Below are 144,179 nucleotides of genomic sequence, written 5' to 3'. Positions count from 1 at the left end.
TTGGAATAGTGATGATGATGTGCGCTATCACTGTCAATTGTCAGTAAACACTTAATCTGGCTGATGAATCTACACATGAGATATCACAAAGTCTGCATTATTAACTCTGTAATTAGGCGCCATTCTCCTTATTTTACGGAGCTGTTGCTCAATCGGGGGACGCTCTCTGTTGAGGAGAAAAGCATGAATTTCTTTGTATACGGATTATCCATTGTTTAAATGTCGAAAAGGAGGCAGAGCTGTTGAGAAATGCTAGGAGCTAACCGGGCGCTAACCGTATCATTCAAATATATTGAATGTCGCAATGTTGGCAAAGAGAGGAAGTGACGTAAGATTTGCGCATGCGGGGTACCGATCGGGTTTCCGGTACGGATCGGGTAGTGACATACCGCATCAAATGCAAGCATTTGCAGCACCGCAAAATGTTCATTCTCCGGTTCCAATACCTTCTTGTTTTTTCTTTGACGCACAAAAAAGGAATGTACAAAACAAAAGGAGAACAATGCCGGTCCGTACAAAGACAGACTCGCCGAAAAGACAAAGAAAAGATATGAGGAAAAAATCAAAGGAGTGAAAGGGTCAGACCCTTACGAGCACACAGAGGGACAAAAGACGTTAGCGTGCTGCCCAACTTTCACCACGCTCATATTTATAATTATACGGTTCTTGGAGTGAGTGCATACACTCATGAAGTTTAGTAACTTCAGGTCACTGCAACAAGCCCAGGTACAGTTAACCGACGGATGGGTACAGGACCTTGAAACGCACCGTGTAGAACGAAAGACCATCATACGAACAAAGGTAAGTTTTATCCTGTGAATAAAAGTATATGTTTTTGTCAATGTACCATGGTTATAACAGAAGCGAAACGCAATATTGTGTCAGGACAATTCACTATTTATGCACAATAAATAAAGGAGCATAGCGCGACAATTTCTGTTCAGCGCCAGACTTGCTTATAACCTATATCACCAATTATGTTATGAAAAATGACGTATTAACTACTACAAAACTCTGACCTTTGTGGGAATGCTTGGAGCAGACCAACATGTGAGCTGGAGTGTTCTGAGACGTTATATTTGGTATATCCAGACCATCCGTCGGCTCTTACTTCGGAAACATGGCTTAAAAAATTTCTCTTCAACTAATCCAATAAAAAAAAAAACGATCTCTTTACCTGTCGGCTTCCCGTGGCTGTCATGCGACCGGCTATTGCAGTTCATAATACAACAGCTTCTTGCCATTTTTTGTGTTTCTTTTTATCGCTGTATAACTGAGTTCAATTGAAAGCCTGCGTGCGCTAGTACCGCTTGCCACAAGTTCCCAGAATCCTTTGCGGTTTTACCCCTGAATGACGTCACATTTCCAATCTTTATCCTGGTGGGCCGGTCTCTAGTCAAAATGCCCGGGCCGATTTTTTGTCCCAGTCCAGCCTTGGTGATCCTGATAGCGAGCCCTGGTGACACGCAGGCCTCAGATTCAGTATATCTTGCTGACAAAGAAGCAGCCCCCATCATTGTGACAAAGAGCTAACCTGATTTCTGCAGATCTCCTCTAGGCTCACAGAGGTTTTCATATTACCAGCCAAAAGCACAAATGCAGTCTAATGTTCCTACTGCATGACACAGAAAGACAGGCACACACGCAGACAGAAGTGGCATCAGAAGATGATGGCGGGTCATGTGCAGAGGTGTTATGAAATTGCTCGGCTTCAATTTAAATGTGGCTTTCTCAGTTGTCACTTTGCCTGGCATTGTTGTGGCCTGCTGGCATCCAGTTTTAATAATCCGAGGCTGTAAACAGTAGAGTGTCAGGGGGAGGGGCTGCTTGATGGTGGCATCTTAACTCATACCATACCTCATACACTACCAAAAATATCAATACAGGCCTTTGCATGTCTGTGTGTTTGTATGTGTGTGTGCCAGAGTCGGACAGATGGGTGGTACATTCTAACAGAGTGATAAATGAGTTATACATTATTGAGTTTGTGTTATGTGATTCCATTCAACAGTTTATCGTTTACAGACTGCAAAGGAATGGAAAGCCTTTCTGTTTATTAGTTTTTTCCCCAGGATATAAAGATAATATCACTGTTGGTATGCTTTGTCCCCATCCATCTCTCCCTTAGTCTTTCTTAGTAGACACATCTTGTCAATATTCTCAGAAATCGTGGCATACCAGGCTACAGCTATTTATATAAGTGGGAGATCTGCCAGATTTACAGTGAGAAACAAAACCAGAGGTATTTCAGTAGCCCACATCTCTTTCTCACTTGGTATGGAAAGAGTTAAAAGTTGACTGTTTTCTACAATTAATCACTGAGAGAGACGTTTGAAGGTGGTACAGAAAAGTTGCTTCCTTAAGTGGCAAAGAAAAATAAATCTGCCTCCAGCCTGTTTATTCACACATTAATCATTGTGGACATTGGAAGAACAAAAGGACTGTGATTCCATGGGTCAGCCCTATTCCCACTAGTCTCAGTTAGCAAATTTGTACACTGTTGGAAATATAAAAGTTCTTAAATTAGTAAAGCAAATGAACACAAAGTGTTCTGAAACATTCCAAAAGGACAAGAAATGATTAGTCCATTATTTCATACAACAAGATATTAGAAGAGCAAAGAATACAGTGCACACAAGAAAAAATACATGAAAGAAAACAACAAGCTAGGGATTAAAAACTTAGGTGTGAATACTTGGGATTAAAAAAAATTCACACAGGTAGATAATATTGCAGTGGAACTGCATTTAGGAAAACTAGCAAATAGAGTAGAAAAACTCTGCAAAACAACACAAAACACAGCTGAAGTTTAACACGACACAATCAAAGTAGAAAAGAAATCTCAGAAAACACAACAGAAGTGTTTCTGGGGACACAGTAATGTGACGGAAATGCTGCAGAAGTGACAGAAACCAAAACATGCAGAGATTTTTCTGTTTGCAGGTTTTTTTCTTAAAGTGGAGTGCATTCGACCTCTCTGGGCCACCATAATAATAATGTTACTGGAAACCGCATGATTGGGCCTCAAATGCCTCCAAACCATATCTGTCAAAATAATTGGGAAAAAATGACACTGTTCAATTATTTATGTTTCTATTAGGTTTCATGACTCAATATATATATATATATATATATATATATATATATATATATACACACACACACACACATATATATATGTATTAAACTAGCTGAAAACCGATTATCTTTATAAATAAATAAATATTGATTTAAAAAATATATATATATATATTAATATTACGTATTTACTAGTTAAAGGTAGAATCACTTGTGCTTTCTAAGGAAAGGATTAAAGTTCCCAATCCTATTCTTCCCAAAGTTTTACGTAAAGGTAATAATTTGGCTTAACCTTAACTACCTAATTTATACTATTAATCCTATTGTAAGTCTTGCTGCAGACTGCCTTTTTTCTAACAGCATGTTTCAGTAAACCGATAGGTCACTAGGTCATCACAGTATTTATCCTTTAACCTCCTCAAACAAGAGTCTAATTCGCCCTTCTCTTTGTATGTTTGCAATCAATGAGGCAGAGAAAAAAGTGACTCCCGTGAGACTGGCAATTTCTCTGCCAGGTGAAGAAAGACTTCCCGTCTCTAGTTTACCTTACCCTTAGATATTAGTATTAGAATTCAAGTGGGACGCCGGAAAGTGTCAAATTGTGACGGTAAAATGCAGGTGCAGGTGAAACAAACTGAATTCTCACACATTTTGAGGGTTTTAAAATTCTGTACACACAGTAAAACGTGACACTATAACAGGTGTTGCATTGATTAGACCCACCAGAACATTTTGTCTTTTGTGCATGGTGAACTCCATCTATCTTTATTATACCAAAACTAAGTAAGCAATTATTAAACAATTGTGCACCAAGACTGTTTCTCTGAACCACATGCAAAACAGCTTGGTTGTTCTCCATTACCAAGAAGAACTGGCACTATATTTGCATGGTGGTGCACACTGCATGGAGGTTTAGGTCTTTGATGCTCATACACACATTTGTTGTTGGGTGGAACTCACCCGCGGATCCCTAGGGTCCTTTAGCAGAGAAACAATTAGTGTTCCATGCTTAAAATTAATCCCAAGTGGAAATTCTTTGTTTCAGTGATTAAGGATACGATTGACTGGCCAATGATTCCTTGACTGAGAGAAACATTGAATAGATTAGACACGACTGATGAGTGAAGGGTGTATTTACTCAAGTACAATACTAATTGTACTTGAGTAAATACAAATTTGGATGCCTTTACTTACTAGATGTGGGTTTTTTTGTAACACCCATTTTTTGTTACAGTGTGCTATTATTACTTACTAACACTGTAAAAACACATTATTTTCACATTTTCACTTCATTTTCAGTTAAAATAAATTAAAAGCAATTGTGGTCTGTTTAGTATTTAGTCTGTTTTAACGTTGCCATGTATAGAACGTATGATGTACAATGTATAATGAGAATATAGGTCCTCTCATTTCCTAGTTTTTTCCAGAAACCTTTCCCTAAATTAATTATAGCTCCATGTATGGTTGCGCCATCAGGTCAGGACCACAACTTCTATAAAGCGAAGTAAGAATTGTTGAGGAGATGGTAAAGAGATAAGACACTTTTAATGTGACAGTGTTTGACTAAATAGAGCAGTGCACAACATCTAAGTGCAGACAGGACCCAATATAGTTGAAGGGTTGTCCAAATGTGAACCGGTTTTGCCTGGGAGTGACAGGATACAGGAAAACAGATGTCACAGATGAGGAAACCAGTTGTGATTATTCCAACACTGGAACAAGCTTTCCAAAACAGAACACAGAACAGAAATTTCATTTACAATTAGTGTAGGTTATTGTACTGCATACTTAAACTAAATCAATGTGAAGTTCAATATGCACTGTGTTTCACTTAGTTGTCCACATAGGCCAAGAAACAATTACAAACAAGCTCAAGGTCTAAATCCAGCATTCACAGACAACGCTAAAGCTGATCATCCAATAAAAAGCTTTCTTGATATTATTTAAAAATCTGTTTTCTGCATGCATTAAAAGCAAAATAGAAAAACTCTTCAAAGTAATACATGTAGGAGAAAAAAGCATTTGATGTCTATGCTGTACATTATAACTTACAATCTAACTGTTGGAAGGTGCTGATAATATACTGACTTATCTTTGGAGGCTAAGCATGGTGAGTTTGTCATGCATGTTGTGCAAGAGATAAGATTATGGGGGTTACTAAAATCAAATAAGTAAAATGAGCTGGGGGGGTTTCATGGCACTATTTTTACCTGCTGATGCAGTAGGAAAACCCAAGGAGTGGACTTTTGATTTCAGAGCAATGCATGTTTACATTTTTCCTCTTTTTGGGGCACATGTGGAAGTTTCATCCTCACAAGTAGTAAAGGGAAATAGATCAAAAGGTCATTAAAACATCTAAATGGATTTTGGGAATATGACTACTGGTTTTCATGGAAATCTGCCAAGTGAAGATGTCATATAAACAACATATGTAACAAGACACAAGGTCACCAAATCAATTTAAGTCTTCCTATGAGTGCCTATGGAACATTTTAGGGTCAGCTTTGTGGTCCTTAGGGACTGAGTAAAGCACTATACAAATGCAGGCCATTTACCATTTTAGGGTAATTCACCGGGTAGCTAGTTACTGACATTTTGCCTGGAACTGGAGCAACAAAGCTTCAAATTAGTTAGAAGGCACCATGGTTACAAGCAGTATGCAGCATGTCTCTGAACTGTTTTTGTTTAAAAAGTGGGACATAGAAAATCATATTTGTATAAATAAGTACTGAGATGTCTGTGTAAATGCTGAAAATTGGATTTGCGCATATGGATTGAGCGGTTGGATTTGCTCTTGCGTCATCAGTCATATAGGCATTTGTCAAAGCTCCCTTGGAAGTGCACAGAGGAAGTACAGTGCTTTTGGCGTCTGCATTCTTTGAAGATCAGAGCTCTGGAAACTATCATCACTTCCCTTTGTAAGCTTAGCGTGGACCTGTACACACTTGAAAGCACCCACAGAGAACTGAGACACACTTACCTCGACCTGGGATTTGAAATGTTGGACCAGTAGCTCAGAAATGACAAAAGCACAAGCTATTGCTCATTTCCACTGCTGTGATGCTGATAATGGAGCAGCCTAATTTTCATCAAAATGTACAGTCATCTGAGCCTGGCTAACAGTGTGTTCCACACATAACTCCATTCCACAGTACTGTCACCAAAATCACTTCACTCATCACTGATCTCCCGGTGGTTAGACTTGAGAATGCCATTGGCAAAGCTCATATGTGATGTGGTATTTAAGCCGTTTTACCATCTCTACCATTACTACTTCCTCTCGGTCTCATGAGTACGAACGGGCTGTCAATTGTCACACTTCATTTACTCTAATGCTTTCTGTGTCGATCACCATCACCAGGATTCGCAGCATCAGCAAGCTGAAGCAGAAGCAGCAGAAGCCATTTGGAAAGCGCTCAGACTGGACGTTGACCAAATTCAGCCACTATCTAAAACATCAGTGCTATCACGTGCTATTGCAGTCTACACTCGAGTTTGCAATTTGTCACTATTGGTGAACTGATTCTCTTTGTTAGCTATTTTAATTATCTGCCACAAAATGTAAACAAGAAGTCCACTGTTGAGCCTGGGTCATTGCGTGGGGCTCTCAGAGAAGGTTCTTAAGCTGCACGTGTTCCTAAGCAGTTTTTGCAGTGTGGCGTGGATGCTGTCATGCTAGTGGTCACTGATTTTGACAAGTGGTGTTGTAATGTTGTCATGGACCCGGCTCGGGAGGTCTCGGGGGTCCGTGAGCAGTAGGGATTATTATTATTATTATGATTGTTGTTGTTATTATTATTTGGGGATGTGTGTTTTTCTGCACTATGCTTCTGTGTTCCACTTGTATGTGTGGGCAGGGTGTGGGTGTGTACATGTGTGGCTGGAGGACAGCCACATGCAGGCCTGATGGGTGTGGCCCTGCAGGAGAACTGGCCACACCTGAAGTTCCTGCCACACACCTGTTGGTGATCAGGGTTCGTCGGGGGAGCTACTTAGGAGAGTGTTGGAGCTCCCACCGGCGTGGGATCATTAAGCTAAGACTCCAAGTCAGTGTGTAGTATTAGGAAGTGTGGATCGTGTGCGCACGCGGGTTCAGTGTTTAACGGCTGCTTCTGTTATTGTCCTGCAGGTGGAACGAGGGACCAGAAGGGCAGCACGCACAGGGTGTGCAGAAACACAACTGCCGGGAGCACGAGCGCGGACGTCGGAGGGGAACACACGCATGGGCGTTTAGGGAGCAAAGGGGATTTATTGTGCATCTGTTACCTTCACTGTAAATAAAGTGCACTGTTTGCATCGCAGAACAATGTGTTTTGGGTCCTCATTCTCCCATATCCCCACGGTCTGCCAGCCAGACCGTGACAAATGTAGTGGTAACCTTTGGTAACACGCGTCAAATTAACATAAATGCCAGGCCCTAGCACAATTGCATTTTAATGATGAGTGTCATTCACTTCGACTGTCAGCTGCCTCAGTGTGGAGACTAACCAGTGTAGGTTGAAGACAATTCCATTCGTATGGCTCAACCACTTGAAAACTGCCACTTTCTTTTTTGTTATGCTTTGTTTTTTTGTTCATTTTTACATCTGTTACACCTGCTAGCACACTCAGAGTCTTCCTATGTTAGCTGAAACAAGCAAGTGAAGTCTGTGTTTACAGTCTAATCCCTGTTATCGTGTTTGCTGCTTTCCCTGCCTCAGGCTTTCCATATATATACATGAAAGGGCAGGAAGGTGTGTTTCCCTCTATGTTAGGCTTTTTCTACAAGTATGCATGTAGAACGAAGGGGACGTCCAACAAAAGAACCAAATGCAAATTGTTGTAGATGAAAAACAGACTAACCTATATTAGTATATTCGAGTGTCTTTTACATAGACACTGCTATCTAGCTCAGAAGATTACACTGTTTGCCTTTTAACTTGTGTAATATAATGTAAATGTACAAAAACATGCAAACAAATTCTTGTGGCTGCTAATTAACTCAAATGTGTGATCAACTTGATCAGAACATGGGAATGTTTTGGAAATTATTAAAATAAGAAGTAAAGTTGCTGTTCATAGAAAACAAACACATAAACAAATATAAAACCAAACAAACCTGCCTGTTTTTTATGATTTGCACAGAGCTGCTCAGTATATAAATGCAAATTTGTCCTGAATCCTGAAAACATTTTTGTATCTTGATAAGACATAGCGTGCCAGCTTGTCCCTGTCAAACTGGCCACACTAGTGGTTCAGTCCTAGACTAAAATTATGAGGGACTCTTCCGTAGTTTGACTTTTAGACATCTGTACTTGTACCATTATGTAAATCGAAGTGTGTTTATTCTGTGGTTACGAAAGCTAAACGGGCTGTAATATACATTTAAGTATGCAGGCAGTATTTAAGTAAAATATGTCAGAAAAAAATATACAGTTTTAAAACATTATTTTGACATTAAAACAAAAAAAGGTAAAGCAGAAAGCTGAGCCTGTTTTCAATATGAAATATGAGCAATGAGTAAGATCTGTAAAGCAGCTATTACCTATTACCCCCTTCCCCCACTTCCAAATAGTTTTGCACTGCCTAACTTTAAGTAGAGTCTAATTTTAAACACAATGTAAACCTTCTAAAACTAATTATACACCATAAAAAAAAAGATCAATCTTAGGAGTCCTTTACTTTGTTTTCAATTTTTGTCTCATGCAGCCCTGCAAACACCGCTGTAGGGACAGCGTGTTCAAACTCTTGAGAGCTCTCAGCACCCTCCACAGGCTGGCTGTCTGATTGGCTCAGCACTGACCATGATGTCATCACTGCATGCTATAAGGGCTCTGACAAATAGCCTGGGAGACACATTAGAAGAAACACTGCTCAGCTGAGGGACTGAGTGAGTGAGACACACGCAGATCAAGTAAAGCAGAAAGTAGCTGGGACATGTGATACTCGCTGCTTTGTGGGAACTATCTGAACAGTGACATTTTACTTTGTATGGGAGCCAGGAAACACGACTGCAACCTGTGGAGGTTTGTACTTCTGCTTTTGTCTGGCTTGTTTAGCATGTTTTAAAGCTTGCCTGAAGCCAACTTGATATACTGTTTATGTATGTGGTTTTTGCGCAGTAAGCTTTGGTCTCCTTTTTCTTTTTTGTTAGTGCTAGATTTATGTGCATGCATTTTTTTTCATTTTCTTTTGTTGTAATTAGGCAGAATTAAAAAAACAAACTAACGGAATTTGTAAAATTCACTCCTTTTGTTTGTGTGTGTGTGTGTGTGTGTGTGTGTGTGTGTGTGTGTATGTGTTTTGTTCATGTGTGTTCTCTTCAGATGGGAAATACAACCACCTCAGAGTACACCAATATGACTGCGATGAACTCGTCATCAAATTCAACTGGGACTGATGAAGGTTTCAGTGCCCCTGTAATGATCCTGCTGGGCATGGTCATGTCCTTATTAGTTTTGATTATTGTCTTTGGCAACATCCTGGTCATAACGGCAATTGCCCGCTTTCAGCGTCTCCAGAATGTCACCAACTATTTCATCACATCGCTTGCCTGTGCCGACCTGGTCATGGGTCTGATTGTGATTCCTTTCGGTGCCTGTAAAATTATCTCCAGTACGTGGTACTTTGGTAATTTCTGGTGTGACTTCTGGACTGCCACTGATGTGCTCTGTGTGACTGCAAGCATTGAGACCCTGTGTGTCATCGCCATAGACCGTTATTTGGCCATTACTTCTCCCTTCCACTACCAGTCGATGTTGACCAAATGCAAAGCTCGCATTGTGGTGGTGCTGGTCTGGGTGATTGCTGCTCTGATATCTTACCTGCCCATCCACATGAAGTGGTGGACCGCTGATACTATGGAAGCTAGAAACTGTACGAACCAAACCAACTGCTGCGAATTCCACACCAACCAGGCTTATGCCATCACTTCCTCTATCATCTCCTTCTACATCCCTTTGGTCATCATGATTTTTGTCTACAGTCGAGTTTTCCAGGAGGCAAGGCGCCAACTGAAAAAGATAGACAAAAGCGTTGGACGTTTTCATAATAGCGACATCAGCAACAGTAATTCTCTGGAGGCCAATAATGGCCGTGGCCTTAAAAAGGCAAAGTTTTGCCTTCGGGAACACAAAGCTCTGAAGACTCTGGGCATCATCATGGGGACCTTTACTCTGTGCTGGCTGCCCTTCTTTGTGCTAAACGTGGTGGAGGCTATATGGGCTGTGAACAGCCCGATCACCTTTATGGTACTTAACTGGATAGGTTACGCAAACTCTGCCTTCAACCCACTTATTTACTGTCGGAGCCCTGAATTCTGGTATGCATTCAAGGAAATCCTGTGTATGAATAGGAACCGCCTCACCAACCCTGGACCTGTGAATGGATACATCTATAGCAGGCACAGCTGGCAGAGTGAGCAGCAGGGGAGGAGTAAAGGTAACTCAGAAGAGAGTGACCCCACTGAAGGGTTTCTGGGGAAAGGAGCAGGGACCCCAGTTGTGGACAGAGCAGTGGACCCCAACGGGAATTGCAGCAAAGACATAATGACTGTAACGAGTATAACAACTGTCCTTTAAACTTGAAGCACTGAGACTTCTGTCAACAAGGAAATCCAGATATGTTTATACTGCTATTGTAAACAGTTTTTTCAAATGACTGATGAAGGTAAGGCCAGTCAAAAATGACTGACAGAGTCTCTGGAGACTTTAAAGAAACAATAACTCAGCTGTTCAGCTGAGTAAAGTGTCACTTTTCCTCTTCAAACACAGTGACACAAAACTGTAGGTCTCTCACATTTCCCTTTTGTGTGCGTTCATTGCATTTTTTATTTTGTTTGAATTTTCACATCTACCTCATCATACCTTTTCAATATTTGCATCTTAGCTGACCATCTGTCACATTAAGTCACTGTCCGCAGGAGTTAAAGTAGGGCAGCATCTCAGCAGTTTATTTACTCTACTAAATGGCCTGTGGATTGTATGACTGCTAATTGTCTGGCTTCAACTGAATTTGTAGCCATGTTGTTTATCTTTGATCTGGAGAGAGATCCCACAGTTTTTATTAGCATAAAATGTTTCAGAGAAGCAATCGGAGGTTGTAAATTTCATCCGAACATGCCAATTTGGCACAAAGAGCAAAGTAATCAGAAAACGATTGAGGGTGAAGGGTTAAACGTAATACCTCTTCGATGCTTTGCTTTAAGAAACACATTCCAAATTGACCGAGATTATAATCTGGCATGCTTTACTTTGCTCTTTTTTTCCCTTTAACGATTGGAAAATCGGAAAAATGATCAAAAGCAGGTGTGGCGAAACCTGTCTCAGTCATTCTGTCTCACTCCTCAGCAATGTTACGAGGTCCTGTTCCCTCCTATAGTGTTTTACAGTCTCTTGCATTTGAGTTTCCATTGCAGGGAGATAGCACTAGAGATATGATGGTTAATCTACAGTAATCTACGAGTTACTGATGAAACCTACGTCAAAGTGAGGCTGGTCAAAACTTGCATGCCTGTATATGTTGTCTAAGCCAGATTCCGCTGTCAGGTCGAAGATATATGTACGTAATCTTTCAGTGCAAAGTGGATGCCATTACAGATAATGCGGTTAATCCTGAGTGTTGACCTTTGAAGCTTGCAGCTGTTATTAACATAAATTCAAAAGTGCACGTTTTAAAGTTTGCTATTGCACAGTCAGAACCCATCACTTCTTGCATTCTGTTACGTGGTCGACTTATGTGCTACATGTCACTCGGTGCAATATGGCCATTATGTAAGTGTAAGAAAAACTATTCATCTTTCCTTTTCCTTCTATGCAACAGTTACAGTAGCCCCCTTTGTTGCACAAGCCCTATTTATTTATTAAAATCTGTGGTTGCTCTGTTTCAGCATGTACACTGTTTACTGAAACCAGAGAAGCCATTTCCTTAGTCATGGCACAAGGGTACAAACCACACGTAATAATAAACACTTTGTCAAAATAGCCAAGCGATAACAAAGTTCCACACCCAAGATGTGGCGGTGGTGAATATTCAGGCTAATAAAGATAGATGAGAGGAAGAAAAAGAACACAGCCCTTAGTAGTGCACTGTTGTCACAGCTCTCTCACAGGTGCCTCCGTTGTAAAATCAGTTGAAAATCAGAAAACCTTTGGAGAAGACACTCAGGAGTCCATAGAACAGTGCCTTAGCTGTTCCAGTTTCCGACATTAATTCTCTAATAAACAATGCAGGTTAGAATAAAATCCGAAGGGGCAATTTAACATGAGATCAGATAGTCATGGGAGCAAATTTGTTTTTTGCGACTTACAGTAAACGGTGTGCAAGATCATTAGTTTTAAGAGAAGTAATGAAGGTGCACCTACAGACAGAACCCCTTTCCCCAGTCAGTTTGGCAGTCTCTAGTATGTCTTGATCAGCATGCTAAATGTGGCAGAAGGGGGACCAGAGATTCTCTGCAAATCTAAATCGGTGTTAGTGACCTGTGTTAAAGTGCATGTAGCATTGCCGGTGCAGGTCTGCTGATGCCGTAAAAACTGTGAACTTTGTTCTCTCAGAGGAATCTCCATGTACTGTATTGCTATGTCCGATCAGCACTGCTGCTGCTGCAGACCTTAGGAATAGACGTAAATATGGTATCCTCATACGTCACTGTTTGCCATGTGAAAAAACAAGCTTTCCAGGATGTCGAGCTCATTATCTGTTTTTCTTTTTAACAGATTTACAGCAAAGTAAATGCAGGGGTTGGGTGTCATAAGACATGTTGGTCTGCATTTTCCCAACATTTTCACTGTACAGTCTACGCGAAGCACAAAACGGTCAAAGACTCTAGACCATTTTCTGTGTTGCTTTTATTAAGATGCAAATAGCTGAGTTTAAAAGGTCTGCAGCTTAAATAAGTGTAATTTTAGGAGTAATGCACAAATGATCTCTTGCATGCCAGCTTCACATTTGTAGTGAGGTGTTTGTGGACTTCTGTGCCATTTCCTTTAAAAGTGATCAGTTTGAGCCCAAGTGCTGTAGATTGTGAACTATATATCCACACTGCTCTCTCCTGGCAGTGGCCTCTCCTTGCACCTCAGCTGTCTCAGAGTTACTCATGGTTACTGTTTCATCAATAAGGCTGTATAATAAGGGATGCATAACTTCACCTCCCGTTGTTGCTGGAGGACACCACACTGTTATGTGCAATGAGTCCTGAATGAATAGCTGACAGTATAACATTCCAAGCAAAGCACAGCTGATGGTTTCTAACCACATACCTTGCCTACGGATGCTTGCAGTCCACATTTAGTTCTCCCACCACGGTCTTGCAGCAGATGAGCGAATTTAGTGTGGGTACACACAGAAAAAAAAAATTTTTTTAAACAGATTCAGGGTTACAGAGAAGTCTTAGAGGTTATGTTACAAAGTGACATGCACATTTCACACATATATTTTTTTGTACGGCAATCAATATCTTGGAGTTAAATATGATACAAGTCTTGGTGGGGTAAAACCAGTGCTTTTCTAACAGAACCACAGTTGTTCAGATTGAATAAAAGTTTGCTCATGAGAACAACTTAGTCATGATTTTAATTAAACTATTCACCATCCTAAAAGCAGCACTGTATAGGACTTTCATTTACTTTCAAGAAGAATTTTTAGAGATTTCGAATAACCAAATAGACATTGGAGTTCATGAACTTTAAACAGTTTTTCCTATTCAATTGTACCATAATATTTTCATGGAAGTTCTTCTTCCTGTTCGCAGCTCAAAATAAAGACTGTAGCATCTCAGCACAGATGCTGTTCAGTGTGAAGCATTCAGAGAAACTGACATGTGTAAATGTGAATTTTTACAAATGTTAAATATTGCTTAAGCCGTCATATAAAAAAGTATGTGAAATACTTTTTTTCTTTTTTTTTTCCTCTCGTGGCCGGGGTGAATAAGCTGTCACTCAGCTAACTAAATGTTTACTAAATGTTTGCAAGCTAACTTCGCACAAGTTCTTGTCACTGTTTGTTAAGGTATCGGAGGCTGTTACAATATGTGGTGTCTTGTGATATTTATTACAAAAAAATGTATATATGTGATGTAACATTTGTATGGAAATAAATGATTTACATGTTGCACGTAATGTCCTCATGTGCATTTCCTTTATACACATTAAAGTGCACACGTAAAGGATACGTCAGGCTCGAAGGCTTAACTGCAGTTAAGTCTATTTTAGTATGGGAAAACTATCAAAACGTGATCTGGAATGATGGACAGGACGGACATCGGGATACAATTAAAATCTTTCCACTTTCCTTTTTAAACAGTGTGTCTGCCTAGTGCTCCAAGTAATCATACATTATACAGACCACCTAATTCTATTCCAGAAATCCAAGGGAGGAGGATAGAAGAAATATATAGAGCCATAAAAACGTCTCGATATTTGGCACTAAGCTGGAGTGGAGAGCATTTTTCATGTTTCTTTCAAGAATAAAATATGTTCGTTTGCAGAATGAAGATTGAAAACCTTAAGAGTAGTCATCATAGTTAGGAATGCAGTTTCATAGAAAAGGATTTTGCACTGGAGATATGATTACGCCTTTCATGCTGAGTAGAGAACACTGGGCACTGATTTACTATTTTAAGTATTTACTATTTTATGAACAGTTTTTTACATCATGCAAAACAGTAAAATGAGCCACTTTCAATAATGTCACATACTACAGTTTCTATAGGTATACTAAGAACGATAAAAAAAAAATGGTGACTAGCTTTGAAGCTTGATAAAATTTCTCCACACCCTAAGGAATATTCATTTTCAGGGTTAGAGGTTAAACTCCCCACGCAGACAGAACATCTACACTGTGGCCTTTTCTGCTCTGTAGAGGGTCCTGGACGAATGCCATATCAGAATCCGGGCTAACCCGGCAGATGCGTCTTATTTCAGGGTTTTAGACATCTACTGAAATTGAGGCACTGGGATGCACGCATACACGGGTCTGCAAGATTAATATTGTGCCAACTTATGTGCCAAGCCACTCAAATAAGTCCTTCCATGGTAATATCCACAATCAAGCTTTACAGACTTTGATCCTTAAGAGCTAGATAAGAACGCCATTTTCCCATAGAGACCCACCATGTTGAGTCAGAGGGAAAAGAAAGTAGCATGGAGGGAAAACTCTGGAAAGAAAGAGTCTGTTTTGGGACAGGAAGAATATTTTCTCAGATATGTTAATCGTGTCAGGGATATACTGCATACAGGGTGTGACTATGTGAAAACATTGTCTTTGATAGATCGATATGTCCCCTGGCACCCTGGTGACTACAGTGACCGAGGCACCGCTATGTCTGCAGTTCCCCTTCTCCCAAGAGACCTGCTACCATGTGTGTCTGTGTGAGTGCGTTCGTCTGTGTGTATTTGAGAACGTGTGGATGTTTGTGGACTCATAGGAACATCGCAAATTAAAGTTTGTCCCCCTCTGAAAAACTAGATCCACCTGACCTAAGGTTAAAAAAGCAAACGTGACCTTGAAAGATGTGTTTCACTCTGTTTAAAGGCCAAAGTAAATAAAACACATCTTTTCAAAAATATTTTCTGTTTGGTAATTCTGTCATAACCAAAAATGATCTATGTTTATCCCATAAATGTTTTTAGTCATAACTGTGTCAAATTATTTATTTATTTATTTATTTATTTATTTTTTATCTCCAGTGAGCAACAAAAAGATCAGTGTATCATTTCTCTTCTCTAAAAAGGATTTACATCTCTACATTACAAGATATAAATACCTCAGTTCTTGTGAAATTAACATAGCACCAGCAATGGACATATCATTTTTACAGCTTGTGGCTGCGCTCATGAGTTCAGACCAATCACTGCAAACCAAACTACTGAGCAATAAGATCACAGCTGATTGCATGCTTTAGGTGTGACAATTTAAAGAAAGAAAGGAGAACAAGGCCGGTCCAAGAAAAAGTTGGCAGTTCGTGAGAGCTCAGTGAAATGTTATCCCTCTGGATTTTTATCAGCGGGGTTGCTAACCGTCGACCTTCTGGTGTGTGACATGCACGTTAACCTTTATTCTCACGTTCTCACTATGTCCAGAGAAGCAGAGGTGGGACCAAGTCATTGTTTTGCAAGTCTCAAGTAAGTCTCAAGTCTTTATCCTCAAGTCTCAAGTCAAGTCTCAAGTAATGTCAGGCAAGTCAGAGTCGAGTCTCAAGTCACTGGTGTAAAAGTCCGAGTCAAGTCACAAGTCTGAAACTTTGAATTTCAAGTCCTTTCGAGTCTTTAAAAAAAAAAACAACGAAAAAATAATGTTGCAGTTATATGCTAAATGTAAATATTAGACCATGTAATTTTAAAATCTGTGTTTTTCTCAACACATGACAAAATAGTGAACTTAGAAAATATACACAAATTGTGAAATTGCACCTCTTTAAAATGCAGCTCAATTAAACCTAGCTCCAAGAATAATTTTCACCGACAGTTCTGAGATAAGCTGCATGTTATTCTTGGATGCGGTTGTAGGACTGGCTTTAAAATCGCATGACAAAAATATACACATTAAAAAAAACTGTATCACCAACGTAGCCTGGACAACATTTGCTAGTTAGATGAAGTCAGCTATCTCATCTTAGCATATTTATATGCATATTTATAATCATACGGTTCTTGGAGTGAGTGCACACACTCATGAAGTTTAGTAACTTCAGGTCACTGCAACAAGCCCAGGTACAGTTTACCGACGGATGGGTGCAGGACCTTGAAATGCACCGTGTAGAACGAAAGACCATCGTATGTATCATAAGTTTACCAGTCTCACAAATTGTCGTCATAAATACACATTCCTTAACCGTTTATTAATAGGACCTTTGAGCTCAACGGTAATTAATTAGTAGTGGAAATAATTTCTGGTAGCATCACAGAAATGTAGCAGTGACAACAATATTGTATGCTGTAATCGTACTGGGCAATTAGTGATACAAAAAACCTGTTTTATCCTGTGAATAAAAGTATATGTTTTTGTTAATGTACCATAATAACAGAAGCGAAACGCAATATTGTGTCAGGACAATTCACTATTTATGCACAATAAATAAAGGAGCATAGCGCGACAATTTCTGTTCAGCGCCAGACTTGCTTGTAACCTATATCACCAATTATGTTATGAAAATGACGTATTAAGTACTAAAAGACACTGACCTTCGTGTAAATGCTTGGAGCAGACTAACCTGTGAGCTGGAGTGTTCTGGGATGTTATATTTGATCTTTGAATGGCTGCAATCCAGGCCATCCGTCGCGTCTTTGTCACTTCGGAAACATGGCTTGAACAATTTCTCTTCAACGACATAATCCGATAACAACCGATCTCTTTACCCGTCGGCTTCCCGTGGCTGTCATGCGACCGGCTATTGCAGTTAATCATACAACAGCTTCTTGACATTTTTGTGTTTCTTTTTATCGCTGTGTAACTGATTTTAATTGAAAGCCTGCGTGCGCTAGTACCGCTTGCCACGAGTTCCCAGAATCCTTTGCGGTTCTACCCGTGAATGACGTCACATTTTCAATCTCTATATAATATGCATGTTAGATTTTATATTTGGGGTAAAATATCAAGTCTTTTCAAGTAAACCGGTTCAAGTCCAATTCAAGTCCCAAGTCATTGGTGTAAAAGTCCAAGTCAAGTCACAAGTCTTAGAACATTTTTTCAAGTCAAGTCTAAAGTCATAAAATTAATGACTCGAGTCTGACTCGAGTCCAAGTCATGTGACTCGAGTCCACACCTCTGCAGAGAAGTCTCACAACAAATAGAGAGAAGGATCACAAGCAGAAAAAAAATCAAAACTGTTTTCTTTTCTTTTCTTTTTTTCTTTTTTTAAACATTGGGCCTTTTACCTCTTTCAGCACCAACACTTTGTCATAACCAGTGGAGAATGTAAAAAATACAGCTTATGGATTGTTTTGCTGGATGGACACAAATCTGCCTGTAAGAGGTTATTAGTTAGACTCACAAGTGTATATAACCTAACCCTAGTTTGACAAAATGTAAACAGGAGATCAAACTGTGTGAAAGTTTCACACATTTAAGCACAGTAGCAGTGACATCACCAATTATTCACTTATTACTACTTATTATTTGTAACTATTAATATCACATAGTTGTCCAACATGGTAATTCTTGTGCTTTGAAAAAAGTGAAATGTGGTGTCTTGTTAAGTTTATTGCATTAAGTGTGTAACTGTGTTTATTTTAGACCTTCTAGTCCAGCTCAATATTTTAAAAAGAAATACAATTTTTAAAAAAAACACATGAGAACACTCAAATGCAGTAATCATTGAACAGAACACTAACGTGCAATTGATTCAAACTTTTTAGAAGCAGGAGGATTTTTTTGTCACTTAAAGTTGGTACAGTTAAGGCCACTATGGCCACAGAATCAATTAATTGATACATACATTTATACATAAATTTCTTCAGGTCAGTGTGGAAGCCAGGAATTTTATTGGTTACAGAGTTTTGGCTTGTATTTGTCGATCTTGGAAGCGAGATCCCGAATGTATCATTACAGGCTGCCTGAAGCATTTTCATGTTTGTTTTACTGTAAGCAAATTTGTAGTGGAGTACCATCGGCTCTAAAAATGGCTATTTCAATATAATCTGCATGCAAACAGAATTTCCAGTCTAGCATATTTACTTTACTGCACATCATGAACATCATTCCTGTTGATTGCACATTTGCATAGTTTGATCAAACCCTAAGCAGCTGCTGCAAGTATAAGGAGAGGAAACGGCATTGTCGGCATACATCCAGTATTGTGCTTCTAGTTTTCCACCTATCGTGAGATCCATCATCAATGGTTTTTAAATTCATCTATCTTTATGGGCATACAATTTTTAATTGAAATAAAATGCCAGAAATTATTCATACAAATGGAAGCTTTCCATATTAAGTATACACAATATTTGCAATACCTTGTATTTGTGTTTATTTAGTTACATACAAAAAGAAGTTTCAGCATTCAGAAATTAATAATTAAGCTAATGAAATGATGTTTTCAGCAGCACGGTGGTTAGGGTTAGCACTCTTGCCGCACAGCAAGAAGGTCCTGAGTTCAATTCCACCATCTTTCTGTGTGGAGTTTGCATGTTCTCCCCGTGTTTGCGTGGGTTCTCTCCGGGTACTCCGGCTTCCTCCCACCATCCAAAGACATGCAGCTTGTGGGGATAGGTTAATTGGATAATTCTAATTGCCACTAGGTGTGAATGTGCGAGTGAATGTGAGTGTGAATGGTTGTCTGTCCCCATGTGTTAGCCCCGCCTTTCGCCCTATGACAGCTGGGATAGGCTCCAGCGCCCCCCGTGACCCTGAAAAGGATAAGCGGAAGCGAATGGATGGATGGAAGAAAGCTAAATTTGGGCTAATACATAGTGATGAATTATTTAGAATATCATAGTACTGACGGGACTTTAAGTTTCATTCATACAAATTTTACTGTGAGTAATTTTTAAGATATTATTAGGACAGAGCTGATATCATTGATGCAAAGATTAGTCTGATATCATTTATGGTTTATGAGCACTCCGAAACACATAAAGCATAGAAGTACAACCCGTAGGTTGGGATAAACAATGCAAATTAATATGTGCTAATACACTCCCTCAGCGCATGCTATAAGCTTTCAGAGAGCTTGGTGCTCTTCTGTGAGTAGATATTAAACTATCCCTCCTTCTGCCCCACTCCCCATCTTTTTTTTCCTACTTCACGTACCTTAAATGATCATTTAAGATTTGTCTTTGACTGCGTTCAATCAATAAGCAACCACTTTTTTGTGCTGACTGCTTTATTTCTGTTTTCTTATTTACTTTTTTTCATGTAAACTGCAAATGACAATAAGTAAGCTCCCGATATCATGTGTCTTACAGTCCAACAGAGGACTAAATCAACACTGCACTCGTGAATAATGTGCACGAGCAGCTCTTTTGAACAGACTTGGCTACAAACTGCGTACATCTGCTTGTGGTTTTCGTTGATGAAAAATACATTCTGTCTATGGTTTACAGAGGGTCAGGATTGTTTTTTTAACTGAGGGAATGGGTGGCCACATATAAAATATGTTAACTGCTTAAAGCAAGCAGGGAGTGTTGTGCTACTTAATTTCAAGTGTCAGGCTCTTGTTTCAAGTTTGATTAATGTTTTTCCTGTTGCTGATAGTAGCTGGCCAAAAGGGATGCGGTAAAAGATTACCTTTTAAAATGTGCCTGACTTCCTGTCTTTTTCTTTCTCTGTTTCTTTCTTGCTTCCCTAATGGCTCAATTATCTGTTACTTGTTTCCAAGCAATCAATTTGACTGTGCTGTATTCTGTAAGCAACTGCCTCTTTGTTGCTAACTTTAAAGTGTCTCTTTTACTGGCTATGCTGCAGTTCTTAAGGTAACCCATATGGAAAAGATATATATAAATCTTATAAAGTTTTTATCTGTCTTGTATGAAACTTGTATGAAAAGCATACAAGAGTGAAAACACATATAAGATCCCTTGAAAAATTATATAATGAAACTTGTATGTTTTGTATACTTACTAAAAACATATATGATTTACTCATGAAAGTGGCCACTTTCATGAGTAAATCATGTAAGCTTTATATGATTTATATATGATTTACTCATGAAAGTGGCCACTTTCATGAGTAAATCATATATGTTTTTACTATTTCTTTTCCATATGGTAAGTGGCAGAGTGGTTGTGGTGTACGCTGAACTGACAGTCGTCAGCAACGTGAAAGCTTACATTTACCATGCATTTACCTTTGTGACTCTGTTGTACGACTGGCAGGCTGAACAACCTGTTTGAAAGCATGTCTGGAGAATTCACAGCTTTTAAATGGTACAAAAGAAACGAAAACAAAGACAGGAAAGCAAATGTTGTACTACGTAGTGTTCTAAAGTGTAAAGTCACAGTCAGTCTTGCCAGGCTCGTCACAACTAGACTGTATGATTGTCCCTCTGACACAACAGTATTCCCATAAGCATTCCCCAACTCATGAAACAAAGATGCTTGTCAGTTTGAACCCTAATATGGTGCTGCAGCCATGGATATGGTGTGATGCTGGTGAGCAGCTCTGGCTAACAAATGTTTCTAATGTCTGTGTGTTTACATGTTTGGCCCTATGGGCTCATGGTTAGTGTCCAGTGGTGAAGAAGTATGCAGTAGTACGCCATAACTGAGGGAGCACAGGATGTGAAATGGAAGCTATGAATTGTATTTAAAACACTTCTTGGGTCAGTAGTAAATAGTACGACATAGGCAGTACATTCCGTCAGGCACGTGTCAGCAGCTGTTACTTTATCAAGTAAATGGACACACACCATGTTCTGTGCTGCGTACATTTCCCTGAAGTTCGTCACAGTGTAATGATATATCATTCAAGAAATATTCTACGAATGCTAAAAAGCCCTTTTTTTCCAGTGTTTTTTTAATCAAAGCAAACACAAATTAAGATTGAATGTGGATAAAATGGAAAATACAATAATTACCCTATTAATGTATTAGAGAAAGTGGACTAAAAATGGGTGGAAGAACTTCATTATATATGTACTTTATAACACCAGTTCAAATGCAATGATCTTGAAAAACCTGCTTACCCAGGCATTTTCCACTTCATATCTGGATCACGTCCAATAAGGAGAGACAGTTCCTGTCAACATGAACCTCTCCTAATAAAAATCTGTAGGGGCAGGGAGTGAAACCAGAGTAAATCCTGCCGGCCAAACTTTCATCACAAGCCTCTGTAGTTATTCACCTCGACCTTATTGAGGGCACTGATAGCAGGGGAAATTCATCCTGCTCCAAACTCGTCTAAGGATGAGCAGTCAACCTTAGACAGTAACTTTGCTTAATATTATAGAGAGCACACGCTGTATATAATGGGACAAACTGAAAAATGATAGCCTTGTGTGTGCGTGTGTGTGTGTGTGTGTGTGTGTGTGTGTAGGTGTGTGTGTGTGTGTGTGCGTGCACGCGCGCATGACGTTAGAGGTGGGTGAAACAAACTCACTCATCTGTTACAACAGCGAAGGAGAAGGTAGCCAGACAAGAAGAGTTATCATCCTAAAGCAGAGGTGAGAGGTGGTCCAGAGAATGACATGGCGTGGTAGAAAAGTTTGCAAGAGCGTGTGGATGTCCTAAACTGTACAGCAAAGTCACCTGCTTCAGATGTTACCAACTGTAGTCATTTTTCTCTCTTCTCTTTCCTGTCACCACCCAGCTGCTGCAGTTGGGGGGTGACAATCGCTGAGCCTGGATCTGTGGTCTTTTCCTCTTAAAAGGGAGTTTTCCTCCACACTATTACCAAGTGATTACCTATACCAGTCCCATCCCACTAATACTGCAGGATTTTTTACCTTAAAATGTCAAACATTATTGGATAATATTATCTGATAGTATTTGAAAGAAAATGATAATTTTCCATACTGGTCAGGCTGTAATGTAAAGTCCTTTCAGGCAGCTATTGTGAATTGGTGCTATTTAAAACCTAAATGAGATTACTAGTAGGTTCAGAAGGCAATTATCACGTGATTTAATGATACGTGAATTCTTTATCACGTGACATATAACAAGAACAAAGTGAATTAAAGATATGGGTAAACAACATACAATCAATGATTTAAAAAAAATATGAGCAGGCTTTGGAGAAAACTAGACAGCTTATTTTTCAGGCAGACCCTCCCTTCTTTTCACCAGGACAACAACAAACCACATTCTGTACATGTTCCAACAGCATGTCTATGCAGTCAAAGAGTCTGGGTCCTAAACTGGCCTACTTTCAGTCCCATCTGTCATTCACCTAAAATATTTGTGCATTATTCAAAATACAACAAATATATGTAAAGCACTACATGGGAGAAATATTTTCTTTATTTGACATGTTGTCTTATCAGTTATGTGTGTTGCATATTTAATACAGCGTTTAAAATATTTGCAAATTTTTTACATGCTGTATTTATTTACAAAGCATCTCAGTGTTTTTGGGAACAGGTTGTACTTCTTTATTATAAAAACTACTCGGATAAGTTTAGAGGGAGATAATGTGCTGCATCAAAGTTCTTACAGGACCTGAACAGGACAATGAGCCTATTATCTGTAGTGGGGCAGTAACTATATTACAAGGCTACAACAACAGGTCTGTAAAATCAAATGGTAGCTTATTTGAATATGCTTTGAAGGTCATTTTCAGGAAAAGGAGTTGTTGGGAGCCAAGATTGGTCAGTGGTCTAGGATGCTTAGGTGTGTGTGTGTGTGTGTGTGTGTGTGTGTGTGTGTGTGTTCTTCCTGAGAATCCTCAGGGCTGTACAGTAAAACGCTTCATTTCTGTAGCGCGCTGCTGAGGTTTAGAAAATTGATGCGCATTCTCTTTGCTGTTGCTCCTCACCTTTAGCGCTGCCTCGGGGCTTGGAATGTGTTGAAAACTGGGGCTTTCAGAAAGCAGCTGAAAAGAAAAAAAAAAGGGGGGGGGGGGGAGCAGCTGTGTGGGAACCTGTCTGAATACTGTGAAAAATACCTAAACATGAGCTGGATAAATTCAAAACATAAGGTTTCTGATTTTTATAGACCTGTTCTCCAAGTGTTTTGATCACACCTCATTTGTGCTTTGCTCACAAAGTGAATGACGCTGGCTAGCTTTTGTTTGTTTTCGTAGTAGTTTATTGAACAAGAATCACGGCATCAAGCCATGTTCATTATATTTGTATTTATTATAGTATGTTTTGTACACAGGACTTCTAGACACTGCTCATTTGTCTACAGTTGGGTTTTTAATGATATTACAATATATAAGAATAATGACAAAAATAATGGCTAAAACTAATTATACATACTTAAACAATTATCACATGACAACGATCTTTATGGAGTGTGATGAGAGGACATATTGCAGGGCACACGGCACACAAAGGGAACAAATAGTAGCCTTTAATATGGCAAAAACTTTTTAAAAAGAGCAGTACCAAGTAATAGGAAGAGCTTGAGATTGATGTGTAGACACCAAGGACTATACACAGGGACTGATTGGGGATAGGAAGCATGAGGGAAATGAGACACAAAGTAAAAACTGAAACAAGGTGCGAGAAAGGGGAACAACCAAAAACACACATATTGACTCCAGTCTCATGACCACTAAAACTAATATGATGTGTGTGTGTGTGTGTGTGTGTGTGTGTGTGTGTGTGTGTGTGTGTGTGTGTGTGTGTGTGTGTGTGTGTGTGTGTGTGAGTCGTAGAGAGTTGTGTGTCACAGGTGAGCAACATAAATATGCTGCGTAGCTGAAATAACTGTTGATTTCCTTGTTTATGCTATTGTGAGCGGTTACAGGTCACTGACAGCGGACAGCAACATGGATTTCAACATTTTTATTTTAACTGTTATTTCTCAATCTGGGAATGTTATCTAGGGGCAGAAGGCTAGTGGGAATCACTTTAAGCAGGAGGCCGTAAGTAATTCATTAAATCTGATTTATGAAAGAGGCTATTCATGAAGTCACTTGTCATTATAAGCTGGTTAACATTAATTATCTGTTGCTAAAAGAAAATGCTTATAAGCCTTACATATATTGTGATATATAGAGAGATCATTTTTGCATACTGCTTTTATTTACAAAGCATCTTAGCGTTTTTGGGAACAGGGTTGTACTTCTTTACTATAAAAGTGACTCGGTTTAGAGGGAACATGCGCTGCATCAAAGTTCTTAGATAAAGCCTCTTGTGGTTTTCTTTTTTTGATCCTAATGAGCTCTTATAATTTCACATGAGTATTAGGTGGAGCGTAGAGTGTAAACTTGTTAATTATAAGTCCCTAAAGATTGCTTGAATGTAACCCTGGGAATACTTAAAAAGGAAGAACAATTCAGTGCTTGTTTTGGCACAGCTGTTCTTGTTTTGAACTTGTGCTAAACTCATGCTTGTGGGGGGAAGGAAACCTTGCAATATTATTTACCATGCAGATTATGTATGCAAACATTTCTTCCTTTTCCTCGTTGTCCTGCAACAATCCAGTCGTTAGCCGTTTCTTTGTTTGCCCTTGTTTGAACTCTCTGATATTTGCCAGTGAAATGCAGGGTAGTTAATATGTTAGTGATCTAATCAGAGAAATCCAGAGCACAAAAGTCTCCACAAAAGTATGGCTACAGTCAAGCAGCACTATATGTACCTATAAAAAAAATCACCCATTATTATTGTCTGTGTTAGTTCAAATCTTCCTTCTCACTGTTCATTTCAGGGCTCTGGGACATAAAGGTCATTACAGGACATTCACTGTATGTGAACTGAAGCCATAAATGTGACATAGAGGACACTTTACATTATGCTCCCCGTGGTTTGCTGTCATTACCAAGCAGATTGATGGAGATATTCTTTCTCCTCTTCTCTCCTATTCTACCTGTTGTAAGGCTGCTGATGAAAAAAAAAAACTATCATGAAGCTAAGCGTTGTCTTTCACTGCCCACCTCTGGCTGAAGATGGGAACACCATGCTGATGGTTTTTACTGTACAGCCAAATAGTAAATCAGTAAGAGAGTGCCCTCTTGTGGAGCTGTTTAAGAAGTGCCAAATTTACAAAAACCCTCCATCATTAAAAAAAAAAAAAGCTTTTATAAGTTATGATGTATATTTAAAAAAGAACTTTTGAAAGCAGAAATAGAAAAACAGAGATATCTGCTTGCTTAGACTCCCGCCTTTTTATAGTTCTCCAAATAATGCATTTTAGCCCAGAGAGCACTGTGGTCAGTGGAGAGGAGGTCAACCATAGTCACACTGCAAACTGAAGTCTACCTGGTCCCCTAATAATACTGTATAATTACAGCATGATTTTTTTGCTTCCCTCTAAATGAGCTTAAGGTACAATAGAACTCTGTTACATAAAATATTAGTGCTTAGTTTTTGCTCAGTACTCATTGTCATATGATAAATATTTAGAGAGAGGAAAAAATGACACCAAAATCTGAAAATGATCAATCTGATTTGTCTTTGAAAATACGACCACACTTTCTTTTCATTTTTTTCACATTTGGAATGAAAAGTTGTCAAATATTAAAAATAAACAAATAGTGGAAACACTTCTTCTCACATCTCATGGCTAATGTGATAACTTAGTAAAGTCTTAGCAGTCTCAAGTCAGCTAACGGTTCAGGCTTGTGTGAAAGATTGGCAGTGAAACATTAAACAAATGAAGAATATTGTTCTGGATTTCATCATCTCAGGAGCACAATGTGATTAAAGGATTCAGAGAATATCAAAAAATCTTTGTATACTACCAGTAATCACGGCTAACCAATTGTGAATGGCTGAAATAGTGTCTTAGAACTCTAGAGCTTGGAGGAGGAAAACTCTTGTGACCTTATTATTGGATCACACTGTGGACCAGCACCATCCAGCCGGTCATCAGCTCATTTGAAGGAAGATTTACTGAAATACAGATACAGATCTGGTAAGTAGACTCCAGTGAAGCTCCATATCAGAGTGGAGAGAAACAATGTTAGGAAGTAGGAAGGTTCTCCTTGAGTCTAGATGCTGGTGGTGGTCAGGAGGAGATGGATTGGACAAATGAGAGTGTAGCAGGCAGAATGACAGAAAAGCAGTGAGATTTAAAGGATGTGCAACAGAGGTGGGCAAGAAAATGAATATGATAACAACAGAACTGAGTTGTGCAGTAGTAGCTCAAACACAGATGGCAGATGAATGAACACAACTCGTCCTTATTGATCTTAGGCATGAGTTTCATGAGTGAAAGTGTGTTCCTGCACATAGCATGGGTGACTTGCACATCTCTCAAAGTCTTTATATTGCTGAAGGGCATATTCAGGTTTCTGAACAACATAGCATGCTGCCATTGACGGCCTCTTTTTAAGAGCACGCTTTCCTTATATCAGAAAGTCAATGCCAAACCACAAAAACAGTTGATGTACTAAAGTGGCCTGTCATCCACTAAAAAGACAAAATGGAAAACACTTGGCTTTCAAAACTGAACAAGTGGTGATGCAAGTGGGAAACATGCCTCTGCCTCTTTCTTGCTGCCATCAAATTAAGAATAAGCATATTAAAAATAATCAAATGAAATAAGATCAAATGTTCTCTGTTTTGACATTTGGTGATAAATGCAGTATTTAGAAATGCACATGGTTTGAATTGACTTAATATGACAGATTTACGGTAATGACATCACAGTTGCACAATAAGCGCCATGTGCTCCTAACATTAGAGTCAATTTTCTTGCAAAGACACACTTGGGGAAATGAAAGAAATATGAGTGCCGCTAAGAGACTAGACTGTGTGTAGTGTGCATGTTCACTCTGTGTGGCACCAACATTGTTCACTTAGATCTTCATCACCGTTTATATTAACACACTCTGGGAAGTACCAAACTACTTGAAATGAAGTCTCTTTTGTGGGTGTATTTTAGACTTCTGTTTCCTGTGATGTCCCTTGTGAAACATTTATTTGACTAGGCTTGATGTAATTAGTAAACATAGTATTTCCCAATCAGTGGATTCCAATAAGCTTGTAAAAGGACTGAAAAGACACTTTTCATTATGCTCACCCTGGATTTGTGGTTTCCAGGCATTTGGTGGAAAGTTTATTTCTATTGTGCTCTTTTCTGCCGTCCCTGTATTTGTAATTCAGCTGGTACAGAACAGGTCACTTCCCAGCATTGGCAAAAATAAGCAATAATAAAAAAAAATATCAGTATCAGGAAGGCTTTCACTGTAAATCGGATAGCTCAGGATTGATGTAAAGACAACTTTATTAGTGACTTTTAATATTTACTTTGAATTATTTTTTTTTATTTGTGCTTCACCAAATGGAAACTTGTGCATTATATAAATAAATACTTGATTATGATCAGGTGCTTTATTTTTTAATTTGCTGACTAAAGTTTCAGCTGATTAATACAAAACCTATTCTTATATCATTTATATTATAACAAATATATGGACCTTTACAATTTAATGCACTCTGTTTTCTGGTCTTACTGACCATTCAGAGCACTTTGATTACAAATCACATTTAAGGGAAATTATACTGTACACAGCCTTCATTCACACCACATTCATTCTAATTCAGAATGATAATCACTGGTTAGCCTAACATCCATGTCTCTGGACTAAGAATGTCAATGAAATATGGATGGGTTTTATGCATCCATTCCTTTTATCCATCCAGAAAGACACACAGGCACAGGGAGAACATACAAACCACGCAGAAAGGCAAAATAGGAGCTTTCTTGTGAGGTGACAAGGCACTGTTGACGAGTATCAATGGCTTTTGCACAGCTGAACTCTCAAATGTGCATTCATCTTTGTTATGATGGCTTTATGCAGCCCAACCAGATGACGTTATCCATCTGCTTCTTCTGCTTATGGATGTTCTTGCTTACAGTCTGAATCCATTCTTCACCTTCTTAGTCACCCGAGGAAGATATTCTCTTTTCCTTTTATGTCGCATTAATGCGATATACAGTTCGTGCCTCCGGCTCAGGAGGCAGAGCAGCTCACCCGCTAATTGAAAGGTTGGTGGTTCGATCCCTGGCTGCTCCAGTCTACATGCCAAAGTATCATTGGCAAGATACTGAACCTCAAGTTGCTCTAGATGCGTTCATAGGAATGTCATTGTTAGATAGACATGTTGCATAAAGTGCTTTGAGTGCTCCAGCAGAAAACCGCTATATTAAAACCAGTTCTTTAACCATCTACTACTCCTACAGGTTTAAATTAAAACGTTTTTTAAGACCACAGTTTTCAAAGACACACTACTCTGTCGAAAAGCATTTGTGGCCAAGATCCCTCCTGAAACGCTGAGGTCACTTGGATCCATTCCTCCTACCATTGCTAAATCTCAATCAAACTGGCCTGCTCGAGACTTAACTGATCAAGTGAGCTGCTGTGAGCATGCTCTTTGCCATCTAAGAGCACTTCACGGTTGTCAAAAAACAGAAACTTACTTGAGCACTGTGACATAAACCCAATGAAGACAACATTATGGTAAACAAATGCACCATTTTCTCTTTCATTCCTTCTTTTGCATTTCCATTATAACAATAAACACAACAGGAATAAGGTCAATTTCAACACAGGGAGCATCAGAACCTTCATATTTTCACAATTTCCTCACCAAATTGTGCCTAGTCTGCATCAGTTTATGGTGGTCTTTCTATCAACCAAAACACAAATAAGAAACAAAGCCACAGGGACAAAATATACTGGAATACACTGCAGGGAAGCTGCAGAGCATTCGGGATCACTTTCTCACACCATTTACTCTTCTGTCCTCTTTTTGCCTGGTTTCAGGCATAAAATCTCACCTGGAACATTGTGATTTCTTTCTGACATCAGGTTGGTTTTGTACCTTCCATTAAGGAAAGTAAGCTGCTGAATAACGCACGTGTCACCTGTATGCAAATGATTTTTATCTAACCTTGTATTTAAATAACTCAGACATACTTCTGCTTATGTTTAAAACTTCCTCTACATTTACAGCATATCACACTTAACTTTGTTTTGAAATGGTTTCTAGGAAACCTAACTATATATATGTATGCATATACTGGAATGTGTGGCACTGCCCATGAAATGCTACCACAAAGAATCATTAATACTACCAACCATTATAGCAGTAACGGCTGGTAGTATAAATGAGCAGTAATTATTATTCATGTTTTATATCTGTTCTTCCTTATGGAAACATGCACATACTCTGCATATTCCTCTCTTATTTGATTGGGCAACCACATAAAAATCAACACTCAGCAAAGAAAATAACACTTTTTTTTATGTTTGTGTCATATCTTCCAGAGATACAAAAATGTACAAAACATATATTGCAAGCACAGTGCCCTGTGATTGCATAAGACAGAACGAACATGCTCTAAATCAGCGAATTGTCTCATAGATTTACAGTATTGGGTTTGTGCCCTGTGGCTTTTTCCCTGCCAAGACACATGTGACCTGATGAAGCAAAAGCCGGCAAGATCCGTAAAGGGAGAAAGACTATGTGCCTCCGTCAGCGTGTTAACCGTGAGCGCCACCAGTCTCACAACCATTTCTCTCTTTGCCCTCTCTTAGAGCTTCATCATTGTTTATAACAACACGCTGGTCAGTACCAGGCTCTGTTTGAGCTGGAGTCTCATTAGTGAGGGTGTTTTCGTCATCCTGAGTATCAGAATCAGCGTCTTTGGACTGTGCGTCTCCTGTGACATCACTTGTGCGATTAACAGGTATTTGAGTGGGAATGTTATGTTCAGGTGGCTTCAGGTGAGTTTGTAGAGTGTCAGTAGAGCTGCTGGAGTCTGACATGTCCTCCTTGGCTGTATCGAAGGACTCCGTGAAAATGCTCTCAGTGTACGACTGACTGGCGATGGTATCTGTCTCAGAGCCAGACACATCCACTGAGTCAGGAAGATAGTTATGGTAGGTTTTCCCATTAGCACCTAATCTAAGATTAGCGTCTGTGCATCTGTTGTCTGATTTCACGTGCATCCTACGAGTTCTTGGAGCCAAGTCATCTTCACTCGTCACACTTTCAGGTATAGAATAAAAAGAGGAGCTCGACTTAACCAAATTTTCTGTATATCCCACGTCAGCATCCAAGTTCCTTTCCATATTTTGGACGGCCTCTCTATCTGCATCATCTTTGTTTTCCTGTCCAACAGCAGTGCCTTCCAATCCAGCCAAAACTCTCTTCAGACTCTGGGCTCTGTCTCTGTAAACTTGGCACAGCTCAGCATCGGGCATGTGGTTGCCATGGATCTCGGCCAACTTCATGTACACCACATACAGAGCCTCAGGGTTAGCTTGGTCCTCAAGTGCTGCTGCCAGAGCCAGCTGGAAGTAGCCCACTGCATCAAAAGCATCCTGTAGAGCGAGCACGCAGAACAGAGGTCAGAGCTGGTCTTGTCAAAATCAAACACATAATTTCCACATTTGAAGGTTACATCGCCACGAGATGAACCTGAAAGCGATACTGTTTCTCAGCCAATGATTAAAACATGAGCAGGTCATTTTGACATATAGAAAGATAAAGCTTACATTTGCCATCAGCTTTGGACAGTGAAATCGATCATCGCCAACAGAAGAAGTAATTTCTCGAAAGTTCATTTTAATACAGAAAAACAAGAAGATTTTTAATACTGCAACTAAATCATTGGTTAAAGTGTAAAACAAATTACAGTGTGAGCATGTGTGTTTCTCTTAACAGAGTAATATTAAATATGCCTGAGTCAGAACACACTCTTATTATATTTTCCTTTCTGGGATGATTTTTTCCATTTCTTTCTGAGAACGCTGACTTCAGCGAGATGAGGGAGAAAATAAGGGGCGGTGCGGTCGCTTCCCCACACAGGATCATTTTAGGAATGTGCTCTCTCTATCTTTCCCAATGCAACACTGTAACTGTGTCCCTTGTACCTTGAGTTTGTGTAGAGTGAAGTTTCCCAGCCTGCAGTAGACCTTGGTGTAGTAGCGAGCCTCCATGGGGTGCTGTAGGACAGGCGGACTCAGTGACAGCGACTTCAGGTAGTAGTTTTCTGCCATCTCATACTGCTCCAGACTGTAGTAAATTGTAGCTAATCGATGGTAAGCACTCCTCTCATTCACACTCACTCCTAAAGCAAAAAAAAGTCAATGTTTTTTTATAAAGTATCTTGCCAAGTACAAATACCACACTGTACCTGGATTGAGAGGATTATTACAGACATGAGGCTCAGGCACGGCTCAACTTTGTACCTGTTTTGCTGGCGACCTGGACAGCCAGTGTTGCGTACTGCAGAGCCTCCTCGTGCTCCTTTTCATTTATCAGCAGGTCTGTGAGTTTACTTAACAATCGAAACTCTGAGTGGATGTCATCGATGCTCCTCGCAAACGGCAGACTCCCATCCTGAAAGCAAATATAAGTAATTTTACTGAGAATCCAAACTTTCTACAGTTTGTTATTGAAAAAAACAAAAAAAACCAAAAAAAACCCAGTACACTTGAAGTATCCTTTTACCCTGTAGAACGGCAGTGAAGCCATCCGGTTCCTGTGACCTTTAAAGTAAACATCTCCTGCCTCCTCATAGATGCTCATGGCAAAGTGAGGGTCATTCATCCTTAAGGCTGTCTTTACTGCTGCCTGAAAAACAAACAAGCAAACAAAACAAATACGACAAGACACAAGTAATCAAATGTTGTCATTTGATCTTATTTTATTTTATACTTCATAAGTAAAAACATTAACTGCTTAGTAAGGGAACTGTTTGCTGCTCAGGAATGTGGAATATCGACATTCCAGGAATACCAGATTTATGAAACAACAAAAGGCACTGAAAGGAAAAAGTTCCCTCTACTACTGTACACACACCAACACTCCTCACCTGTAAATACATGTCAGCCAACTCATCCTCATAAACGAGATAATAAATGCGTCCGACCTGTAGCCAGGTCTCAGACTCTTCCTCCTTCTTTCCCAGATCGATAGAAATTCTCAAGCTTTGTTTGGTGTAGTCGAGAGATTTACGAGATGACCTGCACAGAATGCACGATTAAAAACCATAAAATCTAAGACACAAATGTTAGGTTACAGATAGAGACAGAATCATAGAAACGAGACGCAAATCTTCACCTCTCATCGTTGAGTGTGAGGTAGAGGCTACTGAGCTTTTCCAGATACTCCCCCTCCAGTCTCTTATCCTTCAGTTCTCTGGACACTGACACACAGTGCTCATAGTAGACAATGCTCTGACCATAAAGCAGCATGTCAGCATACAGTCGGCTCAGCACCTTGGCCACCACCATCTGACCTATGAAAAATTCAGATCAACATAACCAGCTAATCATACTGGTCATACCTGCTTGAATTTTAATACAAAGTCCTCTGTTTACATGCAGTTAGTAGTTAGTGTGCACGAATACATGAACCTAAATGCATGCTTGAAGGTGCCATTTTCAGTGGAGGTACATTACAGCAAGTTTCATGGATGAACTTGTACTTACTGTGCAGGTTTTTGGCATGTAGTGCAATTAGTAACCCAATTTCATAGCATGCCCTGATGTCCTGACTCCGCCCCCTGTCTTTGTAGCTACGCCCCAGCCACAGGTAGGTTTGAACGTGCTCCTCATCTGTCGGGCTTTCCCAGAGATCCCAAAAAAGGCACATGGATCTAAAATAAAGAGAAAATAAGATTATATCAAAACTAAATAATCCTATAGACGCTAGATTTGTTTGATCTGTCAAAACTTAACTGTGGCAGATTTTTCAAAAAATGTCAAAGATCTGACCTGACCAGGAAGCGTTCTGCAATCAAAGACGCCCCCGCGTCCAGTGCCAGACACCCCAGGTTGGCAAGTGCCAGGGCCTGATTCCTTTGGTTTCCATTTTCTCTGGAGATTACCAAGGCAGAGTGGAGGTGCCATCCTGCCTCTGGGATGCGACCCTGACGCCTCAGACACAAAGCCAGCAGGTTATGGATCACACCTCGCTGAGTGGGACTGTCTGTTCCCTGCAGAAAGATGCGAAGGCACGTATTACCCATGACATTCATGTTTGTTTAGACATTCACTGCGAGTGTGTCATTCTTCACCAGTTCATCACTGGTCACTGTACCTGTAGTGATGTGAGCAGTGGTTGTAGAACACTCTGGGCCTTCTCAGCCTGGCCTGTCAACACCAGCAACCACCCAAGCAACACAGATGCCTCAAATCCCTCCTCCTCATTGATGTGGCCTCCTTTCTCCACAGCTCGTTGAGCACAGTGCAGTGCTTTATCAAGAGCGCCGTACTGCTGGTAAACTGAGGCCAAGCCCAAACACAGGTCCCTTTGGATCTTCATGTCATCCTCGCGCTCGGCTATTGCCAGAGTCTGCTGCAGGTAAACTACGATCTGAGCAGGGAGCAGTGAGGTTCCTTCCTTCCAGCAGGGGTTCAAACGAACAGAGTTCCTGATAAATAATTCAATCCTCTGAAAGACATTGTAGAGAGTGTGGTCCTGTCTCGAATCCAGGCTCAGCGAGGCAAGTGCTAAGTAAGGCATGTATTTGCAGTGATAGAGCCAGCTGAGGAGCCAGTTGAGATCCAAAGGAGCTATCGGTTGCCCGTCGGCGGCAGACAGAGTCAGCGAAAGAAACTGGAGCCGCTCGACAAAAGGAAGAGCGTCATCGCTCTTCTTGAGTAGCAGGAAGAGGGTGGACATGAGGTAGCAGATACGAGCCTCCAGGTGCTTGTCCACCATCACCACCGATCTCCTCAGGAGCACCTTGAGCAGTTCGACTTCATCGGTCGATGTGAAGGAACGACAGGGGAGGCATAGGAGCAGGGCGCTGGCCTTCTCCAGAGTCTGGGGCAGCTTGTCAGTCATGCGTTGCTTCAGGTAAATAGCAGTGAGGTTTGTGAAGAGGGCAACCAGGAGCTGAACATCAGAGAAGCTGTCGACACTGACGCTCAGAGCTTCCTCGTAGTATACACGTGCCTGGGGAGAAAAGATTGTACACTGGTGTAGATCGAAAACAAATATGTTCCACCAAGTAAAACTGCAGCAAAATTCGGTGTTTCAAACCTATTTTCATTTAAAAGGTGCGACAAATAATTTGTGCACTTCATTTTATCTCTCTCCACACTGCAAAAAGCATCATTATTATTATTACAATATTATGTAAATGGTCATGTGTGGTGTCTTGTTACAGGCTAACTTGCCTTGAAATCTCTGTTTAGAAAACACTAAAGTATGTAATCATACAGCCTACAAAGCACACTTATGGTAAATGCAAATGAAAAAAAAAAACAAAAACATGCCTGTGAGAACTTTAGCTTCCTGGCACATAGTCTCCCCAGGAGAAAGCATGCCCGCCGATGCGCCCAGTGCATTCCCATTCTCTTGGCACACTCTCTGACACTCTCAAGGTGACCTGACAGCTCGTCCTCAGTCTTGCCGCTGAAAGTCACCCACAGGAAGGAATACTGCAGGTCATACAGGGGCAAGAAAGCATCCTGGGGGTAAAAAACAACAAACAAAGGGTTTTAGAGTTATTTTAGGCATTAACCGAGTTAACAGGAGGGCAAATGTCCTAATGAAAGTCAGACACAGGAAGCTCAACATGGCTAAGAAAGAAAGACTTGAGTAATGTAATAAATGAGGCAGACCTGGAAGTGTTCCTGGTTGAGTAGAGTCAGTGTAGGGTCACTGCTCTCTGACTCCTCCCCATCCCAGCTGTTCTCTTCCAAGAAAAGAGGAGGATCTTCCTGGAACTCGTCCAGTTCTCTGAATGTGTCATCCAGGGTGAAGGATAGGCGCTCTCCCTCTCGTGGCAGAGGGTTGAGAGAGTGACAGAGGGACAGATGAGGAGAGGAGCGAGAGAGCGATTGGCGAGGGGACGACTGGTGGGTGGGTGTGACTCCACTTCTCTCTGACATGATGCTTTGACGAGCGCTCGTAAGGCCTTTAAGATCTGTAAAGACGACAGGTATAATCATAAATCCTTTCTCAAGCTGCTCAAAGGCATCAGCATCGTAAACGTCAGGTTTCTTCTTAAAAAGTCATTACCATGTTTTGGCCGACTCCTAATGTACATGAAGTCGGTTTCATCCAGCCTATCTGGAAACACACAAGGTAAATCAATTCAGCATTGATTTTCCAGCTGGAAGCACAGATGGAAACTATCTTTCCCAGAATAAATTACAAATACCGCCGCTATTTAGGAAACAAACATGACTTGTATTTCAGTTATGCCTCGATGACACGATCCCTCCCTTTTCCCCTAGCTAATTAAAAGTGCAACATTTCTCAGCGAGCCCAGTCATTCCTTTACCTAGCCTGTAAACGGAGCTGATGTCAGTCGAGAAAAGCCTTTCCAGCAGGCCGCTGTCGCTCAGCTCAGAACTGCAAGGGTTAACCTGAGCAAGGCTGGCTTTCTCCTCCTCGGTTAGAAAGACCAATTGTCCATCTCTGTGTAACGGAAACAAAGGCAGCATTATGATTATCCAGGCCTCATCACCTGATCCGCCCTGTCCAGACTGTGAATCCTCGAAATAGGATTTCATAAAAGATTAGCAGAAGACTGTAAACAAGACATAAGGAATGTAGATGGTATTGCGATAAAGTGATTTTCAGGTGAAGCGTGAAACATGTTACAATGAGACCAGCTAGTTTAAGCCACTGCCTGGATTTACAAAAAAAAAAAAAAAGACTTTCTTACAAGGGTGCAGTATTGAGAGGCTTGACGTGAGCTATTTGAACAAAGCCGCGGCATCCAGTTGAAGTGTGTCGTCCTATGAAAACACCCAGGCTTCGGAGCAACAGACCCTGGATCTCCACAACGTCACCTTGGCTGAGCGGGAGCTCATCTGGTCCCACTGGGCTGTAGTCAGCTACTGCCACACAGGAGCCAGTCACTGAGGCATTTAATGAGGTGAAGGGCAAAAGAAACAACACTTTTAAGCACACTGATTAGGAATTTGAGGGTATATCAGTTAGTTACGCAGTTACATTTCAACAGGCACTGTGGTTACAGTATGCTGTATGTGATAGCAAAGCTTTACCGATAGGATGCTCAAATGGTTCCCTTTCTGTTTGTGAGCATCCAGCATAGACTGGGTACTTCTTCAGGAACCACCTGACCAAACAGGAAGTATAATTTAACAAATACTGTACTCCACATAGGTGAAGTGGTCAATTTGAGGAACAGATAGCAACTTACTGATAGAACGGGTAGGGCAGGGGCTGCATGGCAGTGACGGGCACCATGCCATGGTTTCCTGTGGTGAGCAAGGTGCCCTCCCACATGTCGTCCTGCCCCGTGTCCCTCACCACCAAGAGGTCATTCTTTTGGAACGACAGCTGCTCCTCATCCTCGTCATTGTCGGCTCTGGTGAACAGCGCCTTAGCAAAGCAGGATCCTGGAAGGAGACTGATTTTTAGTAGAGAGAATCAGCTTCGCTATTCCCCCGCCCGAAACACAAAGAAACACAAAACCCGTCTTTAGTCATTGCTTATGATGCTGGTAAACGTTACTGCACTTAAGTTCAAAATCAGCAAAATTGCCAGAGTTGCCGCGCCCTCATTCAGTCACTGGGAAAAGATGGATGTTTTATAACCTGGCCCATTAAGTTAATGTAATTTTCACCACTATTTGCCAGCATTGCAGTCCTATTATGCATTCCCATGATGCATTTTGCCTGAAGGATATGTTCAAGAGAAAGAAGGGATGTCTGTGCCGCCCCGGCAGGAGGGAATCGATACACATTCATGGAGGAGAACAGCACAGTAAGTTGTACTTCATGTCGTTGTCTAATGCATTCAAACAGCAGATCAAATTTGGGATTTTGGTTTAACAGTAACTCTATAAACCTGATATGAATAAAAGTGTGATTATAATGTTGACTTGATTAAAAGTGTATCGTAGTTTCTAAATTAGTTTCCGCACAGCACAAAAGTGCTTCCACTACATATGAGGTGGGTCTGTTCTACAATTTTACTTAAGCTATGTGAGGCAACCTGTTCATTCAAGTCTTAATTGGGGTCACAAAGAAATGGATTAAAAATAATGGGATCAAATCACAGTGAACTCAGTTAACATCCTATAATTAACTACTTAAGTTCAAGCTTACTCTGACAATGACTCATTTGACTTTATCTTTCTTTTTTAAATCTCATTATGAATCAATAGATTAACATTTTGAAATACAGGCAGCAGCTTTAGAGTCTAAAGTATAGACTTCGGATCACTGATTTACTGACAGGATCTCATTTCTATTTACAGATGCTTAACCTTTTCCCTCCACATGTTATCCCTGTGCAATGCCAGGCCTGATAAAACAAACCCTTACATTTCAGTGACATGAATTACTGCGCTTACAACACTACTGACCTTCCTGGAGTAAAAGTCCAAGGTACAGTGTGGCCAGATGTTCCTCATCCACCGTCACACTGATCTGCAAGTCATTGAGCAGCTCTGGGTCCAACCAGAATGACGGATCGCAGAGGAAGTTTTCCAAGCAACGAGCCACATAGCCTGGGCAAGAGCACATGCAACACCAGATGAAATACTACTGCTTATACTCATGCCAACCAGTACTATTACTGTGATGATGGCACAACAAAGACGAAAAAGAGAGAATACAGACATTGAAATGTCATCCAGAAGGTTGCTTATTAGTCCTACCTAGTGCAAGGTATGTTGAAAACTTCCAGATTTCCTCTACAGTTTTGAATGTGAGTACAAAGCTATCCTTCTCAGCGTGGACAGAGACCAGACGTGCAGACAAGTCCTGCAGAAACAAAGTCTCACGTTACAGTAAAAAGTCATTAAGCCATCTCTATAAAGTGCACATTACATGTACAGTATATAATACTGCGTAATATGAAATCATTATATGGTAAAAACATACTACTTTTTCATTATTATATCAGACAGTTTAGAAGTGTAGGGAAGCTTGTGTGTCGTCTTCATCATAGGGACTCACTTTGAAGAGCTGTATGACGTCCTGGCTGTTGCTCTCCACCACTCGGAGTCGTGTGCGTAGCGCCTCCTGGAGGGTCCGGTCAGAATCTGCACTGGAACGCCGTCGTCCGGTGAACAGTAGCACGATTTCTAGCAAGAGGACAAAATGCGCTCTGGGGTTATCAACACTGAGTTCAAATTGGTTATAGCAGTGAAATATGAGGAATATAAAGAATTAGCCTTTTCTACTTCACTTATATTGTACTCAAAGTGCTTTATATAACATTTTTCCTTCACCCATTCACGCACATTCGCATTGTGATGAATGCACTGGAACACTTAAGGTTCAGTATCTTGCCCCAAAATACTTTACAGCACAGATTGGAGCAGCCAGGAATCAAACCACCAACCTTCCAGTTAGTACATCACCCACTCTACCTGAGCTACAGCTAACCAGGAATAAATATGGAGGGCATTTTAAATCCTTTTGTTCCACTATTCAGAGTATCTCCAAAAAAGTAAAACATAAAACCGAAACCGGAATAAAAACACATCATTTTCATCAAAAAAAAAAAAAAAAAGCAAGATTTTGTCAAATATTTTCTCTGAGAGCTTATATTTCAGGAAGATACTTTGTGAGCACAATGTGATTCCTCAGAGGAATAACAAAGCTATTAGGCCTTTTACTGGACACTCAGTGTGGCCATTTAAATCCATTTGAGAGGAAGAACCTGAGGGAAAATGATGGATGAAGTTAAAATGCTGAGTGAGTAAAACATTAGCAGACGGGGAATGTTGTTCATCAGTATGCATAAATATAATATGCATGGGAAACGATCCTGTGTATGAAATTAGTTTAGCAAAGCTTATACGAAAGCAGGTTTTCCAGTAATAAGGCAAAACAATCCAGGCAAATAATTCGAGTAAAAGCGCCACAAAGTGTACCTGAAGAGAATTTGTCTCCCAGTGACACGGTACTTCCTCTAAGGAAGGCCTCCTTCCTCTTCTTCCAGTAACTGTCAGGCTCCACCGTACCTTCACCTGATATTACTATTGCAACATCCTCCTCTTCACCAGCACCTGAAAGAGGAAATAAAGTCATGAAACAGTTCCTGAATATAGTTTAGATCTTAAAATTTAAACAAGAAGAAAATGAGGAGAGGAAACTCAGCGTACTTTTGGTTAAGGCAGTGTTTCCTAAACAGCATTTTCACATTTGAGGTGTAATCGAGACGTGGATGTTGTATGTGGAAACTATTTTATCAAAACAGACAACACAAGGGCTTTAAGAGTAGATTGCTACTGCAATGCATGTTCCAGACTGGCATGGAGATTAAACTGGGAATGTTACCAGATGACACAAGATAGCAATCGCTCTTTGCTATTTACAAAAACAACACGCTGCAGTCTGTATTTGAACAGGATGAACTCATGAATTTAAAAGTAGTTTCTAGACTTTCTTTCTAATATATCCACAAAAATCCACAGTAGTCCGTCAACTGACACCACCCATCCTATCTTCCAGAGCCGGATGTTGTAAGAAGTGTTTGTTTGTCAAGTTTTTCATTTTATGCTCAGTTTAAACTCATTTGCTACATACTTTAGTAGATTACAGCTTTAGACATATCACCAATTACTCTAGCACTTTTTCTGTGCCAGCCATTTAAGTAAACAGGATCTTAATCATTTCTAAACCTGCAGCAAGCTGAATGCACACGCTTTTTTTTTTTTTCAGGAAAGTTGATACGGGCTGTCCCTGGTTTGTTCCATTGTGCAGGGAGGATATCCCAAACACTTCCTCTGCTTGAACACGGCGCAAGCAGCACCGCTCCTTCTCACATGAATGCTGATGACTTATTTGTACTCTAAACTAATCGGGCACTTAATAATGTTATGATTTCAAACTGATTCCAAACATCCGGCTGTTTGGTGCAACATAGCTAACACACCTTGAGTCATGATGTCATTTCCTGGGAAGTGTTCATTAGCTCCACCGAGAGTATATGGCGGTTCCCTCCATAGAGCATCCAGTTCGGCAGGAGAGATGTCTGGAAAAAGAAAAGCAATGACAATACTGAAAAAATTGAATTGTTTCTATGATCCTAAGCAATACAGCGTTAAATATCACAACAGTAATAGTCTAAAAATTTGGGGATACATGCATAATGTATTTTCTTTGATCCACCACTCCTGCATCTACTGGTTAATACAAAGCTACAGCCAGCAGTCACTTAGCAATTAGCTAACCTATCTTTAAAAAAAAATAAATAAATCAAACAAATGTTGCTTATCAGTACCCTAAATCTCATTACGATCCTCATTAATCACCTTTTTGAATACTTATAAGGTAGACCATTTCCTGGCAGGAAGTGTTAAAAAGTAACCAGCAAAGAATCCAGGAAGTTATTTTATTCATATCAAGGTTCATTAAGGAGGGTTTGCAAACTCAACAAAACAAAAATATATGAGTTGAGTTTAATATTTGCTTTTAGTCCTTTAATATATTTTTAGTCTTTAAGTCAAGATCCTCCTGGGTGTAGCTTTACCTTACAGATGGAAGAGAAGAATCTTCTGGTTTTTTTAAACAAATATGTTTCTGGGTGGGGAGAGTGCTGACATCACTTAGGGAGACGGAGGCATACTTGAGCTTTTTCGTTAGTTTGAGGAGTTGTTAAGGGTATACACGGACGTTAAACACACACAGGCCGAGCACGGACACACAACTGCACTGACATCATTAAGACCTCCAGGCTTACTCATACACACACACTCAGCTCCTCTGCCCCTGACTCCTCAGAGCACACATTTATGTCACCGTGGTCACAACATCAGACGCGATTTAAATTTTAAAAAGGAAAAAAAAAAACTGTAATAATTCAGATTAGAATTCCACTTTTTACATGTGTTGTCAGTGCAGAACCACAAAAGAACATCATTATCTTGATGCAAAGCATTCACAAAACAATGGGAGCACACAATTTAGTAACACAGTATGCAACATGACATTATGCCTAAGAGGACAAAAGCCTATTCTTTCCATTCTACAACACGGAGGACAGTTAGCACCACTGGGACTGCTTGAGTCAACACAAGCAAAGTCATGCAGTCACAGTGCAGAAACACACCATGCCTCCCCCCTTTTTATTTGTTTTTGTTTTTTTTTTTACCTTCTTGGCTAAGTGTATTACCCATGTTGTATACTGATTACTGCTCCTGCCTATATGACTGTAGCAGTTGCTCATGGCAGCAGAGCACAGAGAACGGAGTGGGACCGACCTGTGAATGAGGAGAGGCACAGTTTGATGAGCGGTCCGCAACAGGAGGAGCTGAGGAGAGGTCTGCAGCAACAAGACGCCATCTGGCCCAGGAGTCGGCAGCTCCCAGAGATCAATGCCATCCCATCAGTTCCTCTCAGTCTCTTTAACAACAACAACTCCCTCTCTTCCTCTCTACTGGACAATTCCCGGCTCCCTTCCTATTTCTGTACTCTCCTTCCTGCCCTGCTCAGTCTGTCTTCCCACCAGTTAGGATCTGTCTCTAATGTCCCCCCCCAGTATTAATTTCTCCTTCTTCTCTATCTGTCTGCTTCTCTTTCTAATATTTCTGTGTCTTGCTGTCTCCATCTTCCCCCTCCCACCAGTCTTGCTCTCTCTCTCCAGTAACTGCCCAGCCAGTCAGTGAATGCACAAAGCACTCTCTGCGATTGGTATGAGTGTGTAGGGGTTGGGGGGGCAGGCCTCAGTGATAGCGTTCTTATGTGTTGTGTGTGTCAGTGAAAATATGCACAGAATGTGTGTCACATAGACAATGTGTGTGTGTGTGTGTGCGCGTTTGTTGCTGGGATAACGTATTGCTGATACACAGTAAGGTGATTCCATAGAGGGACAGGCTGCAAGGTCAGTGCTAAGTGGGGGTAAGAGTTTCCTGGTGACACAGGTTGAGGATCAGTTCATCTCCAACACAGAGTTTAACCCAACTCAGCTTTCTACCATCAGATGGCAAAGTGATATGACAAGAGCACCACAGAAAAGCCTCTTTCTACAGTGTGAGGTCACTGAGAAAAAAAAAGGCTGAATGCTGAAAATAGAGATGGCGTGGTGAGAAGATCGTGATAGACGCCATTGTTCTCACTTATGAGACACCCCTGATAATTAAGCGCATCAAAGGGAGGGGAAAATTAGAATAATTGACCTTAGGCGACCCATTACCATCAGAGAGGGACACGGTAAATAATACAACAATGGCTCCATTGAGAATGTGAAATTCTCTCCATTCTTAAAACATATATAAAAAACACAGTTACCCATACTATGATTTTCTCTTCAACATGCAGAGTATAGACAGAAGTAGTTATAATTGACAGTGTTTATGTCAATTATAACTGCTAAACATAAAAGCTTAATGGTAACTAATCACTTTCCTATTTTTAATCTCTCTCATCCATTTTCTTAACCACTTATCCAATTCAGGGGCAGACACGGCTGGGGCCTATGTTGGCAGTCCATCACAGGGCTAATACAAAGAAACAGACAACTATTGACAGTCCCATTCACAACCAATTTAGAATCACCAGATCACCTAAATATGCACGTCTCTGGACTGTGGTATGAGGCCAGTGTGCTCAGAGTCAAGCCCGACTGATATAATATGTTTAAGATCAATAATGATAAGATTGAATCCTGATATATCAGGGTTTGTTTGTTTTTTTGCTCGTTCAGACACTGAAGCATACATTTCCCTAACATTTGTTACCTGTAGTTACCCACTAACGTTCTGCACGACTCTACTCAGATCAGCTGTTATTGGTTTTTTGTGGCGTTCCAAATGTGTGTTCCCAAAAGGAAACTTGCAGAGTGCCTTCTGGTGGAAAAACTATGCAACGTGAACACTCTTAAAATTGTTGATTATTATAAAATATTATTTATAAGCTGTTATAAATGCCGGTATTGTTAGAAAGCCAATACCAGCTGATAATATTTACCCGTCAATAAATGGGTCAGGCTCTACCAGAACAAATCACACAGGGACATGGAGAAGATGCAGATTCCACACAGATCAACCACAGCTGACCAGTCGATCTGGTCAGCTGTGGTTGATCACTGTGTATTATCAGATAGGAGGTAGAGAAGTCTTTACAGGGACTTTACATTAATTTAAAAATTACTGAAACTGAAATACTACAGTAGGTTTTACAGCAAAGGGTGTTTCCCACAAAATCAATGTGCACATATCTATACTTATCTATTCCAACACTTTAAATGGAAAGTGAATAAAACTACCAAAAAGTGTTGAATTGATGACACAAACATCACATGCCGTAAAAATAAGCTTATATGGAGAGTAAACCTGAGTAGAATTATGCATTTTGTTTTTGTACCCGAACAGTATCCAAGTTAAACTTTGAAAACGTATCTGATGACTGCCGGCAGACACAGCAAATTGCAGATTACGCCGTTAACCGAGATGGAGGGGCCAATTGATGTAATGAGGTGATAGAAACAGCTGATGCCTTACACGCCTCGTGTCAGCTACCATCAGATGCAATCACTGATGTTGGAAAACAAGTGCTTCCGCAAAATTAGGCGATGCAGAGGCCTGATATTCTTGTCTGTAACTGGTCTCCTCTTCTTCATGACTGAATCTGCGTGCCTGGTGAGACAGAAAGCTGTAAACAAGCAGGAGCCATAGCAGGGAATATCCTGACGCTCTCTGTACAGCCCTGCTTGTTTGCCATTGTTCAACAAATATCCAATCTAATAAACGCAGACTGGTCTCCAAGCTCATATGTGCAGTCACATGCACAGGCCGTTGTTAGCATCAAAAGCTAACAGCAGCTGTCTCCATAAAACCATAGATACTATCAATAAAAAAGGTAATTTGATTATACAAGTCACGTAAATCCTCTTTACCAAACACCTTTAGATAAAACTATTGTTTCCTCTAAGCGGCAGTGTTCCAAACCCTTCTTCTGAGTGAGGCTGTCACAACACTTCACTAAAGTCTCTTATAAACAATGCTTGATTGCTGACTTGTTAAGCCTCAGACACATCATGCATTGCTTGTAATAACAGGGGCTGTTGTAACTAATGACCACATACCTTAAACAACCTCCCAGTCTCCACACAGTCTGAAGCCACAGCCACAGCCTGGTACACTATTGTGACACTCTGTGGGCCATGACAATAACATCTAGCATAATGAGAGACATATGGTGTGATCAGCTGTGTGTGTGGCTGCGTCCAACTGCATGACTATGCAGGAGATGTTTGAGGTGAGGTGTCTCTGGGTGTACAACGTAGGCTGGTAGACGGCAAACATGTGGGAGAGGAGTTAGCAGAGAGAAATGTGAGACAGGGGTTATGAGCTCTAAGTTTAGACTATAACCCCCTGTTAACTCACTCACATGTCTGTGTGTCTGGGACGGAGAGAGCTCCCTGCAGGGAGATTCCCACAGTTACACAGAGACATTTGGATCCCTTAAACACACACTGTGGTGGATCACTGAAAAATGTGGTGGATAATTTCCACAGTTCATTACAGTCTGATTCTAAGAAGCCTTTGGATTGCCGCTTAATTGAGTTTTCTGACCTTTTGGAAGAATCTGTAACTATTTACTGTCAAACGATTAGTGAAACCGAGGAACTGAAATCACTACTTGGCAGCCACTGCTCATTCAAACGTTCAGAAAACTGTTTACCGTTTTCACTAGAGACTGACAACAGCCTCATGGTACAAAGTACAGCAGCGACTGCCCAACGGAATAAAGTTTATAACACCACGAAACTTAAAGATCAGCTAAAAGCACATTCTTACCTCTCTGTTGGTGCCAGCTCTGTCTTTTCAGTTCATTCCTGGTGTGCGTGGCAGAACATATCTAATGAATGTACCGTGAGCGGTAACCGGTGAGCTGCGCGTCATGACAGCGGCTCAGTGTGCTGTCAATCTCCGCGGGTGAAAGCAAAGGAAACAGTGTGGAAGTGAGTGAGAATGTGGGTGTATGCGTGGGTTTGTGTGCGTGCCTGTCGCTTCAAAGGCGATCCGAAACAGCGTGCCACTGACCGAGGAAGTTTTTTCCCCTGTAACTCCTCCTACATTTACTTTGGGGCAGTCGTAGGGCCTCCTTTTCTCTCTCTTTCTCTCTGTTTCTTCCCCTCTCTCACCCTCATGCATAAAAAAAACTTCCTCTTTCTGTCAGAATCTGGAAACAGGATCCCACAGAGGACTAAACCGAAAAGAGGTCAGGTTATAAATATATCCTCAATCTATCTTCTCAAAACTATTCAAACCTGTTGCACGATTACAACATTCTTCGTAGTTAGAGTACCAGATGCACAATAATAAATACTTTCTCTCTTCCCATTCTACAACACCAGTCTCACCAGCTTGTCTTGCTGCACCACTAATGATGTCAGACGTTTAGATGACTGAGTAATCACCTGCTTTGTTTTGGGGTTTTTTTTTCTCTCTCTCTTTGTATTGTTCAGCACATACCTGACAAATCACTCATCTTCATTACAAAGCTCCTGTTTTTTTCACAGGCCTGCTCAACAAGTCCACTGAATGTGGGAAATGTCCAGAGTGATGCCTGGAAGTGTGAAATATTTATCCTGGCGTGCTGCATGACACTACAAAAACAAAACAAAACAAAAAGGCACAGCAGTGACCTCTTGTCATTCTCTTTCTGGGCTATGTATCTCTGTTATGCATATCTGTGTGTGCAGTGATAATAAACGCCAAGCCGGCAGTGCTTTGGTCTGCCATTTTTTTTTCCTGTTTCTTTTGCGTGCTTAGTTAAATATAAACTCTGGAACTGATTGTGTAGCCCCAAGTACACCACCACTAAGTCACCCTGAACACACAACATCGTCCCTGTGGTGCTCATGTGATCGTGCAACTGGCTATGCAAGGCTGGAGGACACAGACCATTTATTTTGCTCTGCTTCCAATAGTCTGAGAGTGTTGGAGGGGAGGGGGTGAAAGCATTAAATATCAGCAAATTACAAATAGCCAGGAATAAGTAGAAACAAGCAAGCACAGCGTTGCAGGATGAATAGTAAAACACAGAGTGGGTATGTGCACTTTCCCCTTGCCATGTGAGTGGACAAAGGGCAAGGATTGTGAGATTTAGTGAAGAATGCAGCACACTGCTGATCAGTGCTACTGATAGTGGACACATGGCCACGGTGCGAATGACAAACAAAAGACACATTATATCCAACTGATAAACAAATGAATGATAAGGCCAAAAACAACACAACCAGGCACACACACACACACACACACACACACACACACAAACAGTTTTGCAACACATTAGTAGTGCAACTAAATGATGTGTCTGTCATGTGTTATTTGTGCTGACTGTGGTTGTTTTCCACTGCTTGGCATACTTAAAGAAACAGTTTCCATTTGAAAGAACAGAGTGATGTCAGCAGTGGATGTTTGGCTTTACTGGCAGTTATGGAGGGCACTGGCGCCTTTACATATACCGACCGCACTGTGTTGACCCAGCGGCCTCCTGCCCCGCTGCCTTCAGTGCACAGGAAAGTCAGTTTCCTGTTTTTCTGCCCCATCAGTTTGGAGAACAAAAGTACAATACTGGATTGACACAGGAGCATGATCAGCAGCCAGCACAAGTCCGTCCTGCACACCATCCAGTTATATATTGTCACATTTACACAGTAATGAAGATAAGGATGCTTCACGTCAGTACATCCTATTAACAGACGTCACAGTCAGTACTAACCCAAGTTAGTCCAGCACAGACGGCTGTAAACATACTGTGTGATACTATTAATAAACTAAGACATGCAGAATAAGGTAATGGTTTGAACTGAATGGACAGTGAAATGGTTTCCAAATAAATATGTCAGTGAGATTTATGCTACGTTTTTACAAAGCTCCCAGATGAAACTAAGAGGCAACGATAAAACTGTGAGGCGAAAATAAGATCATCTTGTAAAGAAAGAACATCTTGTAAAATCGGTGAGCTCCAGAACCAGAAGAGGTGAGACTGTGCAGCACAGAGAGAGCAAGAAAGCCAGGCGCCTTTTACATCCCGCCATTGTCCAGCTTCCTAAGGGCTCCAGAACCAGGGCTTCCTCAGGACACAGGGACAAGGTTAATAAAAACAGCACACACACACACACACACACACACACACACACACACACACACATTTCACAGCACATAAGCTGACAGAGCAATGAGTTCACCACCTTACAATCTGTACCAAATACTAAAAGTATTAGGAGTTCATCAAGATTAAATGCACTGTGATTAATCAGTTGCAACTTAACTTTGCAAGTGTTTTAAATGAGGGGTGTAGAACTCATTTTACATCCTGGGCCACCCGCGTGTACAGCCAGATCAGTGAAAGTGCCCTTTCTGTCATTGAGAAGAAATAAAATATTGAATCCATGAGATGTTTCTCCACTTTTTCTACATGATAAGGAAACGCTGTTGTAGTAACGTCTTGATGTTTCCCCAAATCTTATAAACAGTACATTTGCATGACTGAAACCAGCCCAGTGAAGGAACAATGGGCTGGGAGGTCAGTTCCTTAATCATAATTATGCAAATTCTCATGACCATTGATCAACAACCACTGACCAAAGACCACTGATCAATGGCCATGAGTACCATTCACAGAGAGTTGGGGAATGGCTGCAATCACAGCATTGTAAGATGGCGAAAGATGTACCCTTAGGCCCCCTCCTCGATTCAGAGACGGTCTTTCCCTTTTCACGTAAATGGCCTCCTTGCCTCCACGCTCAAACCAGCGTTCCTCCCTGTCAGGATGTGTACATCCTCATCATTGAAAGAGTGTCCACTGGCCTGTAGGTGTAAATAGACTGCAGAGTCCTGGCCTGACGAGGTAGCTCTTCTGTGTTGTGCCATCCACTTCGCCAGAGGTTGTTTGGTTTCCCCGATGTATAAATCCTGGCAATCCTCCTGGCACTTAACAGCGTACACTATGTTACTCTGTTTGTGTCGGGGGATCCGATCCTTGGGGTGGACCAATTTTTGGCGCAGCGTGTTTTGGGGTTTAAAAGCCACAGAGACCTGATGTTTAGAAAAAATGCGTCTCAACTGCTCCGATACTCCTGACACATATGGGATCACTACAGGTTTTATCTTGGGCAGTGGTTGTCCTTCTCTCCTTCAGTGTATTGTCTTCCACAACTGGTCTTGCAAAGATTGTACTGCTGGAAGTCCAGGGGTATACAGAGTCATGACTCTGAGGCACAGGGGTGCTAGATGAATCCTAGCAAAATGACATGAAGATCCCAAAAAATATCGACTTTTAATTTTTTCTGAAAACAAAGTTTTTAAATTATATAAGTTATAGTGATAACTACAGGGACAAACAACCCTACACCATGTGAGAAATTATCCCACTATCGGGATGGTTGTCACAAAGTATCAGTATCATTAATGTTTCGTTTTTGTTAAAATTAATTGCAAAATAGAAAACTGTAAAAACAAAATGAACACACACACGCACACAAAAGACATTTCTATAACTCACAGTGAAAAAACAGGAATTGTTTTTTAATTATTTCATTGTTTATCTGGCGTAGTATGAATGGGGATTTCTTTATCTGCAGGAAAAGCTGTAAAACTTATTAAAATACATTTAAAAGTGCAAAATTTATGCTCTCCTCCCCTGTTTTCGAAGATATCCATTGGGCAGGATTGACTCTGTGCAAGGCCGATTCTTGCTCCCAGGCCTTGTGTTTAACATCCCATTCCATACCTTTAGAAATCTGACAGCAGATATTTTATCTTCTGTCTCCCTAACCGAAATAAATATCGAGTTTTCTTTATCACAGCGTTTTATCTTCAAGTTTAATAAACCACTTGTTATTTATGTAATAGTTAATCCCTTAAATTGGCCTTTTAGCGAACTTCAATTGTTTCCTTATGGCTACTGGCTCATACCATGGGAAACAGCGGATGGGTGTTTCACGCGAGCTCTAAGATTGAAATCTTTCCACGTTGATGCCAGCGGACCTGGTGAAGAAATATCACTGAGCCATAAAGGCAGGGCAGCTTTTAATCTCGTGGCAGAACTAGCTAATGCCTTTCAAGGCAATTGCTGTGAGGTTGAAAACAGGTGAATTCATGAGATGTTTCAATACATATTAACAGGTGAAAACCGTGGAAACAAATCCCTCCACAGTTTCTAAATTAACATGGCCTCAGCAGCAGGTTCACCGTAAATAATCCAATTAATTTATTTGCTTACGTCGATTTTCCAGAAGAGGGCGGTGTCATATCAGTTTTAGCAACAAGCCCAGCCCAGCACTGCTAAAACAACAAAGTGGTTTTATGAACGCTCTCGACCTTCTCTAAATAATTTTGTTTTAAATATTACATGCATCTCTTGAAAAGTGACAAATGTGTTCCGGCCCAGTTTCAATTCAAGATGGCTTTGCAAATGAATCTAAAATTCTCATCTTTCTGTCAGTCTTCCTTTGCTTTGGAAATCGACTTAAAAGGAAGGACTCGTGAACACGTATCACTTATTGCAGAGTGATGTAGGGTATAGTATCCCCAAAGCGCTCACAGCAGCCCAGAGTGACGTCGTTAACCTAGGATAGAAAAAAGAGCGCAGTCAAGTTGGGCTCAGAAACCCGGAGCAGTACCGGAAATGACTTTACTTTCATAAAAAATCAGTTTTGAGTAACCATAAAGCTTGAGCTTTCAGAAATCGTCAGTGACACTTTCATATATATATGTAAATGTTATATATATATATATATGAATGTAGTTATGATATTCAGCCTAAAGTCTAATATTATTCGAGAAAGGACTGAGCTTGTGGGAAAAAGTTACGTTACAATTACAAAAGTATTACTTCTTTTTTATGTGGGCTTAACATTTTAGTTCAAGTCACGTACTTAATACATTGAAGACACAGTAATAACGTACAGTTGGGAATGGGAATGTTTTGTAGCCAGGTTCTGGTTTAATGCAGGTTTTGCTTTAATGGTGCATTGAATTAGCTACCACTTAAATAGATATTTCAAATCAAAATCTAAATTAAATAATAACTTAGTGTTAGCTTATTATAAAAATATATATGATCAAAGACTGTTATCGCTGAAACATCGATTTAGGTTGAAGTTGTCAGCGTTTATCAATGATATTCGAGGTGCATGCATGTCTTTTGTAGGCTAATATTTTAATTTCAGATATACCAAAATCCTTGTTTTTCCTTTCTTTTCACGCAACGTTCACATGCTAACACGCAAACGTGTTTGCTTTATTTTGAAAACCTCAAACGGAAAAATATATAGGGAGGCTGTGTTTACAGCGCGTGAAAGGCGCACGATGACACGCCAGGGGAGCGCGGCGGAGCTGGGATCAGCCGGCAGCGAAAATGTGAAGGTGGAATCCGTGTGAGCAGCATTGTGTGTTGTCACTGGCGTCTTTGGGGAAAAAAGAAAAAAGAAGAAGAAGAAAGAAAATAATAATAATAAAGGCAGCCGACGTTCACACAGCAAGAGAGGGAGTTTTATTTGGATGTTGTAGCTGAGTACGGGTATTATCCTACCTTCTGTTTCTTTTTTCTTATATTTTTATACCCCTCTATGCCCACCTTCTTCTTCTGAGAAATTGACTGGAAGCAGTGCTGCTGGGAGTGAGAAGCATCATTTGCGTTTAGAGGATTATTATTATTAATTTTATTATTATCAATAATATTATTTCAAAATTGCGAAGGAGTAAAACTGCCGAAACTGAGGAATTCCTCGTGCTTTATGGGATTATTTTCTGACGAAGCCGCTTTGTTTTGGATAACAACCGATATTGGGCATCATGAGTTCCAGTGGTAAGTGAATGTGCGCTCCACCTCTCCACTTGAAGCGCAGGGACGATTTATGTAGGTGAGAGCCGAGAGAAGTGCCATAGAACAATAGTAGTCTAGACTATGTCACGTTTGCTCAATTATTTATTATAAATAATAAACATTTTAAAATAAGGATGACTTGCAATTTAATGTAATAAAAATAGGAAATTGGCATTTTTGCATTAAGGAAAAACAAAACAAAACACAAAAACATACAAACACACACACACACACACACACCAGTGTGACTGTGGGTGCCAAGTCCTTATAATAGACTTGGAGCAGGTTTAGAGATTAGAGCTAAGTATATCTCGAGGTCAGAGTGGCATTTGCCCTGAGTTCATCCAATGAGGAGCATTTTTGAAATTCTTCATCCACATAACAGTTGTTTTCTGGGGCCTTCACTTGCTTCTTTCACTTCCTGTCTTTCATCTTCTTCTCTCCCTCCTCATCCTCCTTCCCATCACTCTTGAGGGAACACCCAAGCCTCCAGCTGTTGCTTCTTCTTCTTTTTAAAAATCCACCTGCTCCTTACTGACACATTCCTCACAGGATCAGTAAGGCCTTTGGTTGAAAATTCCTAAGCTGAGCGTTTGGGACTTTAGTTGTGCATCTGTCAGCCTCGGGGGCTCCTGTCATATTTACCTCAGAATGGCTCTGGGACAGCCATGATGCTAAGCTGACCTTGTATCACCTGACTCTGACCCTGATCCTCTGTCAGCTGAATCAGGGCTTTCCCCATAGGGCTTGTAGGGTAATGTGTATTTGTTTTGTTTACAAGTCAGACCGCATGTGGATCTCAAGGTTAACTTTAAAAGAAAATTCCACCACCACCCCACCCCACCCCACTCCACTCCACCCCCGCCCCTTAGCTGTCAGTAAGGCCTCTTGAAGTTGATGTGCACCAGGTGCTCCGTGAACTGATGGTGTCAGGCGCTTCCTGTCCACCCTCTGGTATTACTGCCTGTCATTGTGTGGCACTACATTATTCATCCAGTGCTCTTAACTCTGTGGCACAGAGTCTTGCCTGACAGCCCGGTGTCTTTGCCATTCGTGCCAGGAGTGATGTGGCAGCTTCTTGTGGTCTGAGTAAATGACTATAATTCCTTTGTTAAGCTTCAGAATGCTTTTCTCAGCTGACACAGAAGGAGGGGGAGGAGCACACGCGGCCAACATGTGAAGAGCTGTCCAAAAGCTCCCGTGAGTTAATAGCGTGAGCTCCTACAGGTTTACACACAAACACGCGCAGAAACAACATGTCAACATGTGGTGTTTGATGTGTCAGAATTTAAAAGTGTTTGTTTGTGTGTGTGTTTGTGTGTGTTAGCGATGACACAGCAGGCAGATGGTGGTGTGACATGTGTCTCTACTCTGGCTTTAGGCATCGAAACAAAGCAAACACGAACATGTCCTCTTCTCTCCTCTCCTTCAGTCAGTCAAACGTGTTTCCTTCTGCTTTCAACACTTTTAAGGTTTAGACATGAACGGGCCTGTTAGGCTGTGCTGTGTGCAGTTGTTCCGCTGCACTGGGTGTTATCAACGCACATAGAGTAATTACACACAGCTCTGATAGTCTGTCTTCATCTTCTGGTCCTTCTGTCTGTCATGGTCACCAGTTTTTTGTACGTGCGTGAGTGTGTCTGGTCTGGTCTGGTCTTATTTTCCATGTGGCTGACAGACGGTGCAGTACCCTGGGCACGGGAGGTACATTTCTTGCAGAAGGAGCCTTATTTTTCAATAATTAGATATAGAGAAAGTATGTGGGTAGCTATGATGACAGATTCTGAGTTGTTTTTGCAGAATTGGCTCCAGACAGTTAGTGTGTTTCAGGGAGTGATAAAACACATGTTGATCAATATACTGATCATCGAGCTCAAGGACCTGAGGGGATCTGCAGAGCAATACATCACAGGCAGCTCTGACACGTCTCCTCCTTGCTCTCTGTCTTTATATAGAGAAAAATTCTAAGGCTATTCAACAAAGTGCATTCAGAAGACTGTAGCTGCATAGTGCAGCATATGGGGACTGTAAAAATGTTTCCTCTTTGGCTGTCTTAACTTAAAAAAAAGTTGTATTGTGTCTCATGAAAAATAACACATATGGTTTAAATGTTACAGCAGCAGTTTCCAATATGTTGACCATTTGGATTTATTATTTAGTCTTGTGCAAATGCTTTGAAAATACAGCAAAGTCACAAACAAAAACCAAAGAGACTTGTTGGAATGAAACCTGAACCTCTCTAAACTGCCGAAACATTATTGCTAGCTCCTACGTGCTCTGCTGGCTTTCCTCCTACGGTCATGTACTGGTTTGTCAGTGCAGTGCTGCCACATGATTTAGGTAACTCAGAATAACAAAGAATGGAAATGACTGCAGAAGCCAGCCCGTACTTACAGATGCTCCTTCCAGCTATTTCAGCTAGTGTCAGGCCAATATCTGATAATGATGTTGCTGCTCTTCTAGTCACGTGGAAATGAAATTTGATGCAAATATTCATGTTCCCATACATTATATTCTAATGACTAGCTTGTGCCACCATGAGGTCAAAGGTGGACCTGTAGTGCTAAAACACCAAATACCTGCCTAATGAGCATCAGCTGTACTGTCTAACGAATGCTTGTTGGAAAATGCTAGCATAATAAATTAAGAGGAGAGTGATATAGATGTCTGCTGGAACTTCATCTTTCAGGGATTTGCTTGAGATGTGCATCCTAAAGTGCAGAATCAAGCAAACAGATCTGATTAGATCAAGAAAATCTGAGAAAAAAAATCTGCTTTAAACACAATTTGATTTGCGTTAGCTTTAGCTAAATTTTACCTTTAGTTATATAACAAGTTGCTTATTTACAGCTTCAATATGAAATAAAATAGAATACGAAACAGGCAATCAGTGAAAGATGACTTTACAGATGAGCAGCTCATTTGACACTTGAGGGCCATCCATAAATGACCTGCTGCCAGATGCTATCCTTATTGGGCCCAGGAACACTAAGATAATTAATAATTATGTTAATTAGGATAATTAATTGATTTATTACTACATTAATTAATATTTTTTGTTTATTTTGCTGTTTTATTTACTGTTCATTGTTTTCCTGGTTTTATGGGTAGCATCTACTGGAGCAGGGCTAGTGAAGGAGGAGAAGAGCCGTGTCATGTGGTGAACAGTCCAAACCAGAGCCAAATGCTATTTTCCCTCTCGATACAAAATGCCTTATTATAATAACACAGAGAACAAAGATGCACAGATGCAAACACAGATGCTGGTATAGACTGATGAATATTCATATGCAGTAATCACATACAACTGGTGTGTTTTTCTTACAGGCCGACATTAAAATCGAGCACATGTTTTTTGTTGTTAATTTGCAGCGGAGGCCATTGTTGCTGCTTATAGGTGAGGTTTTTTTCTTTTTCATTTCTTTCTTTACAGTATTAAAAGCCACTTTCAAATCATAATAATAACATTTAGCATTTGTTTTATCTTAAACTGTAAGTGCTCTGTTCATTTCATTGGACAGTTTAATCAGTAGACTCTTTTGAGCCAGACCGCTGTTCTGTCCTCAAGGATGCCGTCTCCACGACCTTGGCTTCTGGTAGGACTGAGTGATTATTCAGATTGTCAGTAGCGACCTGACCCTTCTCACTCTGTGGAGCAGCAGGATGTTTGTGATACAATTGGACACTACCATTGCTCTGATAAATGCTTCTACCCAAAGGGGATATAAAGACAGGGGAAGGGGGAAGGCATGGAAAAACATGACCACTGGCCTCTTTAGATCACAGACACGGAAGATATGATGTTGCTTTGTTGTGAAATTATATATCAGAATTACAAAAGCATTGCTTATGATTTATGTGGTGTTGCACTCACAAGTTGATTAACTGTTAAGATTATTATCAGATAACAAACTTTTTTGATCATCTGACAGATGTTTCCTTGCTATACATTACTGTGTAATCTTTGAACATTAGAGAAACCAAGACATTCTTCAAATCTTTGTTTATGGGCCTTTTTGTCCAAAGTTTGGTCTTCAACAAGTGAAATGCATGGCTGACTTGGCAATTCAGGAAAATTCCACTTCTTTGCTTTAATAAACAGCTTTGGCTCTATGGTTTGGATCATTGTTCATCTGTATTATGAGACGTCGCCCAATCAATTTGACTGCATTTAGCTGGATTTAAGAAGATGTCTCTGAATACCTCAGAATTCTTTTGACTGCTTCTGTCCTGTGTCACATCATCAATAAACACTAGTGTCCCAGTGCCATTGGCAGCCATGTACACCCAAGCCATGGCACTGCCATCACCATGTTTTAGAGATAATATGATATGCTTTGGATCAGGAGCTGTTCCACGTCTTTTCCATGCTTTTTTCTTGTCATCATTCTGGTAGAGGTTGGTCTTGGTCTGGTCCAAAGAATGTTATTTCTAGAATTGTGCTGGCTTTTTTATATGCTTTTTTAGCAACGTCCATCTAGCTTTTCTATCCTTGAGGCTTATGAGTGGCTTGCATCTTGCAGTGAACCCCTCCTGTATTTACTTTCTTGCAGTCTTGAATTTATGGCGGACTTGGATATCGATATACCTCTCTTAATTTGTAAAATATGTGTACACACACACACACACACACACACACACACACACACACACACACACACACACACACGTAGAAAAATATTTAGTATACACATCCAGAAATGCATATACTATTATATATTGTACATATATTTATTAGTTTCAGATGTAGCCATTCTTGTATTTTGCTTGTTTACATTATTGTATTTTGCACAACTCTGTTGCTTGTGAAGCTCGCACACAAGAATTTCACTCACATGTGCTGTACCAATGTACCTGCACATGTGATGTGACAATAAAAGTGATTTGATTTGATTTTGATTTGACCTCTCCTCCTGGAGAGTGTTGTTGGTCACTTGGTTGGCTGTTATGAAGGGGTTTCTCATCACCATGGAAATGATTCTGCGATCATCCACTGTTGTCTTCTGTGGACGTCCAGGTCTTTTTGCATTGTTGAGTTCAGCAGTGCTGTCTTTCTTTCTCAGGATGTACCAAACTTTAGATTTCACAACTCCTAATATTGCAGCAATTTCTCATATGGGTTTTTTCTGTTTTCGCAGCTTTAGGACGGCTTGTTTCACTTGCATGACTGCATGTTGTCTGTTTACAGCAAAATCTTCCAAATCAAGCACTGCACCTTAAGTCAACTCCAGACCTTTTATCTGCCTAATTGATAATGACATAATGAAGGAATTACCCAAATCTGGCCCATGTTAAAGAGCTGAAACTTGTAAACTCTTCATCCAATTTAATTGTGGATACACTAAAATGAAAGCTATGAGTCTACACATTATGTCCATGTCCATTATATAACTATAACTGGAAAATATTTCAGTAAACAGTTTAAAAAAAACAACCCTTCAGTACGTCAGTATCCTAACTACATCAGTTCTGGGATCTTTTTTTCCGATTGTTTCGCATTGCAAAAGAATAACATGGAGCTCATGGCAGTCAAATGTTTGTACACTTGAGTCATCTGCAGTCCTTATTTGTACTCTGTTTTTACGCTGTTTTCATACTTGGACAATGAAAACCTCTGTAGGCCTACTCTTTTCCTGGTTGTGTCGTTAAGGGAATCGATAAAGAATGAGACCCATGAGCAGAACTGATAATAACACTGGTATCAATAACATTTTTTCAATATCTATGCTTGTGGTTTTACTCTCCAGCCTGTATAGACAGTAACAATAGCTGGACCTAGGCTGAGTATTTTGTTCTTGATCAAATACTGTAATGCTTTTTAAAATTTGCCACCAAGACACACATGTGACTTCAGGCTTGTAGAAAACAAAAGCTAATATAATTCACAGAGAAGTTGGGGTTTTTCCCAGTCATTTTAACAAAGTGAGTCTTTTAGAGCCAGCATCTAGCTGCCGTACTTCTCAAGTGGCTCCAACTTTTGGCATTGCTGGTTGCCGCTTGGATTTCATGGCACTTTAGAGTTTTATAAGAGGATTTAGTGTCTGGATCAGAAAACGGCAAAAAACAGAATTTGAAAAATTCATCAGCAGCTTTCTCTAAAGGGCTTGAGTTGTCGCCCAGATACATGAACGACATTAGGCATTGATGTTTTGCTACCAGCTGTCTAATTGTCCAGGAAGATGCCTGCTGAAAAATTATGGATGAGATTCTCACAGCTTGTGATAGATTATCTGCTACCTTACCAGACACTACAGCTCTGTTGCTAAACTACAAGTTGATGGTTTTGCATCAAAATGACTGTCAGTCAAGTCTTTTTGCAAACTTCTCAAACTGCAGTTCCTATGCTATGGATTTTAAACAATAAAAATTACAATTTTAAGATGACTACCAAATAAGTTTCCCTCTGTAATGAATTCACCTTGATTTAAGTCTTGTGCCTGTGGTCTTTGTTCAGTAGAGATCAATTTCAATTTGTTAGAATTCAACAATGAAATTTAAGTTTTTGAAAACCAAAGAAAAAGCTTTGGAAACTAATCGCAGATTGCAAAGCAGTTCTTTTCCTTTTAATAATTCATCTTAATTCCTAAAGGTCTTTGTATTGGCTCGCTTAGAATGTCCTATTCTTTTTCTCATTGCTACCCAGCATCCCTCATGACTGAACCCACAGCATGTCTTTCCCTGGGGCTGTCAGGTCAGGGGTAGAAATAGCAGCAACCTCTCAGTCCCTGGGGATGTTGTCTGCCTCTCTGACCAAAGCCCTGTTGTTATCACCTGTTACCAAAGGCTGTATTCTTCCAGGCTACTCTCAAATGATTTGGAGTCAGTGGATTAAATTGGTAGTCTGGTGGCCATAATTTAGAAGAACGACTCAACACCTCACTAGGGGAGAGGAAGGAGGATTGTTAGAGAGGTGCCTATAAGGGGCTTGGACTTGGAGAGCTTTGCTGCAGTTAATGAGAGTGAGTGTGTTGACACAATTAGATAGAGTTACATAATGCTTCGGCTCCTGAGCTTCTTTTGGACCTGGATCCTCGGCTGTCTTTCTCTTTCTGTCACAGACATTCAAGAGGTTAAACAAGCACCTAGATCATTAAAACAGACTTGTTGAGTGTTTGAAAAAAATTCTTGCCATTTACCTCACCCCTGCCTATAATTTAAGTACCTGTTGATAACTGCCATTCCTTACCACGGTCAGATTTGAGCTACATTGTTAATTTTTGTACAATGTTACCTACCTGTCTTGTGTGCCAGAGGTTTGTTCTGGCCCAGATTAAGAAGGTCAGACCTGTAAGTAAATACTCTGTCTTTTACAGGTGTTGGCACAGGCTTACATGTTCTGCCGTTAGCTCCCATCATCTCTCATGTCCACCTGCTGGGAACAGCGTTAATGAATAGTTGTTTTTTACATTAATAAAAAAAACTAAAAAGACAAAAAAGAGATAGTTTTACGGAAGTGCTATTGTTTGAACCATCGCCTTTGCACTTATCAGTCAGGTTAGTGCTGCCAACATTGTGAGGAAAGTTATGGATTTACAGAGGCTCCAGTGTGGGAGGTGGGGAGTGGGAAAAATATGCTTGCATATTTCCAGTGCCCACAACTCTGTCCAGAGTGAGAAAATACACAGCTACAGTTATGCCTACATGCACGTCCTCGTGTTCACGTGCACAGTGAATATCCTGTTGTCAACTTCGAGGCACGCAAGGAGCGCTCAGACTCTGAGATGTGCAAGGCCCTTAGACTGTTTAAGTGATGCCAGCCCTTTGGGATTCACTCGGTGAAATGGAATCGGTAGCACTGTCATGGCAGCCCATATGCTGCTGCTGCTTTGACTTTAGCAGCGCAATCCTTCACTTAGCTATTCAGGTAGTCAAGGCCAGCTGGTTACCCAGCCATTACACCCCTTCCACAGAGAGTATGACCTCTCATACTGCTTTGAAAGATAGAGATAAATAAGTGATAAATCCCAGCTCTTTTGCCATTTTATATATATATATATATATATATATATATATATATATATATATATATATATGTATATTATATAAATATTATATATATATATATATGTATATAAATAAATATATATAAAAATATATATATATATATAAATATATATAAAAATATATATATATAGCAGCTGGATAGCGTAGTGGTTAAACTACACGCCTTTGGAACAGAGGATCGCAAGTTCGATTCCTGCCTGGGGCGTCTGTATCCAGTAAGGGTCCTAAGGCTAGACCCCCTATGCTAAGCAAGCCTACCGCAGACATGAGCGAGACAGATAAATATGAAGGCATGCCAGCTCGGACGTCGCCCGGATCAACAAGGTCCGCGTCAGGTGTTGAGGAACCAGGGCCTTGGAAACTGCCAAGCAAAGACTCACAGCCTTGGCCAGCCGCTTGAGGAGGTACACCAGAGAGATAGAAGGCAGAAGAATAAACCAGCTGTTCTCCACAGAACCAGCAAAGGTGTACTCTCAGTGGCAAGGGAACAATAAGAGAACAGCACCACCAAGGCTGGAGACGGAGCAATACTGGAAGAGCATATGGGAGAAGGATGCAACCCATAACGGCAATGCTCAGTGGCTAGTGGATCTGAGGGCAGACCACAGCGACCACAGCGACCTCCAGTAACCATCACAGTGGCAGATATCCAAGAAAGGGTCTCCAGTATGAAGAGTTGGACAGCACCAGGGCCCGACATGGTTCACGCCTACTGGCTGAAGAAGCTGACTGCACTCCACGAGCGTCTGGCAGCACAAATGAACCAGCTGCTAGTTAACGAAAGACACCCGGAATGGCTAACTGAAGGTCGGACGGTCCTGATCCCCAAGGACCCCAAGAAGGGACCGGTCCCCTCCAACTACCGACCAATAACCTGCCTCAGTACTACATGGAAGCTCCTGTCAGGCATCATATCGGCTAAGATGAACAGGCACATGGGTCAATACATGAGCGGGACACAGAAAGGAATTGGCAAGAATACCAGAGGTGCAAAACACCAGCTACTGGTAGACAGAACAATCAGCCGAGACTGCAAGACCAGACTGACCAACCTGTGCACTGCCTGGATTGATTACAAGAAGGCCTATGACTCAATGCCCCACAGCTGGATACTGGAATGCCTAGAATTGTACAAGATCAATGGGACCCTAAGAGCCTTCATGTGGCGTACAACACTAGAGGCCAACTCCAAGCCCATAGCACAAGTTACCATCAAGTGCGGGATCTACCAAGGAGATGCTCTGTCCCCACTGCTGTTCTGCATAGGCCTGAACCCCCTCAGTGAGATCATTAACAAGACTGGCTACGGATACCGACTACGGAACGGAGCAGTTGTCAGCCACCTCCTGTACATGGATGACATCAAGCTGTATGCCAAGAGTGAACGAGACATCGATTCACTGATCCACACTACCAGGCTATACAGCAATGACATTGGAATGTCGTTCGGACTGGAGAAGTGTAGTCGGATGGTAACAAAGAGAGGGAAGGTAGTCAGAACTGAGGGGATTGAACTACCAGAAGGCAACATTGCAGACATAGAGGACAGTTACAAGTACCTGGGGATCCCGCAGGCAAATGGGAACCATGAAGAGGCCGCTAGAAAGGCTGCAACCACCAAGTACCTGCAGAGGGTCAGGCAAGTCCTGAGGAGTCAGCTGAATGGTAAGAACAAGATCCGGGCCATCAACACATACGCCCTGCCCGTGATCAGGTACCCTGCTGGGGTAATAAGCTGGCCAAAGGAGGAGATAGAAGCCACTGACATAAAGACAAGAAAGCTCCTGACCATGCATGGAGGGTTTCACCCCAAGTCCAGCACCCTGAGGCTGTACGCTAAGCGGAAGGAAGGGGGCCGGGGACTGGTGAGTGTCAGCACCACAGTCCAGGATGAGACAAGGAACATCCAAGAATACATTGGGAAGATGGCCCCAACTGACCGAGTGCTCAGTGAATACCTCAGGCAGCAGAAACCCAAGAAAGAGGAGGGAGACGAGGAACCATCATGGAAGGACAGAGCCCTGCACGGTATGTACCACCGGCAGATAGAGGAGGTGGCTGATATCCAGAAATCCTACCAGTGGCTGGACAAAGCTGGACTGAAAGACAGCACAGAGGCACTAATCATGGCAGCACAAGAACAAGCTCTGAGTACAAGATCCATAGAGGCTGGGGTCTATCACACCAGGCAAGACCCCAGGTGCAGGCTGTGTAAAGATGCCCCAGAGACTATCCAGCACATAACAGCAGGGTGCAAGATGCTAGCAGGCAAGGCATACATGGAACGCCATAACCAAGTGGCCGGCATAGTGTACAGGAACATCTGTGCCGAGTATAACCTAGAAGTCCCGAGGTCAAAATGGGAGATGCCCCCAAGGGTGGTGGAGAATGACCGAGCTAAGATCCTGTGGGACTTCCAGATACAGACGGACAAAATGGTGGTGGCTAACCAACCGGACATAGTGGTGGTAGACAAACAGAAGAAGACAGCCGTAGTGATCGATGTAGCGGTTCCCAATGACAGCAATATCAGGAAGAAGGAACACGAGAAGCTGGAGAAATACCAAGGGCTCAGAGAAGAGCTGGAGAGGATGTGGAGGGTGAAGGTAACGGTGGTCCCCGTGGTAATCGGAGCACTAGGTGCGGTGACTCCCAAGCTAGGCGAGTGGCTCCAGCAGATCCCGGGAAAAACATCGGAGATCTCTGTCCAGAAGAGCGCAGTCCTGGGAACAGCTAAGATACTGCGCAGGACCCTCAAGCTCCCAGGCCTCTGGTAGAGGACCCGAGCTTGAAGGATAAACCGCCCGCAGGGGCGTGCTGGGTGTTTTTATATATATATATATATATATATATATATCAATATTGAATGACTGGTTGTCCATTGTCCATTTCTTTGCCTGTGGATTCAAGTGTGTTTACAACCCAGAGGAGAAGATGGATCTTTAAAGAGCCCTTAATAGCCCAAGAGATTTAGATTCAGTTAATAGAATATTTCTACCTTTTTTCCTTGTGTTTGCATTTATTCCGATACTCTTAAGGCTTTCTGTGTGAACGTGCTTTCCTGACTGTGTGAAATAGCTATTGGGCTTGCAGGAGTCTGACATGTAAGGTATAATGAGGTAAGGGGATCCATCTCGCTTTCTCTACTGACACAGCAGTGTGTGTGTGCGTGTCTATATGTGTGTGTGTATATGTTTGTGTGTGTCATCCTGTATAACTGTGTGAAAAATAGAGACAGTGAGAGAGAAAGCCTGGAGCTTACCAAGCTTACATAGGTGTCAGACCTCACAGCTTCAGAGCAAGTGTTGACAGAGCTACACACTGATCTTATTGTTTGAACTGCACACAGTGGAGTCTGTAATGTACTCTCTCCTCAGATAACACTTGAAAATGAAAAGCCGCGTTATGTCTTTCACCCATTAACAGAAGTATTATCATGCTGTTTAAAGAAATGGTCTGTATAGTGCTTTACTTGGTCCTAAGGACCCCAAAGCGCTTTACACGATACACAATCATCCACCCATTCACACACACACACACACTGGTGATGGCAAGCCACAGTGTGGCCACAGCCGCCCTGGGGCGCACTGACAGAGGCGAGGCTGCTGGACACTGGCGCCACCGGGCCCTCTGACCACCACGACCAAGACTGTCCAAGCCGGGGCTCGAACCGGCAACCTTCCGATTACAAGACGAACGCCCAACTCTTGAGCCACGATCGCCCCAAGAAGATAGTGTGTATACTGTATAGTTTCTCTGAATCACATTTGTGTGACTGACAATGGCAATATCAAACTACATTAGTATGTAATTTTGAGAAAAGATCATCTGCTGCGATTGCAGCTGAGCTTGATTCCCTGGCCTGCTTGAATTCATACCAGACTCCGTTTATACTGCATATTAAAATCAGAATACTTTATTAATCCCAGGGGGAAGTTGATTAAATTTAGTTTAAGAGGGCAAGAATTAAAAAAATCAAGAAATAGTATTAAAAAAATGGCAGGAACGACGGCAACATGTCCATGCAGGTTAATGCACACACACACACACCCATGTATATAGATAGATATAGATATATATATAGATACAAGTAACTATAACTTGGTGTCTTTAAAAGCTAGCATCAGTTACATATAAAAGGCCTGTGAAGCTTAGAACTTTGTCAGAGGTTGAGAACTGCAAATGTGCTTTGAGAGAGAGGAAAACTAAATCTTAAGGAAACTGGGAATGGGAACAGTCAACACAACTTTCAAAATTATGTTTTAATGTGTGTGTTAGCGGACCATAGCTGAGTTCAGTAAATGTTCTTTTTATGCCTTCATCAGCTTATCGCCAAGACTCAACAGGCGGTCAGCGGAGCTCTGGGCCAATCCGGTGCCAGCGATGTCGGGAAGTTTGCAAAGGCGAAGTGGTACGAGTACAAGAGACCCACTTTCATGTCAAGTGTTTCACCTGCACCGGTAAGAAATGAATCAGTTATATAAAAATCACACAAACTGGAGCTGCCTTGCACAGTTCCCAAGCCTGGGTGGCCATGGTTAGAAAGAACTGGGAATTCCAGTGGTAGGCCAGAAACAAGACATCTATCTTGGTCACGTCTTCGTCTGCTGAGCACACACCCACATGCACGCTTGCAGATACTGCCCATGCACTTTTTCATCCGTCTTCTAGCGTACATGCTGAGTGCTACTATTAGTAAACGGTGGGGATTGGAATGGATCAGAGGTGCTTTGCAGGCGACTCAGGCTCCTGCTAAGGTAGCCTGTTAATTTGCTGGCAACTTAAAAGAGATTGTATGCTGTGGATTAATGAGACTGATTTAGCTTTGCAGTGGAAGAGCACCGGTGACCTCCAATAGAAACAATGGTGACATAGTCACACACCCTCTTAGTGTAGGAGTTGTGTGGAATGCCTTTCACTTTTGTAATTTGTGTTTGTCTATTGTGTAAAGCACATTTACATGGCAGCATGCTCTATAACATGTTTTACTGCAGGGTTAATTGACATTTTGAGAGCTACACACCCAGGTAAAATGTACACTGGTTATGCTGTAGACTTTGGAGGCAAAATGTATTCACACTGTGACCAACTGACATTCAAGTTGAGGGAAATTTAGGAGGTTGACAGTCTGATGAATGGGATTTGTATTTTTATGTGGCTCAGCAAAAATCAGACTGACTCATAGTTCATTTCAAATGCAAAACTGACATGTACAATTGGCAACATTTGCAGAGTGAAGGGCAAGTCTGAAAGGGGCTCGTGATAAGCACGTGTCTGTGCATGTGTAAAATGAAAACTGGAAATGAAAGAAACGAGGAATGCTGTTTGTCACACTGCTGTACAGCCTTGAGCAAGCGCTCTCAGAATTATGTTAATAGTTCCACACTAAAACAAAGACAGTCAGTAAGTTGTGGGTTACTTATCGGTTCTTTGTAACATTTGAGACCAAAACTGTTACAGGACAAATGAAAAAGGAATCGCTTTGCCACATCTTTTCTGTAATATGTTTGCATTGGTAGCACGAGTTGCTTAGAGGAATGGTTTATTATCGTTTAATGCTCTACAAGGGATTTGGAGCAAACATTTATTATATTATATTATATTATATTATATTATATACACCCAAATAAATCGACAGTGTGCTAAAAGAGTCTTGAGCCACGCCTCATTTCTTTATATTTTCCTTCCAAGCAGCCAAGCTTTCTTGTACATTTTTAAAGTGGTTTTAATCACTAGTTTGTAAAGGATTTGTAAGGGTCTTTAAAAAAAAATTCTGTGGACATTGGCTACTTTTTCAATCATTCTCTGTTCAGTTATTATACCTGACCATTTTAAAAGGAATATTTTTTTTATAAAGCCCTTTAATTATGAAGTACAAATTATTCAAGCGCAAAAATAGCGAGGGATGAACCAGTGTTGCATTACGCATAACAGCTTAACGAAGAAGCATTTTTTTGTATCTTTAGGCACTTTGCTAGCATCAGTCTGTTGCAAAAACACATAATTTTTCCCATTTCTTTATATGAATATTTGAAAAGTGCCAAAAATAAAGCAGTTTGACAAGCACAAAACTTTATGTGTGCACCAACAAAACGAGAACAAAAAGAGCTATTAGCTGAAAGCTTGGCAAATCTCAGCATCCTGTGCAGCATGTCCGTAAAAAAAATTGAAGAAACTGCACAATTGAAGGACAAAAAAAGAAGAAGTGACAGAGCTTAAAAAGAATCAAATGAACTGTTTCTGAAAGTCATGTCCTTAAGAAACAGCAAACAAATGAGCTAATAGATGCATCTGGTCAGATTTTCATCCACCACGCAACAACATCGTGAAAGTGTACGACTGTTAAAGCGTGATTTAGGGTCCTGCAAATTTGTCTGTCGAGGGGGGTTTTTACCCATCGCAGACATGCTCCTTTGTAGTCCTCCAAAATCCTAACTGCATCCAGTCACTGCATCCAGTGACATGGAGTTAGCCAAATGCTGATTGGTTGACAGGTATGGTGGAGGAGCTCACCAGGAATGGAAGAACTTCAGAAAAAAGATAAAAAAAATACACAAAAAAAAGCACAGACAGTAGTGGACACCTTTTATTGTTTTTAACACTAGTTTCCCATCAGCTCTTTGAATGTTATAGCTTTGCTCTTCTCCACGGCTGGCTGACGCACCAACAATAGCACAAGTAAGAGTTGTCCACAGACTGGTTGTACCACATACTTTGTACACTGCATACATCTGATAACAGAGCTCTCTGCAGGTGCACGGGTTATCCCAGGACTACCAGCGGAATATGAATACACTACCCCTGCTGAACCATAAATTCGCCTTCATGCCTTCATTTTCAGCATGACAATGATCCCAAACTCACTGCCAATGCAGTAAAAGCATACCTGGATAAAAAAACCACACAATGGAGTACTGTGAGTCAGTGATTGGTCACCCCAGAGCTCAGACCCCAACATTTTTGAAGCAGTGTGGGATAATTTTGACACAGAATGGAACTAAAGGCAGCCGACATCCAAAAAAGAGCTTTGGAATGTCCTTCAAGAAGCCTGGAGAACTATTCCTGTAGACTACAAATGACAAGAAAGCTTTGCTCAGAGAGTTCAGGCTGTGCCAAAGAATAAATGCTGTCGTACCAAAAATTGAGTTTCAAGCTCATTAGAATTGTGCAAACTCTTCCACTGTAAACATTATTCAGTGCAAATTTTTAAAAAAATGAAAAAACAAAAAAAATATTATTTCTTTTTTTTTTCATTCCCTGTTTTTTTTTTTGTGAGACAGGACAACTGTCTTTTTCTTTTTTTTAACACCCCGACAACTTTTTTACATAAGGAAACGTCCTGAGTAGTAGGGCTGGGCCATATCATACCGTTCACAGCAGAGGTGGGACCAAGTCATTGTTTTGCAAGTCTCAAGTAAGTCTCAAGTCTTTATCCTCAAGTCTCAAGTCAAGTCTCAAGTAATGTCAGGCAAGTCAGAGTCGAGTCTCAAGTCACTGGTGTAAAAGTCCGAGTCAAGTCACAAGTCTGAAACTTTGAATTTCAAGTCCTTTCGAGTCATTCAAAAAAACGAAAAAAAGCATGTTGCAGTTATGCTAAATGTAAATATTAGACCATGTAATTTTTAAATCTGTGTTTTTCTCAACACATGACAAAATAGTGAACTTAGAAAATATACACAAATTGTGAAATTGCACCTCTTTAAAATGCAGCTCAATTAAACCTAGCTCCAAGAATAATTTTCACCGACAGTTCTGAGATAAGCTGCATGTCATTCTTGGATGCGGTTGTAGGACCGGCTTTAAAATCGCATGACAAAAATATCATACACATTAAAAAAAAACTGTATCACCAACGTAGCCTGGACAACATTTGCTAGTTAGATGAAGTCAGCTATCTCATCGTAGCATATTTATATGCATATTTATAATCATACGGTTCTTGGAGTGAGTGCACACACTCATGAAGTTTAGTAACTTCCGGTCACTGCAACAAGCCCAGGTACAGTTTACCGACGGATGGGTACAGGACCTTGAAATGCACCGTGTAGAACGAAAGACCATCGTACGTATCATAAGTTTACCAGTCTCACAAATCGTCGTCATAAATACACATTCGTTAACCGTTTATTAATAGGACCTTTGAGCTCAACGGTAATTAATTAGTAGTGGAAATAATTTCTGGTAGCATCACAGAAATGTAGCAGTGACAACAATATTGTATGCTGTAATCGTACTGGGCAATTAGTGATTCAAAAAACCTGTTTTATCCTGTGAATAAAAGTATATGTTTTTGTCAATGTACCATAATAACAGAAGCGAAACGCAATATTGTGTCAGGACAATTCACTATTTATGCACAATAAATAAAGGAGCATAGCACGACAATTTCTGTTCAGCGCCAGACTTGCTTGTAACCTATATCACCAATTATGTTATGAAAATGACGTATTAACTACTAAAAAACACTGACCTTCGTGTAAATGCTTGGAGCAGACTAACCTGTGAGCTGGAGTGTTCTGGGACGTTATATTTGGTCTTTGAATGGCTGCAATCCAGGCCATCCGTCGCGTCTTTGTTACTTCGGAAACATGGCTCGAACAATTTCTCTTCAACGACGTAATCTGATAACAACCGATCTCTTTACCCGTCGGCTTCCCGTGGCTGTCATGCGACCGGCTATTGCAGTTAATAATACAACGGCTTCTTGACATTTTTGTGTTTCTTTTTATCGCTGTATAACTGATTTCAATTGAAAGTCTGTGTGCGCTAGTACCGCTTGCCACGAGTTCCCAGAATCCTTTGCGGTTCTACCCGTGAATGACGTCACATTTTCAATCTCTATATAATATGCATGTTAAATTTTATATTTGGGGTAAAATATCAAGTCTTTTCAAGTAAACCGGTTCAAGTCCAATTCAAGTCCCAAGTCATTGGTATAAAAGTCCAAGTCAAGTCACAAGTCTTAGAACATTTTTTCAAGTCAAGTCTAAAGTCATAAAATTAATGACTCGAGTCTGACTCGAGTCCAAGTCATGTGACTCGAGTCCACACCTCTGGTTCACAGTAATACCGGTATAATGTTGGGCAACGATAAGAAAATGAAATAGCGCGATAGAATATGGGTAAAACGCGCATGCGCAGTGCATTTGTTTTCATACGCACATGACGGAAAAAGCATGACGGCGATGGAGAATGTGAAAGGCGAAAGCAGATCGTTGAATGAAGCAAATGAACCAGAATTGGTTTTTAAAAATGCTGCAACTTCAGTGGTGTGGAACTGGTTTAGCTTTCGTCCGTCAGATACACAACAAAGCACTATTTTTGGTAGAGCATGCTAGCGGGCCGTCTTTATTACCGTGGTTTTTTGGAAAATACGGCACACTTAAAATCAATCCTTTGATTTTTCTGAAAATCGACAGTGCCCCTTATAATCCCGTGTGCCTTATGTTTGAATTCTGGTTGTGTTTACTGACCTCGAAACGATTTTATGTACACGGCGCTCGAAAATCTGTCAAATATTTTAGAACGACTTTGCTAAGCTACGAAGCCGCACAGCTTGATGGATTGTCGGAGCATTACGGCTGTCGTAGGCAGGAGCCTCGTGGAGTGATATGTACTGTGATACTTCAACATAACATTACGGTATTGTGTGTGTAGAACCTCTTTTTAAGTTTTGTGGATATTATACATGGTTATGCTGAGGATATGTCGGCCAATTTCCACTGGAAATGCCTTTTGGTTAATGTTAGCAAGGAATTTGCATTTGCACTGTTACGTTTTTATATAACTTTAATGCACATAAAAAACAGCTGCTTGTTTAAGTGAAAATACATTGATGGGTTTTTTTTGCACTAATAAAGTTGTGGAGTTGTAAAGCATTTTGTCTAGTGTCAATTATATCGTCAGTTATATCGTTGTCGCAAATTTTCAAATGTATATCGTGATAAATATTTTTGGTCATATCGCCCTGCTCTACTGAGTAGTCTTTAGATAATCGTGAAGCAATGGTGGGTAAGTTGGGTTTGTTATTCTCTGCACTACAGTGCTGTGCAGCTCCCAGACGTTCTACAGTTGATAAACTCACAGAAGGCTATTCTTCTGAGGATTGTTGTTACATCTAGCTGTCACACATGTAAAAAAAACCAAAAAAAGCTTATTGTGCACACATGCAGTCGTGTTTATAAGCACGCACGTCTACTGTATACATGTGTGCACGCTCACTGTGGTTGTGTGGGGTTGCTGTGGTAACGATGTGAAGGGGCACCCGGGCCCTGGTTGGTGGATATTCTCAGCATCTCTATGGTCCTATTAACCAATCGAAAGGCTCTGTTCTGTGCCCCAGAGAAAAAGGGGGGCAGAGCACCGAAACCGAGCAGAAAAGAGAAAAAGAGGGGGGATGGGGGGTCGTTTGTGTCGCCTAAACATTACATCATCACTAGTATAATGCCAGTCTGATTCTCACTTTCTTTTCTTCCCTTTCTTCACACTCGTAGCAGCGCGATGCTAATGGAAAGCTGTCACTGATCGCATCATCTTAGCCTACACCTATCTGACAAATCTCTCCCTTCGTGTTCCAGACAGTTCTCCTGCTCCCATGAGGCAATGGGGGACTATTGTGTGGCCAGGCTCTGACACAAACCTGCCCATAATATGCTCTCCCGTATGGACTGCTGCACACCCAGCAGTTTTCTAAAGCTTTTATTGTTCAGTGTGTAAATCCCCCTCACACACAAACATGTTCCATGTTCCGTTGAACTTCGCAAACTCCATCTTTCCCCTTTTGTCTGCATTGACTTTGGCTTTTAGTTTGTTCTCTGTATATTTTTCGAGAGTGTAAAAATGTCCTGAATGCATTGGTAGGATTTTTCCCGTGTCTGTCCATCTCTGTCATGTGTTTTTTCTGATTCTTCTTCTCTCTCTCTCTTTTGCTTTCTCCATCTTCTTCTTTTTCCTCATGACAGTCACTCAAGCATGAAATCAATTTCTCATCTCGGGGCAGGATGACATTGGCAAGCGGTGTGCGCAATTTGGAGGCTAATGGCTAAACTGTATTATGCCAACACACCGTAGTGAAAATTCACTGCCCGGCAGCCAATATCTTTATCTATCACTCCTGGTTATGAACTTTGAGACCGGGATGTGTTTCATCATTTGATTTTGCGCTTTCCTGGCCTTTTTTTTTCTCTTTTTAGAAATCAGAATGAGTGCGCAGGTTATTGACCTTGACCATTTCCTTCATCTTCACTGTGAAACTATGACAAAAAATCTCCCTCCTGTTTTTCCTACTTCTCCTTTTCTGTCTGTATTGCATCCAGCCCCCTTTTCTCCTCAAAAGGGCTGACTATGCCCCACTGAATAGCTCCTGATCATTCAGTCTTAAAAAGTCTGACACTCTCAGTTACTGTCTCCCACATTCTCTTAGCATGTAAAAACACATATGGACATACAGCCACATCATTTATCATTTCATTCTCCCTCTATCTTTGCCCACACTTATGAACCTTCTGCATGCTACATTACCATAATTCATCTCTCATGCATTAGTTAGAGGAGGAACAGATCACTAATCATCTCATTTGAACCCATTATACCGCAGCTGATTATGGCATGAAAAAGCAGCCACGCAATCAGCTGGAAAATATCAAGACAAAAAAAGAAGAAGAAGTATGGAAAACGCTGAAGACAGAAGCCAGCTCACAGAATGATTAAACAGCCCCTGAATACATGCATCCTGTAGCGCTTGTCAGCAGCTATAGTGTGTAACGATGGAGTGTTCTATTACTGCTATATGGGCTGACTAGTGCATACTGGTTCAGTGACATAGTGACCACATTTACCCAAAGCATAATTGGCACTCTTAGATTCCAGCAAAAACAGAGGGAGCCTGTCAGTGTCACAAGCATAAGGCTAACTCAAACATAAATCAAGGTGCTTGCTTCCTATGCAGCCAGCTCACAGACTAACAAAGAACACAGACACAGAGAAGCAAATATCTAAACAGAGCAGGAGACAGATGCAAACACAGACACCTTTGCACATAAACTGCAAACCTGCTCCCGGTAGTTATTTATTTTCTGAGACAAAGCAGATTTCTCTCATAAAACAGCGCTGAGGGGAATACAAGATTTATTCAGACAGGTCAGATAAATACTTGACTGCTCTGCTAATGCACCCTTTCTGGCTGATATTCTCACCAGGGCTTTTATAAAGTAGCAGCATCTTTGGCTCTTTCTCTGCAGATCTGTCTCAGTCAATCCAGCCTCCCTTTGGAAGCCATCAGCCACCATCATATTAACATCAGCCTACTGTACTGTACTGCCACTGCTCTCTGAAGGCAAGGGGAGAGACTGTAATGGAGAGAAGTACAGTGGGGAGTAGAATATAAAAAAAACAAAGAGAGAAATAAAGACAGCAAGGTTATGAGGAGAAACAGAGAGACAGACACAGAAAAAGCACAAAAAACCACACAAAAAAACGAGGGGGTTACAGGAAAGGGGAGCTTCCTGTAGCTATAGCAACCGCTGGTACGCCGGTCCAATCACCACGCCAATGCATGGTTGCTAGGGAGAGATTCTGGCGGAGGGAGAAGGGAGTGTGGCAGGAAGTGGCGCTTTTCCCTTACGACTCTGGATTCGGTTTAGATGGCAGGCATTATACCTCTGTTCGTTTCTCATACGAACATGGCTTTCACATACTGAGAACCTTTTTGTTTCCTCTAGGTGTGTCTGTGTGTGCTTGCTTGGAACAGTGAGGTGCAGCTTCCTAGGTGTGCAAGTGTCTTCTTCAGAGAAGGAGTCTTTTCTTGATTGTAAAGAAGAAGCCGTGTTAGACAAGCGCATTCGGACATACCGACAAATGGAGCATGTTTAGGGCTTATTTCAAAGCGTCATCTGTAGCCGTCTGGCTGTCTCTGTGTGTCTGTGATCTCGTTCATGTCTTGTTTTCCCTTCCCCTCAGAATCTCTCATCAGCTCTCTTAGGGTTAAAAGCTGAAGGCCTCAGTCTGCTGGTATGAAGCGACTCCACTGGGCTACCATCTGTCTCCATCAACTACAGCAGCCAAATATGAGGGAAGCCCTGCCACTCATGCATGCTTTCTCTCTGCTTTAGCCTTTAGCTGTCCACCCGCCTCCTCCTTCTCTTGCCCTTTCCTATAAAAACATCTCCGTCTATCTTCTATTGCCGTTTTCCTTTAGACGTGCTTGAATCAGAGCTCAAGGGGTGGCAGCACTGTCCAGTTGGTCCAGACAAAAATGTCCCAAAAACTACTGGATGGTTGAACCTTACTACATCTCTTGATATGGATCAGAAGTTTAGTTATTTACTGAATTCACCTGATTAATTGTCACAAATTTGGTATGGATGTACAAATTCTTCATAGACAATGAATTCATGCTGTCATCAGTTCACTTGTATGCATATTGCTAAGTAGTGAGCTTTAGCATGCTAATACATTAAATTAAACTGCATGCACTGTAAAGTATGTGCAAAAGCTCAACCTGCATTACCTGCATATCAACTGTACGCCTCTTAAGAGTATTGAGATTGAAGCGCAGTGCCTCACAGAGCTGCTAGTGTGCCTTTTGTCTGTCTCCTCTTCCTGTTTGTCTGACCCCTTCTTCCAGCGCCCCACGATTTGGCACAACTTGAGAAAACGCATTATTTACTCTTGAAGTGTTCCCTCCTGTCAGAGAGCCTCAGATCCGGGGGGACAGGGAGAGGGCAGCGAGGGCCCCATGTTGGTACCACAGATGTGCGTCTGAAGTTCTTTCTCTAATGAAACTTGTCACTGCCCCACTACTAAATGTCCCTTTGCTAAACTATCTGTGACTGCCTGTATTTTCCTGCAAAAGGTTGGGAAATTAGCACAATGCTGACAGCAATTAAAATGTGCCGCGAGGCTACTTTACGGTACTGCAAAAGCATGTCGATTCACTTAATAGCACATTATGAAAATCTAAGTGTGACGTAATAAGCAGTGGGAAAAAGTTACAGTGACAGACAGAGCAAGGGAAGGAACACTGTAAAAAAAAGGCGAGGTTGTGTTGAGGTACAGCTCTGTAGTGGTGAGAAGAGAGGGTGCAAATTGAGATAAAGCGGAGACTTTGTGCTCAGAGCCACAAAAATTTGGAAGCAGTCTTGAAACGGAAAGTCACAGACAGAGAAGGGGAGAAATGGGGGGGGGGGTTTAAGGAGGTGACCGACTATTTTAGAGTTCCGTTTTGGGCTGACTTTCAGAAGGGAATTTTAATTGCGTCTGTTGGCTGGAGATAAATACCCAATCAGGCAGACCCCCCGTGGATGCCTAATCAGTGCTGTTATAATGACCACAGCTGCAGACACCAGCCTACATGTTAACCTCTAATAAGGAGACTTATAATCTCTAGATGCTTCCTGCACGGCCCCAGAATGAAATACATCAAGAAGACAAGCGTCATCCTTTGGTTTCCCTCATTAGCATGTCATTCAGGGAGAGAGCATAAAACAAGCAAATAAATGAAATTAAGTGTTTGATCTAATTTGGTTCTGCAAAGCTCGTCTTTATTTAGGCATTTAAATGACAATAAATCTCCACGTCTCCACGGAATAATACACATTTCTTACACAAACAAACAAAACAGTCTTTTTATTGCCTTTTGAGTTGTGCACATCGATGTGGGACGTGCACAGTAAAAATCCTCACGGTCTATTCAGAGGATATTAAAGCAGACCAGAAAAGTTTTCAGTTGTGCTGGGCTCTTGTTTTTATGGGTGTGTGCCCGCACCCATGTGGTGCTGGTTGTGTGGCTCTAACCAAAATCTTTCTTCTTAAAGCCAAGCTGGGCCACAACTGTGCAGCAGCAGCAGAGACACCGGATTCACTCCCAACTCCACCCACTGTGCTGGCACCTAAAATTCTGAGGGATGAGCTTAGAAAATATGCTTGATGGTCACAGTTGAATTGGGAGTACTTGGAAAGTAGAAGGACTCCTTCTGAGTAGGCTTGTAAAAGTGGAAAGCTTTTTAGGAAAGTGTTATGAATGGCACTTTTTTTTTCAAATATCTAAAAAGTGTAATTTTCTTTTGGTTACTCACTCAGGTGCACATTACAAAGTGATTACCCTGTTAAAGCAAACAAGCAATACTTGTAGTTTGATCTGATGTAATGATTGATTCGTAGTAATAGGCATGTTTGTAGTTACAGAAATATTGTGGAAAGTCTTTAAATCCAATAAAAAGAGTAGCTGCAAAAATTCTCATTTCATCATTAATGTCTGCTAAAGGTTGTTTGGTTAGGTTAGAACTATATAAATCAGAACATGGTATAATCCTTTATGTCACAATTACAGTAACAGAGAACCTGGCTACAGATCATCAGATTATGAAAGACGAGGTTTGGTATTTACAGCTTCCCGTTCAACTAAAGCTTCTCCGAATGAGTTACCACCAGTACCACCACCACCTCATCACTCAAACTGGGACCTAGCTGTCTCTAGGGCAACCGTGGAAGGTTTATATCCTCCTGGCAACTGGGTAAGGGGGGAAGTCCTTTGCAATGCAACCGGCTTATCGCCTGAAGAAAACAGCGCGATAAGCCAACAGGTGAACCACACATCTCTCCCGTCCAATCCAGGCTGAGCTGATCAGTTCAGCTGGCTGTGGTTCGATCCAGCATCCATATGCTTATATATACAGTGCATTAGGCTAATTGAGCAGATTTCACTTATTTAGAAATCAATCTGGGCCAAGACTGAAAAGCAAATCATTTTGAGAACGAGGGTGGAGAGACTGAGGAAAAGGAAAAGAGAGAGGCAAGCGAGAACCAGACGAAATGAATCCAGTCATTGACTTCAATTTAGTTTGAGAAGATGAAAACATTGTTTTTATTAAGTGATTGGCATTTCAAGACACAATGATTTTTTTTTTCCATGGTGAAAACATTAATAGAGTGGAAATATTTACCCTCTCATTCCCTTTTTTCCGTAAAGGAACTGGATAGCCTGTGATTTGGGTTTCTGGTAAGAGCCTTAGTAAGTCTGGCTCAAAATGCAGTCGAGGCACTTTTTGAAGCTATGTGCCATTGTTCAGTGGTTCTGGAAATGTGGTTGGCGCAGGCACACACACACATTTATATAAACAAGCTATTTTATATCTGAGAGCTGTGGATCTCCTTATGGATCTTCTTATGCTCCTCTACTGCAAATCTGCACCCACTGTGCCTCAATGCCAATGACCTGTCAAAATGATAAAGATCTGCTGCGATCGCATCTCAGTGTGCACGCTGTCCAGTTCTGTCATGCTATCTCTGCATACGCAGTGTGCCACCTCATCGGGGATGGATTTATGTGTCTCCATCCTCCTGAGGGAGATTGTTTTGTTTTTAAGTGAGGGCCCATTGATCTTTTATTACACCATTAAGTCAATGTGCTCCACTCATAAACAGCTTGAGATTAAATGAGCCCCTTTGAAGGGTTTATGTGTATGTCTGCATGTCTGTGAACTCTCAGCCTGCCAACAAAAATTGAAAACTGGGCGGCTGTAGGGAGCCAAGTACTGCCTAGAGCAGTCTGTAGTATGTGGCCAGTATAAATCCATTTTACATCAGTAAGTTATTGGTATTGAAGGTGATTCATTCCATCGTAAGAAGAGTGATGCCTTGGTAAATGAAGATATTTATTTACTGTGGCAGTCATTTAGCAGCAGTTAACCTGATACTGTTAACCTACTGATTTTCCCTAAAGCTTATATTTCCTTTACATATGATGATGATAGTCAGTGATTTGGCTTCAGTGTAGAAACACAGGAGTTTCTCATGCATCCAGAGTTTCACAAAATAACATCATGGCATTCATATTTCAATGCATTATTTTTTTTTCACAGTTATTGAGGTCAGGGTCGTGGTGGGAGGCTGTAGCTTATTCCAGCTGTCATAGGACAAAGGGTACATCTTGGGTAGGCCACCGCTCCATCATCGGCTGATTAAAACATCTGAGTGAAAATTAAACACACACAGAAACACACACACTGGAGTTCAAATTTAGAAACATGGGAGGCAAATGCTGGATGTGTTTCTAACTCACTGACCATTGCTTGCAAGACCTCCTGCTTCACCAGGGACATGTGATGTATTTCTGCACAGAGTCTGCTCTGGTCCAACAACACCACAAGTTCACCTGTCTTTTGGAGGTCATTTATGCAAGAGTCTCTGTGTTCAGCAGGTGATGTTTCCACATGGAACAAGCACCATAACAATATCATGTCAAAAAGAGTTTATTAATACTTACCAGCTCAGACCTACTGCTTATGGTGTTGATATAGTTTTTAATACATAATTTCCTGACATCATAAACACTGAATATTCTGTCTAGGTGTAGTGATAATTTAACAGTCACTTAACGTCCTGGAGGATGGGTTTTGTTTATTTTCTAACTGCTGCTACATGTTATTAGCTACTTTCACGGGACTCTATGCACTCCTGTGAAAATTAACTACACGTCATGATTTAGTATCTTGTAGAACCACTTTTAGCACTTGGAATAATTGTTGTTTTGGAGGAATTTTGGCCCCCTCTTCTTCACAACAATGCTTCAGTTCATTGAGGTTTGCAGTTGTTTGTTTATGCACCACAGCATTGAGGTCTAGACTTTGACTGTGCCACTGTAGCACCTTGTTTCTTTCATTTTCAGGTGGTCTGTTGTAGATTTTCTGCTGTGCTTGGGAATCACTGTCCTGTTGCATGATCCAGTTTCAGTAAAGCTTCAGCTATAGGACAGATGGCCTCACATTTGAGTCTAGAATACTTTGGCATAAAGAGGAGTTCATGATTAGCTCAGTAACGGCTGTGTGCCCAGGTCCAAATTGTACTGTCATGAAACTTAAGATCTAAAATGCTAACTGAGGTCTGTAAAGTCTGAGATGTAGCGCTTTTGTTTTTTCCAGTTCCACTGAGCATTGCAAAGTCTGACCTCTCGATGGGAAGATTTAGGGATTGTGTTAAGACACATCTGAATGCTCCTAAACAGCAAACTGTCACAACTTCTGGTTTCATAGAGGAGGTCACACTTGATATATGATCACCTATTCAAGTGCATATAGAAGAAATCTGGTGATACTTAACCTCTTGAGGCCTGTAGAAGCAGTAATGGTTTACTTAGTTTTTCCGTTATGCACAGAACTGCATAAAGTCACTTTCTTTTTCACATGACTGTAAAGGTCTAAGATATAGAAAAACACAGATTGTACACTGAGTCTCTGAGTCAGAAATAATCAATTGTTATGAATAATGAATTAAGTTACCACTCCTTTGCTATGTGCATATAAGCACACAACTCACTTGCTTTGGGGATACACATATGGATTCTGTAAGGGAGCCTATAAAGCAGCAAGGAAAGACTTCTACAAACAGCCTGAGGCATGAAATTCAACTAGAATTAAATTATGGTTTGTGACATTACCAACCTTAAACATGCAAACTGACATTTTGAGTTCAGTCTGATGTGTATGGACATGTGTTCACACTGAAATGTGGGGAAAAAAACATCAGGTTTCGATTCAGGTTTTGTTATGAATGTAGAAAAAAGACCCCTATTTGATATTAGACCAATGTTTAGTGAGAAGTGTTTAGATAAGAATGATGGCTGGCTCCATCTGAAGCTTTGCCATCTGAACTGTTATAGTGGTTGCTGCTATGTTACATGATAATTGTATACTATACAGAAGTCTAATTACAGTGCCCGTGTCAGCAAATGAGTAATTACTGGGTCAAAGCTATAATGCCGAAAGAGAGGGTGAAGTTCAGCATTGGCAAAGGTTTAAATACTCTTTATGTTGGTTTCAAGAATTTCTCATTTGGCTAAAACAATAAAAGAAACCCAAAATGTTTATACAAGTACCTCTCTAATGACCTTTATTAGTGCAATATGTATCAGGTAATAATAGTTTTTTCAGTCAGATGTTCCAGTAATTGTCAGCCTTTTCTGTTGGTTAACTGCATAGGAAGAAACTAGAGACCACGCCGGCCGCTGATCTGTGAAAATGCCTCTTGGCTATATTGTTACACCCACTGGAATTCCCTCTCAGTTACACAGCAAAGGGCTGTAGCACGTACTGTCTGCTTGGGATCCACAATATATATAAACACATACACAAACTGAGCACTTACCTTGTGCATACACAGCAAGAAATGTTGATGTCTTCTCCAGTGAAATGTAATGAGACCGTAGTGGATGTCCTGATGATGTTGGGAGCTTGTGGTTTGTTGTTTTGTCTCCTTCTTCACATTGTTTAGCACAAAATGACTTTTCCACTGATTATATAATTATATTCCCATCACTGCAAATTGGCTCACCACTGTCTGGAACTGAATAACTTCCCTAGCAGCCGTGTGTGAAGACAAACAGACACACACAGCACAACCAAGCACACGTATACACACACAAACAGGTAAAAAAGGAGGGCGCTCAGACTGAATGAAAAACGTGCTGACTGAAAAAAAACATGTGTTGGTAGAGGAACAAAACAGAGAAAAAGAGCAGATGACAGATAAAGAAAAATGTGTTCTCTTAAAGCGGAAAACCAAAAATAGAAATAAAAACAGACATATAGAATTCTGTTTTGTATGCCTTACTGTTTCCAATGGCCCACTTTTCCTGTCTCTCACCATTCTGTCCACAGTGTGTAACTGTGATTTAGCACAATCTGGCTTCTTCCAGAAGAAGGGCGAATACATCTGTACAGCAGACTATCAGCGTTTGTATGGTACACGCTGTGACCGCTGTGACACCTTCATCACGGGAGAAGTGGTCTCTGCTCTGGGACGCACGTACCACCCCAAGTGCTTTGTCTGCAGTGTTTGCAGGTATGTATATTCCTTCTCAAAACACACACACAATACTATATACAAGTATGTATTCTGATGATGTTTATGTGCACCCAAAAGACTAAAGAAGAGCGCAAGAACTTTATTCTGAAATATGAATTTTAGGTCAAGTGATTGATGACTTCCGTCCATCTGTCCACAAAAAGTCATAACAATTGCTCGTCGTCCTACAGTAGTGGTCAGAATTTTATCTGACCGATCGTGGCTCAAGAGTTGGCAATTTGTCTTGTAATCGGAAGGTGTCTGGTTCGAGCCCCGGCTCCGACAGTCTCGGTCGTTGTGTCCTTGGGCAAGACACTTCACCCGTTGCCTACTGGTGGTGGTCGGAGGGCCCGGCAGCCTCGCCTCTGTCAGTGCGCCCCAGGGCAGCTGTGGCTACAATGTAGCTTGCCATCACCTGTGTGTGAATGTGTGTGTGAATGACTGAATGTAGTGTAAAGCGCTTTGGGGTCCTTAGGGACTAAGTAAAGCACTATACAAATACAGGCCATTTACCATTTAAGGGGCCTTCACCCACAGTTTGCCCAAGGTCAAGGTCACTTTCATCATTTGCACACAATTTGTCACTCCTCCTAGAGTATTAGTGTATTTTTGGCAAAACATGGACACAGTGATCACCTAATGGCCCTTCACCCAAATTGTGCTCTAGGTTGCGCTGTAGTTATCTTGAGAAATGTATATTATATTATATTATATATAATATATAATATGGCCACTTTGGAAGATGTAAAGATGATACAGAGTCTCTTTTTGCTCTGCTTTGGTTTCCACCGATTCAAAATGACATAACAATGTCTGGCTCATTACCGGCAAAATGCTGTCCTCATCTGCTAGGCAATGTTAACCAGTTATTGCAAAACAGAAAATGTATTATCACTTATGTGGATATTTTCCATCGACTTTATTGCGTAACATTTTATTTGATTGTATTTGATGGCTTGGGCCCCAGGAAGACTACCAACCACTGTTGTGGAAGCTAATGGGGTTCCTTATAAATAAACAAATTTCATGTGATTAAAAGTTGCCTATGCAACAGTTACCTTAGTTATTTTGGATTAGCTTGGAATTGGATATGTATGATTATAACAAATAAACAGTATAATATTGTTATTGGTAGCTACTATTTGCAGCATGCACTCAGCATGCTGCTTTATGTATTGCACAAAAGATATGTGAGACCTGCCGGTTGACTTCTTTAGAGTATCTGTGCTTTTCTCAGTCTATTCTGTGAGACTTCATTAGTAATTTGTTAGAGAACAGCATGATAGAGACGACGGGAAATAGCAAACAGATTGTGGAGGCACTGAATAAGAAACGCATGACTGTTTTTTACTTTTCGGCTATGAGTCACTATTTTCAGCCTCAAGACCTGAAGTGACGCAGCAAAAGTTGCATCTTTAAAAACAAGAATTGGCTAATTGACTGACTTTTTTCATGGAGGATTTAATAATTAACTCATGATTCATCTTCTGAATGTCAGCAAATGTGTGATTGGAAAGCTCAAGTGTAGGAAAGATAGAAAGCTGACCTGGTGTATCGCACATTTAGGTTTAGTAAAAGTAGGTCATCTCTCCTATGAACTCCATCAGTGTTCATGTGAAGCTCCTTCAGAATGAAATCTCAGCATCAATGTTGGCTCCTTTCTTTATTTTATTTAACCGTGTCCCTCGCTTTCGCTTCAGAGCATGCTGCATATATGGGATAACCTGTCTCTCATTTGCACCCTCTCACTTGCTGACTGGTTTTTAATGTGTTGTTTACATTATAAGGATCTTTACTAACAGTATCCAGAGTAAATCATATTGTAGTGGTTTACACATTCCCCTAACAAGCGAAAGATCCCTGCTTTGATCCTGGGAGAAGACACAAATCCCTTGCGGGGTTGCGTTCGGAAGGGCATCAGGGCGTAAAAAATCTGACAAATCAAACATGCAGAGTTACCTGCTGTGGCGCCTCCTTGTGAATAAGCGAGCAGCCTTTTAGCTTACTTATAGTATCGTCTTCCAGTAGAGTAGAGATTGTTGTCGGGTATCTGCTTGACATTGCCTGATAAACACACATTCTGACCCAGCAGCTGTGGGCAAAAGACAAAAAACACCCCCCCCCCCCCCCCCCCCTCCCAAAAAACTGAAATGATACCAGCAGGACAGAGACAGGCAGTGGAGCAGCGCTGGCAGTGACAGTGATGTGTGTGTATGTGTTGTCAGTGTATGTGGAGTAAACTAGAAGAGACAGCAAGAAGCCAAAGGGTGAATCTCTTCTTTCATGCTCCGTCTGCCCCCTGTCACATTGCTGACTGTTCCATCTTGTACGTCCTTTCTTCCCCTCATCTTTCACTCCTGTCTTCCTTCTGGACGCACCTCCTTTGCTCTTGCTTCTTCTTCGTCATTCGCATTATTCACAAATAATAATCTTTGCGCTCTTTAATCATCAGCCACATCGCCCTCTCTTCCTTTGTCTCCTCATCATTATTCCACTTTGACTTCTTTGTCATCACTGCTTCAGCTTTAATGGAGTCCGAATGCAAGTTTCACTTTTACACGTGAACGTATTTTTAACGCAGTGGTGATCAAAGCAAGAGGACATACCCCTAAAGCCAGAAATAGCTTTACTTTTTTGGCCAGTTAAGAAAAAGAAAGCATTAAATATGTAAACAGAGTAAATTTTTAAAGCGCTGCAAAGGGCTGACAAGGCAAGAGTGTCTTGAGGGAGTGAGAGCAACACACAGGTAAAGACAAGGTCACAAATGCGCGGAGATGCTTTTCTGCACCATCACAGCATTTCTGGTGCTTCGTTCTGCTGAACTATACAATGTGAATGCTATGTTCAGACATGTAGAAGAGATTTAGTCTGTCGTGCTTGGAGCTGGACACAAATATTCGCATGGACACATGTCTGAATTTTAAAATGTGCAGTTAACCTCTGGAACAGCCGAAGAGTGACATTCAAAATAAAGCCTTAGTGAAATCACTTTCCAGCAGCTTGTGTTTACCATAGCTTTTGTTGCATAATTTGTGTATCTGCAGCTCAGCTCTCATGTTTGGATGGTGCCCTTTTGTGAATAAAATAAATGCACAGAGGAGCAAGTCTCGAATATGTTGTTAGCAAAGACACACAGAGAGAGAAGACTTTATACATGGTCTGAGCACCTTTAAGTGACTACATGGATGTGCTGCACTCATGTGTGCTGACTGGGGCCTCTACTGGAGACTCAAGCCTCCCTCTGGGTCTTGGCTCCGGCTCCAGGGCTCGGTGGGGGAGTAAAAGGATTACTGCCATCTATGTTTTTTACACAGCCTTCTCTAAGCCTTTTAGCTCCCCATTCATTCTCATATCGTCCCTGGTCATAAGGAAATCAATCTGTCTCCTTTGAAAAGAGAGGAAAGCGAGTCAAAACAGTGCATCGTGATGTGGCAAATTTGATTTCATTGGTGTTGCCTGGTTGTCATATTCTCCGCCTGTCAGCAGGCACATGTTTTTGCTCTTCTTTCTTTCTTTGAAGCCTTGAAAATGGTGACCTGGTGGCGTCAGTGTAGGGAGGGCAAGCTGGATGGCTAGACTGAGAGAGCAATAGGCAATTAAAATTAGTATGCGCTCCACAAAGTCTCCCTAATAAGTTTTTATTCTCACTGAGAGAGCCAGTTTTCCTTTCAGAAGCCTGTCGCATTATCGCCTCTTTAATCACAGAGCAGCCAGGTGCTCCTGTAACAATCAGCATCCTATTAACTCATCATCACAACAGTTTGCAAATGTATTTTCATTTGCAAACTGTTGTGCAATGAAAATGTATTTTCAGTTTCATAGAGGATGTCGGACCGCATTCAGCTTGTGTCAGCAGGATTATGGCCTGTCTGTCACCGAATCATGTCTCTGCCAGCACCCATTTGTTATTTCAATGAATACAGTAGACTTGGATGTAAACACAGAATTACTGCAGGCGTTTTAACGCCCATTGTGCTCCGCTTTCTAATTCTCTTGTCTGTCTTTTTTTTTTGCCTCCTCAGTAAACCCTTTCCAATCGGAGACAGGGTGACGTTCAGTGGAAAGGACTGCGTGTGCCAGCAGTGCTCCCACACACTTGTCAAGTCAAATGAACCGATCAAGATCCACGGGCCCAGCCGTAAGTCCAGCGCCCACCCCGCTCTGTCCGTTCTGTTTAGGGCCACCAGGCGCTACGGTGCGCTAAAGCTAATGCGACATGTCCACGAAGCCTACTTTGCTCATTTAGCTAATCGTGTGTCTGTCAAATCAGCGGAGTGACCTGCCGCGTTGATCTGCCAGCTGAGAATTATGCAACACAAACAGACACATAATCCACCTGCCAATTTCCAACATACAGGGTTTAGTGGTTTTGTTCACTGCATGCTCACAGTTGTTTATTAACAGGAATCATGAGCCTGCTACCATGTGTGTTACTAGATCTTTGACTGCATATAAAAAATGAATCTAGCCTTAGTGATGTTGGGTTTGTGACTGTTTTAAAGACTCATTAAGTTAATGTCAAAGTGCTTTAATCTCACATTCTATCTGAAGGGCACCAGATGGCGATAGCTATAACTACAAAAAGACTTCCAGTCCTAACGAACTGTGTCTTGTGAACAAGCTCTTGCTGAGTCAGTCACTCATTTCGAGTCAGATTGAATAAAAAATGTGGTCTGTTTTTTAATCTCAGTCATACTGTGTTTTAAAATTTAGGATTATCTGTGGTAGGAAACCACTAATGGCTAATGGTTTGTCATGGTTTGAGCAAGCAGTTAGACCAAGCTGGCAAAGGTGTTAACGCTCATCTAGATGCTTCATAACAGAACTTTCGAAACCTACAGGTGATGTCACCTGCATCCATCTTATTTTACAGTCTATGATAAAATCTGAGGATGAATGACAGGAAGTAGAGACTAAAGTTTTTTTTTAAGATGGTTGGTTTATTCCTGGTACCAGAGCTGGATGATCTACATGCAGTAGCAGAGAGGAGTTGGTGTTTAAGCTCTGTCTTGGAAGTCTCCCACAGTCTGCACAGTCATCCTGCTGGCAAGAGTAGCCCACTCAGAAAAAGTCCTAATAAAGACAGAATATTTCAGCGAAGGTCACAGAGAGCTCCTCCTTCCTCAGTTCATTCAGATATGCGTAATTCCTCCTTCTGCAAATCCTCCACAACTGTTATGCAGGAATTTCCCAGAGGGATTATTAGTAAAGTTATTTTTCTCCTTCTCGTTATTTAAAATGACAAATTACTATGATACAGCAGCAGGATAGTGACTGATAGTGAATCATTTGTTAAGCATAGCATACAGACAGCAGTCTGCTGCTCAGTGGCTGTGCAGTAACAACAGATGGCGTATAGGCAGTGAACAACAGTCCTCCCCAAATTGCTCCATTCAGCAGAATAAAAATCGAACAGCTCCCCAGGTACATGTTCATCACTCTGTCTTATGAGGATGCAGTGTGTGTGGACGGAATAGGGCACACGCACTAATGCACTGCCTCATTTTGCATAACGATCGGGATATTTAAGAAGGTAAATAAACGCTTAGTTTGCAGAATTCTTAGAGGGAAAAAAAGAAAAAAAAACAGAGCTAAGTAATTATTAAAGTTTTCTCATGCATACACCATCCATCCATCCATCCATCCATTCGCTTCCGCTTATCCTTTTCAGGGTCGCGGGGGGCGCTGGAGCCTATCCCAGCTGTCATAGGGCGAGAGGCGGGGTACAACCTGGACATGCATACACCAGTGGAAGCAAAATATAAAGAAATGAGGGGCGACATAAGATTTTTTACACAGTGCTGTAATTAACCGTGGATTCGAATTCATTTCATTCAAGATTTTAACGTGATATATTACAGTGGGGTAAGAGCTTAGTGTGTATGACATGAATCCAACTTCCCCAGTTTTGTTGGGCACCTTTGTTGCGTATCAGCCCCCTCGCCTACTCCTTTCATTTTCTTTTCACACTACCCACACAATAACAAACACACCACCTTACATGATTGATGAGGCTATATGTTTTGGGTCATAAGCAGTTACTTTTTTAAAAGTTTTTTTGGGGCTATTTCTGCACTTTGAGAAGTGTGTATTCACACACGTTCACCAAAAAACAAATTATATATATAAAAAATGAAATTAAAACTGAATGTATTTTAAGGTCTGAGCCAGGTGCGCATGGCTAAATAAGGCAAGTTGTGTGAAGAAGAACCATACCATTTACCATTTAAAAAACTGCTTTGACATCACAGATAAAGCCGTGGTGAGCAGCAACATTCCTGCATTCTTTATTGTACATTTTTATGCGTCCATAGCCGGCTGCTCTTTATCACAAACATTGGTACGTAATTTTAGATGATCTAATACCTATTTCATCCAGTGGCTGAAATCAGAAGTGTATAATGACTCAGTAGAAGAACGGTCTGGGACTAAAATCCCAGCCCTTTTACACTCAGCACAATCACCACTAAATCACTTTTTAAGATTGATTTGGACGCCAGAAACCCAGCCTGCACTGCACACTGCAGTTTTTCACTACAAAACACAATTTGTCTTGGCTGACGAAGCAGACTGGAGTGGTCCCTAGAGTGACTTACTCTCTTGTGTAACAGAGCGGGTCAAAAAGGTTAAGCTAAAACCAAGCCTCCATCTAGTACAAACAAACAGAGGGCTGACCCTTTTTTAAGCCTCCCGACGCTCCTGTTGGTCAGTAACACCTGCTGAAGCATCTTTCTGAGGGCAAAAACGATGCTTGTATAATCAGCAATTAAGCTAATGTACTTCAGGCTAGAGAAAGGTGAACTTTGGTATCAGAGAACCTTGCTGGTTGTGCAGCTAGTGAGCTGTGTGTGGTGGTCTGTGGAGACGAGTGTGTGCTTTGCTGATTTACCCTTTTTTGATTTACATGAACTTTTCAGTTTAGTGATGAACTCCTGCTTTTTGTTGCATTCCTTACTTATCGGCTTGCCCGTATCTCTTAGTTTAACTAGTGATAGAAATTTTAATAAAAACTTTTAATTTAACAATTTTGCCTCCCTGTCTCCTTTTTTTTTTTTTAACCCGGACACTTTTTGTTACTTTCCCACATCCCCTGGACCTCTTAGGGGAGTGTAAAAAGCACAGTAGGTTTTATTTAAGGTGGTGGCAGTGATGAAAACTGCACTTAGTAGCTCAGAAAGTGCTTAAAGATGTACACTTAGTCCTTGGGCTCATTTTGCCTTTCTCTGTCTCTTACAATTTCTACCACTCCACAACATTTTAACATCTTATCTCTCTGCGTCCCTCTTTCTTTCCCTCCCTTTCCCTTTTCTTTTTTTTCTCCAGACTGCGCTGGATGTGGAGCCGAGATCAAGCAGGGTCAGTCTCTCCTGGCACTTGACAAACAGTGGCACGTCAGCTGCTTCAGATGTCGGACGTGCAATATGGTCCTCACTGGAGAGTACATCAGCAAGTGAGTGTGTAAAGGGAAGGAAAACAGAGAGAAACAAAATGCCCAACAACTGCTCTGTCCTTCTTTATCTGCCGTTTCCCCAAGACAAGGCAAATTGTGTCGTTGACACTCTACAAGCAAGTTTCTTTTATATGTTCTATGTTGCAGGGATGGAGTGCCATACTGTGAGGCAGATTACCACGCCCAGTATGGGGTGAAATGTGAGACCTGCAGCAGATACATCAGTGGAAGGGTTTTGGAGGTGAGAACGGAACCAGATGTCAACATTAGATGATCCCACCGCAGCAGCAGCACAGAAATCCAAATTGGAGTGAACCACGGAGCGTAATCAGCGTTATCGTAATTGAACGGCCGCGTTGCACGTCCTCTGCGGAGTTTAAGCCCGGCTGCGCTTCAGGGAGTGACCGACTTAAGATTGAGGGGGTGATAAAACATTTTGTGAAGCTTTACTAAACCGAAACCAATTGAGCTGCACCACGTCGAGCGCGCCCGACAGAACATCCGAGCAGATTGACTGTTTCTACTTGAGGTCAAAGAGAACACAAACCACCCTCCACTCTGAGGAGGTTAAAAAAAACTAGACTGAGGCACAACTTTTTGAAAAGAAGGGAGACAAAAAGGGAGTTAAAAAAAAAGATCAGAGGCTAAAAAGTGAAGGGTGATGTCAGAGGGAGACACAGAAAGCGGGATTAAAAAAGCACAGAGTGAAGCAGTTTTTTAAGAGATTGCAGAAGGAGTCAGCAGCAAAGGATCTACAGCAAAGAGTTAGGAGTTGGGCTTAAGAAAGAAGTGAAGGGAGAGTAATGAGGAGAGCAGGGCTGGAAATAATGAAAGTGATAAAGTGCAGATGCTAATTAAATGTTTTGGAAGAGTCTCTGGTGGGCGTCTTGCGTCTGAGGGGACTTGAGGAAAGGGAGCAGATGTAGTAAAACTTTGTCAGACGCACACACAAACACACACATGCACATACAGGGTCTTGTTGTCCCTTTGCTCCTTCGCCTGTCAGAATAGCTGGTGTAAAGTGCTTTGTTCCTGACTGTCAGCCTCTCTAGGCTATTTATAGACATGGGGACATGTCAGCCTTCATGCTGCAAGTCTCTCTCTCACTTTCTTTTCCCACTGCATCTGTGTTGTTTGTTCTCTGAACATGTGTATCTGCGCTCGCTTGCATTCGGTCTTCTGTCAGTTTCTGATCACATAATGATGCACTTCTTTAAGATGCAGCGTGCATCGAGACTGACTCAGGGGAAGTCTCATGCAGAGGTTTGTAGCCCTACATATGCAAAATGCAGTTCATTAAGGATAAGAAAAACTTAGGAGCTGATTATTGGCACATTGACAGATACCAATAAGTCGCACAGACGTCTGTTTAAAAGTATTGTTTTCATTTATGCTGTCCGACGTCAAACACTCGGATTAATCTCTCTGCATCTGTGTCGATAATTAGACTTTTTTTTTCCCCACAGCGCAGCGCTTCCTTTTAACTTAACACAGCCAAAGGTTGTTAGTTTAATGAGTAGTTATATAGAAGATGGAGGAGGGGAGACATAAAGGGGGAAAGTGGAGGGTGGAGGATCATAAAACCGTCTTTCTTATGTTTCACTTAATGTCTCAGTTTGGCAATAAATTTAGCAGCCTGTTAGTGCCACCACAGAGGTTCCTCATTTGAGATGGTAACAGCATTTGTTTAACTGATACCGTTTGGCCACCGATAGTAAACGCTCCACTGCTTGGAAAACAGACAGAAGTGCTGCATCCTCCCCCTTTCGTAGTAACCTGAGCAGATAGGGAGCGCGGTTAAGATGTGTCTCGGAAACAGCTGAGCGTCTTGCTGCACAGTGGGAGTTCTTGGAGGGAGCTCGCTCATCAGGTGCAACCGATTTCTTGGAAATCCAGTAAAAACGTGCGATTTATGAACACCAGGAAGATTCAGTGCAGCTTGAAATGATATAAAGTACCTCACCGTGCACACAAACACACCCACTTTAACTTGCATGCCGTGGGAGTTCAGCTGACACAGTTCAGGTCTCCTCGTCTGCAGTGCCTCTATAAATAGAAATTCTCGAATGGTGCGTTTAGGGAAGGCAGAGGTGATGGGATGGGGCCACGCCTCGGCCATCAGCCCCGCAGGGTTGCATGTGAGAAACATCAGGAGTGTGATCACTTTTCTGTGTCCATTTCAGCTGCGCCGTGTGCTTGGATTTATCCCCTCGAGGCACCTTGCATGTTCAAGGGCATATTTCACACTCACATGTCCTTCACTTACATGATTCTGTATTGTACATACACATGCATACACATGCTTCCTCATGTGACTGACCTACGGGGATCTTTGCTCTAATTATGTCATAGGGAGAGAATGGGTGGTTTCTAGCATGCTGATGAAACAGCTTCAGGCAATCCACTGGTCTCCTAATACTTTCTCAGGCTACCGGTGGCCAAATAAAGCGCATAAAAAACATATGGAAACAGTGACCTGCTCTGCTAGGCGGGGTGCGATTTTTAGATTAGCCCTCAATCTGTGAAAATCCTTGTGGCGATGATTTACGTTCAGCCACGTCCTCTCCTCATCACACAGGCAGGAGGGAAACACTACCATCCAACCTGCGCTCGGTGCGCCCGCTGCAACATGATGTTCAAAGAGGGCGAGGAAATGTACCTGACAGGTTGAGTAGTCACACATATGCATGTTTTAGATTGTGCTCACCAATTTTAGAAAACGCACGGCATGCGGGGAACACCCAGCAACTGTGTGACTGCCCTCTTTCTCTTGCTCCTCAGGATGCGAGGTGTGGCACCCGTTATGCAAGCAAGCGGCGAGAGCAGAGAGGAGACTCAGGGTGAGTTGGACTTTCAATTCAGTCTTTGTGTTTACGGAGCACTAGTTGAAACAGTCCTAAGAGCATTTGACAGTGGTACAGAGAGAAGCCCACAGATATAGAGTGAAACTTCCTCACTATGTGAATTAACTCCCTCTTTGTCTGATTCTAACCCACAGCACAGACGCCTGTCCGAGGCCTCCATCTCTCCCCCGGGCTCCTCAATAGGCTCTCCTAGTAGAGTTATATGTGTAAGTAACCTGTGACTCTGCAGCTTTTAGTCACTTTTGGCTGCCACACTGCCACGAGCCTACCCTTGAAGCACCTTTGCTACACTAGAATCACGAGCACTATGCTTAGGCTTGAACAGTCAAGCACAAAATAAGAGAGGCTGCTCGCTCCCTTGGCCTGTTCACTTTGTCTGTGTCCTTAACCTCTGTTGTCACTGCTGATGTGCCAGACATCCCATTAGATCTGAAATAAAACAACTGCGGTGTGACTGAACTCCTGTCGTTTAGTCTCAAGGGGTTGAACTGCATTGCTTCATTTATTGTTATACACATTCCCATGTTTTCAGGGGGCGGTTCAAAAGTTCAAATTCATATAAGCATTTTATAAACTGATTATTTTAATGCTTTAATGACAAAAAACTGTTTTGGCTGCAAGGACCGCCTGAAGTCTGGAACTTAAGAACTGCCAAAACAATGGGTTTGCTCCTTTTGCAAAGCTTTGTCGGTCCTTTACTGAATCTCTCTCTTCAGTTTTATTTCAAATCAAATGGCAAAATTGTGGAAACAATGTGTCACTGTCTTCAACCTGACTGGATATTTCATGCTCATTTTCAATATTCAATGACCAAAAAACACTCTACTCATTATACACTAAGTAAAAAAATTAAAGGAACACTTGTTAATTGCAGTGTAGCATCAAGTCAGTTAAACCTCTGTGATATTGATCTGCTCAGTTAAATATCAGAGGGGGTTGGTAATCAGTTTTAACTGCTTTAGTGTTAATGAAATTAACAACTAGAGTGGCAACCCTCAAAACAGGCATGGTTTTACAGCTGGAGGACAATGCTATTTTTTTCTGTCATCTGCTTTCTCACTGTTTTGCATTTGGTTATGGTCAGTGCCACTAGGGGTAGCATGAGGCGATTTCTGGACCCTACAGTGGTTGCATCTCAATATGTACCAGAAAGTTTGCTGTGTCTCCCAGCACAGTCTCAAAAGCATGGACGAGTTCCAGGACAGAGTTACTGTAGGAAAGCTGGACAGGGCCACAGAAGGTCCTTAACCCATCAGGAGGGCTGATATCTGCTGGTTTGTGCAAGGAGGAACAGGATGAGCACTTTCAAAGCTGCAAAATGACCTGCAGCATGGCACTGGCGTGAATGTCTGATCTAAAGACTGTCCAGGAGCTCAGTGATGCCCTGATGGTGCCTTCCAGATCTGCAAGGAGATCCTCCAGGCACCATCTGTCATGTTATTAGCAGCCTGCCCCAACATACAAACCATACAAACTACTAAGTGCCCCTTTGACTTACTGGAATATAATTTAATCAAAATGGACTAGCCTGTTGCATCATTTTTTAACTTTGATTCTCAGGGCGTCTTTGAATTCGGACCTCTGTAGATTGATAATTGTCATTTCCATTAAACGATGTGGCATCCTTTCGTTTCTAACACATTACAGAGTCCATGTTGGTTTAGATATCCAGCATGATCTCCCCCTCCAATCTAATGTGTTGTCAAAGTGTTCCTTTAAGTTTTTTGAGCAGTGTTTATGCTGAAAACCACATCAGAGTGTCAGCCAGGCCTTATTTTTTGTTTAGTGCTTAGCAGTTGCACTTGTAAGTCCTGCCTTTTTGGCTGTCTGAATTGTTGCTGTATATCACTGCAGTATTAGCATGTCAGGGGTTATCTGCATGCAAGCAGGAGTCACTGCTCCTTGCTCAGCCCTGCCCTGCCCTGCTCTCTTCTCATAATCAATGACCTTTCTGTTTAAGGTGATGGATGAGGGGGAAATGCAGTGTAAGCACGCTTGTCATCCATACTGTCTCCACGCTTCCTCCCTCTCTTTCTCTCTCCTGCTGTCTGTGCTTCCTCTGCTTTCTCTCTGACATATGCTGATATCCTGAAGGTCAACAGCTTATAGTGCTGTCAGCTCCTGCAGCGTGTTCGTTTGTACCTGTGTGTTCCTCATCAAGTTTTCTCTGCCCCCCCTCTACGGCTCTCACTGTTTCACGATCTGCTTGCTATCACTGGTGAAGTTCTCATTCATTGTCCATGTGGTTGATGTCGGGTCTTGTTGCTGTAGCGCTGTCTTTTGGTGGGTGTATGTGTGTCCTCTCTCCAGGCCAGAGTGGAGAATGAGATCCTAGATTATAAGGACCTAGCTGCCCTGCCAAAGGTCAAAGCCATATATGAGGTCCAACAGCCAGACCTCATATCCTCCTCATACCAGCCGTACCACAGATACATCTCTGATGACAGACTAGACACTTACAGCTATGGGGAGGTACTGCAGCCACACACTCCAGGTCAAACACAGCGTTGCACTCGTCACTCGTCTGTTTTCAGGAAGATCAAAAGTCGGTGTCGTGCAGTTTGATTGGGCATATTTTGTTAGTTTTCGATTTTTTTTTCTGTTTTTGAAAAATAATCCCAGAAATTATTGATATTTGTTTTGGTATTTGACTGATGTGATGTTTACAGAAGTACTTTTAAAGGTGAAAAACAATCAAACTGTCTTTTGTGGATGAGTGAACTGTTTAAAACATTTGACCTTTTTTTACATAGCAGCCAGTTATTTGTAGTGCAAATGTGCAATTAAATGTAAACATACTTACAGGAAATTATGTTTTCATGATTAAAATTTTGATTATATTTCATGCCACTCTCACATCTGTCTTCTCAAGAAGAAAGAGCTTGCAGGTGATCGGTTTGGGTTTTAAACAGCAAACCTTGCAAGCTTCAACCAAGAAATAATGCATGCTAACCCTCATTTGGATTTTGCAGTCTAAAAAGAAGATAAATAGCCACTTTCCCAGACAATGGATTAAACCTGGTCTTTGAAAAAACAGAAAAGAAAAATTAAACTGAAAGTAGTCTAGACTCCGTGTCTGGGAAACTGAGCAATAAAGTTTTAATCAGTCAGCTTTTGAAATCTATGAAAGAGGTATGGAAGAGGATTACAGCCACAGATTCAGTTCAGCATCTTGAGAAAAAATCACAATTTACAATTTTTTTTCCATCCTGACATTTTTCTCAGAATTATTTACTTTAGTCCTACAATCTCATTTTTGTTTCCTACATTTGTATTCTGAAAACAAAGTCATGAAGCCCTATTTTCTTTTTTCTTACTTTCTTTTCTTTAGCCCCTCTTCTTCAGAGTGGTTATCTAAGAAACTGAATGAGTTGATTTCGTTAAAATTTGAAACTTTAATTGTCTTTTCCTGTCTCCCCTGCAGTCACTTGGGACTCTCTCTCCCTATTCTCAGGTAAACACTCTGAACGTAGCAGTGAATGTAGTACAAGTTCACCCAAGTGAGCTGTTGTCATTTCGGTGAGCTGTGTGTCTGTTTGCTCGTCTTTCACCTGACTTGCTTTGTTTGTCCCTTTTAGGACTATAACAGCCTAGATATAAAGCAAAGGCGGTGCTCCAGTCCCGGCTACATCGACTCACCAACTTATAGTCGCCAAGGCATGTCACCCATCATGCCTCGCTCTCCACAGCACTATGGCTACCCTGGTAAGATGTCTATTTTAGAAAGTTTGGAAACCAGCTGCTGGAAACTTCATTAAGTCACATAACAACTAAGTAATAATCTTTTAATTAGAAGCTCCTGTAGAAGTTGTAGCCACATAGTTAGCATAAAGACAATGAATAAACTCAAATGTGTCGTCCAACTAGTTGCACAAAAGCAAAATGTCAAACTATTCCTTTTACTAGAGATCAAAGTTTTGTCATTTCCATCTGTCATTACCAGTTAAGACAAATAGCCCCTAATATATTTGTACTGGTGACAAATATCTGCCACAGTAGCTGCTTGACTGTCACCTTTGCTGCAGTTGCTCCTTGGCTATCATTTCATTTAACTCTTACACATGTGCATTGAGGCTGTAATTACTAATTACAGTTCTAAACAGCCCTCTATGCTGCTGATAAGTCAATAACCTTTGTTGTTACACAAGTAGAAAGGTTACTGAGTGTCACCTTGTAATTTTAAACACACTTTTGAGTTGTTTGGCTTTCATCTGCATGTGCTGATGCCTTCCTTCATGCTCGTGTTTCCTTCGCTGTGATTGGGCCATGGCTGGCTGCAGGCTCTGAGAGTGGCAGGAGTTCACCTTATTATAGCCAAGACGGGCGACCAAGCACACCCACCACAAACCAGCCCCCTAAACATTTTCATGTACCAGGTAGGACTCCTCATCTCCTCACATTCACACTACTCTCAGATTTATTTATTTCTTTTTTCACTTCACAGAGAAGATTTCATCAGCCATTATTCACTGAAGGAAGTCCTTTAAAAAAGGTCATATTAAGTTCCTCAGGAGTGAGCGTGTGTGAAAATGTGAAAGTTGTATATTTATACAACACATAATCAATCTGGCATATTCTTCCCCTCATACTGCATATTTACTTTTCTTTACAATCATCCCTCCTACCTCGCCTGGCAGTAGTTCGCATCCTCTCCTCCTTTACTCCTCCATGTTTCACGTCTTCATCTCCTCTTTCTCTCCTCAGCCACAGGGGATCCCAACATCTACAGGAAGCCTCCCATCTATAAGAGAACGGGTACAGTGCAGTTAGTCCTGCCTTAGCCTGCCTGTCCTTCTGTCAGTTTTAGTCATGCTTTGTTTAACCCGATGTAGATGTGTTTACCGGCCTCTCGCCATTCAGCTTCGAGTAGTGTCGATGTTCCAGCTGTTCAGTGAAACCGAAGCCTGCACAAACAAAAACAGCAACGATTAGAAGTGCTAGAAAAAGCACAAAAGGGATAGAGTTTTGACTTGCGCGGCTCGTTCCAAAGTTGAGGAAGGGGATCAGTCAGACTTCTCGCATTAGCGGCGCTGAGTGAATATAAAAGAGCGATGTTTTAGTGTGCATGCCACAAGCATATGAATATGCAGCTCCCGACAGGTTCTTGTTGGCAAATAGTGCTGGAACGGGCCATGAATGAAGTGAAGGTTGCTCAGGCGTGAGAAGCGTTGAGTACAGAGGGCTCTGAGGACAACACAGTTCACCAGAATAGAACAGAACAATGGAACAAAGCGCACTGGAAAAACTGTTTTGTAACAGAATTTTAGATTTGCTGTGGAGTCTTCTTTTATTTGTCGGCCTTGCCTTTTCTTTTTTTTCTTTTTAATGTGGGCTTAAACCATTTGTTACAAGTGTTCCAGCTCTAGAAAACAAATAGACTTGTTGTTTAAAGTCTTTATTACGTTCAGATAGCATGATGGTGTGGTTAACACGAGATGCTGTTTTTTGGGGGATTTTTTTTTCACAAGGCCCAGCAATTAAATGCGCTTGAACTTTCTGGGTAGTGTGCATCAGTAACAGAGTCTCTTTCATTAAACTGCATTTTAAAGGCCTTTTCAGCTGAGAGTCATAAGACCTCTTGATTGAGGACAGTCTTATCTCTGTTGTTGTCCCGCATGCTTTTCCGTGCTGTGCGTGTATGTGTGTGTGTGGGGGTTAGTTAGTGAGCAGCGTGTCGACTCCCGTCACCCGTCAGTGTCTCTGTTCTAAAAATTAGTACATCACTGGTCACGATGCTGCCTCGCGCAGTCCTTTACACATGATTAAGAAAGTAGCATGTACTGTAATTGGCAGCCTTTGTTAGCTCGCCTTGTTTGAATAATGACATTTAACTCATACATCAGTGATATTGATCCCTGTGCTTCATGTCTTCCTGAATAGCCATTGATTAACATGTTCTCTTGTGTCAGCGCCAAACACACCCCATGTAAACCCAAGGCCACAGCAGATACATGTACTTTAGATTTGCTTTGTTCGCCAAATGCCAGTTATGTACTAATCAGTTAGCACCCAGTCATATACATGTATGCCTTCCGTGTGGGTAGCAAAGCACTCGCATTGGATGCTCCAATAATGTTGCCCTTTATCTTTGCACCTCTTTTTTTCTTTTATTGCATCCAATCACTTTTACTCACTTCCCTCCACCTTCTGCTCCACTTTACCCGGTGACCTTGCCTCTGTAAGTATCTCCCTCCTTTCACTGTTTCAGTTACCGTCAGTGAATAGATACAGAATTTCATTTGTCTTCATGCGTGTGTGTCACTGTATTTCGCATTCAGTGTTGTGCAGCCATACTTCCTCTGACAGAAGTATCAAGAGCGTTCAATATTGCTCTGAATATGTGTTGGTGTCGTGCATCGTGTACATGGGAATTCAATGGGCCATGGATTGGATCTGGCATGGCTAATGGCTAACAGAGTGAAGAGCGATCTATGCGACATTACATCGCATGTCACTCCCATTGACTTCCGTTGACTATGCTTTAGTGCAGAGTGGCATCAATATCGCCACCTCACACCATTCGTGAAATGAATGTGAGCCTCAGGCTGAGCCGTAACAGAACTCCCTTTTAACAGAACGGCTATTTTCCCGCCGTTGGCCGGAATATTGATCTTCTCTGACAAGAGCGTTGGATATCATAAGTGTGAAGCTGTGGAGTGAATGCGCTTCATCGCTGTACGTCTTTGTGACGCTCATTAAGATGTTTTTGTTAGTGCGCTGCTGGTGCGTGCCGTCTTAAAGCAATAGTTTGACATGTTGGGAAATTTCCTTTCACACTGAGAGCAAGATGAGAAGATCAATACCAATCTTGTTAAGTATCTGTCTGTTCAATATGAAGCCAGGAAACATCTTCGCTTAGCTTGACAGAAAGAGTAGACGCAGGGTGAAGCAGCTAGCCTGGGTGTGTAAAACGCAAGGCCCTAAAGCTCATTAACAATCTAGTTTGGGTAATTCATTCAGAAACCAAGCACCATATCTTTCCTGTAGTTTATAGACACCAGGAGTACGCTGCTGCAAGCCAAGAAATAATCCACATTTATTTTAATTTCTCCACTCTGGTATTGCAAGATCCTGTTTATATCTGGTTTCTACTAAAACCAGAGGATTGTCATCATAGTGAAGTTTCCAGCCTTTGTGCTAAGCTGCGATGACCCTCTAATAACATAGGTGGGCAATTAATTTTCCCAATGGGCCACATGAGAAACCGGGACTGTTTTTTGAGGGTCGCACCAATAAGCTGAACTCAGTTCTCCTCATTATTAATTTTCTCTTTATAAGCTTGTTGATGTATTTCTTCACAGCAGTCCCGACTTCTCATGTGGCCCTTTAGGAAAATTAATTTCCCACCCCTGCTCTAGTGACTCCAGAATCATATTGAACTAACAGATATAAGAATGGTTTATAATTTCCCATCTAGCTCCCGACCATAAACTGAACAGGCAAACTATTCCTCTAACAGGCCAGTTCTTTTGGTTCTGCCTCTTTCTCTCTTAATTCAAACAGACAATCACGTGGATGCAGCCACCAAAAGCAGGACCAGTGAGGACATCCTCAGATCCTCCAGACTGTCTACCTACTCTCCAGAGCCATACAGCCAGTCAGAGTCTGACTACTACCCCTACAGCAGCTCCCCCAGGGGTACGAAACACTGCTGTTTCACTTATTCAGAGTGTACCGATGGCACACATGGGAGAGCGGTTCATTTTGTAGCCATATTGTCATGTTTATCCATTTACTCGCACTGTTGCTGTGCTCCCCGCGAAAGTGCAAAATTCATAAAGGGAATCTCTTTCATCTCTTTTCCTCTCCCAGCCTATCGGGCGCCGAGAAGACGCTTCTCCACGGGAGGAGATGAAGAGACTTGGAGTCACGGTCTTCAAAGAGTAAGAGCTTCATAATTTTCTCTCTTTTCTTCAACGTCACACTGAAGTAAGTCCCCACCTCAAAGAAAAAAGAAAAGAAAAGAAAGAAAATCACCCATAAATAAATAAATGCACTTTTTTTAATCGCACGGCGCCTGTGCCGTCCTCCTTATTTGCTTCTCTTGCTCTCTTTCTCTGTCTTTCGTTTAATTCTACAACGCGTCCTTCATTGTTTCCTCTCCACCTTCTGCTTCTCTCCTCGCCCTCTTTCCTCGCAGATTGGGAGTGGCATCGGGAGGATGATTCTAAAGGAGGAGATGAAAGCCAGATCTGGTTCCTATGACAACGACCCCTGGGGCAGCGCGAGGAATTCTCGTAGCGGGAGCAAGGAAACACTGAACACAACAAGCTATGGCACCACGGCGTACAACAACACCATCAATGGCTGTAAGGATCCACCTATCCCACCCACCCCCACACCCCCAGTACATCCACCTCTTTTGTCTGCTGGTTTCTTCTGTTTCAGCAGGTTTATGACTGTCTTTCTGTACAGCCCTATATGTTGCCACAAGGGTTTTTTTATGAGCCTCAGTATGTCGCCGGCGTTGTGAGGGCGAGGGCGATGAGGTTTGCGGATGCAGGTCACAGAGGGTCACGGCCGCTGCTGGAGGCTGGGTGGTGTATTGAGATGGAATGATGATGAGTGTGCTTAACAGCTGTGGTAGGCCAGCGGCAGGGGCAGATGTGGCCTGTCAGTGTTGGAGGGATATCTGATCACACTGATTAAGAAAATTTCAAGCTAACTGAAACAGAGTGCTCAACCAGGTGTGCTGAAATTCCAGATGTCACAAAGTCACATGCCGACTTGTTTCTCTTTGTAATAGTCGCACTTCGCTGCTCATACAGTGTATAAGCTACTGGTTATTTTATCCTCTGACATTCAGCCTCACCTCATCTCTATCAGACAGGTTTTTTCCTGCTCCCTTTGCTTTCTCTCTCCAAAATTGTTCCATATGGGTGGATCTACCCTTCCATCTACCCCTGCATCTATGTGATTCTCTCACTCTCACAGCTGGTGTCCCATATCCTGTTTTATTTATGAGCGGTAAGATCTCTCATTAAAGCCGCTTCTCAAATGGGAGTGAGCGGGGCTGAATGGGACTCGGCTCGCTGGTGGTGTTTGAAAGGCAACAAAGGCTTGTAACTGTGCAAGCTTGGGTGTTGCAGTTAGATGTTGAAGCATGTAGTGTGTTTTTTGCACACTTGTGCATCTTATTTTTCTCGTTTTTTAAAAGATGCTTGCATGTTCCCTGGCCTTATTGCCCCTTTGATGTTTTGCGTTCCTCGCAGGGCTTGATGAATGTGGAACTTGCCCCCCTTTTTTCTTTAATTCCTCTTTTTGTCAAGCCTATAAAAGACAGATTGATGTCAAAGCTCTACACTTATTTTCCCTGATGAGGTTTTTCATGAATTTAGATTAGGCTCATGTGCTGCAGCATTTATTGTTTTATTATTGTTGTTTTTTGTAACAGGTAATCGTATCATCTGTTTATTTTACAGCTCCTCGGTCACAGTACAGCACCGATAGCGGTAAGTTCATCTGCAGAGCGTTTCAATATGTGGCTCTGATTTATTTAAATAGCTGTTTTTTTTAAGGCATCAGTTTATTATTGATCTTTTCCTGCTAGTTTTAATACTTCTTCGACCAGCATCATTTGCACACATCTGGAGATATTTTTTGTTTTAGGTTAGGCATGAGCGCCATCTTATGGCGCCAGAATGCATGAAAACAACTGAACATTTAAGCAGCTCATGGCTAGACTGATATCATGCTGATGTGTTTTCTTTTTTCTGCTTCAGATTTTGTTTGTAAGTCAGCTTCACTACCGGGATATGGCCGCAACGGCATCCAGCGGGTGAGATCACACTGAACCTGGCAAAGCATGAATAGCTGTGACATATTCTATCATACATATTATTTGGCTTAATTCAAATAACTCTTTTGGCCCCTTACACTTTTCATTACTACCTTCGACCAGCTTTCAAGCTGTTTTATTAGTTAATTCCCCGAAGCTCGCTGCTCTTGTTAATCTCACTGTCCTACTCTGTTCCTCAGCCTCAGAGTGCAGATTGCTACCAGTACCAATATGACAGTGGCAGCGAGGTCAACTGGGGAAGCAGAGGTAATTTAATATGACCTAAAAACACCTTATTAGAGCCAAGCAATTAATCTAACATGCTTTTTTTCAATTGCACTGATTTCATTTTCTCTCTCTCTTTTCTCCCAGCAGAACACAAAGTAAGGCTTTTTTAAAATAATGAAATTCCACTCCTTTTGTACCCGGGTATCTGAAATGTGTGCGTGTGTCCTTTCCTTTATCCTGCAGATTTACCCCTATGAGTCGCTCATCGTCACCACCAGAGGGCGCAACAGGCTGCCCAAAGATGTAGACAGAGCCAGACTGGAAGTAAGTTAACGGCCAAAGAAATCCCAAAACCATGACTAGAATTTGAGACTTAATTTCTGCTATGATGTGTTTTTCCAGCGCCACCTGTCCCCAGAGGAGTTTGTCCAAGTGTTCGGTATGACCGTGGAAGAGTTTGACCGGCTGGCTCTGTGGAAGAGAAATGAACTGAAAAAACAGGCGCGACTGTTTTAATAACATACAGACGTGTGTTGAATACTGCCATAGAGTCGGAGACGGACTAACTGTAGGAGGGGACGGATAGAAACGAAGACTCCTACACAGTTACACTGCCATGCCCGAGAAACCTGTTCTACATCCCCTCACGTGATAAACCAAATTCTGGTCCCACCAGATGGACTCCTGGGATACCGAGAGACATTATGCACGCTGGACTGATAAACTTGTGTGCAACTTGTGTGGGGTGCAAGCAATAGAGACTGTCATACAGTAGTGTTTTGCTTTTGTTAAGCCTAAAGGATGAAGGATGGCGTGACCGTTAGTGACCAGAGCTGCAGTAGTAAAACATAATGAGGAGAATTTTGGCTTTGCCTTATTTGTTACGCTCTCTTAGGTATGACTGTGCAGCACCAGCAATCTGAATGAGTAGAATGTAGGTATAGCATATCATTTATGACACTTTATCAGTGAGAATGACTAGATGAAAAAGAGTGTGAGCCTGCGAGCATCGCTTTGCTTTTTTTTCTCTTTTTTTTTTTGGCTTAGGGATGCATTTTGTTTACCTGTGCCCCTGTTTTCTTGCTCTCTCACAGAAACTAAGAGACCTGTAGTTTACAACAATTGATTTAGATATGAAAACCAAACTGAGAACGCAAATGTACAATTTATCAGATCACTCTGGTTAAACTTGTCAAAGATCACCAATAGATTCATCTCACTGTGCAGCTGTGCGATAACCTAAAAGAATGTGCAATCACGGCGGTTCTGTCCTTCTGCTTTTCTACCCGTTGCAATAGAACAATGACTAAATGTTTTAGGATGAGAGTTGTAGTCATCCATTTGCATTTGCTTTTTATTTATATACTTTTAGAATGGTAATCTAATAATTTTGTAGCTCCAGAGATTATATCACTCACAGATAAAACACTCTGCAAAGGATTTAACGTGCCGACAAAGATCCAGGGTTGTTGAAGACTTTGAATACTGTTATTTTTGATTTTTGTCACTAAAATTAAACTTCAAATCAAAACCAGCCTCCTCTTTTTTATTACTTTACTAGCTACACTTTTAATAGACTGTGGAATATTTGTTTTAGGCAACTGCCCTTATTTGCTTTCCAGGTGCTTGTGTAAGTATGAAGACTGATACCACCAGAGCCTGTTCACTTCCTGTTAATGCCAGCTGGGGTGCTCAGTAGTACTCACTGCATAGAGTACCAACAGTGTCGAGCCATCCCTCATTTCTTCATGTTTTATTTCAAAAGACTCTCTGGTAATTTGGTCTTGAGCAATAGTTATCCAGCCTTTTGAAGGGTGTTTTAACTGTTTGTTTGTTTTTTGTTTCCTTTTTTTCACTCATTTTCAGTCATGCCACAACAGCAGTCACTTCAAGATGCTTTACATTGTAAGGTAAAGACACCAGAATAATACAGCCTCTACAGCTGTCTATATAATACGGTAGAGGCTCTGTCATGGTTTCGGGCTCCCTTTCAGCCAGTGGTGTTGGGGATTTTGTTAAAACTGATTGAATCATGAAAGAAAGAAAAAAAAAGTACTGTCAGATTTGTATTCTTCAGCATGAAGATCCGAAACACTGCCAAAGCAGTAAAAGCACATCTTTAAAGAAAAACACACAATGGAACACTATGAGTCACCAGACCTCAACATTATTGAAGCAGTGTGGGATCATCTTGACAGAGAACAAAACAAATGCAACCAACATCCAAAGAAGAGCTTCGAAAGTCCTTCAAGAAGCCTGGAGAACAGTTCCTGAAGACTACCTAAATAAATCACAAGAAAGCTTGGCTATGGCTGTGTTGAAGAATCAAGGAGGTCATACCAAATATTGACTTTCAAGCTTGGTGGAATTACACAAACTCTGCTCTTGCCTTATATACTGTAGTTCTACATATGCTTGCATGTTTCAATAAATCACTGCACCTCTTTCCTAACAATCCCAACGGATCAAGATTGCACAGTAGTGTTATTTATTAGTTTCACAAATCTAGTACTCGTCATGTGTCTGAAATGATTCCTTTTTTCTCATAGCAAATCCTAGCATTCTGCTAATGCATGCTGATTGGTCAGCTATGGATTTAGGAGATTAAATGTTTTCCTTAATGGCACATTTTTTCCAAAAAGATCAATACAACAGATATCACTGTCATAGTGTGTTCAGAAAAAAATAAAATAAAACAGTTTTCTAGAGGTTAGGATCAGTGGTCCTGTGAGACTGCTATCTGGAGGCCTGTGTTAGAAATTGTCTGCACTTTGCTTATCTGAATTGTGAAATCATGGCAACGTCAAAGAGTGACTCATGGTATGCCTACCTGTGCGATTGTGCCTTGCTCTCACAGTTGTCTGTTTTGTCAAAACCCTTTATGAAAAACTCTACCTTTACTTTACTACTATTTTTATTTGCTAACTATCAGGCAAGTCCCCTCTATGAAACAAGAAACTTGGAGTTAGACTTCTCTCCCATTTAAAAAGGTTTTATTCCCATTATATAGCTGCCTGGAAGCCGCGCGGAAATCCTTGTACCTATCTGGCTGTCCTTTCTTAAAAAAAATCTACTGCTTTTGACAGTAAAACCTCTACTTGCGCAAGTAGAATAGCCAGCTGAAACTCTGCTCCCAGGCAAGTACAGACAGGGTCACATCATCATCTCTGCAACAGGTTCTTGTCTAAGATAAGCAAATAAGACATAATAGGCGCTTTAAGGGAGCAGCTAGGTGGGCTTGGCTTTGGACAGGGCCAGGCGAGTTCCTTCTCTTTGTTTAGCAGACTGCAGACGAAGAAGTGCTAACTTTACCCTTCAAGCACACTTGTAACCTTGTCAAACACGAGTCATTTGTGGCTCCGAGCTGTTCTGCTGCGACGGGAGCTTGGTGGCTTTAGGACCCAGCAGATCAGCGGGTGCCTGCTGCTGCTCTGTGTTGTATCCACTGTGGATCTATCAGCGGCGGCAGCAAGCAGCTCTCCACACGTCTTCACATGCTCGCTCACTCACTCATGGACCTGCAGTAGACTTTCACAGGGACAGCATCACAGCGCAATGGACACAAGCGGCCCCAAGTGTAAGTGTAAGCTGCTTTCTAATTCGTCAGCTAATTAAGACAAGCATGTGTTTGTTTATGGGAACTAATCATTTCTGGGAGACTGTCAAAGAGTGACACACACACCCTTCCTCTCAGACTTTTATCTGCGGAAAGTCTTGTTTTCTACTTCACTGAACCCAAATGTTTACTGCCTCATTTACCTTCAACAAACACTCACAAACATGTCATTTTAGACAAAGTAAATGTAAATGAAGCAAATTGAGTAAATGTGAACTCATGTGGAGCATCTACAAAGATACAATTGTAGTCCACTTAAAAGGAAAAGAAAAGAAATAAAGCTGCTTTGGTCTCCCCCCAGCTGCTTGGACAACCAGGAAACCAAGTGCAGACCCAAGACCCACAGTTTGATTGTTGTTCTAGAAAGTGAATCTCACTCATCCTGAGTCAAGTCAAATATCTGGATGTGGAGATGAGATCTTTACAGATTGGGTGATCCTGCTAGTAATTGTCTGGTATTGGACGCCAATGGCACAGAATTCTTTTGCACAGATCTCCAGGGATATGCAGTGTTTTTGTGTGTGTGTTGAATAGCCAGAAATACAAAATGTGTTTCCATGCCATGTGTTTTCTCTGGGCGGGGTGCACTCGCACCCCCTGCACAGAAACATGTTTTCCCACTGTAACAAAAAGCATATACACTTGCCTCCGTCTGGGCTTTAGCTAAACATCAGAAGTGATGGCATTAATCAGGAAAGGTTTGACCAAGTGTAGCATTTCAACTAAGAACATATGGTCAAACCTGCAGTGATTTAAGCTGGTGTTGCTGTTTGCTTTTAGAGCTGTGAACTCTCAAATGGTTTTCATCGACTTGTTGCCCGCAGCCAGGCAGGTAAACATGTGATAGTGATTATAACGTTCAGCTTAATGGACATTTTTACTCAGCTGACTGGAAAGGAAAGAAAAGGGGGCAAACCTGCATGCCTACAAGAAAAACAACAATTCTTTTGGTCACTCCTGCCCTCCCGTCCTCAGTTTACCTCCTTTTCCATTCTTTGTGACTCTGTCAGCATATGAGGATTATGTTGATGTTAGCAGTGTTTTTGGTGTGGAGGCAAAGCATCTTAGGAAGGAAGTTTTTAGGGCTTGTCCAGATTTGCAGACGAGCAGAAAATCTCATCTGTCATTGCTATCTTTCTCAACAGAGAAACTCGTACAAACACACAAGAATGCATCTTGACAGACTGGGCTTTTTGTTTGTGTAAACACCACGAGAATAAACACTCCCCTGTCCCCTGCTTGCCTGCAGCTATTTATTTGATCTGTCAGATATGTTATAATGGGCTAATGAGCATTCATAAAGTTTGTAGCATGTCAGAAATGATAAAGATTTTAGTAAAGAAGGTCCACTTCAAAACATCCTGCAAAGTGATGAACACTCTCCAGGAGGCTGACATTGATAATGTAGAGGAGTTCACAAGAGCTGAATCTTTTGTATTTGTGAGGAGCAAACTAGAAGTCAGCTTCAAGAACTGAAAGGTCAAATTAGCTCTGGGACTGCAATCTTTGGACAGACGACACTAAGATCAAAATTATAGAGAAAGGTTCAGGACCTGAAGTATATCTTTCAAAGCCCAGTAAATGCAGTGATGCATGGGTGTGTGTCTTCCAGTGGCATTGGATCACTAATGTTTACAGATGACGTGATAGGAGATAGAAGCAGCCAGATAAATTCTAATGTTTATAAAGATTTATACACATCTTCTGCTTAGATTCAGACAAATGCTACAGAGTTGATGTGAAAGAGCTTCATGGGACACACGGGGAATGAGGAAGAAAACATACTGCAAAAGGCAAAACAGGGGTTATGTCACGCAGGAGTCAATCGCCACATCTTTAACTGATCAAGTTGCACTAAAAGCTAAAAAAGAAAAACCCAAGGCAGCAAAAATGTGCGGAACTGCTTTTGCAGTTAGAATTCATATGTTCAGATATCAAACTTGTAAAAGTTGACAAGTGGCAGGTAGGAACTTGAATGGTGTGAGCCAGCGACTGTCTGAGCCAGCTGCAGCAGCAGCAGTGTAACAAAGGTTTTGTTTCCACAGTCGACCTCAGTGAACAGTGTGAGAAGCAGAGCATTCAGGTGGGTGTGAGAAGGGTGAGGTCGTCCCTGCAGAGATGCATCGCAGCAACGGGGTTTGCCTGTGATTTAGCCCATCAGATATGATGAATTGAGGCTATTGTCAGAGCATGTGGAAGAACTTGTAGAGAAAAACAATAGACTATGGAGTAGAAAATGATGCAGAGAGAAATGCACAAGTTCACCACATGCAAATCCCTACTCCGTATATTCATTTCTGCTAATGTGACAGCGTGCTCCACATTCCACTGAGTACTATATGAAAAAGACAGCCAGTGTGTTGCAGGGCATCCATGCGCCCGTGCTTGTGTGCCTTTTGGAATGTCATTCCAACCCCCACCATCCTCTTAATATATTATTCAGATAGGAAACGGCTCAGAGTAAGAAAATGTTTTTCTTTTCATAGAACTGAGTTCTGAGCACTGTTAGGAGACAACAGAGGTTTTAATTGGTAGCGGTCGTATTAAATCACAATTTCAGTGGTTTCAGGTTAGCAGTGCAAAAGAGCACAATTAAAATGCTGCCCGCTTTCATCATCTATGCAGCGGTCAGGGGACTTCACTGTGTGCACATTTATGCAACACTTCCTGATTATCTGCTGGGTGATCTGCATTTTTATGTAACAAACAAAGAGTCCTTATACATTTAGCTTTTGTCCAGTATTTTACAACTTGGCTTTTTACCATTAGTTTTAGCAGCCAAAATGAGCAAAATCATAGCTTCCTATGATGTTGTCCTCCTTGCTCAGCTTTCCAGTTGAGTTCGATGAGGTCAAGGAGGATTAACAACAATAAAACCATCCTGTGGTTCAGTTTAAATGTTGTTCGTTTAGTCTGTTTCGCATCCTGTTGTAAATGAAATAGCCAGACGTAACAAAGGACAGTTACAATGAATTCTACAGGCCATAAAATAGCATTCACCTTCATTTACAGTTCAAAAAACTCAAAGAAAGCTGCCTGTTCTCTGGTGCAAAGCTGTTTCCAGTAGAACTCTAGATCTTTTCTATGATGTGATGTACACAGTATAGTATTATTGTAACTAACTTGAACCACATGAATGTCAATGAGACCCAGAACATATAGAAAAGGGAATCTCCCTTCCATATAACCTTTGTTCAAAAGAGTCTTTGTTTTGTTTCCCTTTTGAGACTTTAGTAGGAGTTTTTAATTATGAAGAAGCTTTGCAGACATGGGTCGATCACACATGTAGCATACATTAAGGCATTTAGTATGATATACGTGTATGTATGATATATGTGCTTCATCATTCATGAGCTCTAAATTATGGATGATTGTAGACCAGCACTATAAGAAGTGGAATTCCCCCCTCTTTAACCCTATGAGAACAGGAGATCACCATGATTCATATGGCTGTATATGTGTGCGGGTTATGTGAGTGTATGTGCACATGTGGGCGTGCACATGTAGGCAGTGGTCATTCTCCACACATTGCTGTTTATATAGGGTTTCCATGGAGACCTGCATCACACCACTGTAGCAGGGGACTATAGAGTGTACGTGACACTGAGGAAAAAAAGGTGTTTTCTTATGCTGCTGACAGTGAAAAGGGACTCTGCCTGAGGTGTGCTGGCACACAGACACAAGCAGTACTTATAAAAGATTACGATTTATTGGGAAAACTTGGCATAATAGGACTTGTCTAACCTGTTATCAGTTAGGACGTCTATATGTGACTTTCGAACAGATGTGAATTAGGGTGATTTATGAAACAGGTACAGAAATTTAATTTAATTTTTTTCCATTTTGCTTTAGGGGGTAAAGAGACATGTTACCGACAACACATGGTGTGGAATTCACAAGAGTTTTGGTGTATGATGTGTGATGACGTATACCACAAAACATTGTAACATAATGTTTGATATTATCTACATTAAAAAAGTAGATTTCATGCTTGGCTCTTTTGAAGAAGTTCGGTCTGTAAAATGATATTTTTAAAGTCTTTGTGTCAGTTTATTGTGGTTCTTTGCTCCAGTCACTGTCAGTGAAGGAATTATTGTTATTGTGTATAAATGCAAAAATGACTGTAAAAGTAAAATATTGAAACACTGCAAAACAGCTTCTCACCTGTAGGTTTTTCCCTGTTGCTGTGCTTTGGCATTCTTTTCATTGGACCATGAAAAAAGCAGGACAAATTCTGGTATTTCATATAAGAAGGTCTTAGTGGCTGGAGCCGATCCCAGGTCACACTAGGGGAGTCACAAGCTACCCTCCCACCTATGGTCAGTATAGAACAGCCATTTAACTATGAGCGTCTTTGGAATGTGGGAAGAACCTGAAAACAAAACCCAAGCAGATAGACTATGAAAAAAGACTCCAGCCTGCCAATAGCTTATTATATTGTAATGATATTTAATACTTTGCAGACTTTCCACCTCCTTTGTTTTCTGCCTCTGTGGTTTCATGCTTCTTTGAAGACTGAACACATATTGCACTTAGTGAAAAAAGAACAAAAAAGAAGTGAAACTACATGAGGCACGACATGCTAATCCATTACCTAAAACACTGCATGGAAGTGTGTTGAAAGGTAACTTAGTAATGATTTAGTAAATGTTATTTTAACTTTTTAGACATAACTGTTGTTTATAATCAAGACTCATTTTATTGTTTACACTGCAAAATCCATGCCCAAAGTCATCCTCATTATGCATTTAAATGCTCTTAACTATACAATACAAAGGCAGTTATCAAGGCCTTCTTATGGCTAACATGACAGATTCAGACAACAGAAATCTCAGCTTTCTGGTGAAAACTGAATACAGCGTTTTAGTTCAGATCTTATTAACACAGAAAATCCCAAGTGGAGACAAAGCAGCCTCTCTCCTCCTTCTGTGCATGTGTGACTGGGATTCTGAGCGTGTGCGTGCACGCACGCGCACGTAAATGGTGTGTGTGAGTGTCTGCCGGCATCTGTTCTGTCTATATTACCCTTGTCTGTGCAACATCAGTGCTTCCACTTGCAAAATAGCATCTTTCTAAGTGTGTGAATACTTTTCTGTGAGGGAGACATAGCATTGTGGTGATCTCATAGGACTGAGGGCAGATACGGGATCTGAATAATACTGACTGCACTGTAGGGGCTTTGTCTAGCAGCAGGCTGAGTCAAGCCCTCTGTGCCATCCTGGACCTGAATAAATCAGAGCAAAAAATGAAAAATGAGAGCAAGGGGAAGGAAGTCTAGCAGGCAGACATCCCTTTGACCTTAGTCCATATTGAGAAATGCCCAGATGCATATGTTTACACCTGGTGAGTATTACTGTTGATCAGACTCTTTCTACCCATCTGTCCATTTTTGTCTCCTCCCTTTTTTTTATTGCATTTTATTTTTCAGGGACACTGGGAAGATCGGCCCTGCCTCACAATGCACTGATAAAATACAGGGAAATCCCCTGGGCACTTTGCCATTCTGTTACTGTGGTAATGCATAAACAGGCATCATCAGCTGTTGAGATGCTTCTTCATCACACACGAGAGATTTGCCACAGTAGACTGAGGGGTAAAGGATTGTAGGAGTCAAAAGTGGAACTCTGCTACACCAGAAGAAATCTTATTTCAGGGCGTCAGTAGTACAACTTCAGTGTTGCCTCTTTCAACAGTGTAATTATTTCAGTAACATAAACCTTTCTCCCATACCTGTCAGATACAATTATTCTTAGGGCCTGATAGCATGAGATTCTTGCTACAGAGATGCAAAAGCTGCTGAACAAACATCACCAATGTCAGGTAGGAAGAAAGAGCAGAGTTGCTTTACTAACCTGACCTCTAACTTAGGACCTTGACTGTCTCTTTGAGATAGCAGCTCTAGCTATCACCGTCTGAACATCAAAAGCTTCTGTGCTTAATGGCTGACCTTCAAAGAGCCAGTTAATGCTTAAGCAGGTGAGCGGGAGTGCACAAGCCCATATTTCTCCCACACTCTGACCATAAGTGCCCCGGCCACCATAGATACCTAATGAGTTTGAGTATTTTCTCTGTCTGGGGTGAGCTCGTTAGAGTGGTGTAATTAGTAGGAGCAAGAATGCAGGATGGAGCCAGAAATCTCTTAGAGACAGACTGCACGACACAAACAAACCGAATGTAAGTGATGTGTAGAAATATTTGCTTTGATTCGGGGAGAGGCTCAGGGAGATTTAAACAAAGATGTTAGATTGGAAAGTAATTGTGCCGTGAAACGCATGCTCTGCTGAATGCAACGCTGTTTATCGCTCTGTCAGTTTCGGGTCAGTGTGCTGGCCAGTTATTGCAAAGAAAAAGAAAAATCTCAGACAGAATAATACTCTACTCGCGTAGAAACTCAGCATATCTATGTCCTTAGAGAGTCCCCATCACTGTTATATTTATTGTCTTTGCTCATACACTTGTATCATGGAGTGTGGGATCGTTGTTGTATTTTATAATAACCTGAAGCAGCTTCCCGAGTCCAGTAAAAACAGTGGGGGTGGAGCATGTTTTTCTCTCTCTCCTTAGCCATATACCTTTGCAGTTCCTCCAAAACAAATAAACTTTTCCACATGTTCTTCTCACCTGCTGCTCAGCTCCAGTTTTGTAATCTACATTTAGTATATATGTTCATTATCACTGCTTTGTCAGACATTACTACCTACACAATGAATGCATTAACAAAAAGGCCATGAGAACATAATTATCTCTCAGGGGTTCAGCCTGTAGCTGCTAAATGAGTTTTTGCAGTAATCGCATATTCAAGGCTCTGTTTTATTGTTTCTTTGAAATGCAGCTGCAGATGCATTCTCTATTCTATCTGGTGAACGATCTAGATAGTGAAATGAGAATGGGGTCACCAGAGACGCTGCAGTCAAAGTGGGAATGGGTCAGCTGACAGGAAGAGGAAACAGAAGGCTGGAGGTGATAGGTGATGTCATCGGCAGAGAGAGGGAGTTCATCTCTATTGGGGGCCATATGAGAGAACTCCATAGAGATGCTCAGCCCATTATACTAATGATGATGAGGAAAAATGCTTTGTTTTGCTACTTTTTTAAATCTCCCTTTCAGGGTCTTCAGTAGGTAGTTTAGTAGTCCTGGCATAACCTTTAAATACCCACACTTTCTACTCTATATGCCAGACATGCTTCCAATGAATGGGCTCTTATTCCCTAAGCCCTCAAAAACATGTAATGACATCTCTGTTTTCAGGCCCGGCAATATTGACCAATAATAAGATTTACTTAAACATTCATTAATTTTAAACTAATATATTTCTTTGGAGTGTATGTTGATAAAAACTATAAGCACAGCAATATAAAATATTGTCATTTTTTGTGTTTAAATGTTAAGTAAATATATCCAGCAAATCATTAGTATTCAGTTGATGAAGTGTCTGAAAGTCCAGTATTTATTTTCCCTGTGGCTTTTTGCCATCCATCAACTCCTCCAGCCTTAAAGTTTAAATGCTAACCAAAAAATAACCAGGACACCTAGGGAAAGCATAAGATAATGTGCCAAGAGACGAGCTGATGAAAATCAGGTGGGGCAGAGACGTATGTGAGGCTGGTGTAGGACATGAATGAGGACAGCGAGATAGTGGTGAGGTGTGCGGTCGGAGTGACAGATGTGTTCAAGGAGGAGGTGGGATTGCCTCAAGAGTCAGCTATGACTTCCTCTTGTTTGTAGAGGTGATGGACAGATTGAGAGATGAGGTTAGACAGGAGTCTGCACACGACACTGTGACTGTGTAGAAGATAGCCTGGAGAGGTGGAAGCATGCTTTGGAGAGAAGAGGAATAAAAGTCAGCAGAAGCAAGACAGAATACATGTTTGTCAATGAGAGCAAAACAGGTGTAGCTGTGAAGGAGCAACGGAGCAGAGTTAGTGAAGGTGGAGGAGTTTAAATATCAGGGATCAACCGTCCAGACAAATGGACAGTGCACGAGCGAGGTGAAGAAGAGTGGAGATAAGTGTCAGGAGTGATGTGAAGGATAACAGCGAGAGTGAAATGGACAGGGTCACCAGGATTGATTGCACTGACAAAATGACAGTAGGTGGAGCTGGAGAAGGAAGAATTGATTTTCATTGGGAGTCACCAGGATTTGACAAGAAGTTAATACACAAGTGGAACAGCTCAGGTTAAGCAGTTTGGAGACAAAGTTAGAGCAGCAAGGCCGAGAAGGTTTGAGCATGTGCAGAAGAGGGATAGTGGATATATTGGACAGAGGATGCTGAAGAAGGAGCTGCCCAGGCAAGATGAAAAGTGGAAGACAAGAGAAAAAAACCCATGAAGGTAATCAAAGGGGACATTCAGAGGCTTGGTGTGAGAAAAGTGGATGCCAAGGACAGGGTTAGGTGGAAACCGATGATCTGCTGTAGCAGGAAGAAGCCAAAAGAAGAACCAAAGCTCCTCAATGATATGCTGTTTGCTCATTTAAAACCAACACAACAGACTAAATTATGCTAAAATGCTCCACAAAACTTAAGGACACTGCGCAGTTGGACGATTACTATGTTCTCCCATAATATAACATTGAATGTTGTTTGTGCAAGAGGCCCCAAGAAGATGTGTGAAAAAGTGCTTGTAAACTGTGCACAGGTGTGCCTGTGTGGTAAACCACACTAAATCATTTTGTTGCCTAAACTTAGCCAACCAGAGCGAGAAAATAAAAGTAACACTGTGGTAGCTCCTAGCAGCTACTGCTAAAGAGCATGAATGGGACACCCTCATTGGGGACAGTCGTTTCACCGAGTTTCATGTCTCCATCTCGTGCACTATAGCACCATCGCTTAGTTGAAGCTAGAGTAACCTTTATAACACCACCTAATGAGGTACTGTTATATTCCTTGTAGCAAGTTAACTTCAAAGCTCATGACATCAGATATGGGTCACGTTCAGTCTGGAAATAGCATACAACATTATGGCATGTTTAGCAGATTGTACGCAACAATGCTCAACAGGCCTAAAGCTATGCTCTCTCTTGTTTGATGGATATATCTGTTTCACAATCAGCAGTGATATGGACATGAATCCTATTGTATTAAAACTGTACCGTAGGTTGAACACCTGGAAATGCACCAGCTTTTCCAATCAAACATAAATGAATAAGTACATTTCCATATCTGAATAAAGCCTTGGTGTATGAACTTTGTACTTCTTCTTGAGGTTCTCAAGTTCCATAATGTCCCCACTCAGGGCATTAAGCAACAACTCATTTTTCCTGCCAGTGCTTTTAACATGGTCAGCTCAAGTTGCCATGGTGACTGTGCCAGCTTGGCCCCCTCATCGCTGCCTGCAGCTATATTTCCCAGTCTATTTGTGACTGCAAGCAAGCCATTTCATACACAGTCCTTCTGTGTGATGTCAAATATAGCAACTTTATATACCGTGAAAGTAAAATGAACGTACAGCAACAGCATTTTTTTGAATATCTCTTCCTCCATCACAAATGACGCAGTAAAAAGTAGCAGAAAGACTGGCAGCAGCCATCAAGATGATTTGCGCTATGAACCGGATCTGTCCCTGTGTACCTGTGGTGTTCTCCAGAGATATCACTTTGCGAATGCCCAGACACGTTTCTACTGGCGAGAGGAAAGAAGAGCTGTCACTCTTGGGAAATGCCAGGAATTCGAAGGGTAGGGTGGGAGGGAATTTCATCATGATAGGGCACAGCCTGGTGAGAGAAGGCATTGTTGGCACACCTCCTAATTCAATTAAAAACTGGGCGAACATCTGGCTGTCTGGTTTACCTCATTCTTTGTTACACGGAGTGGTGTGATAAATCCTGTGGTGAACGGTGATCTCCTTTCTCATCTGTGCTTCTTAACATTATGAATCAGCTCTTTTTTTTTCAAACATGCCTGACTCAGCTTTGATGACTGAGTTGGATGGAGGTATTTAGGTAACACTCACACGGCATGATGATAACACTCAAACGCCACTGTCTCTGTACTGAAAACCCTATCCTTTGACTCACTTAACATGAGATAAGATTATGCTTTTGCACACAAAAAATATGCTTTTCGTCTCCTTCAAAAACTTGCTGGGTCGTATTGTTCGGCCGAGGAAGAAAGACACCTACACAGTGCAGTGTGCTTTCATGTCAGATCGGGTTGAGAAATGGTTGTGTATCCAGCATCTCCAAAGACAATAAGGAAAGGGGCTCTTCCAAGAATAATCCATCAGTTTTCAGTAGATACAGATCTCTTGTGGAGTCACAGATGGTACCGTCTTTTTTTTTCTCGAACTGCTTTATCTGGCATGACTTACATCTTTATGGTTCTCCTTTGTTTTGCACTGTGGACTTGACCAGTAGTTTTCATTGTAATAAACACTAGGTTTTGTTTTATCATTAACTGTGACTATTTCTGCCCCGAAGGCTTTAGCTTTTCAAAAACCTGAGATCCATCGCACCCAGCTGTAATATGGTTCAAGGTGGTGTGAATTTTACAACTTGGTGTGCTTTCACATCCCTCCTCTAACATCCACAGTTCTGTATGTGGTCAGATATTTACTATTGAGGTCAAAGTTCAGATTTAGTCACTATCAGAACTCGTTTTTTTTAAGGCCATATCAGGCAGTATGTGAGACTATTTTGGGAAAAGCTGGGAAGCACCATTTACGAGTGAGGAAGGGTCTGGCTTTTTTATCAATAGATTTTAGAAGGAGCTCATTAGTGCGGCGCTTTTCTTCACAAATACAATTCTGTGCAAAAGCATCGAGCCACTACTCATTTCTTTATATTTAACTTCCAAGGAGTCCAGTCCTTTTACCGGACCATTTTTAGAGGAGTAGTTTTTGTTTGTAACGCCACTTAACACTGACCTATGACTCATTTAAGCATAAAAAGACACCCAACTCAAGTGATGAACCAGGGTTGTGTTTACTTACAACAAGCAAATTAGCAATTTGTTACTAGCAGCTAATTACAAACAGATGTAATTTGTTCCCATTCCTTTGGTTTAGCTGAAAACCTCTTGTATGTCAGCATGGTGTGCAGTGTGTCCTTAAAAAATCTGAGGAAACTACACAGGTGTAGGACATAAAAGAAATGACAAGCCTCAAAACTATCTGCAACAGATTAACAGTATCTGATTAGCATTTTTGAGACATGCATCTGGCCCTTCAGAATGAGCTCCCCAAATAGAATCACAATGGGGTGATGAGGGGTCACACTAGGATTCCAAACAACAGGTGATCTTATTACTTGCACGCTTATGCTGTAACCCCAGTCTTGTGACATCATAATGATACTTGTCCAGTCTTGTGCAAGAGGCTTCTTATAGTAAAAGCCTACACTTAGAAGAAGCTAGTGTGTCATATTGTGGTTGTGGTTGTGTATTGAACTGTGTATGCTTCAGGGCTGTTTGTGCCACGTTACTGCCAGTGTGATTGAAGGCAGCATGTTGCATCGTGTTTGGCTGCCTGATTCTGCCTCAAGGCAGCAAATCCTCCACGTGTGACACTGAAAAGGTCTCAACTTGCCCTAATGACTACTCCACAGAATTTCCTAAATCCTGCAACTTTTACTTGACATGTTAAAATACCCCTATAAACTGGGGATTTCCACAGGCAGCTAAACTGGAACCTGTTTAGTTTGTAGCCACTAGTTAAAAGTTAATAATGTAAAGAGAGAGGGAAAGAATGCAAAAGAATAAAGAATGTGAGTTAGCTATTAGTGTGTGTGTTTACACAGCAAGCCTTTCCCAGGTGCTATACGATCCCTAGGATTACAGTGGAAGAAGGGGGATCAAACACATGCGCACACACGCAGAGCACCACCCCTGCCGCCCCCCCCCCCCCCCCCCAAACTCAAAAAAAAGGAACGAGAGGAGGGTAGACGGAGAGGGAGGTGCAGAGGGATAACAGATCAGATGGAGGAAGGGAGAGGTAAAGGGAGTGTGAATTCAGCAGATGGTAGCTCACCTCCGCTACAGACTTCACAGGACAGAGCACAAAGGGTGTCTTTGAGTCTGGAGTATCTCCTGCAGTATCTCTTTTGTGTATGAATGAGCCAATTAGAGAATGGTGGGACTGTCATCCACTGCCCGTGAAGGTAAGTGTTTTGAAAAGAAAACAACAAGAAAACAGATATTTTATAAACGTTGGTATATTAAAGCATCTGATGCTACAGGATTTGGGCATGCCGAGGGAAAGAGAGGTGTGTTAGCTGCGGGGATGTAAAGACACTAAAGGTGTCGTGCCTTCAATCCAAACACAGTAGGAATCAGATGATGTTTACTTCATGCCTTGAGGGCCATGCCAGCTCACTGAGACACAGAGAAAGGCAGAAATGTTGAATTGTTGAGAAAGCTGTGTTTGCCAGGGTCGTTAGTGAAACATTGTAATTTCTGAAGCCTCTGAAGACTCGTTGTGGGCTGCAAATTCTTGTTGGATAAGTTGGAATGTCTGCTTACAGTGATGTTGTGAAACAAAGCTGCTGCTGACTGAATCCTGTCACTTTCGACATACTGTTATGTTAAGTTTGTTTGTGTGTGTGTGTGTGTGTGTGTGTGTGTGTGTGTGTGTGTGGGTGGGTGGGTTGCATGGCAAGAAAAGAAGTCAGCTCAGCATGAGGGAGGTCTTTGGTACTTGGAGGGAGCGGGGGTTGAGAAAAATGGTGCAATCGTATGAGGTCAGATTATTCTTTAATTTAGATGTTGTTGGGCATGTTAGCACAGGTGCTAGACTCACTGAAATTATTCACCCATCATTCAACCGTACAGAGTTGGCACAGAAAGTCTACAAATGTAAGCTCCTTTTAAAGGCCTGAGTCTGCAGTGTTAAACAAACTACCCTCTCCACTTAACAAAGGTCTACACACACACACACACACACACACACACACACACACACAATGCAGAGTCTTGCACTATGAACAAGGCGAGGAATGTGTCTGGTGTTTAACAGCAATTGTTAAGCAAGTGTGAGGAAACCAAGTGTGTTCTAAACTTTGACTGACTTTGCAGACCTGCACAATCTTTTTTCTCTGGTGTCTTAAGTCTTCTACTTTATGATGTCTTTTTTTTTTTAAAGCTGAAAGTACACAAAGCTTAGAATAAAGTTATCCTTTGACCTTCTATGGAGACACATACATTGCTTTCACTACACTGAACCACATTTTCATCTATCACTGTAACATTACGGGAGCTTTTGCCTAATTAGTTAGAAGACATCGGTTACGTATCGCATTCAAACACACGCACGAGCAGTTGCAGCATAAAAGCAAAAGATGACTCGCCGCTTAAGACGTGTGACGACACTCGTGCATGGTGTGTTGTTAATTATAAAGGAACGATGGACGACTTGAGGGTGGTCTTACGTGCCCCTAGTGCCAAAAATGAGGAAGTAATTCCTTCTCGCTCGCCCTTGCACTGTAAACGTGAAATTGGGTAATCTGATTTTTAAGGAGTAAAATTGTGAAACCGTTTTTAAGGAGTGAGGCGACCTACTTCACGCCAAATCCTTTGAAAGCGTCGCCTCAATTTCTCTATTATATTATATGTAATATACTTGATTTAGTGCTGACTGGTGTAAATTTCAACTTCTCTCTGCAGAGAATGAGTCATGCTGTGGATACGGTTTTGTCTTACACTTAGGTTAGGGGAAGCCCAGTGCTACGCTAGAGCCAGAATCTAAACAGCTGGAACCTCTGGCAGAGTAACAGCGTTCACCAGGCCCACACATCCCACTCTCATGAGTTTCCTGTCCTTCCACTTCCTCATTTCCCTGCATGAATTAGATGTTAATGAGGACACATTCCAGCTCACAGCATGGATTAAATCCTCATGCCCGTTCCTCAGAGTGGGAGCGGGCTGTTATTACAATGGAAGGAAACCAGGCTGGTACAGGAGTCAAAGTGGTTAAACAGACACAGGCAAACATACACCTACTGTAGCTGTTGTTGCTTTTGACCGTAGCCTTGGCTGGGCATTGTTAAAACCCATAGGAAGACCCACCTAAGAAAAGTATGTCTGTCTTTAAGGAGTGGGAGCACCCTGAAATGTAGGACATACATCACTGACAAACAATAGATATTTTCTCCAGCTAATTTATTTTCTGCTTGTCAGAGGTGATTACGTGCAAGTTCACTGCGTTGGGGTCATACGTTGAGACAGCCAACATTCTGCCTCAACTTATTAATGTGCTTTTTAGGCCTGTGTACAAAATCCTGCACACGATGGTGGTTCGAGTGCATTTTCTAGATAAGCAGACAAAAGTTAAGATTTGACACACCTCGCTAAATGCACAACACATGAGCCTGCCTGTGCGTTTTGGGCTTGTGTGCACGAGTGTATGTGTCTGTTTCTGCCTGTGTTTGTGTGTGTGCTTAGCGCAACAGGTCTTGCTGCCATATGAGCGCACTCTGTACAAAGAGTTTTCTGGCTCAGCGGCTGTCCCGCGGCTGACCCTAGTAAGACGTTCGCTAGGTCCAAGGGGCCTGGACTGTGAAAATTGGGTAGGAGGGAGGGGAGAGAGTAAGAGATGGAGGGGAATGGGAAGTAGGGGGAGGCAGACAAGAATGCCAGCAGTGACTCAGCCATTTGTTAGGTTTTGTTTTGTTTTTACATACATAAGCATACATACATAAACTGGGTGCTAGAATACAGACGGTGGTTACAAACGAGCTAATGGAAACACCTCGGGAAGCTGGAAGAGACAAAAAGCGCTGCTTGGTGGCACTGGCTTGCAGCAGGTTGCAAATCTTTTCTCGGGCTTGCAGCAGCTGGGGGGAGTGAGCTAGTTTATTTGGGTTTTGCTCTGAGAAACAGGGAGTGGACCTGTCCTACATCTCAGATCAACATATGATGTATGCGATATATCTGTTCCTACAATCTTGGGTCCAGAGGACCCAGAGAGCCCTTTGAAAGCCTGTTTAAGGCAGCTTGTGTTTTTCTAAGTTCTGCGTTTCAGTTTCGCAACTGCTGGATAAAGATCGGGTCCTTGTGAATGAAGTTCTAGCTTTCTCATTTGGCTTGTTCTGAGCTCTCTAAAGTGCTCCTTAAGTTATTCCTGTTAGAGTCCGATGCTCCATATTGAACCATTGCCTGTATCTGTTTGTTCTTTTAGAGGGCCAGGGGGACAAAAATCTAGTTTTTCTGTCACTTAAATGTTGATTCAAATTTGAGTTTGTGAATCCGCAGAATTTTAGAGCTTTTTTCAGGAAGTTCCTTTGCTGTTATCTTTGGTCGTCGCTCCAAATTCACATATTTACAGGGTTAATGAGCAATTAGCAGACATGTTTCCTGTGACTGAAGCCTCTTGGCATTGTTTAGTCTGGATAGACAGAGGGAGATAGAAAGGAGACTCAGTGATGAGATGGCTGATGGATATTGACAAACTGTGAAGCAGAGTGACACAAATTGAAAGAAGGACGAGGGGAAAGCAAAGCAGAAAGAGCCTGTTGGACATACACCAGGGATTTGTTTAGACTTGCTAGTCTGACCTTTGCCCTCTCTAATTATACACAAATGCTTGCACATATACTCACATACCCCTTTGACCATTTGCCCTCCTCTCTGCGCAGCAATGGAGGTGTTGGTGAGTGAGCTGGGCGTGCTGCTGAAGATGCTGGACCAGGAGAACCTCAGCTCCACCACCCAGGAGAAGAAGACCTCAGTGCGGAACCTCCTGCAGCAGATAGAGCCATCAGGTAACAGAGAGGAAGGAAATTCATTTTTACACTAAGTTCTGAATGATTGCACACATAAGGTTTGTTTTTTTTTAATGCTGTTTTTTTTTAACTTACTGCTGCCTGTGTTTTCTTCTTCCTCCCCTCTAGTGTCAGGAACAGACTACATCTACATGAACTCATCAGTGTACAGAAATGGCACGAGCTTTGTAGAGTCTCTCTTTGAGACATTTGGTGAGCTCCACCATAGTGAGATCAAATGAAAGCCACTTATGCAAATTCCCTGCCCTTAACATAACGAGAATAAATGAATGTCTCTTTTTTTTAAGATTGTGAGCTTGGAGACCTAAAGGATGTTTCTGATGATGTGAAAGAAAACAAGAATGCACAAACTGAAACTTCGAAAAAGGCAAGTGAAAAATATGAGAAAATATGAGAACTCATATTTTGGAAATTAACTAAATATTGGCTTAAAGTCCTGAAGGTGAAAGGATTCCGTGTGTGGGCTGTAAGCTGTTTAATATCAGTCTTTTCAGCACTCGCTGCCCCAGTTGCACTTTGCAAATTGCAAATCCAAAAGAGGCGATGAAAACCAGAGACTGTGTTCCATATTGTGGGGTTTTCCCTTTGCTCGACATGCTCATTGCTCTGTAAACTGCTGGACGAGTGAAGACTTGGGGATCCGCCCAGAGCCCATGCATCTAATTTATGGAATTTTTTACAGGGTTATTCTGTGCGTCTCTTTGATTATGTAGCTCTTTTGGCCTTTTTGGCTATAGAGGAAATTTGAGAGCTTTGTTTATATTTATGTGTCTCCCTTAGCAGAGCTGTGTCGCCCCACACTCAGCTGACTCGCCACCCCCGCTGCCCACAACCCCTCCTCCAGAGGAGTACTACGAAGAAGCAGTGCCCCTGGGCCCTGGCAAGATGCCTGAGTATATAATAACAAGAGGTCAGCATGTTCCCACCTCAGTTGAACTCAGTGACCTTAGTGTTCTAGAATTTTCCATGCACAGGATATAATTGATATGAACACAATCATATAGCAGGATGTACCACAGATAATTAGCGCAACAAAAGCTAAATTGCATTTTTTCCTTCCCTTTCCAGTAAGGTCCAGCCCTCCTAACTCTATAGAAGATGGCTATGAAGATACAGAAAACCAATACCCCACTACCTGCTCAAACCTACGTCGCAAAAACTCCTGTGAGAACACCCACACGTTTCCAGGATCGCCGGATAAATCCTGCGTTTTTCCAACAAATAAAGCTGACATTTTCCCTCTCTCTGTCTTTCTCATTGCTTCAACAGACAATGATTCTGATGCTCTGAGCAGTTCTTACGAGTCCTACGAGGAAGACGAGGAAGAGAGGAGCCCGAGCGTCCGGCTTACTCATCAGTGGCCCTCCGATGAGAGCTCCATGCCTCCTGCCAGGGACTGTCGCATTTGTGCCTTCCTGCTGCGTAAAAAACGCTTTGGGCAGTGGGCCAAGCAGCTCACTGTCATACGGGACAACAGGCTACAAGTGAGATGCTGCACTTTCTCATCTTCCTTAAAGGATGTTCTTTACTTATGTATCTTTCCTTTTTTCCCCCCTCACACGTACCACATTTTGTTCTTTGTGCAGTGTTATAAGAGTTCCAAAGACATGTCCCCCTACGTGGACCTGCTGCTGCCCCAATGCACTGTAGTCTACGTCCCCAAAGACACCAAGAGGAAGCATCATGAGCTTCGCTTTACCTTACCCAATGGGGACGCGCTGGTGCTGGCGGTACAGAGCAAAGAGCAGGCCCACACGTGGCTTACGGTAATTTTAGCATGCTGCAATTTTATGCAGGAGTCATGTATTTTCCTCTGGTATAGCTGCCAATCATCAATGGTCTATCGAGGGGGGGGGGGGTTTAGCATCCAGTCCAGAGTGATAAGTGCAAACTTTCCCGCAGGTTGTCAGAGAGGTGAGCAGTCAGAGCGCAGCACCCGAGGAATCGGCATCTCCTGTCATTCTCAGAAAATGTGAACTTGATAAGGTAAGCGTGAGAGAGAGGATGTTTATGTGAGTGTATCCTTGTGGGGGTTTTTTTTGTTATATCCCCGAAGTCCGTAATTCTTCCTTACAGCAGCTGAGGCGAGGAATGCTCAGCAGCAAGCAGCAATTGTGCTGTCAGCATCAATTTTCCTAAACAATTGTTTGGCTCAACACAGATACCTGTGTTTGGCTCGCAGAACAAAGAGGAGATAAGCAGGGTAATTAGGAGTTAAGACTTCGTTGACGGAGGTGGTGGTGAGCCAATGTCGGAAGAGGCACATCCTCTTTAGGAGTTTATTAGATCACAATCTGCAACAGGCTCTCATACAAAAACAAATACTAAAACAAGGGGAGCCCATATAGAGCTGGAAGGAGACTATTTGTTTAATTATGCCATGTGTTTGTATTTAGGAAACAGCGTGACAGAAAGACGTCTAAGAAGGTGGATATGTATGAGAAGAAATGCCTTTAAAGTATAGTTATTTAGCTCTTTATTAGTCAAAGGCAAGTGTAGACCAGCTTAGCTTAGAATGAAACCTTGGGCCCTGATAAAATCTAACCTTGTGTTGGCGTGTTTGCTTCTGCAGAGGTTGTCTGCGGAGAGGTACACATCAGATTCAGACAGTGTGGGCGTGTCAGCTGGAGAGAACTGCAGAGAGAATGGTAAGGCAGAGATGCACGCAGTCTTAAAGCATTGCAGCTGTTCCAATTAGAGGTTGCTGGGATGTAATTTGTGTGACTCTTCCATATTGCTGCATTTATGCCATATGAGATGGGAAGGATTCTGTTGAAACATGTTGATAAAATAAAACAGATTGGGAATACAGTTCCCAAACGACACAGATAAATCCAAACAAAAGCATCTGATTTTGAACTCTTTTTAATTTTTTTTTTAGGTAAGGTGAAACGGGGTCCTTTTGCTGCGGGGCGTAAGATCACACGCATCATCAGCTTCTCAAAGAAGAAGTCAACTCGGACAAGTGACCCACGGACATACAGCGATCCTCGGCAAGGTCAGAGCCCGCTTCAATGTCGTGCTTCAGGAGTCCAAGTTTGCGGAATGCGTAACTCTTCCTTTTCTCCTCGCTATGCAGGCCATTTGTCAGTGCTGGTGAACCAGGTGTGGCGGGAGCAGTGGTGCTGCGTGTGCAGAGGTGCCCTGCACTTCTACAACGACAAAGGAGATCCTCGGATGTCTCTCCCTTCCCTTCCTCTCCACGGCTGTGAGGTGGTTCCGGGACTCGGACCCAAGCACCCCTTTGCCTTCCGTGTCTTACGGGACAGCACAGAAGTGGCTGCCCTGGAGGTGTGCTTCTTGTTTGATTATTTCAAAGCTGCACGATATTACCAGAATGGTCGAATCTGTGAGAATTGAAAAGAGTCATCTTTCATAAGAACATAAGCAGGGAGATATTTTTAACCAGCTCAACAGTCTCCATCTGCCCAACAGAGGTGGTAGGCTTATTATCGGGTTAATGTTTTGATTCAATCTCATCACTCTCGTCAGTTCGACTCGGTCAGCACTGGGCAGCTGTTTCAGTGAAAAGAGCTCAGATAAACAGACTGTGAAGCAATTATCAGCTAATGAGCCAGATGTTTCTCTCATCCACTCGAATACCTGCAAAGCAAAAACAATCACGATCTGTACAAAAGCTTCAGAAATAATCCGAATGCATACTAACGTGCATATCACACGACCATTCACATCCCATACATCACCACAGTCTTTAAGTAGATTGAATATTAAACTTGATTATTTATTTATTTATCCAATGCCTTTCTTTTAAATTGTCAGGCAAGCAGCTCAGAGGAGCTTGGACGGTGGCTCGGTCTCCTCCTGGCAGAAATGGGCTCTGCGACAGACCCAGAATCACTGCATTACGACTATGTAGATGTGGAAACCATTGCTAACATCCGTGATGCTGCGCGGCATTCCTTCCTGTGAGTGAGATGAAGCGGAAGGGGGTCAGGATCCATGGACAAGTTCAAAGCTAGGCCATCAACCAAAGCAGCGATGTTTTTGCTTACATCATTTTTATGTAAATTTACTTTGTCTGTTGTCTCTCAAACTAGGTGGGCTACCTCCTCCAGCAGCACCTCCACAGATTCTAGAACATACGATGAGGTACCTAACGAGGATCTGCAGGTAAGCAGGACACTCCCGCTCAGAAATCACGCGTTAACTTTGATGTGACCAGATCAGAAGATGTATGGGCATGCAGCTGTTTGGGTTTTCGCTGTCTGACATCCCATCAGTCACCCAAATAAATAGACAGTGCTCTGCTGCACTCCTATCAATGATGCCTTTTTTTTTTACCACAGAAAGATCAGGGTGTCCGCATTAGGGAAAAAAAAGATAAAGTGCTCTGACTGGTGACAGGAAGGCAAGAGGTCATAGCAGTTTCACAGCCTGTAAACTCCTTTCTTAACCCCATTAACATGCACTTTAAACACATGCCTCTCACCACCTACAACCAAAAACACACACACGCACACCACAGCAGTCTCAAATCACTAAATCCCGAGACACGTTCACTGCATATCCTGATAAACAAATTTAACTTTTCTTGATCTGCCCTCACTCTTCCCACATCTGTCACTCCCCCCGCCCTCTCTCTGCTCCACCCAGTCAGGAGAGAACCGCAGGCAGCAGTCTGGGAATACAGGGAAACGGCGCTCAAGTTTCTCAAGCAGCGACTCTGACAGAACCAAACCATTAGTCTCCCTGAAGCGAATAGGCTCACGTAAGTGTGCTCAGTTTGTTTTCCAGTGTGACTTGCAGTTCATCAAGTGGTGCTGAGTCTAACCTTGTGAAATAAATTCTAGGATTTTCCAAAGAGCAACAAAAAATCCTCTATTTTATTTACATACTTAGCTTTTAATTCAATGCTTCCTAAATAAAAAGGAAGACATCTTTAAACGCCCCTCTTCGGAGTGTGACTAAACTGTCTCCTGACTTGTTACATTTGTGGTAAACTGATTGTTTTAAACAATTTTTAAGGCAATTCTCTTTTTTTATTGTTCTGTCAGTATGAAACTTAAAATATTGCTTTACAACTTTGAAACATTGCCATTTATTGTTTAATGTGCAGCCTTATGAGCAGTGCTGGTGTCTTTTTTCAACTACTTTGAAAGGAGCTGACTTCACATTTATTAACTTACAGGCTGAGTTTATTAATATACTTTGTTGTTATATTAAGTATTTTTTCTATTTTATACTGATCCTTGATTTACATCTGTGTGATTAAAAAAAACCCCATAAAAACAGCTCAAAATACTGTGGTGGGGGGGAGAAATAATTCTTCTTAATACATCAATATTTCACTAAGTCATAGATTCCAGTGCTCTTGAGCTCATATAGCTTACACTCCTTCGAGTTGTGGGCTTAAGCACTGGCAGTCATAAAATTTGAGCAGTCATCTGGCTCAGTATTTCTTCTTTTCTTCTCTTCACTCAATCATCTTCTCACTTTCCGCCCATATTCCATTCCCTCTGCTCTGGCCTCTCCCATTTGCTCCCTTTTGTCATTCGCTCTCTGCTGCACAAGTGAAGGAGATGAGCGTCTGAGTTACAGAAAAGTGATATCAGTGCGGATTTCTAGCGAGGGTTCCTCTTCTTGCCGCGTCTCCGCTGTGGTCTTCGCTGTCACCTTCTGGCACATCAAAGAAGCCGCGCTTTCCATGGGCTGAGAGCTGCAGGATGTAACCTGAGATTTATTGGACACTCGCATTAGATCTGCTGCCTCACCCTCTGACCTCTTACCCCGCAGGAGTGTGTGTGTTTATCTTTAATTCCTGCAACCATATCACCGGGTTTCCTTGAATTTACAACGCTGTATTATGGCCATTATAGGTTAGGGTTTGCTTTGGGGTGAGTGGAGCATGGTAAGATAGTAAGTTTAATGTCTGATGCTTAAAGAAAGAAAGAAAAATCAAACATCCTCTGAAACATAAATGGGACATGAACACAAAAATATTATGTTCTCTAATATTAAAGCCACACAATTTCTAGAAAAATGAACGCTGTCTCTCTCTGGCCTGTTGTAAAAAACGACCATGCTCTACATCCATGTGACACTTACAGGCAGCTTCATATTGCCCCCACGGAGAGCATAGCATTAATTATGCAGACAGGCTGCCGTGAGAGGGTTTTGTCTTATTCCCATAACCCCTGTACATCTGACCTTTAACCTTTGCTCTCATCCAGATACCAGCCAGTACGGGAGGTATGGGAAAACGCGAGCAGAAGAAGATGCCAAACGCTACCTCAGAGAAAAAGAGGAGCTGGAGAAAGAGCGAGATGGCATACGTAATGCACTAGTAACCCTCCGACAGCAGAAGAGAGAGCTGAAAGAAGAGCTGAAGACAGCTGCAGGTAAGAAGATATAAAGTCAGGCATGAATGGTTGCTCTTTATTGTTGAAGCAGTCCCAAAATGAAAAACACAACTAAAACATGCATGTACCCTCTCGATGATTAACTAATGTATGAAGACATAGTTACAAGGCACAAAAAAAAAAAACATGGGAGGATTTTAGTCTTATTTTTGCAGGATTCATTGGTGTGTTTGTGCAAATTTGCCAGACGTCCTTTACATCATAACGCATCACGGCTCTTTATATGACCCCGCATTGTGACCTCCTTTATTATAAGGCCATGAAAGAGCAGAAGTTTCCCATGCAGCATTTGTATTAAAATTATTACATGAAACAACATGCTTATGAAAAAAATGTCTGCTATCTCTAATTACCTAATTTCCTCTAGTACTGTGTGGCGTGCTTCCAGCAGAGGCAGAGGAAACAATCATAACTGTGCCACAGAAACACAACTATATGAAACCTATTACATTTTAGATCATCAACACATTTTAATGAAGCAAAATGTTTTCTTTAAAAACATCTAAGTAGTATTTTTAGGTTTCATAATTAGATTCGATTTTTTTATACAGTGCTTAAAAAATTTATAACAGCATCCTGCATTGTGAGGTTTATGCTGCAGTTGTTGAAATATTTTTTTAATGTTAATAACTTGTTTCAGGCTAGTTGAGCAGTATGTGTAAGTCTTTTACTTGAAATTGTACTTTTAATGCTAAAATATAATTATTGTTGTTATCCAGTAATATTCGACTATACTGTTTTACAAAATAAAGTAAAAACAAAAAGTGATAGCACATTATTATTAAAAATAAGTTTATACTAAAAATGTGTTTTAGTGGTTGAATGTTATTCTTGGTTAATTTCCAAATACAGAAGTCCGGTGGCTTTAAAAATGTGAATTCAGTTTGCTATTTGCGTCTTAAATAATGATACAACTTTTTCTCCTTTTTTTAGTCTTAAACAAGTTTTGGGCAAATTTCTAGAATATTTTTGTTTTCTTGCTTTTTTTTAACAGGTGGTCTAATAAATTTCATCGCTAAATAAATAAAAAAAAAAACCAAAATAAACAAATTTTTTTTCTCTTGAGATTGAGATTGATTTATTGTAACATCAATAAATTTAGAACTTGAGTAAGTGCTTTATTTTGAAAACTGGAATTTTAAGACTTATTTATAATGCAAAGGATATGAACGTACAAATGCGTATCTTATTGTTTTGATCTATTTCTGTGAATCTGTGTGGCAGATAAGAGGAAGTCCTTCCTGAACAAGCGTGTGGCTCAGTTGGAGGAGGCCTGTCGAGCTAAAGAGGCAGAGAGGGTGGACCTGGAACTTCAACTGACTCAGGTCAAAGAAAACCTAAATAAGAGCCTGGCAGGAGGAACCCTGGGGGCATCAGCGGAGGCTAAACCTCCTGTTCAGGTACCGCTTATGCTTAATGTAGAAAGACAGGCCCTCTGCATACAAAGATTTTTAAATACTTCTATCCTTTTTCTATATTGTCCAGGCTTCTAGCAAGAAGATCCAGAATATCTACAGTGATTCTTTACCAGTAAATTGTGCCGCAGAGCTGCGTAGGAGGCCACCGTCTGTTTACGCTTCTTGTACTGGAACTGTCATGCAGAAAGCAAAGGTAATAGTGATGAAATTCATCCGTTCTGCTGCACTCAGTTCAGTTGCTCAGCTTGTCGTGTATTGTCATGTTTTCTTTTCAGTCTCCTCAGGGAGTTAATAGAGTCACCGCGGCATGTACCATCATCTAATGGGTTTTTCACAGTTCGCACATAAATAGATAGTCATCATATGATAGTGCACTCAATGTAGATATTAGTGGCTCTATGTGTTAATGAAATGTGAGGCGGTCTACGAGGAAGCAGCAATAAAAAAAAGTGTATTGCAAAATTGAAGCATTACAAATACACCATATTGTTCCATTGACTTTCATGGCCACAGGTGTATTAAGTCAAGCACCTATTTATGCTTCTAAAAACATTTGTGAAAGAATGGGTCGCTCTCAGGAGCTCAGGACCTATGAAAAAAGCCCAGTCGTGAAATTTCCTCACTACTAAATATTCCACAGTCCGCTGTTAGTGGTTTTATAACAAAGTGGAAGTGATTAGAAATAACAGCAACTCAGCCATGAAGTGGTAGGCCATGTAAGATCACAGAGTGGGGTCAGAGGCACGTAGTGCACAGAGCTTGTCAGCTTCCTGCTACAGACCTCTGATGTGGCCTTCAGATTAGCTCAAGAATAGTGTGGAGAGAGTGTCATGGAAACGGCTCCATCCAAGCCTTACATCACCAAGCTCGATTCAAAGTGTCAGGCGCAGTGGTGTGAAGCATTCTGCCACTGGACTGTAGACTGCTTCCTGTTACAACATAACTGTGCACCAGTGCACAAAGTAAGGACCATAAAGACAGAGTCCTGACCTCAACCCAACACAACACCTTTGGGATGAATTGGGCGGAGACTCAATCCAACATCAGTGTCTGCCGCTGGAAGAATGGGCAAAAATTCCCATAAACACATTTCTAAACCTTTTGGAAAGTCTTCCTAGAAACGTTGAAGCCGTTATAGCATCAGTGGGTGGGCCAATGTCATATTAATGGCTTCAGAATGAGAAGTCACTCAAGTTCATATGTGTGTGAAGGCAGACGAGTGAATACAATTTAGTGCACCATGACCTTGTTTTTCATTTCATTTTTTCCCCAAAAAGCTTTAGGTTTTCATTCTGTTAGATTACTGTAAACAACTATTTAATGATATAAGTACACTTTTGTGTTTCCTGTGAAATTAATTGAAATCCGTTTTCACATCATTAAAAAAAAAAATCTGATTTTCTTTCTCTAGGAATGGGAGTCAAAGAAAGGAACCTAGGATGACGAGGGAAATAATGCATATCTGGAAGAGACTTTGGACCCTTTGTCTAAAATTTGCCATTTATAAATGAAAGTCAAGACTTGTTTCCTTTTTGGATTGCTGAGAAACTGCATAAACAGTAATGAAAGAAATCAGCCACTAGGTGGTGGTACAGCTTACTGAATATTTCCAACGACTGTTTACGGTCTGTAGCCAAGTATTTTCACTTTCTGGAAAGGTGCAGTTTAAAATTTTGGAAAAGGAAAACAAAAAAATCAAGAAGGGTAAGTTCAGCAGAGAAAGGCAACATAAAAGTATGGAAAGCACTACAAATGAATAAAATGTAGTGTGGAAAAGAGCCAGAAATGTTTAAATGGTGTCGTGAGGGGAAAAAAGAAGGCCAAAGCAATGTGACGTATCGGAAGCTTTGAGAATGAAAGATAGTTTAAGCCATGATGTGCCTTTTAGGTGACATAATCTTTTTTGTTTTGCCTGTACATAATGAGCGCCAACTACTGTTCTATATGTGTTTGTACTTAAAATACTGTACAGCGCTTCATTCCTCATCACAAAGTGTGCAAAAGTTTTAGGCACAGTTTTCCAAGGTAATTGGCAGGTATGTTCCTCTGGGGGTTCAGGCTCTCTGAGTTGCATCAAGTAATCCCATAGTGACTCTCTAATCTTCAGATAATACCATCTGCTGCAGCAGTCTCTCTATTTCTTGATGTTTCTTTAATGACTCCACAGTGGCTCATATCCCTAATGTTGCTACTCCTTTTAAGTGCCTAAAACTTTTTGTGCATTTTTCTGCCTGAAGTCAGTATTCGGGTACGTGCCATAGAGGATTCTGGGTAAAAAACAAAGTAAATCCATGCTTGTCCTGATCACCCTCTTTGGCACACATTTAAATACAGCTGAATACTTACATTACAGATCATTGAGTTACTAACAAAGTGGTGCTATCAGTGATAGAAATCTGTCTTTTCCTTTTAATGAAATCATCAAATGTCATTTTAACACCTTCCTTACCAAACCTGTGGTCGCCTGTTGCACTTTACTGTTCTCGTACCCGGATGAGGGAATAATAAATGTGTCTCTTATTTTCCCAAACAATTCCTGTTTAATTAACTTGTTACTAAGCACAGACTGAATTTCCTTCTCATAAAATGCACCGACACATTCCAGTCACTGATGTAGGCTTTTAATTTCACATTGTACGGCGAAACATAATCATACAGTATATGGTCTCATGCAAACAATGCATAGCAACCAACTGTGTGGTGCTGTTCAGCATCCTATTCATTCTAAACTCTTCCTCATTTGATCTATGGATTGGTCAGTAGACAATACAGGCTTTGCATTACCATGCTTACATGCTGATGTGCTGGGAGCCAACTCTTTGCACACAATCACTAACGGCCCTTGTTGCAGAGCGTAGTCCTGACCAATTGATTTTTCGCCATCCAATAAATAAGCTGTGTCAGGTCCGTTCGTATTCAGACCATGGCGACTGGTGTTGGATCTTAAATGAGGAGGTAGAGCAGCTTCAGGTTGGTGAAATTAAACTTTCCACGGCTTGGAATGAGCACTTACAGAAAGAGATAATAAAGCCAGTACAGGATATTGACAAAGAGGAATGCTGTGGGGAAAACTGTGCGGGCATAGCGATCAATGTTGTGTGGATTTTCCACAATGAAGACAGATGCCGCCTTACGTGATGCGTCTCTCACTGACGACAAGCCGCAGCCCTGATTTGGCGCCTTCTCTTTTGTTCCTGTGTGGTTCTTGGTGTCGCTGTTCGCTGACTGCTCCGTGGAGTCCTCTGCGGTGGAGCCGATCTCCACGGACTGATTTGGCTGGCTGGAGTTGACGATGGGGATAGAGCCATTTCCATTAGACTCGCTGAGCTCCCTCAGAAGGTCCTGTTACATGGGCAGATAAACCGATGGATTGATGTTTACAGTAACAGAGAATCTTTCCATTTTTATCTGTGTCATGGTTATGTGTCTCACCCGATATAAATCCTCAATGGTCTGGTGCTGCATGGTGTAAAAATGAGCGCAGGCATACTCCAACAGTGCGCCAAAAATGAAGGTGAAACAGATGCCCAAATAAACATCTATGGCCTTTATAAAACAGTTGGCATTGGGCAGGGAAGTGCGGGCACCCATCATCAGAGTTGTCATCGTCAGCACTGTTGTCACTCCTGCAGACAGATCAGAGGGTTGGGATTTTTTTCTTTATTTCCAGCATGTCCCAGCAATTAAATCAAGCAAACAAATATTTAGTTTGTCCATTCCACACTACTCTTGCTCTTCTTTCAGGGGCTTTTTTTGTTTATGCATTCTCTTTATTATTTTCTTCAAGCAAACAACATCACTGCTGCTGTAGATGTGAGACTAAAGGATCCAGATCTTAGAAAATACTCAGTGTATGGGGAAATTGTATTGAAAACAAACATGTGGAAACAGAAAACTTGATGTTTTTTTCAGTGAAATCTTAATCAGTGATGTATTTCTGTATCTACCATCATCAAGGAGGTCATGTTTTTGGGTGTGTGTGTGATTTTATTCTGTCTGTCACATTTGCTTGAGTGGGGTCATGTTAACAAGCAATTAAATATTTGCCTTAAAGTTTCCAAGGTCAACACAATGATTTATTGGTCAAAAATGGACAAAAATCTTACAAGTGTGGTGTGTATCTATGAAGCGCCTTGAGGCGACTTTTGTTGTGATTTGGCGCTATATAAATAAAATTGAATTGAATTGAATTGAATTGAAGTGTATTGTTAACACATCAGTGTAATGCTATATAGAGTTATTTAAAACCATCTTTCTTATTTCTTGTATTGACAACATATAGTGAATCACATCAATACAGTGGCTTGCAAAAGTATTCGGCCCCCTTGAACTTTCCCACATTTTGTCACATTACAGCCACAAGCATGAATCAATTTTGTTGGAATTCCATGTGAAAGACCAATACAAAGTGGTGTACACGTGAGAAGTGGAACGAAAATCATACATGATTCCAAACATTTTTTACAAATAAATAACTGCAAAGTGGGGTGTGCGTAATTATTCAGCCCCCTTTGGTCTGAGTGCAGTCAGTTGCCCATAGACATTGCCTGATGAGTGCTAATGACTAAATAGAGTGCACCTGTGTGTAATCTAATGTCAGTACAAATACAGCTGCTCTGTGACGGCCTCAGGGGTTGTCTAACAGAATATTGGGAGCAACAATACCATGAAGTCCAAAGAACACGCCAGACAGGTCAGGGATAAAGTTATTGAGAAATTTAAAGCAGGCTTAGGCTACAAAAACATTTCCCAAGCCTTGAACATCCCACGGAGCACTGTTCAAGCGATCATTCAGAAATGGAAGGAGTATGGCACAACTGTGAACCTACCAAGACAAGGCCGTCCACCTAAACTCACAGGCCGAACAAGGAGAGCACTGATCAGAAATGCAGCCACGAGGCCCATGGTGACTGTGGACGAGCTGCAGAGATCTACAGCTCAGGTGGGGGAATCTGTCCATAGGACAACTATTAGTCGTGCACTGCACAAAGTTGGCCTTTATGGAAGAGTGGCAAGAAGAAAGCCATTGTTAACAGAAAACCATAAGAAGTCCCGTTTGCAGTTTGCCACAAGCCATGTGGGGGACACAGCAAACATGTGGAAGAAGGTGCTCTGGTCAGATGAGACCAAAATGGAACTTTTTGGCCAAAATGCAAAACGCTATGTGTGGAGGAAAACTAACACTGCACATCACTCTGAACACACCATCCCCACTGTCAAATATGGCAGCATCATGCTCTGGGGGTGCTTCTCTTCAGCAGGGACAGGGAAGCTGGTCAGAGTTGATGGGAGGATGGATGGAGCCAAATACAGAGCAATCTTGGAAGAAAACCTCTTGGAGTCTGCAAAAGACTTGAGACTGGGGCAGAGGTTCACCTTCCAGCAGGACAACGACCCTAAACATAAAGCCAGGGCAACAATGGAAGGATTTAAAACAAAACATATCCATGTGTTAGAATGGCCCAGTCAAAGTCCAGATCTAAATCCAATCGAGAATCTGTGGCAAGATCTGAAAACTGCTGTTCACAAACGCTGTCCATCTAATCTGACTGAGCTGGAGCTGTTTTGCAAAGAAGAATGGGCAAAGATTTCAGTCTCGAGATGTGCAAAGCTGGTAGAGAGACAGACCCTAAAAGACTGGCAGCTGGAATTGCAGCAAAAGGTGGTTCTACAAAGTACTGACTCAGGGGGCTGAATAATTACGCACACCCCACTTTGCAATTATTTATTTGTAAAAAATGTTTGGAATCATGTATGATTTTCGTTCCACTTCTCACGTGTGCACCACTTTGTGTTGGTCTTTCATGTGGAATTCCAATGAAATTGATTCATGTTTGTGGCTGTAATGTGACAAAATGTGGAAAAGTTCAAGGGGGCCGAATACTTTTGCAAGCCACTGTATGACCTTACTTTGGACCTCTGACTTCTTCAAGGTCAAATAAAGTCAAGCTTTCATAAAATGCCTTTTATCTTCAAAGTGATGCTTAAAATTCTACTGCCTTTGTTTGTATTGGCAACATTAAGAAAATGATACTCTTTTTGGGGATTCTAATTATCACATTATATTCATCTAAACATCATGTCGCACTTGACCTCTGACCTCACTTTACATGACGTCTGCCTTTCTTTCAAGTTGATCCCAATAAGAGTTACATCTTTAAAGTATTGTCAAGAGTTAGAATGAGCTGCCTAGTTAGAAATATACTGTAGTATATTATTATATAACAAGCTCAAGTTAGTCATGTCCAGTTATTTATATGTGAAGGCCCATCATCCATTAGCTACTCCTACAAAACATTAGTGTAAGCAAAGTAAATGCCGTGCTACCCTTATCTTATTTATTCATGTATTTGTGCACTTTTTTACTATAATTGGTGTCTTCAGCTGCTGATCATTTGGTGAGTTATTTAGTGACTAAGGTCAAAGTTATCCTTTTTATTCATAGGTTAGAGTCAGAAAACCTCAGACATTAGACATCATAGTTGTTATATTGAGAACAATTATTTAATAATATAAGTATTGTTATTATAATTATGCTACAAGTAGGTGGGATGCTAAAACTCATCCCTACTTCATATGACCAAAGAAAAACCAATACATGAAATCCTGCAGCCTCTAATATGGAAATGGTCACTCTATGGACAGTTACCAAAATCCTGGACTAAAAGAGTGAGGTCTGCTACTGACCAATGCAGGTCCTAGCTGGCACAGAGGACTGGCTGATCCAGAAAGAGACCCAGGACAGAACCACCAACAGAATGGAGGGAACATACGTCTCCAAGATGAAGAAGAGCACATTTCTGCGCAGTGCAAAATGCAGCACCAGCTTGGGGTAATTTCCTGCAAAGGACATAAAGAGACATAAAAAGAACGAGGGAAAAAATACAGATTTAAACAATCCTGTGGTGCATTTGTGCTCCAATAGCAGCTGCCATTGGATGAATCCTAACATGCAAAGGAAATGCAGAGAGCTCAAATATGTTACCTGTTTCGTACACAGCCTCTGACACTGATGTGTAGTAGCTCTCCACACTATACTGTGCCAGCCTCAGTGTGTTCAAACCCTTCACTGAATCATTTCCTCTGGTCCAGTAGAACACCACATCCTGTAGGTTATACCCCCCTGAAAGGACAAAGAGTAGTTAACCTTTGGCTAGTGAAGTGCTTGGTGTAAAGCTGGCTTTCAGTTTCATACTCACTACACAGAGGCTGATGAAAATGGTAGTAGTGATGATGATGATGATTTATGTCCAGCTACACACATGACTGATGGTTAATGGAGCTCACAGTGAAATACTCACAGCTCTCCAGCTGAAGGGTGCACACCTGTCTATCCATAGGGTACTTAGTCAGATCCATGTTGCAGGCGATCGTAGCCGTGATGCTGTTGGGCATTCAAAGCAGGCATTCATTACCAAGCTTCAAAAACCCAACTGAAATGACTGCAGCTCTGCTGATTTATAACAGGGGATGTTAATTATTAGTGAACATAAAGAACTCTTCTCCCCTGATGAACATCCAAGAGATCAAAGACTTATATCTGGAGTATCATCATTGTGTCTCACATATGAATTATGTGCACAGTGTTGTCGGATTGCAAAAATGAGGCCAGGTTGCTCGAGTTCTACAACATTCAATCACCTCCACACAATCAGATGATGGCTCCAGCTATCAATCAGTTTCGGTACTCAAGAAGAAGGAAGATACTGAACATACTGTACACAGCTGACCTTTCTTTCATCTGTCAAACTGTCTAGTCAAAAAAAAGTTATATGGAAGTGTGAGCTGACAGATTAGCCTGGCCTGATTTTTAATACTCATATGGAACTCTGCAAATCTTCACTGCCAAAGGCTTAAGTGTTTGAAGGGCAGAACATACAGGAATGCAGAGCCATACCCCTGAGATGAATGAATGAGGGATGACATTTGCTTTTTAGTCATACTCCTAGTTATTTTTTCCCCTTTCTTTTTATATAGAACGTGAGAGCAGTGTGGGGTTGACTGGATTTGTTTTCTTCTTGTCTGTGACCAGCAGCGTGAAATGTCAGCTGTCAGCGAGCGTCAAAGCTTCGGTAAAGAAATGTACCGAAGAGCATAGAGAACAGTTCCATTGCTGAAGATGCGTATGAGGCGATTTTCCACGGTGACATCGTGCAGGAAGGAGCGCTTGGAGTCTGGGATGAAAGTGTCAGGGATCCAGAGCAGTGACACCAGGCGACCGTCCACGCTCACGCTCTCATTACCGGGGAACATCAGCCTAGCATCACGCCAGCGCTGACGGAGGAAGATTGTCGCTGTGTAGTCCTGAAAAGATACAAAAAACATATAAAGACGCCTGCTCCCTCGTTTGATCGCGCAGATGACAAAAATAGAAGGTGTACCATATTGATTTCAGAGATGGCATCAATGCTGGCGATATCAAGGCTCATTCCAATTTCCACTGGGCCCTCTGTTCAGGAGACACACATGCGAAACAGTACAACTGGTCCACTCTTAAGTGAAAGACACAGAAGCTCTGACGACTTTTAGAAAGTTAAAAAAAAAAGCTTAAAAAATAAATGTCTCAAGCAACTTCATACCATTGAAATTAGGTCTGAGGTAGCGGTTATAGCCTTTCATGAGCTTTTGTATTGTTGGCAGAAGCTGGGAGTCGTTCCATTCACCCCAGTGGTTGCTATGGAATGCACAGCTCCTGATAAAAGCAGGGAAAAATGAAAAAGGAAATGAGAGAAACAATGAGACAAACAAGTGGGCGTGCTTTTTTGACCTCAGAGTCACTCACCCCTGCGTAAAGGTCAGGAGGATGATGAGTAACAGGTTGGCAGACATCCTGGATCAGCTGGCAGAGGTCAGAGAGATGTGATGAGGACTAAAACACAAACACAAGAGCTGTTTTCATTTAATTGGGATGACACAGTTTGACCATAAGGTGGCAGCAACTAACTAAATGTGACTACAAAGCACAGTGGAAGTCTGCAACGCAGCAGTCATCCTCACTCGTTTCTTGTTAGATAACTGCGCGTTCACCCTGACACGATAGTTTTAAAATGTTTTGTAAACTTGCATTGATCCCCACCTCTATTACTCGCTCCAATATTATATATTAGTAGCGTTTCCAATGCCTTCACACACTCGTGCAGACACACACAAATACACACACATAGACAAACATTTTGTTTAGATAGGCATGTATGTACGTCTAACATTTATTTTATTTATTAATATTTTTTTTAAATATTGCAGTTACTCTGATCTGCTGATATATGTGGCCTCGATCACATTTTTTGTTTTTCAGAATTCTTCAACTAACCCTCTCATCAAGGAAGAAATCCTCACAGGAAACCCTTCCCCTCCTCCTCCTTTCCCTGATTGATTTCACTGTCAGTAACAGACTTCTGTCCTTTCACTTTATACTTTCATCCGAACCATGCAAATCTGTCCTGCATGTTATTGTGCTTCAGTTATCATCAAAGCAATCTGCAGCTAATATATCGCCATATTGCCAGCAGTCTAGAAAAGCAGCATTTAATTTTCAATGCGTTATTTACACTGAAGTGCCATTCTAAATGACTGTGCGAACCAACACTATTGATTCCCCTTCGCCAGGGGCCAAAATGGCACAGAATGTTATCAGGTTGTAGTTGTCAGGTGAACATATTCTCCTGTTTGGATGCATTTTTTTCGCCGGCTGCTCTGAAGCTTAGGCTGAAGCCTGCTGTGTTAGTTTTGCATTGCATCATGCATGTTTCCCTTTGTCCTCACATCTGTCTTCCGGTTTATCCTCTTTTCCCATGTATTGAACTGCACAACAGCATATTGTCAGATACTACCTTGCCTATATGTGGATCTACATTCAAATAAACATTTCTGTTTACTTTTTTTTCTTTTACACTGCTTACGTACAAATTTCTAACTCTTACCTGCCTCAGCCGTGCTCTTATGTCCTCCTTTTTATTTCCACTTGGTCACTCTTCTGCTCTCTCTCAGCTCTCTTTTGTTTCCTCCTGTGCTCTTCTGCCTTCCTGTATCCCAAGTGTTGCCAGTGGCTGATATTGGTCCACTTTCTTGTTTACTTCTGATTATATACCCCTGTGTGTCTTCAGGCTACCGTTAAAACATCTAATATTTGGTCCTTTGTGTCTTACTGCTGGTTGTTCCACTATCTGTGCAACTCCCTCTGTCTCTCTGCACAGCTGTGTTGATCTCCCCGCAGAGCCTCTGTGCAGCCCCCCCTCCCTCTCTCTTCGTACTACTCATTTGCGCTGCACTTTTTTTCTCTGCCCCCCCTTCACATACTCACACACACACAGAATAGCATCTAGTTTGAGCCCTTACATCACTCCCTTTTTCTCATTCTTCCTATTCTTTTTGGCCCCTTACTCTCTATCTACCTCCTACCGAGACTGTCCGAGGTCCGAGCTCGGTCGTTGTGTCCTTGGGCAAGACACTTCACCCGTTGCCTACTGGTGGTGGTCAGAGGGCTCGGTGGCGCCAGTGTCCGGCAGCCTCGCCTCTGTCAGTGCGCCCCAGGGTGGCTGTGGCTACAATGTAGCTTGCCATCACCAGTGTGTGAATGTGTGTGTGAATGGGTGGATGACTGGATATGTAAAGCGCTTTGGGGTCCTTAGGGACTAGAAAAGCGCTATACAAATACAGGCCATTTACCATTTTACCATTTACAGCTCAATTTACACTGACACTGTACCTCCTTCTGGGCTTCAAAGCTTGACTGTGTCTCATCCCCTCATGCCCTCTCCATCTTCACCTCCAACTACTTCGTTCCTTTGCATCAGTGTCATCATCCGAATTAGCTTCCTCTCGGCTCTGTCTGCAACTTAACTTCAATGAAATACCCATGCAGCTCAGACAAAAGTAACAATTTTGACTACTTTCATCTTCATAAAGCTTGCCCTTTGCCACTGTTGTAGGAAGTGCACATGTAGTCCTGATGATGAAAAAGCTGCTTGATGCTGCTATAAGGAGCAGATCCTGGTGATGATTTGTCAACATCCAGAGATGTAAACTGCAGCTCAAATACCAATACTGCTTGTGTGCTGTGTGGTCAGTCATTCATCTCCAGCGCTGCCGACTTTATGGGATTCAGCCCCAACTATAATTATATAGCCTGACCTCTGAGAACCCACGGCTGGATCTCCAGCATATGTGCAAGAACCTTTGGGGTATACTTGTTTACAACACTTTATGAGATTTCAGAGATGCTTGTACCTACTGCAGCCAATTATTTTGCTAGTCTGTGTTTCCCAGCACTGACTAATGATTGTAAATGGTCAGTAACAAGCTGCTGCAGTATTTTTTGCTTTACTCAGTTATTTAGTGAATCAGTAACACACTGTGGGCGTAAGGCTCCCTTTTTCTCAATTTCATGCTCCAATGGCTGCATGTCTGAAATAAACAATCTGTTTATTAAACAGTGATGGTGAAGGGGAGCTGTGGAATGAACATAAGAAAATCGTGTAGAATTTGCTTCCATGTGGAGAATCGTGTGAAACGCAGTGCGCACATTCCTTGACAGTGAAAGAGACAAATGGAGACATTTGTGAAGCACCTGAAGGGGGAGGATGTAAATGTTTTATCTGTGTGCTAGAGGGCTATTGAATAATTATAGCCAGAGCAGTGATGTCACAGTGGGAGACAGCTTTGTATTAGTCAGCATCCAGCTGACATTCTTGTCCTACCTGCGTACATGTTCATTTCTACCTGTGATTGAGTGCTCCTTTTACTTCCCCTACCACTGATAAACATGCAAAATCATTGTTCCCCCTGCCTGTTAATGACCTGATTACCTCTGATCACTTATGTCTGGCTTCATGTCAGGGTAACAGAAGTGGCTAACAGTGCTAATGAGGGCCAGTGGTAACCAGTGAATACCAAAGGCCATATGAATGACCTTCTGGACCTCGAATATATGTAAATCATTACACATCTGAAGTGGGTGATGAACACAAAACAAAATTAATACATATTACTGTTAGTAATGTATTCATAACAAATAAGGGGAAAAGAAAACATGCCAATATGTTAGAAGTGTACCACAGAGTGAAGAGTACAGGAGTGTGTTCCTCTTTAGTTGGTGCAGCATGATTGAATAAACTGCTGGTCTGCAAATATCAGGTAGGAACTAATAATCCTGGGGTGGATGAGGGAGGGGCTTTAAACACTAAAATTTATTGCTTTATTAATAACTGTCACAACCCAGGACCAGTTATTGAAATGCCCATATGTCTTGCATGCCAGTTTATGTGTCTGTATATTTAGTGCTTCTGTAAAGCAAGAGTCTTCCACGTTAAATCCTCGTATCGGTGACCGGTGACCCTTTAGGCCACCCCTTTGGTTCATTTTTCATTTTAAATGCAGTAACCTACCTGACAGCTCTGTGCTGCCACAGCAGCCTTCTGCTACTTATGTGTCACTCACTTCTTTTATCTCTTCTTGCTCTGCTTATGTTTATTTAAGTTAACCTTTGACAACCTTGAGCATCTTCTTTCATTTTCTTTCCATCTGTCTGCACGCTGTTCCCTATCATCTCCTATCATACAGCCAGCCAAAACACTTGAGTCTGCGCTTTGGTTTCGTTCCCACCCCAGTTGCGTAACCTACATAACCATCTTTTTTTCTTTCTTCTAAATCTCTTTGCCTCGCTGTCTTTACTCATGCTCTCTCTCTATTTTTCACTGCTTATCAGAACGATAAGCATTTCGACACCATGTTTCAGGTAATGTTCAGCTCAGAATCTGCACTGAGGCAACAGAAAATGGAAACGTCACTGCCCCCACATTTGCCCAGTGATTTGCTGTCATGTGACAAATGGAAATGTCACAGGACTGCCCACGAGAGGGACACAGATAAATCTCTCCTAAATGACTGTGACGGCAGCCATGTCCAGGAGGAACACATATGAATTAATGTGGCGTAGACGCCGCTGCTTTGAGCATGCTGTCATGTCTCCCTGTGACTGGTGTATCTGCTTGAGAGGTGGATAAGTGTTTCTGTTGTTTCTCTCTTCAGATATGAACATTAAATTGTCATTCAACTTTTTGTTTTTGCTCTTTTAGGGCTACTTGCCAAGGCGCTTGACTTGTTCCCTGGATTTTACCTGAGGCGTAGTTTATTGACGTTCTTTTGTGACAATTTTTAAACATTTTCCTCTTTACATCGTCCTTCTGTCATCGCACTTGTTGATCTCCAGGTTTCTCCTGGCTCAAGTCCTGTCTCCAATCTTTGTCAGAACATTTGTTTTTATTCACTCCTCTCAAACTCATATACGTATACACAGACTGCCAGATTCATTATTCATCTTCGCTCCCTGTACTCCCACATCTTCCTGCCTTTCATGTCTTTGTTGTTAAAGTTAGGTTGAAATCTTTTCATCCCTTTTTTGCAAGCTATCACTTTTGTGATGTAAACTGCCTGGTCTCTGAAGAGCAGAATATTCACAAAAGTATCATTAAAATGCTCTTAAAACAATGCTCACAGAGCATGGGACACCCTTCTGTTTGGGACTGGGAAAGCAGCACAAAGCAACCTTAAGGACTGCTAACCACGACTAGATTTGATCATCAGTAAAGAATGATTAAGAATTTGACTCTCTGAGGATTAGAAACATCCTGAAAAAAAAATGGCTCGTGGGGAAACTCTCACACTGCTTAGACAGCCCGAGAGAACCACACTCTGTACTCACAGTTTTGAATAAGAACTGACAATAACATTGAATCAGTATCATACCAAAACAAGCTGTGTGGTTTTCTGGTCTTTTAAAGCCTTTACACAGATTTTCATGATTAATTTATTAAATATAAGAATCCATACTGAGATTTTTTATTTATTTATACATGTTATTTTGCCAGCGATAAGCAAAATATGCAAGCGAACCAGGAGTCATCTAAAATTCAGTCTGGGCTCTATGCCCAAAGCTCAGATGACCCACAATAGTTTATGTTTTGGTTTTCTGAACACAAAAGTTTTTGCTTTAAAAAGATTCAAAATTGAAATGATGAAAACGTAATATATGAAAATTCACCTACATGTTTTCTGCGCTCATAATTTCATCATTTTTGAAAAGATGCCCAACACCAAACCACAGGCAGTATTTTACACTGTTCCTCTCTCCTGACATCCTCAATAGATACTGAGGAACACTGGACCCAAAATTTCAAATTTGGGTTCATCACTCACCTGTTGCCACTGAATTTAAGTGCGGTTCTTGTGTAATTTTTGCATACATCAGCCTTGCAAGAATGGCTGCTTGATCATCACCCTTCCACTGGGACCATTTTAGCCCTGCCACGTCATCTTTTGTTCCTCCTCTTGTCCAGTTTCCTCAAATGTTTGAAGGACACACTGCACACCACAGTGAGATCTGCGTGTTTTCAATCATCAGTTTGCAAGAAAGTGCTATTTTTTGCCTGTCAAACTATGTTCTCTCTGGCATTTTTGTAGACATTTTCTTTTAGTGATACGAAATCAAAATTTGTTCTTTGCTAGGTTGTCTGCTATGACTGTGGTGTTTCTTTTATGTGATACAGTGATATGTACGGCAGTGTTTTAAAACACCATCAAAAAGCCTGAAGACTATTCACGACACCTTTAAAAGAATATAAGAAAGCCTCTTCTCTCAAAAAGAAGCCAACAGATAACCAACAGGGCAGCATGCCTTAGATTTGCAAAATTGCACCTGAACAAATCACAATACTTCTAGGAAAATGTCCTTAAGCAGATGAGACCTACGTAGCTATGTTTGACTTTAATTCACAACACCAAGTTTAGTGAAAACCAAACACAACATACCAGCACAAACACCTCATACCAACTGTCAGCACAGTGAAGGGGTGATGATGTGGTTGTTTTGCTGCTGCAGGATGTGGGCACCTTGCATTAATTGAGTTGACCATGCACTCCTCTGTATACCAAAGTATTCCGAAGTAAAATGTGAGACCATCTGTCTGACAGCAAAATCTTGGATGAATCTGGGTTATGCCACAGAACAAGTACAGCAGCAAATTTACAACAGAATGGATGGAAAAGAAAACAAGTAAGGTATTGCAATAAATCATCAATACATAATTTTTTCTGGCGTCCTAATATGTAAAACCTTAGCTCTGAAAGACACTGTACTTTTGGTTTTACTGTGAATGCATATTTTTCTCTTTATATCTTGAACCACATTGTCTGTACTGTACAGTTGCAATGAGAGCTGCACTTCATACATAGCGGATCTATTAGGAGAGCAGTTGTGTCACTGCTTTCCTTGGGATTTGGAATTCAGGCCAGAAGGGGGGTAAAAAAGAATAATCCAGTGTGAAATAAGCTGCTTACTCCCTCGATGTTAACATCTTATTTTCTGTCTTTAGTTGACTTCCACTTGAAATGACTGCAGGGTGTTTTTTAAGCGTCTGTATTGGAAGGCATCTGGACTCTGCACTATAATCCCAAATCGTGTTTTGTTTTTCATTATTCCAGCCAATGGTGTGAAATAATTAGCTTTAGGAAAAGACTAATTGCAGCTTGATATAACATCAGACACCCACCTGAAATATATATATATTTAAATATTATGTCATAGTAACTGCGGCACAGAAGATTTGGATCATTTTATTCTCATGATTTAAAAATATATATACCTATCTGCCCCCAACCATATCCTTATCAAATTAGCATTGATATTCTCTGTGATACAATAATAATATTACAGCATCATCGTTTATTACACTGTAATGGATTTATTGTAACCAGGAGCCACACTCTCGTGCCAGAGCTCCAGTTTGCTCTATTCCATGGGTGAGATGGGGTTCTTATTAAAGCTTTAAAAGTTTTAAAAACAGAAAAAATAAACATTATCTCTATATTAATGGGAACAACCAAAAAGTGTTCCCTTTCTACCAGAACTTCAATTTTATACTTTAGTAGTTCCCTAAGTCATCACACTAACCAACTGTCTGGAAATGTGAAACACTCAAAATCTGAGTTTGCAAGCTTTCACTGACTCAGTCATTTAGTCCCTTCTGTCCTCAATGTTAAACTTCAATCATATGTAGGAATCAGATGGATAATTGTGGAAAAATGTAGAAACTAAAATATTGCTAGGGTGAACTCCAGGACGTGGAAAGGTAGGAGGGACTCTTAAATGGAGAATTTAGCTCCAGGCAAAACTATGCACACACGTTTTAGCCTTGTTATTATAAGGGCTGGGGGATTACCTTTTCTTTTTTCTTCCGTTTTCTTTTTAAAAAAAAAATTGAAACGACCTTGTGCTTTGTGCTTGCTGGGTAAGAATCTGTTGTTGCTGCACACTGGTTTTTGAAACAAAGTATGATATATGACAAATTCTGTGGTTTGCTTTTTTTTTTTTTTTTTTAATCTCTGAACATGGCCAGGCTTGCTGTTAACCCCTATCGACCTCTACTGTCTGTTAACGGTAGCTTCATATGAACCCATTCAGAAATTTTCATAGCTCAACAGCAATTGAACAAACAAACTAAATTCCAGCTGCTCTTCAGCTCTGTTCTTGATCCAAACCGCATTTTAACCTTCCTGTTGGCACACGAAAGTTCACTTTTGTGTTTATTAACCCCAACAAAAAGTCGGCCAAAGAGGCAACGTGTCCATGTTTACGTTAAGACAGAACATTGCAACATCCAGTTTTTTACAAATCATCTGAGACCCCCCAGGTGGAGTAGTGTTGAGGCGGTAAAGTGTGCTCCAACCATCTCCACTTCTCTAACTCAATCGCTCTCTGTGTCTTTTACCTCCTCTTGGATATCAGGCATTATTTGGCCAATCGAGTTAAATGTTTTGTGTCCCGTTATTCTGCTCAAAGTGCTCAAAAGTGAATCACGTGTGATGTGTGAACCCATTAACCATTCTGGCAGATCTCATAGGATTTAATGCTGATTCGTGTCATCTCTCAGCTGGGTCAAAGGACCCACCGAAGGTGTTTGATACTTCAAACTGCTGTAGATGGCGGTTATGTCAGCTTATTGTAGCAGGTGGTTGTTTTTCTTACCTTAGACAGCATGCCAGTTCATTGCTGGCTTTAATATTGATCTGTTTAAACCGCTCTGATGTATTTTTCTCTCGCCACCTACCTTTATAAAATCAGCGTACTGACAGTGATAGTGTCTTCTTCCAGGAACACCCCTTCTCCCCGGAGCATGTCCTGTCCCTTTTGCCTTTCTGCTTGAAATTCAGATGAGTCGAGGTGTCAGCAATGGTTATCGTCTGGACCTGGGTGACATCTCATTCAGTTCTGCAGGGGGGGATGAGGGTGGACAGGGAATTCACCTGCGCTGATGGGGCGATGGTATAAAAAGAAAGAATGAAGGTGTCAATATACTTTTCTTGTGTTCTGTGGTGTATCTAAAATAATTTCATTGTTATTGTTGTTGTTGTGTCTTAAATTAAATAAATAACTGCCCATTCCCATTCCTCTTCAATAATAGATTTAATGTCATCAAAAAGGTTCAACAAGGCTCATTCTGTGACAACGTATTTTCAGGTTCCATAGTGACCCATGCAACACAGCCTTACCTCGAGA

At 41.5% G+C, this 144,179-nt stretch overlaps 5 protein-coding genes and 1 long non-coding RNA gene across 20 annotated transcripts; 4 read left to right on the top strand and 2 right to left on the bottom strand.

Moving 5' to 3' along the window:
• Positions 1-8,586: 8,586 nt before the first annotated feature.
• On the top strand, positions 8,587-14,137 carry adrb2a (adrenoceptor beta 2, surface a). Its single transcript, XM_082510357.1, has 2 exons — positions 8,587-9,083; positions 9,384-14,137. Exon 2 carries the CDS (start codon positions 9,384-9,386, stop codon positions 10,635-10,637), a length of 1,254 nt encoding a protein of 417 aa, XP_082366483.1. The 5' UTR covers positions 8,587-9,083; the 3' UTR covers positions 10,638-14,137.
• A 14,933-nt stretch (positions 14,138-29,070) lies between these two features.
• sh3tc2 (SH3 domain and tetratricopeptide repeats 2) lies at positions 29,071-45,576 on the bottom strand. 3 transcript variants are annotated; one of them, XM_082550002.1, is made up of 23 exons: positions 45,297-45,576; positions 41,651-41,759; positions 40,433-40,531; positions 39,429-39,563; positions 38,506-38,633; positions 38,205-38,310; positions 37,911-38,054; positions 36,741-36,939; positions 36,583-36,656; positions 36,240-36,435; positions 35,853-35,989; positions 35,588-35,638; positions 35,188-35,492; positions 34,840-35,034; positions 33,656-34,516; positions 33,331-33,551; positions 33,046-33,212; positions 32,675-32,852; positions 32,427-32,577; positions 32,063-32,185; positions 31,801-31,951; positions 31,483-31,679; positions 29,071-30,930 (listed from the first exon to the last, which is right to left on the bottom strand). In XM_082550002.1, the coding sequence occupies exons 2-23, from the start codon at positions 41,673-41,675 to the stop codon at positions 30,088-30,090; spliced, it is 4,686 nt and encodes a 1,561-aa protein (XP_082406128.1). In that variant the 5' UTR covers positions 41,676-41,759; positions 45,297-45,576; the 3' UTR covers positions 29,071-30,087. The 3 variants fall into 3 exon arrangements, with proteins under 3 accessions (XP_082406128.1, XP_082406129.1, XP_082406127.1); XM_082550003.1 differs by lacking the exon at positions 41,651-41,759; XM_082550001.1 differs by lacking the exons at positions 41,651-41,759; positions 45,297-45,576 and adding an exon at positions 41,760-45,281.
• Positions 45,577-45,620: 44 nt separating this feature from the next.
• On the top strand, positions 45,621-46,213 carry LOC309716292. The gene is made up of 3 exons (XR_014279400.1): positions 45,621-45,720; positions 45,857-45,934; positions 46,022-46,213. It is a non-coding gene; the product is annotated as an uncharacterized lncRNA (long non-coding RNA).
• A 4,578-nt stretch (positions 46,214-50,791) lies between these two features.
• On the top strand, positions 50,792-101,033 carry ablim3 (actin binding LIM protein family, member 3; the record flags this gene model as incomplete). 8 transcript variants are annotated; one of them, XM_082544497.1, is made up of 23 exons in its annotated part: positions 50,795-51,321; positions 63,669-63,803; positions 78,996-79,179; positions 83,205-83,320; positions 86,506-86,632; positions 86,780-86,873; positions 89,211-89,298; positions 89,414-89,472; positions 89,631-89,702; positions 91,807-91,968; positions 92,921-92,950; positions 93,075-93,201; positions 93,777-93,872; positions 94,201-94,251; positions 97,000-97,134; positions 97,309-97,379; positions 97,637-97,805; positions 98,919-98,948; positions 99,219-99,274; positions 99,475-99,541; positions 99,650-99,657; positions 99,746-99,826; positions 99,905-101,033. In XM_082544497.1, the coding sequence occupies 23 exons, from the start codon at positions 51,309-51,311 to the stop codon at positions 100,016-100,018; spliced, it is 2,085 nt and encodes a 694-aa protein (XP_082400623.1). In that variant the 3' UTR covers positions 100,019-101,033. The 8 variants fall into 8 exon arrangements, 7 of the variants coding, with proteins under 7 accessions (XP_082400623.1, XP_082400622.1, XP_082400626.1 ...); XM_082544496.1 differs by having other exon boundaries at positions 99,647-99,657; XM_082544498.1 differs by having other exon boundaries at positions 50,796-51,321; positions 97,018-97,134; positions 99,647-99,657.
• A 1,844-nt stretch (positions 101,034-102,877) lies between these two features.
• Positions 102,878-129,161, top strand: afap1l1a (actin filament associated protein 1-like 1a). Of its 5 annotated transcripts, none has more exons than XM_082544458.1 (19): positions 102,878-103,085; positions 118,684-118,809; positions 118,939-119,022; positions 119,118-119,197; positions 119,611-119,740; positions 119,899-119,994; positions 120,100-120,314; positions 120,417-120,596; positions 120,733-120,816; positions 121,403-121,478; positions 121,712-121,828; positions 121,910-122,121; positions 122,611-122,756; positions 122,889-122,961; positions 123,445-123,559; positions 125,022-125,189; positions 126,435-126,610; positions 126,696-126,821; positions 128,040-129,161. In XM_082544458.1, the coding sequence occupies exons 1-19, from the start codon at positions 103,058-103,060 to the stop codon at positions 128,064-128,066; spliced, it is 2,259 nt and encodes a 752-aa protein (XP_082400584.1). In that variant the 5' UTR covers positions 102,878-103,057; the 3' UTR covers positions 128,067-129,161. The 5 variants fall into 5 exon arrangements, with proteins under 5 accessions (XP_082400584.1, XP_082400585.1, XP_082400586.1 ...); XM_082544459.1 differs by having other exon boundaries at positions 102,879-103,079; XM_082544460.1 differs by lacking the exon at positions 102,878-103,085 and adding an exon at positions 109,159-109,292.
• Positions 129,162-129,284: 123 nt separating this feature from the next.
• Positions 129,285-136,930, bottom strand: gabrp (gamma-aminobutyric acid type A receptor subunit pi). Of its 2 annotated transcripts, none has more exons than XM_082544555.1 (10): positions 136,553-136,930; positions 135,411-135,497; positions 135,208-135,320; positions 135,010-135,077; positions 134,715-134,932; positions 133,930-134,012; positions 133,614-133,751; positions 133,316-133,468; positions 130,061-130,254; positions 129,285-129,970 (listed from the first exon to the last, which is right to left on the bottom strand). In XM_082544555.1, the coding sequence occupies exons 2-10, from the start codon at positions 135,455-135,457 to the stop codon at positions 129,638-129,640; spliced, it is 1,347 nt and encodes a 448-aa protein (XP_082400681.1). In that variant the 5' UTR covers positions 135,458-135,497; positions 136,553-136,930; the 3' UTR covers positions 129,285-129,637. The 2 variants fall into 2 exon arrangements, with proteins under 2 accessions (XP_082400681.1, XP_082400680.1); XM_082544554.1 differs by having other exon boundaries at positions 136,549-136,929.
• Between the last annotated feature and the right edge of the window lie 7,249 nt (positions 136,931-144,179).

This window comes from Aulonocara stuartgranti, assembly GCF_965226115.1.
Source record: "Aulonocara stuartgranti genome assembly, chromosome: 2".
In the NCBI taxonomy this organism is placed as follows: Eukaryota; Metazoa; Chordata; class Actinopteri; order Cichliformes; family Cichlidae; genus Aulonocara; species Aulonocara stuartgranti.
The sequence above is the reverse complement of the archived record's forward strand: the minus strand, read 5'-3'. Positions and strand labels throughout refer to the sequence as shown.

What these genes read in the sequence shown, in the direction of transcription:
- adrb2a (XM_082510357.1), top strand. Translation starts at nt 9,384, where the DNA reads ATGGGAAATACAACCACCTCAGAGTACACCAATATGACTGCGATGAAC.
- sh3tc2 (XM_082550001.1), bottom strand. Translation starts at nt 41,880, where the DNA reads ATGGCATTGATCTCTGGGAGCTGCCGACTCCTGGGCCAGATGGCGTCT. An exon ending in TTCAACATACCTTGCACTAG is followed by an intron (nt 38,055 to 38,204) that starts GTAGGACTAATA and finishes GCTCTTGCCCAG; the next exon opens with GCTATGTGGCTCGTTGCTTG. An exon ending in CCTCTCAATACTGCACCCTT is followed by an intron (nt 35,990 to 36,239) that starts GTAAGAAAGTCT and finishes TCCGTTACACAG; the next exon opens with AGATGGACAATTGGTCTTTC.
- afap1l1a (XM_082544456.1), top strand. Translation starts at nt 115,182, where the DNA reads ATGGTGGGACTGTCATCCACTGCCCGTGAAG. An exon ending in GCAGCAGATAGAGCCATCAG is followed by an intron (nt 118,810 to 118,938) that starts GTAACAGAGAGG and finishes CCTCCCCTCTAG; the next exon opens with TGTCAGGAACAGACTACATC. An exon ending in AGGCCCACACGTGGCTTACG is followed by an intron (nt 120,597 to 120,732) that starts GTAATTTTAGCA and finishes ACTTTCCCGCAG; the next exon opens with GTTGTCAGAGAGGTGAGCAG.
- gabrp (XM_082544555.1), bottom strand. Translation starts at nt 135,457, where the DNA reads ATGTCTGCCAACCTGTTACTCATCATCCTCCTGACCTTTACGCAGGG. An exon ending in CCTCAGACCTAATTTCAATG is followed by an intron (nt 135,078 to 135,207) that starts GTATGAAGTTGC and finishes TCTCCTGAACAG; the next exon opens with AGGGCCCAGTGGAAATTGGA. An exon ending in ACTGTTCTCTATGCTCTTCG is followed by an intron (nt 134,013 to 134,714) that starts GTACATTTCTTT and finishes AATGCCCAACAG; the next exon opens with CATCACGGCTACGATCGCCT.